Source organism: Syngnathoides biaculeatus, chromosome 7, assembly GCF_019802595.1.
Source record: "Syngnathoides biaculeatus isolate LvHL_M chromosome 7, ASM1980259v1, whole genome shotgun sequence".
NCBI lineage: Eukaryota > Metazoa > Chordata > Actinopteri > Syngnathiformes > Syngnathidae > Syngnathoides > Syngnathoides biaculeatus.
In genome coordinates this window covers 16,082,300-16,223,194 of record NC_084646.1, presented here as the reverse complement: position 1 = coordinate 16,223,194, position 140,895 = coordinate 16,082,300, and the positions used below count along the sequence as shown (strand labels likewise).

Here is a 140,895-nt window from a genome sequence, read left to right as displayed (position 1 = left end):
TGTAAAGTGATCACATTTTCAATAGTGTCTACAATGGACCTTTCCGACTGGCAATCTTAAGCTCCACTCCCCTTAGTTACATTTGCCATGTCCCACAATCTTCCAAAATGGCGACTGAACACAACAGGTTTGAAGTCGATTCCCTCACGTGTATTCCAGATAATATGTTTTTTGCCAAATGCATCAGGCTTGTCTAAGAGAGTTCTCCACTGAGGTCTCAACTATTTCACGCAAGGATATGTACACGGAATTAAGATTTTAGATGGAGCAGGACGCAATGTCAGAGTTATAGCAAAACATTGGCGATCGATGCCAAAACGTTTGACACCTCACAAACTTTATATTGAAATCCAACAGGATAAAATAGTGGAATCGTACTGTGCATGTAAAGCAGGGTGAGTACTTTTTACTTGGAAAGATCATGAGTAATATCATTGTAGTCTTTATCAGTGAGTTATGTTCGATTTTCTACACGTGCATTTAAACAATGGTGACAGTCAGTACTGTAGTCACCAGATGAAAAAGTTTGACTTGGCTCACAATCAAATCTCAGTGCTATGTCTTAAAAGTCTGATGCAATACAAATAGGCAAATGGACATTTCTCTTGCATGACATCGCACATTTACGTATCACTAACCCGACTCTTCGGCATAAAACATGACACACGTCGTTCAGCAGGTCAGTGATAGAGTAACAAAGTGAAAGTTGTTGTCCTGCAATGTATAAAGCACTGATAATAATTCAATCAAACTCAGTGAAGATGCTTCTCCCTCACTTACCTTTGAACATACAGCCTTATGTTTGTTGATATTTTTCACATTTAGTTGTACGTGGGGTCTTCCGCAAGCCTTAAATCATCGTAGACACTTCGTCAACTGTGTTTTAGGCTTTGAAAAATGAACAAATCAACCGGGCCCCTTGCAACCTAGCAGGATATTGTTCAACAGAATTGTACGTTCCCTAAGCGCATCTGAGGACCATTTTCTTTGTAACATTAACTTTTCCAACCGCGCGCTACTGACAACCAGCATTGCTTGTGGGACAACATGACGGCAGGGGCGTGTCAAGCCAGGGGTTAAGAAAATGCGGCTCTCTGATTGGCTATTATTGTCCGAGTGATTGACAAGTCAGAAACGTCCATTAGTTTGGATGGATTATTCTGTAAATTGTCACAGTTGTGAAGAATTCATAATTCATTCTGCTGCGACAGTGGCATGGTGATGACTGGTTAGCACATCTGCCTCATGGTTCAGAGGACTGGGGTTCAAATCCCAGCCTTGCCTGTATGGAGTGTCCATTTTCTCCCTGTGCCTGCGTGAGTTTTTTCCGGGTGTCGGCTCCAGCATGCATGGGACCTGCATAAGGAAGAGCGGCACAAAAAAATGGATGAATTCATTCTGCTGCTACCAGTATGAGTTACATCATCAATCAAGACTAGTGAGGCTGTTCAAAGCGCACGCTACTGACAACCAGCATTGCTTGTGGGACAATATGGCGAGACAGGGGTGTCAAGCCAGGGGTTAAGACAATGCGACTATCTGTTTGGCTATTATTGTACGAGTGATTGACAGGTCGGAAAGGTCCCTTCGCTGTCCGAAATTCACCGTCTGTGCCACCAGGCAGAACACCCAGGCAATCGCAGTTACGCTTTCTTAGTCACGTGACGTCACGTAACTGGATTGACTGGGTGTTTCGGTTCTGACCTGATGTAACCCTGCCTGTTGGCACAGACTGTGGATTTCAGACAGCGATTTGTTGCCAATTGAATTGTTAACATTGAAAAGTTACACTGAAATACAACTATTGAAAATGTGATCACTTTACATTTCAAATTCAAATTCTGGTGGCACTAATCTACTGTACTTCCATACAAAAGCTTGCATGTAAAACTGTATAACATCCTGACTACATAGCAAACCGTTCACAGGTTAAAAAAAATGACAACAAAACAAAACAAGCAAGCTTTCGGACCCCCAGCACCATCCGTCCAGCGTAAACACGCACACCACTTCTGAACACACTAACACATGCACTACGAGGAAAATAAATGCAATCGTATTACATCATGAAAAATGTACCGTACTTCAAGTTTAGTGTCATGTCAGCTCAGTTGGAACAGTTTATTTTGCATAGAGAAAAAGTCACGATAGACTGCTGTTGTACTTTCAATTTGCAGTCCTGTAAACATCTTTTGCGTGTCATTTTTATGCTCTGTGTAACTAAATATGAGCAAAAAGAACTAGTATGAAGTAATTTTGCACCACTGCAAACTGGCGACAAAGTGTCTCTGTCAATCAAAACCAAGGACTATCATAGGACTGGACAACTATTTGATAATCAGGTGATTCTTTCGAGACCTGATTTAAATTGTCCAAATCCTCTCAGCATTAAATATTCTAGTTTTGTAGTCTTCATTGAAACCAGATGGATTATCTGCACATTTAATCAAAATAATACATTTGCAAACATCTGCCTTTACTTTGGAAAAGAACGATCAATCTTTTTTTGTATACTGAAGACATTTGGGTTTCAGAGCAGAAGAATACAGGAACTCACATTTGAATGTACAGGTGTGATCAGTAATGCCCGCAGATATAAAGTTGCGGGTGTGATTAGGGATGGAATACCAGTGTATTACTAAATTAGGGGGAAAAAAAAAACATCATTTTAAAATTTCTTGTTAACAGATTAATATAAGATAACTGTAAATTAAAAATAAAATAAACAAATACATGACTAAATTTTCAAACTCAGAAAAGATCATTTCGAATTTCAGCTGATATTAGTAGAACATGATATAAAATGGTATTTAAACATTTTCATCAATAAAAATTCCTGATCTGACCAACTTTATCTCAAGAAAAGTTAAATGCACTGGCTTGTCAAGGAATAAACATGAACGGTCTATACCCGCAATGATTTGAAAATGCTGAAAATGTAGTTCAACATAATTGGCGTTAGTGGCAACAAGCTAGCGATACATTGGAACAAATATTCCTCTCGGCAATCGTGATGTATTGTTATAATCTATCGTAATTTTCAGCGGTATCTATTGTCAATCCATTGATGAAAGTTAGCAGTAGACCACGTAAATCTTCCTAAAGCATGTAGAGGGGAAAAGTTTTCAATTTCAAGGGGAAAAGGACCGTTCTCATTTAGATGTATGGACAAACTAGTCTAACGTTAGAACTCAGATTAAATCAAAGTAAATCACACTCTCATACTTAATATAGACACTGAAACATTACCTGTGTTGTATCCCAGAAATGTTTTCAATGTAAGAGAATTTCCTTTGCCATGGCTCATGATGTTGATGACTTTTGACATAAATGCGCTCGGACAATGTGCTTTTAGCATAACTTCTGAACATGCTCAGTACGGTTAACTTGCATTTCCCGTTTCTGTGTGAATATTGATTTTTTTGGGGTCATGGTTTTTTGTTACCAACGTTTATGAAATAAACACGGAAATGAATGTGCATTGCATCTTGTTGACGTACATGCTTCTAATTGTCACGGTGGCTCAACTTGAAATATGTTGTTCTCACAGTTCTGAGGTCCCGGGTTCAATCCCAGACTCGCCTGTGTGGAGTTTGCATGTTCTCCCCGTGCCTGCGTGGGTTTTCTCTGGGCACTTTGGTTTCCTCCCACATGCCAAAAACATGCAACATTAATTGGACACTCTAAATTGCCCCTAGGTGTGATTTTGAGTGCGGCTCTTTGTCTCGATTCGCTGGCAACCAGTTCAGGGTGTAAACCCTCCCCCCCACCTGCCCGTTAACAGCTGGGATAGGCTCCAGCACTCCCCACAACCTGACCCTCGTTAGGATAAGCAGCTAAGAAAATGGATGGATTGGTGTTTCTAATTGTAGAAGGCTAATGGAGGCCCTAAAAAAACCCAGCAGAGTTCTGAACGGCTAAAGAATAACCATGAATTTGATTTCCACAACATTTTCAAGTGATCAAGAGCCAGAAAAGATGCATTGTCATCCACTGAGGTATTGTATTTATGTTTGTTTAAATTTCAGCTTATTCATTTGGTTTTTGTGTTGACCTTATTAGGGGACTATCATTTGACTTAATTTAAAATGGATAAGCACACCTCATAAGGCAGTAGAACCATGTGTCTGCCTTTCAGCCAAGCAGAAAAAAATGATAATTAAATATAATGAAAGAAAAATACACTGTAATATAAAAGTCAATCATGAAAAAAAAAAAATCAGGACTGCATGACAACGTATTGAGTGTTGTGGCTTTAACACTAAGTTTTAGTGTTACAGTGTCACCGTTATGTTTTTGAGTACATAAAAACAATGCTTGGTATATTATATTATCTATTAGATTGGGATTTGACCTAATGTATAAAAAAAAAGATTTTTTTTTAAAAACAAAACAAAGGGAATTATGCGCAAATATTAAGTATGAAAAGACATCCCTAATGACATTACACATACAATGAAAGTATTGAACATCAATTGGATTTTTCCCTTTTCACGATCTCAATAGAGCATTTAGGATGATATTAATAATCCATCATTCATTTTTTCCAGTCTTGAGTGGCCAGATGAAAATTGTCAACAGGCCAACGGCTGCTACCAAGCCCACGCCTCCTGTCACTGCTGCCATGACGTCACGATAAAACCAAACACATGCCGGGCAGCATGTCTCTGTGCTGTGGATGAGGAAAATAGAAAGAAAATGATTAAGAAGAATAAGACAGTTGAGCATCAATAATCAATCAACAATAGTGAAGCCCTCTCTCACTGAGCATTTCAAACTGATGTAGATCTCAAAACTAGTAAACCAAGATTGTCCTTTCATCCACCAGCGCTTGGGTGTCTGCATGACTTTCTGATCTTTTGCTGCTGAGGAAAATCTCAAAGCGAGTTTTGTCTTTTGTGCCATCTTCTGCCATAAGGGGGTGAAGAGGACTCACCACTTCTCTCCTGGCCGAAGTATTAACATTGCCATGGCCCCATGTTGGGTTTCTTCAATGCCCACCCCACACACCCCTGACCCTGACAGCCAGCTGTAGCTTCACTTCTTAGATGTGGACTCTTTGGAATAACAAGATAACGTATGACCCAATATCATCTTGACAAACACAGAATAGTAACATGATTTTTGAACATATTTTCCAAAGTAGCAGTATCATATGATATAGCATATTATACTGTATAGATAACATTCAATCAATTCAAACAAATTAACCAGTGCCTTATAGACCTGAAGGCAAAGCTAAAACGTCATGAATGGCTACCCACAATACATGAGGTGACAATGTGAGAAGTGAAACTTACCTGCACGGTCTGATGCTCTGGATGATGACGACACCCACGCCATTGGCCACCTTGTCCGTGAAGCTCATTGAACCGTAAACAAAGGCCCCACTTTGCTGCCAGACAAGAGAGAGATGCACACGCAGCCTAAATAAAAGAGGAGACGCTTGACATGACATCACCATTAAATGCAAAGCACAACAGGAGGAAATCTATCATCTCTCCAGCAGATTATTGATGGGATGGGCGACATGGTGATGCAGCTTTAAGGCTTTGGCCTCACAGTTCTAAGGACCGGGGTTCAAATCCCAGCCCCGCCTATATGGAGTTTGCAAGTTGTCCCCGTGCCTGTGTGGGTTTTCTCCTGGCCTCCCCAGCTCCAGCACTCCCGGTGACCCTTGTGAGGATAAGCGACCAAGAAGTTGCATGGATGGATCTTGTTTGAATAATATTGAAAATAATGTTTAATTTAAACATAATTTAATTTTAGTTTAATAATGTGAAAAGGTACTGGTATTTATTGCAAAATTTCACAACATTTTCAGCAGATCTTTATGGAGTGTGAGTGCATGTCTATATGTGCCCTGCAATTGACTTACGACCAGTCCTAGATCCACACTATTTACATGTAAAATGTGCTTTTCCTGACGAACAATTCAGGTTATGAAATGACTTCCGGAACAGATATATTTTGTAAGTAGCGGTACCACCGTATATCATTATCCGTTCTTGTGTAATTGCTGACTACTGTGGCAACACTTGGTACAAATCTGTTTGGGTTTACCTTTATCCGTAAGATGATGGACGTGTCAGGTTTTTGGGTGAAATCTTCCACAAACTTACTGTTTGCTCCCCGATGAGTTTGGCGGTCATAGAGAGAGACATGACCAAGATGATCGCTGAGCCGGCTCCCAGCAGTACAGCCGCACCATAGATGCTTTCAGCTCCCATGTTCTTGTCAAAAATCACCCAGAGGGCAAAGCTGATCACCAGCAGCAGACCAACAAAATACATCATCTGAAAAGTACAGTGCATTGTTATACTCATGTTTGTAAGACAAGGTAAAGAAACATTCAGCTAAACAGACTGCAATGTTTTACTCACACTGATGCCTACAAGCTTGCTGATTGGCTTCATGACCAGCGAGCTCACGAAACCGCTGACATACATCACAAGTGGTATGATGGCAATGAAGTTCTGTTGGACAACAAGGTACACGTTAGACTGCAAACAGACAAAAGCTGCATGTTGAAAAGGGTGAATGGCTTACCTTTGGTAGGAACAGTGAGTGGGTGAGGTAAACAGAGATGTACGACTGGGACAGATTAACGATCAGTCTGGTGCACATGTAGACAAAGGCCACCTTGTATGAAAAGTAACACACGAGAATCATTCAGTAAGATGCTCATTTTGCTCTTTTTGATTTATTTCAAACGATACATTTATTTAAGCATGGCAATGGTGGCACTGAATGCGCCACTGTGTTGACAAAAATCATATAATAGGATCATTTGACCTTGTGACAAGGGTGCTGCCATGGATTTAGGGCCCGGTGGGGCGGGAATAAAAGAATTTCTCTGGACCGAACAGGTCTACAGAACGATTTGAAAACAGGGTGCTGTGTCATTATTAGTTGATTATTGTTCATCTATCTATGCTGTTGATGTAAAATGACAAGCAAAACAAGAAGACGCTCTTCCGTTAAATAGCAGAAGGTACAATGAACATGTATATCCAAACAATATATTATGGTTTTGTGTTCAAACAGATTTTGTATGTTCGCCCAGGGCTTACGAGCTTCTTTCTATATCATAAAATCTCGTTTCTTACTTGAACAGAAGACTAAATTGTTGTAAAGGTGTGAATGTGACTGATTGTTTGTTTGTACCCTAAGAGAGGCCCTTTCCCACTCACACCAATGGACAATTTTAAGTCTTCTGTTGATTTAAAATGAATGCATTTGCAATTTGTGAGAAAGACGCATTACTGGGAGCAAATCTACACACCCACAAAAAAAAAAAAAACACGGGGAAAAAGTACACAAAAGAGTGAGCTGAGATTTTAACCTCAAAATTCAGAACTGCAAAGCAGACATGCTGACAAGTAGCTTAACCATGCTGCTAAAAAAATATTCAAGTTAATGAAATTAAAAAAAAAATCATAATTAATAAAAGCAGTATTATAATGGTTGGGGCCATATACAGTGGTACTACTTGGATGTATTAGTTAGTGGTTGTCACCTGGTAAAAAGAAGGCTGTTTAAGCCAGTCTTTCCATTGCAACCCTCGAGAGGACAACGCTTCCTCTGCAGAGGAAGGTCTGAGCAGCGGATCCTCTCCTGACTTCTCCTTTGTGCCGATGTGGAATATGAGCGAGAACACTGCTCCAACACCAAGTATGATTAAAAGCAGCATCTGTTGCACAGGGGAGATAGCAGGTAAACATAACTGTGGCAGTGGGTGACTGTACATTACAGTAAATATCGCTTGCATCGCCACTCCAGTTTTTTTGTCTTTTTGGCAAGTCACCGACCCCTCAAGGTCCTTTAAAAACCACAGTACTTACACTTATTAGGTAACGCCATCCATTCATTTTCTATGCCATTTATCCTCTTTGAGTTCACAAAAGAGTTTAAGCCTAAACCAGATGGTTTCAATCAAAAGGTACTGTAGGTTAGACCAGGGATTCTTTTGCAAGTCGAGCACAGGTAGCATTTGCATTCACATTCATCCAGTCGCTGAATGTGAAGTGAAGGTAACACAAACACTAAAACTCGATATACAAGTCTAACACTAGTATTGGTAGTAGCACAGCCCATGTGATACAGCGGTGGCAGGAGAGAGGCCCCAAATCCAATTCTGCCTTGGGCGCCGTAAAGGCTTGGCTTGGCATACCTGCAGTGCAGTTGGGACCTCATGTGCCACTAAAACAAACATATTATCCTAATTACTCCTTGGTAGCGTTGCAATGGACCAATTGAAAGCCCCGATATGACTGTGTCATAACTACTAATTCTGCCATCCCTGCAGCAGTCACTTTACTTGTGAATCACTTGGTGCGGAGCATTCCTGGCTATCAGTGTTGGATGAAAATTTAAAGATATCAAGTTCAGAGCTGACTTTTACACAGTCTTGAATCAGAGGTTTTTGGAGTGGACTTGAAAACCATCCATTCTTGCTGAATTAAAGCAAAGCAAGTTTCTTTGGATGACTCTGGATATGTTCTTCAGATGGTAAAAGGCAGTTTTACGAATTGATTTGATATGACTGTTGAAAGTCAGAAGAACACCAAGATTTTGGACTTGGCCTTTCATTTTTAAAGATAGTGAGTCCAGGGAATAGCAATGCTCTTTTATTTCTTGCAAAAAAAACAATTCTCAGTTTTGTTGTAGTTTAGTTGAAAAAGATTTTGGGTTATCCAGTTTATCAAAAGAAGTCTGCAAGGAAGAGTGCACCAAAATATCGCTACAGAGATGTAAAAGACTCAGTTCCACATTTAAAACACACTTGATTTCATTTTTGCTGGTGAGCGTGGCCCAACCAGTTATGAGACAAGGGGGCCATTACTTTTTCACACAGGCTAGGCACTGCACGAGACAAATAAAAAGAGCTCAAAACCGGGCTTCTCAGATCTTACCCTAAACAGAGGAATGTCCGCCTGGCCCAGGTTGTCGGTCATGTCGTCTTGAGACAGGAAGTGAAAAAGCAGCCAGGCCACAGTGAACACCGTGATGTTGGCAACCACAGTGAAGGCATACCTGCCGCAGAGACCATGATGCATTCAGTTGGGTTGTTATTCTTCTAACTCTTTAGAGCAGATACAGTATTTTGCCATATGAAGTACCGTAATGTGCTATGGACAAATTTCTGAAAAGCCACGTGCAATTGTTCCTTTAAGTGTTGTGGAGCTCGTGCATGTGACGTCACAGTTTGCACGGCGCCATATTGGCGGTCAAAAAGAGCTGTGTGGTTTGATGATGTAGGCGCACGAGCTCTATAGACATCAGAAACAAACGTTGCTTCCAAACTAAGAATTAGATGATTAAAAGATACTGGATTTGTTTTTATTATTATTTTTGTCACATGATTTTATGACACATATCCACTGATGACAAATAAGTCACGCAGAGAATACCAAGTGAGTGGACACATTGTGAGGTGAGTAATTGCTGGTTCGAAGCAAACATTGACTTACTCTTATATAGCATTATAAACACTGGCTTAAATTAGATTTTCATGACATTAGGTAAAAATCTAAAATATTTTCATAAGATGAAAATATTTCTTAATGAAAGCTTTTTTTGGTTAGCAATGGATTCAACAGACTGTCAAACTCCTGAAGCTCGCAGATGACACCACGGTCATTGGCCTCATCAAAGACGGCAACGAGTCTGCGTATCAATAGGAAGTGGCGAGACTGTAGTTCTGGTGTGGTCAATGCAACCTGGTGTTGGACACTCTAAAGACTGTAGAGATGATTGTGGACTTCAGGAGGAATCCTTCACCACAGCTGCCCCTGATCCTGTCCAAATGTCTTCTGTCAACCGCCAAGACCTTCAAGTTCTTGGGAATTACAGTCTCAGAGGACCTGAAGTGGGAGACCAACATCAACTCCATCCTCAAAAATGCCCAGCAAAGGATGTACTTCTTGTGGCTTATGGGGATGCACGGCCTGTCACAAGAGGTGCTGAGACAGTTCTACACAGCGGTCATCCAATCAGTACTGTGTACCTCCATCACAGTCTGGTTTGGGGCCGGCACAAAAAAGGACAAACTCCAAATGCAACGGGCAATTAAAATACAATGGACAATTAAAACCGTGGATTGTCGGCACCACTCTACCCACGAGGACTTGCACGTAACGCGAACTAGGTCCAGAGTAGGCAGGATCCTATCGGACACGTGACGTCACAGACTAAGAAAGCGTAACTGGATTGGGTGGGTGTTGGGTTCTGACATCCTTTGCTAATGTCTGTGAACTAAAGTAACCCAGCCTATTTTACACTGATTTGAGACGTTGAATTTCAGATGCCAAATTTTAGCCAGTTGAATCTCAAAATCTTTTTTTTTTTTTTTTTTTTTTTTTTTTGCCACGCCGGCTCGCGATCGACGCATTGAGCACCCCTGCTGTACGTTATATCATTGTAAACCCTGCAGACAGAACAGTGCAATAGTGGTTAATGTTTGCCTCACTGTCTAGTCCTGGGTTCAAATCTTGGCCTTCCCGTGTGGCGTTTCCATGTTTTGACATGTTTATGTGTTTTTGCTGTTTTTTTTTTTTTTTTTGGTGACAAAAATATTCAAAGTTAATGGGGAGGGCCACTTCAAATTCCATCTCCAAAAAGGGTGGCACTGCAAAAAAGTTTGGCAACCAATGGGGAAATCGGTATGAAAAATGGACAGATGAATGGAATAATTGACTTTTGTTATCCACCACAAGATACGGATACATTTACGAAATACCTCACTGAACCCTTCTAAAATCATTAGATATAGAATACTATTAAGAGAAATGAGGGTATCCATCACGAGCCCACCTGTACGCAGTGAGCTCCACCTTGCCGCTCTCACTGGACACCAGCTCTGGAATGAGGGAGAGGTGTGAGATCTGAGTGGCCGCCCATCCAAACTGGGCGATGATGATGAAGGGGGTGAAGTAGATGATCTTGGCCCATTGGGGAGTGCTTGCTGAGCAGGCCAGGCAGGGGTTGAAGTTGAAGGGGAAAGTTGCGATAACACAGATGGTTCCTGGTTGGGTGAAAAGAAGAACTTTGGAATTGGACAGTTTCATCTTCCATCAATTTCAATAATCCATCCCTGCATCCGTCTATTCGTTTTCTGAGCTTCTTATCCTCACAAGGGTTGCGGGAGTGTTGGAGTCTATCCCGTCTGTCATCGGGCAGGAGGCAGGGTACACCCTGAACTGGTTGCCAGCCAATCGCACGGCACATGAAGACAGGCAGCAGTGGCACTCACAATCACACCGAGGGGCAATTTAGAGTATCCAATTAATGCATGTCTTCTGGATGTGGGACGAAACCGGAGTGCCTGGAAAAAAAAACCCGCAGGCACGGGGAGAACATGCAAACTCCACACAAGGAGGGCCGGGATTGAACCCTGGTCCTTAGAACTGTGAGGCCAACACTTTACAGCTGCTCCACCGTGCCACCTATTTCAGTTATCCATCCATCCATTTTCTGACTGGAAATTGAATCTGGAAAAAATATACCAGGCTATGTGAATGTCTAACGTAGTATTTTTTTTTTCTGTTGAGGGATTCTTTGTATTTTGGGGGGTTCTCGTGTTTCAAAAAAGATCAGGAAGAAAAAAAATAATAGGGATGAAAAGGATGAATAAATAAAAATTAAAACAAAATGCTCTCAGGCTGTCCTGAAAATATGGGAAAAACTCATTTGTGCACATGCAATAGCTAGAGAGTATATAAAAAAATGCACCAGTTATCATTCTAATTAATCAATGGTGATGACTGTGACGAATTATGAGTGAAATGGCACAAATGCTTGCATGACTCACCCAACAAATGCCAGCTTTTTCTCTTGCCGTACCTCCTGCAGGGAAATCGATCGGATTCGTACCCGATGAGAGGAGTGCACACCCCGTCTGCTACCTGACCGATGAGCAGCAGCACGCCGGCAAAGGTGCTCCGGAGACCCAAGACCGAGTGGAGGTAGACCAGCACATAGGTGAACCACATCGAGGCGCACAAGTCATTGAGAAAATGCCCGACGGCGTAACACAGGCGCCGGCAGAGTGGCAGGGTCCTTTCGCTCTCGACTGGGACACACGGCTCCATGATGCCTTGGACTGGTGATCCAAGTGTCTTTATTTATAATTTAGAGATCCGTCCTTGTTGTATTTACACACACACACACACACACACACACACACACACACACACACACACACACGCACACACACACACACACACACACACACACGAAAAGAAAAAGGAATCACACAGCCCAACTTAAGCTTTCATGAAATCTTCTGCATGAAGAATATGTGGGTCCCCAAACTGCTGAACTAACTAAATAAAAATGAAAACCTGGGAGAAAAACAAAATATTAAAAAAAAGGGAGACGAGCGACTTCAGTGTTCCATCATACAGTCAGGATCTCTGGGGTCAAGGGGTTAAGTTTCGATCCTCCTCCTCCTTGATATGCAAATGATTTCTCGAGCAAGCCACTTTTAAACGCCTGAAGGCAATGCAAAGTTGAACAACCAAGATACGATTATGAGTGCATCATTCGTGAATAAATGTACTTCCTTTCTTTTCCAAACAAAGCACGGAAGACAACTGCTTACACAAACAAAACAAACAAAAAAAGAAACACCTGATGAAACTTGCCAAATAAAAGTCTCACAACTGGCTCCTTCTTCTTCTTTTCCTTTCGACTTGTCCCGTTAGGGGTCGCCACATTATGTGATCTTTTTCCATCTAAGCCTATCTTGTGCATCTTCCTCTCTAACACCCATTGTCCTCATGTCCTCCCTCACAACATCCATCAACCTGTTCTCTGGTCTTCCTCTCGCTCTTTTGCGTGCCAGCTCCATCCTCAGTACCCTTCTACCAATATATACTCACTCTCTCGCCTCTGAACATGTCCAAACCATCGAAGTCTGCTCTCTCTAACCTTCTCTCCAAAACATCCAACTTTGGCTGTCCCTCTAATGAGCTCATTTCTAATCCTATCCAACCTGCTCACTCCAAGCGAGAACCTCAACATCTTCATTTCTGCTACCTCCAGTTCTGCTTCCTGTTGTTTCTTCAGTGGCACCATCTCCAATCTGTACATCATTGCTGGCCTCACCACTGTTTTATAAACTTTGGCAAACTGTTGCTCACCCTTACCTGCTGCACATATTTCCCATCTCTATTCCTCTTGTCTGGCCAACCTGTAGAGAGCCTTTTCTCCTTCTTTCATGTCCAACCTTGTGTACATGTCATCATATGCCTCTTGTTTAGCCTTCACCACCTCTACCTTTCCCCTACGTTGCAGCTCAATGTATTCCTTTTGCCTCTCCTCAGTCGTCTCACTGTCCCTCTTCTTCTTTGCTAATCTCTTTCCTTGTATGACTTCCTGTATTTTGAGGTTCCACCCAAAGTCTCCTTCTCCCTTTTCCTAACAGAAGACACACCATGTACTCTCCTGCCTGTCTCTCTGACTACCTTGGCAGTAGTAGTCCAGTCTTCCAAGAGCTCCTCCTGTCCATTGAGAGCCTGTCTCACCTCTTTCCGGAAGGCCGCACAGCATTCTTCCTTTCCCAGCTTCCAGCACCTGGTTCGCTGCTCTACCTTTGTCTTCTTAATTTTCCTACCCACCAACAGAGTTGTCCTACACACCAGCATCCTGTGTTGTCGAGCTACACTCTCCCCTACCACTACTTTGCAGTCAGTAACCTCCTGCAGATTACATCGCCTGCGCAGAAGATAATCCAACAACTGTCATGACATGACACGTCACAACTGGCTCCTAACTTGCGTTTTTATGTTTTTTCTTGACACGCATCTCAATGTCGTCGCGAGACACGTTGCCCTCATCTCAACCAAAAGGCAGCTGAGAACATGTCACACCCTAGAAAGGCAAAACCCTTGTCAACGTTTGTCAAGAACAATTCTCTTCCCAAAAAAGTGCAAGCTAAGTGTTTCCAATGATGACATCTGGTTGCATTGTGGGAAATGAAGCCCATCATGTACTTTACAACTTTTCAAATATAATAAACATAAGCAAAAGCTTGCATGTAATACTGTGTAACATCCTGACCACATAGCAAGCCATTCACAGGTTAAAAAAAAAAAGAAAAAACAACCAAAAATAACAAAATAAGCGAGCACCATCCGTCCAGTGTGAACGGGCACACCACCGCTTATCACACTAACATGCACTGCGAGGAAAACAAATGTATTACATACGGTATCCTCTTGTACTTTATGGATCATGAAAAATGGAGCATACTTAGAGTTTAGTGTTATGTCAGCACAATAGGCGCCATTTATTTTCCATGGAGAAAAACTCACAAACTCCTGTTGAGGTTTGATTTTGCATTGCTGTAAACATCCTTTGAGCGTCTTTTTTATGCTCTGCGTAACTAAATGCGAGCAAAAGGAAGTAGTGTGAAGGGATTTTGCACCACTGCAAACCGCCATCAAAGTGTGTACCTTCATACCTCTCTGTGTCAATCAAAACCAAGGACTATCAAATGACTGGACGACTATTTTGATAATCAGTTGATTCTTTAGAGACCTGATTTAAATTGTCCAAATCCTCTCAGCATTAAATATTCTGGTCCTCCTTGAAAGCAGATGGATTATCTGCACATGTAATCAAAATAATACATTTTCAAACATCTGCCTTTACTTTGTAAAACAACGATCAATCTTTTTTTGTATATTGAAGACATTTGGGTTTCAGAGCAAAAGAAGAATATGAGACACATTTTTAGAATTCCAGCTTTTACTGTATTTCCTAGTATTAACATTTAGGTAGAGAGGTACAGAGCACCTTTTCAAGTGACCAAAAGTATTAGAACACACTTAAATGAATTTAAAGTGAATAACATTTAATATTTGCTGACATAACCCTTACTTGTACAACCTGCATCGAGCTTGTAACCCACTAACTTCACCAGACTCGGGCATTCTTTATTTGAAATCCATTTCCAACCCTTTAAAGAAGTCTCTTTCAGTTATTGTTTTTTTTTCTGAGGTTTTCTCCCTTTAGTTTCCTCCTCAGGAGGTAAAATGCATGCTTTATTGGGTTCAGGTCTAGTGTTTGACTTGGTTATTCCAAGCAAAACCTTCCACTTTTTTCCCCTGATGAAGTCTTTGTTGTGTTGGCAGTGTCCTTCGAGTTATGTTGCATGATGAAACTTCTCCCAATGGACCTTTCCGACTGGCAATCTTAAGCTCCGCCCCCTTAGCTACAGTTGCCATGTCCCACAAGCTTCCAAAATGGCAACTGAACAAAAAAGGTTTTGCCAAATGCGTCAGATTTGTCAAAGAGAGTTCTACAGAGAGGTCTCAACTATTTCACGCAAGGATATGTACACAGAATTGAGATTTTAGATGGAGCAGGACCCAATGTCAGAGTTAGAGCGAAATGTTGGCAATCGATGCAAAAAAGTTTGACCCCTCACAAACTTCAGATTGAAATCCAATAGGATAAAATAGTGAAATTGTACTGCGCATGTAAAGCAGGGTGAGTACTTTTTCCTTGCAAAGATCACAAGTAATATCATTGTAGTCTTTATAAGTGAGTTAGGTTCGATTTTCTACATTTAAACAATGGTGATTAACTCAGTCAGTACCGTAGTCACCAGATGAAAAGTTTGACTTGGCTCGTAATGGAACCCAGTGTTCTGTCTTAAAATTCTGATGTGATACAAATAGGCAAATAGATATTTCTCTTGCATGATATCGCACATTTACACATTACTAACCCGACTCTTCGGCATAAAACATGACACACTTCATTCAGCAGGTCAGTGATACAGTAACAAAGTGAAAGTTGTTCTCCTGCAATGTATAAAGCACTGATAATAATGAAATCAAACTCAGTGAAGATACTTCTCCCTCACTTACCTTCGAACTACAGCCTTATGTTTGTTGATATTGTTCAAATTTAGTTGTACATGCGCTCTTCCGCAAGCCTTAATCCATCGTAAACACTTCGTCAACTGGCTTTGGAAAAAGAATCAACCAGGTCCCTTGTAACTAGGCAGGATATTTTTCATCAGAATTTCCCTAAGCGCATCTGAGGACCATTTTCTTCGTAACATTAACTTTTCCAAGCGCACGCTACTGACAACCAGCATTGCTTGTGGGACAACATGACGGCATGGGCGTGTCAAGCCAGGGGTTAAGACAATGCGACTATCTGATTGGCTATTATTGTACAAGTGATTGACAGTTGGAAATGTCCATTAGTTTGGATGGATTATTCTGTAAATTGTCACAGTTGTGAAGAATTCATAATTCATTCTGCTGACTGGTAAGTACATCTGCCTCATAGTTCAGAGGACTGGGGTTCAAATCCCAGGCCTGCCTGTATGGAGTGTGCATTTTTTCCCGTGCCTGCATGATTTTTTTTATATATATGTATAGGCTCCAGCACGCCCAGGACCTGCATAAGGGAGAGCGGAACAGAAAATGGATGAATGGTATCTGCTGCTACCGTTATGAGTTACATAATCAATCAAGACTAGTGAGCCTGTTCCAGAAGCAGCCACGCAATCCCAAGCCATGACATGACTAACACCCTGCCTCACAGATGAGCTTGCATGTTTTGGATCATAAGCAGGTCCTTTCTTTCTCCTTACTTTGGTAGAGGTTTCCTTTTGGCCTCATCAGTCCATAGGACTTCCAAAATCTTTGTGGCTCATCTCTGTACTTCTTTGCAAGGACTAAATGTAGCTCCTTCTGGCCTTCTCTGTACTTTTCCATGAGCAAAGGCAAGGCAAATAATGCACCTGTGGTTCTTTCTAGGCATGAATCCATACTGTTGCTCGCAGATACTGACTTCTGGCCTGAGTCTAGCCTCCACTACCCTTTCCCATAACTTCATTCTGTGGCTAGCACCACGCAAGTGTTAAACTCTTTCTGTGTACTGAGGCTTAGAACCAGGTGCGCTCTGTAGGACGGAAATTACGGGAATCATTGCCACTTCCTGGCCTTTCCTACACTTTCTTGTCTCTCATTTTTTTCATTCATCAACTTCTCAAAGTATTATGTCTTATCAATTTAGCACACTACTGGCACCAGTCAACACATTTCCATCTCTATCTTTGCCTTCTCTATCCCTCTGTCTAGCCAACCTAGTGTACATGTTGTCATAAGCCTCAGTTTGCCATCGGCACCTCTACCTTTGCCCTATGTCACATCTCACTATTCCTTTCACCTCTCCTCAGTCCTCTCAATGTCCCACTTCGTCTTCTCTAGCCTCGTTCCTTGTATTCCTCTTTTTGTATTTCCTCCTTCCTGTATTTTGGAGTTCTATCACCAAGTCTCCTTCTTCCCTTTCCTACCAGAAGACACCCTCTCAGGTACTCTCCTGCCTGTCTCTCTGGTCAGCTTGGCTAAAGTAATCCAGTCTTCTGAGAGCTCCTCCTGTCCATCTAGAACCTGTCTCACAGCTTTCCGAAATGCCCTCCTTGACAGTGGTCTACTTACCAATGTCTCTCATAACATAATTTTCAGGTTACGTAACACCTCCCCAGAAAAAAAGTGCCTCGAGTTATGAAGGAAAATTCAGGAAACGGAAGGAAAACATGGGGAGTGAATTCGCAGCCCCCAAATTGCACCAAATGAAAACATCCTGTATTTTATTTTGTGTGGCGGGATAGAGCTGCTCCCCCACGTATTATATTCCTGGCATCTCATTGGCTAGGAGAGACCTCAGTGTTTACCCATGATGCTTTTCGATGCTTGCCTCACTCTAATTTCACCAAATCATGCCAGTGCGTTCACATGCTTTCACGAGCTAGCGCAAATTGCAAAATTAGTGAGGGTTTTTTTTTCCCCAAATTTATTCATGTTCATTCACCACGGGCCCCAAGAAACTTCAGCAAAACTAAGTGGTGTGCGTGTATATGTTCGTATGTATGTTTTGTTTTAGCTGTCAAACGTTTGCCTCCTCCATCCCCCATGATGCCTTTCGCTTGTCACCCTTCTCTTCTCATATCGCCCAACTTCTTTTCCTTTCGGCTTGTCCCATGATGGGTCGCCATAGCGTGTCATCTTTTTCCATTTAAGCCTATTTGCTGCATCTTCCTCTCTAACCCCAACTGCCCTCCGGTCTTCCCTCACCACATCCATAAACCTTCTCCTTGGTCTTCCTCTCGCTCTTTTGCCCGGCAGCTCCATCCTCAGTACCCTTCTACCAATATATACTCACTCTCTCGCCTCTGAACATGTCCAAACCATCGAAGTCTGCTCTCTCGAACCTTGTCTCCTATCCATCCAACTTTGGGTGTCCCTCTAATGAGCTCATTTCTAATCCTATCCAACCTGTTCACACCAAGCGAGAACCTCAACATCTTCATTTCTGTGACCTCAAGTTCTACTTCCTGTTGTTTCTTCAGGCCCACCGTCTCTAATCCGTACATTATGGCCGGCCTCACCACTGTTTTATAAATTTTGCCCTTCATCCTTGCAGATACTCTTCTGTCACATTGAACACCAGACACCTTCCGCCAAATGTTCCATCCCGCTTGGACTCGTTTCTCCACTTCCTTACCACACTCACCATTGCTCTGTATTGTTGACCCCGAGTATTTGAAGTCGTCCACCCTTGCTAACTCGTCTCCCTGGAGCTTCACTCTTGCTCCTCCGCCCCTCTCATTCACACACATATTCTGTTTTACCACGGCTAATCTTCATTCCTCTCCTTTCCAATGTGTTCCTCCATCTTTCTAATTGTTCTTCCACCTGTTCCCTGTTTTCACTGGAGATCACAATATCATCTGCGAACATCATGGTCCAAGGGGAATCCAGTCTAACCTCCTCAGTCAGCCTATCCATTACTACCGCAAACAGGAAGGGGCTCAGCGTGGATCCCTGATACAGTCCCACCTCTACCGTAAATTCTGACACACCAACGGCACATCTCACCACTGTTCTGCTGCCCTCATACATGTCCTGTCCTATTCTAACATATATCCCCGCCACACCAGACTTCCGCATGCAGTACCACAGTTCCCCTCTTGGTACACTGTCATAGGCTTTCTCTCGGTCTACACAATGTAGCTCCTTCTGACCTTCTCTATACTTTTCCATGAGCATCCTCAAGGCAAATAATGCATCTGTGGTACTCTTTCTCGGCACGAATCCATACTGTTGCTCGCAGATACTTACTTCTGTCCTGAGTCTAGCCTCCATTACTCTTTCCCATAACTTCATTTTGTGGCTCATCATCTTTATTCCGCTATAGTTTCCACAGTTGTGAACATCGCCTTTGTTCTTAAAAATGGGGACGAGCACACTTTTCCTCTGTTCGGCTGGCATCTTTTCTCCCACTAGTATTCTATTGAAGAAGTTGGTCAAAAACTCCACAGCCACTTCACCAAATTGCTTCCATACTTCCACTGGTATGTCATCGGGACCAACTGTCTTTGCATTTTTCATTCTGTTCAGTGCCTTTCTAGCTTCTCCCTTACTAATCAAAGCCAGTTCCCAGTCATTCATGCTTGCCTCTTCTACTCTACCTTCCCTCTCATTCTTTTCATTCATCAACTTCTCAAAGTATTATTTCTTATCAATTTAGCACACTACTGGCACCAGTCAACACATTTCCATCTCCATCCTTAATCACCCTTACCTGCTGCACATCCTTCCCATCTCTATCCCTCTGTCTGGCCAACCTGTAGAGATCCTTTTCTCCTTCTTTTGTGTCCAACCTTGTTTACATGTCGTCATATGCCTCTTCTTTAGCCTTCGCCACCTCTACCCTTGCCCTACGACGCATCTCGATGTATTTCTTTCGCCTCTCCTCAGTCCTCTCACTGTCCCATTTCTTCTTCGGTAATCTCTTTGCTTGTATGACTTCCTGTATTTTGGAGTTACACCACCAAGTCTCCTTCTCATATCACCTAACACCAAAGATAAATGAATATAATTTTCATTATTCTTCACAATATGTAACTTTAATACCTGTACTTATTTTTGGCGGTGAGTGGGGGTTAATTTTTTCTCCCCAATTATTTTTTTCTTGTTTGGAGGAGAACCGAAAGCTAATTGGAGGTTGATCCCCACTTATTCAAGAATTTTTGGGTGTTAAAATAATTGTTAAAAAAAAAATGTAAGGGGCATTAACAACATTTTAGGGGGTTGCCAGTTATGAACAGTTTTCCAAACTAATGAGCTCTGCATTGCATCATACTGACTTATGTTTCTAATAGCGGTAGCCTAATTGATGTCAAAAAAAAAAAAAACAGCAGAGTTCTGAACCGTTAAAGAATAATAATGAATTTCTGTGATTTCCTGTCCATTTCCAAGTGATCAAGAGCCAGAAAAGATACGTTCAACCATACACTGAGGTATTGTACTTTTTTTATTTTTTAATTTTCAGCTCATTCATTCGGTTTCTGTGTTTACCTTCTTATTAAGGGACTTTGATTTGACTTAATTTAAAATGAATAATCACACCTCATAAGGCAGTAGAATCATGTTTCATGTTTCTGCCTTTCAGTAAACACAAAAAAAGTGCTAAAAGTAAATATAATGGAAAAAAAGCAGTGTAATATAAATGTTGATAATGAAAAAGTGTGACCCTTAGTGTTGTGGCTTTAACATTAAGTTTTAGTGTTACAGTGTCATCATTAGTATGTTCGTGAGTCAACAACAAAAACAAGGCTTTTTCTATCCATTAGATTGGGGTTTGACCTGATGTATCAACAAAAAACAAAGCAAAGGGAATTGTGCGCACATATTAAGTATGAAAAGAGACCCATAATGATGTCACACATACAATGAACATCAATTGGATTTTTTCCTTTTCACGATCTCAATGCAGTATTTAGGATGATACTAATAATCCATCATTCATTTTTCTAGTCTTGAGTGGCCAGATGAGAATTGTCAAGAGGCCAACGGCTGCTGCCAACGCCACGCCTCCTGTCACTGCTGCCATGACGTCACGATAAAACCAAACACATGCCGGGCAGCATGTCTCTGTGCTGTGGATGAGGGGAAAAAGAAAATTAATACGTATAAGACAGTTAGGCATCAATAATCAATCAACAATAGTGAAGCCATCTCACATTGACCATTTCAAACTCATCTCGATCGCATGACTTTCTGATCTATTGCTGCTGAGGAAAATCAAGAAGCGAGTTGTGTCTGCTATGCCATCTTCTGCCACAAGGGGGATGAAGAGGACGCACCACTCCTCTCCTGGCAGAAGAATGAACCTTGCCATGGCCCCGTGTTGTGCTTCTTCAATGCCAGCCCCAACCCACCCCCAACCACCCACCCGCCAGCGCTTATTTCTTTTTATCCCACACAGCCGCTCCCGAGATGTTGGACTTCTTTAATATCACTCGTCCCAAAAAAACAGGACACTCCAGGATGACCCAATTTCTCTCACGGCCACCTCTGCCAGTCAGCCACACGCACTGATTTATAACTCTGCTTGTTAGTGACGGTGAGATGAAACAGCATGTGGCATTGTACCACATGTGCCAATTTCTTTGAGAAAGCCTTCATTCCTCAAAGCGTCATGTGTATACAAAGCCACCTGCTGGCCGTGTATTTGGTTACAGCCAGCTGTTGCTCCACCTCTTTGATGTGGACTCTTTGGAATTACAAGATAACGTATAACCCAATAACATCTTGCCAAACACAGAATAGCAACATGATTTTTAAACATATTTTGTGTGCATATATTTTTCCAAAGTATAGTGGTATCATATGATATAGCATATCATACAGAAGACATTCATTCAATCAATTCAAACAAATTAACCGGTGCCTTATCGAACTGATGTTCTTTCGTGTTAGCCAAAATGCCGGCTCGTTGCATTGCTGGATATTGCTCGAACACTCGGGAAGATGGATTTACGCTTTATAAGTTTCCAAGAGACCCGGTTCGTCGTGAAAAATTGATTGCACAGGTGCAAAGGACGAGAGTTTCGTTGGTTCCAAATGACAAGTAGCTGTGTATACAGCTACTAAAAAAAAAAATAATAATAGTTTGGGGAGAACCACGTAATCCGTCTCTCATAACGTAACAAAAAATCCGTGTACGTATGACAGGGGTGCTAAATGTGTCAATGTGCGCGTCGGACAGCTTCTGCTTCAGGCTCGCCGGCAACGAGCCACCCCGGCCAACAAGGCCGGTGTGACGGTCTGAGCACTCCCCCGTGCTAAAAACTCTCCTTGTGATTGATGCGCATGCGTTACTAACAGGGGAAGTGTGGGTACACATCCGACGCTTACTGGGAAATCACCTGCTCTCATTTCTCCTGCTCCTTCTTCTACATAGAGGGAGCTAACATACGTTATAACCTAACCCTAACCTAAACTTAAAACAAAAGTTGATAAAACGATCCATACGTACATTCACTGTGTTTGTCTTTCTGAGACGTCCATAGTGTTACGTGTGAATTTAGACTAATGTCCCCTTTGTTCAACCCAGGAAAATGCGACACGGCAGTTGTATTGCGTTTCTGACAACTTAATCTCACACACATTAACACAACACAAACACAATAAAACAGATAACACAAAATAGGCGTTCAAGAACAGAGTAGTTGAGCCACAATGGCAAATAGTCACCTATGTTGAACGAGTGTTCCCAAACAAGCAAATGTTCGTCCCAGCGGGTATTCCAAGTTAGCGAAAGTTCCAGCCGGTCCAAAAACGAAAGGCAGAAGGCGTCCGTGTAATTAAGTGTTCCGAGCATCGTAGTTTCGAAACATTTCACACACATAACAATAGCGAACATGAACACTCGGCAACAATTTCTCGAATGGCACACATTGAAGCATGGATGGGGACGTTTCAGACTGGCCAGAAGTTTTACAAAATATACCCGCATGCAATGTAGACATTGAAGTGAATAATGTTATATGCATTTTTCATTTCAATATCGATTTTAGAATGTTTATAGGGATGACACCTGTCCTTTAAACGTCTCTAACAGCTACCCACAATACCTGACGTGACAATGTGAGAAAGTGAGGCTTACCTGCACGGTCTGATGCTCTGGATGATGATGACACCCACGCCATTGGCCACCTTGTCCGTGAAGCTCATTGAACCATAAACAAAGGCCCCACTTTGCTGCCAGACAAGAAAGAGACACACACGTCTTAAATAAAAGAGGAGATGCTTGACGTGACATCACCATTAAATGCAAAGCACAAAGGGAGGAAATCTATCATCTGTACAGCAGACCCTGTCTGCTCTTTTATCCATGTAGAAGTATAGAACACTTGCTAAAGTCTGCTCAGAGGAATTGAGTATAGATCCAGCACTCCCGTGCGACCCTTGTGTGGATGAGGAGCTTGGAAAACAGAATGGACGTTTAGACCTACAGTACATGGAAAAAAATTGCTGTAGATACGAGGGATAGGCATTAGGCCACAGTTAGTTGACTGTAGGAAAGTTAATTAATGGACTTTATAATAATAGTTACAGATTATTTAGTGACGCAATTATTTTCGTCTACTGTTGATGGGATGGGAATTACTGAATGTTCTCAGTTCTTGTTTCCCTGCCAGAGGAAACCTGTTTGCAACTGAGCTTCCCATAGCGGATGTGTCAGGCTGTTACTCTGACAGCAAAGTTAAGACTGAAGCAGAAGTGTTGTGCAAGATGATCAGATTACTCAACCATCAATTCTATATAATCATCCTAATGATTAAAGGTCAAGTGTCATGAAATGGATGATTTTTAGTATGTTATTAATGAAAAAACTTCAGCCAATATGGGCCCATGGATTTTTACACCACAAAACATGATTTTGACGTATACAGCTTTTTGTAACTACCGCCATGAAAATCCTCAAGGGATTTGTTTTCGCGAAGAAGCAGGAAGTGACGTAAAGGAGCGCGGCGCCCCCAAGTGGACAAGTGATTAGTTTTACCTCCAGGAAGGTAGCTCGTTGTTCCTTCCTGTTAGCCAAAATGCCGGCTCACTGCATTGCTGGACATTGCTTGAACACTCGGGAGAATGGAATTACCCTTCATAAGTTTGCAAGAGACCCGGTTCGCTGTGAAAAATGGATTGCACAGGTGCAGAGCACGGGAGCTTCATGGGTTTGAAATCACAGGTAGGTGTGTATTCAGCGACTAAAAAAAAAAAAAAATAATAGTTTGGGGTGGACCATGTAACCGGTCTCTCATAACGTAACAAAAGATCCGCGTATGAAATATGTCGATGTGCATGTCGGATGACGTCGGGCTGCTGTGCGGACGGCGGCGAATCTGAAGAACCCAGTCAACAATGTCTCACTCAGCCTCGTTCGCCCAGTAATGCGCCCCGGCTCGAGAGTGTTCATCGCATACTGCGGTGGCTGTGAACAACCCTTTAAAAGCAGCACGGCTTGGCTCCATTATATGCCACCACGGCGCCGAAAACCAGCCACACTGGCTGAGGTGCCGCGTTCAGCGGTCACAGGTTCTGCGAAGGCTGCGCGTCGGAGTTTGCGGACGGGGACGGCTCTGAAGAACCCAGCCGAGAATGCGTCACTCAGCCGCATGCGCGCAGCAAAGCGCGCCGGCTGACTGTGTTGTTCATCGTACTGCGCCGTCTATGAACACCCCCCTAAAGCAGTATGGCTTGGCTCCGTCATAAGCCACACCGGCCAACTGCGATGAGCCGCGATGGCTCATCTCCGCTGCGGAAGTGGATCGGACGGGGATGCAGTTTGGCCGTGATCGCATATAATCTGAATATGGCTCGAAACAATAGTGTAATATTGCCCCGGTAACTTCACTCGGTTGTGTGGTGTTCTCCTAAGTAGGGACGTGTTCGTCTCCCATAGTTAGGGTGCACCGCGTGTTTTTATTGACGAATGTCTGGGTGACGTCACTTACAGAGGATGCAGGCAATATGGTGACCACTTGGATATCGTAGAATGAGACTTCTGCAACTTTGCGCATGGATGACACGCTCTCTGCTCACTTATTTTTTTGTATGGACATTGAAGTGAATAATGTTATATGTATTTTTCATTACAATATCTGTTTTAGAATCTTTATAGGGATGACACTTGGGCTTTAAGGATCAACTAATTTTACTGCAATGTTTACTCCATCTTTTTTAAGTGTACATTGTTTAAAATGTTTTCTTCTAAGATGATAAAAAAAAAAAAAAAAGAGAAAAGGTTCTGATGTTTATCACTAAATTTCACACTCATTTTCAGCACATTTTGTGTGGAGTGTGAGTGCTTGTCAATATGTGCCATGCGATTGGCTGGCGACCAGTTCAGGGTGAACCCCACCTCTCATCCAGAGTCAGCTGGGATAGGCTCCAGCACACCTGAGAGGTGGGTCAGGGTAAGCGGTATGAAAATGGTTGAGTGAACAAATAATCAGAGTATAAATGAATTGTTTAGTTCTATATCATTATTGGTTCATGTGCAATTGCTAACTACTGTGGCAACACTTGATACAAATCTGTTTAGGTCATGAGGAAAGATAACATTTTTAAATGGCTCTAAAGTTGAAAAAGTTTCAGAAAAAACAGAGACAAAAAATATTGTGGTCGCAGCCCAGCCTGGACTCAGCAGGACAAATTCTGCTTATCTGTCTCCGCAAGGTGATGGGCGTGTCAGGTGTTTGGGTGTAATCTTCCACAAACTTACTGTCTCCTCCCCGATGAGTTTGGCGGTCATAGAGAGAGACATGACCAAGATGATCGCTGAGCCGGCTCCCAGCAGTACAGCCGCACCATAGATGCTTTCAGCTCCCATGTTCTTGTCAAAAATCACCCAGAGGGCAAAGCTGATCACCAGCAACAGACCAGCAAAATACATCATCTGAAAAGTACAGTGCATTGTTATACTCACGTTTGTAAGACAAGGTAAAGAAACATTCAGCTGAACAGACTGCAATGTTTTACTCACACTGATGCCTACAAGCTTGCTGATTGGCTTCATGACCAGCGAGCTCACGAAACCGCTGACATACATCACAAGTGGTATGATGGCAATGAAGTTCTGTTAGGCAACAAGGTACACGTTAAACTGCAAACAGACAAAAGCTGCATGTTGAAAAGGGTCAATGGCTTACCTTTGGCAGCAACAGGGAGTTGGTGAGGTAAACAGAGATGTACGACTGGGACAGGTTAACGATCAGTCTGGTGCACATGTAGACGAAGGCCACCTTGCGTGAAAAGTAAGACACATGAGATTCATTCAGTTACAGTGAAGAAAATAGGTATTTGACCACCCTGCTATATTGCAAGTTCTCCCTCTTAGAAATCATGGAGGGGTCTGAAATTTTCCACTCCGATTGAGCTTGACCGTCATGTTTGGCTTCTTCAATTTTGTAATGATTGCTCCAACAATGGACCTTTTTTCACCAAGCTGCTTGGCAATTTCTCCGTAGCCCTTTCCAGCTGTGTGGAATTGTACAATTTCGTCTCTGGTGTCTTTGGACAGTTCTTTGGTCTTGGCCATGTTACAAGTTTGAGTCTTACTGATTGTAAGGGGTGGACAGGTGTCTTTATGCAGCTAACAACCTCACGCAGGTGCATCTGATTCAGGATAAGACATGGAGTGGAGGTGCACTTTTAAAGGAGGACTAACAGATCTTTGAGTGTCAGAATTCTAGCTGATAGACAGGTGTTCAAATACTTGCAGCTGTATCATACAAATAAATCATACATTGTGATTTCTGGATTTTTCTTTTTAGATTATCTCTCTCACATTTGAACATGCACCTACGATGAAAATTTCAGACCCCTCCATGATTTCTAAGTGGGAGAACTTGCAATATAGCAGGGTGTTCAAATACTTATTTTCTTCACTGTACATGCTCTTTTCCATTTATTTAAAACAATACAGTTTTTAAGCATGGCAGATTCTGATTTTAGACTGCATTTTTCCCTGCATCCCGTCCCAGATGATGCAGTGGCACTAAATGCACCACTGTGCGGACAAAAATCATATAATAGGATCATTTGACCTTGTGACAAGGGCGCTGCAGGGGATTTAGGGTGCGATGGGGGTGGGGGGGGGGGTGTCTCGCTGGACCGAACACGTCTCGGGCATTTCTTTGCAAACAGGGTGCTATGTCATTCTTCATTAATCAAAAATACATCTTTGTTCATCTCTCTATGCTGTTGATGTACAGTGACAAGCAGAACAAGAAGATGCTCTTCCATTAGATGGAAGAAGGTATAATAAACGTATAGTATATCCAACCAATATGTTATGGTTTTGTGTTCAAACAGACACATTCCACACTGAGAATATCCATCCATTTTCTTTGCTGCTTAACCTCATGAGGGTCAAGGGAGTGCTGGAGGCAGGATACACACTGAACTGGTTGCCAGCCAATCGCAGGGCACATCAAGACAAACAGCCGCACTCACAATCACACCTAGGGGCAATTTAGAGGTTCCAATGAATGTTGCATGTTTTTGGGATGTGGGAGGAAACCGGAGTGCCCGAAGAAAAGCCACGCAGGCATGGGGAGAACATGCAAACTCCACAAAGGCGGAGCCGGGATTCGAACGGTCGCGCCACTGTGCCGCCATCTGAATTGCTACATGAGTTGAAATGTGACAAAGTTTAAAACTAACCTACAAAAACAGCTGGAAAATCATAACTACAGAAAATGTTTGAATGAAAAAAAAAACTCACTATAAATATGAAAAACAATCAATAGGGTGATAAGTGAACATGTGCTCTTGCACTGCGTAGGACCACCTGTGTGTTTTTTTTTTTTTTGTTTAATTCACTGTTCCGAACCCACACAATAACGGGTCTACCGTTCACTTTTAGGTCAAAACCGACCAGTGAGGAATCTCTTTTATAAGGGCACCTGTCAGTCATGAGCCCTTCCAATTATCATCACCCCCTCCCGCCGCTCCCCCACTAATGGCATCCCCGCCTTGTGATGGCAAATGCCATTAATGTGGTTTAGCTCGAGGTGACTCCATAAGTCATGGGGTGCGCAAACAAGAAGAATTAATGAGAGCTTTATTCAACAGTGCAAGCTTTGCACAGTGTGCTGTTTTAATTGTACTTTGATTTTCATTTCTTTATTTTATGTCATTTTTATTTTTTCCCCCGGTTTTAAATATTTAAATAACTAGTCAGAAATCCTTGCTAGACAAGCGAAAATCTTTAGGTCGGATAGATTGGAGTAGCTTCGTTTTGTTAAAGATCAATAGCTGTAATGATTTGTTGCAGAAAGACGCTACGAAGTGGTGAATCGTTGAGCATACAGTATCTGCGTCACATTTCTGAGGTTTGGGGTTCGAATCCACCCTTTCTGTTTGGGCTTCGTATGTTCTCCCAATGCTTCAGAGTTTCTTTCCATATTATAAAAACACGTTTCTCACGTTAACTGAAGACTTAGAAAGTTGTGAATGTGACTGTTTGTTTGTTTGGGGCCCTAATAAAGTGCCTTTCCCACTCACACCAATGGACAATTTTAAGTGTTCTTTTGATTTAAAATGAATGCATTTGCAATGTGGGAGCAAATTCACGCAAAGACAAAAAAAATGCAAACTCCACTCTAGAGTGAGCCAAGATTCAAACCTCAGAACTGCAAAGCAGATATGCTGACGCTCACCGTGCTGCTAAGAAAAATATTCAAGTTAATGAAATTAAAAAAAAAAAAAAAAAAAAAAAAATCATAATTAATAAAAGCATTATTATAATGGTTGGGGCCATATACAGTGGTACTACTTGGATGTATTAGTGAGTGGTTGTCACCTGGTAAAAAGAAGGCTCTTTAAGCCAGTGTTTCCATTGCAACCCTCGAGAGGACAACGCTTCCTCTGCAGAGGAAGGTCTGAGCAGCGGATCCTCTCCCGACTTCTCCTTTGTGCCGATGTGGAATATGAGCGAGAACACTGCTCCAACACCAAGTATAATGAGAGCCAGCATCTGTTGTACAGGGGAGATAGCAGGTAAACATAACTGTGGCAGTGGGTGACTGTACTGTACAGTCAATATCGCTTGCATCGCCACTCCAGTTTTGTGTCAACCCCTTAATGGTCATTTAAAACCCACAGTACTTACGCTTACTAGCTAACGCCATCCATTTATTTTCAATACCATTTATCCTCTTAGTTCCCAAAAGAGCTTGACCCTAAACCAGATGGGTTCAGTCGAATGGTAGGTGAGACCAGGGTTTCTTTTGCAAGTCTAGCACAGGGAGCAAAGAGACATGCATCCGCACTCACATTCATACAGTCGCTGAATGTGAAGTGAAGGTAACAGTTTACTTGTGAATCACTTGGTGCGGAGCATTCCTGGCTACCAACGTTGGATGAAGATTTAAAGATGTCAAGTTCAGAGCTGACTTTCACACAGTCTTGAATCAGAGGTTTTTGGAGTGGACTTGAAAACCATCCACTCTTGCTGATTTAAAGCAAAGCAAAGCAAAGCAAAGCAAAGCAAAGCAAAGCAAAGCAAGTTTCTTTGGATGACTCTGGATGCGTTCTTCAGAAGGTAAAAGGCAGTTTTACGAATTGATTTTATCTGACTGTTAAAAGTCAGGTTGGAATCAGAACACCAAGAATTTGGACTTGATCTTTCGTTTGTAAAGATAGAGAGTCCAAGGAATAGCAATTTTCTTTTCTTTCTTGCCAAAAAGTCAAAGATGACACGCAGTGGCGACCCCTAACGGGACAAGCCAAAAGGAAAAGAAGTTGTAGTTTAGTTTGAGAACAATTTGGTTCATCCAGTTAATTAAACCAATTCTGCAAGGAAGAGTGCACCAAAATATCTCCATAGAGATGTAAAAGACTCAATTCCACATTTAAAACACATTTGATTTCACTTTTTGCTGGTGAGCGTGGCCCAACCAGTTATGAGACAAGGAGGCCATTACTTTTTCACACAGGCTAGCCACTGCACGAGACAAATAAAAAGAGCTCAAAACCGGGCTTCTCAGATCTTACCCTAAACAGAGGAATGTCCGCCTGGCCCAGGTTGTCCGTCATGTCGTCTAGAGCCAGGAAGTGAAAAAGCAGCCAGGCCACAGTGAACACCGTGATGTTGGCAACCACAGTGAAGGCATACCTGCCGCAGAGAAAAAACGATGCTTTCACTTGTGTTGTTACTCTTATTACTCTTTAAAGAAGATACAGTATTTTACTATCTGAAGTACTGTAATGTGATGTGGACAAAATTATGAAAAGTCACATGCTGTTGTTCCTTCAATTGTTCTTGGCATCAGAAACAGACGTTACTTCCAAACTAAGGATTGGATGACTAAAAGACACCGGATTCATTTTTTGTCACAGGTTTATGACACATCCACCGATGACAAACTAGTCATGCACACAAAGAACCAAGGAAGTGACCACATTGTGAGTTGAGTAATGGATGGTTTGACGTAAACATTCGCTTACTCTTACACAGAATGCCAGAAACACTGGCATCAATTATATTGTTATGGAAAGGCAGTTGGTCCTGATGACATACCGGTGGAGGTATGGAAGCAATTTGGAGAGGTGGCTGTGGAGTTTTTGACCAACTTATTCAACAGAATACTAGCGGGCAAGAAGATGCCTGAAGAATGGAGGAAAAGTGTGCTACTTTCTATTTTTAAGAACAAAGTAGACTTGCAGAGCTGTGGAAACTATAGAGGAATAAAGTTGATGAGCCACACAAGGAAGTTATGTGAAAAAGTAATGGAGGCTAGACTCAGGCCAGATGTACGTATCCGCGAGCAACAGTATGGATTCGTGCCGAGAAAGAGTACCACAGATGCATTATTTGCCTTGAGGATGCTAACTGAAAAGTACAGAGAAGGTCAGAAGGAGCTACATTGTGTCTTTGTGGATCTAGAGAAAGCCTATGACAGAGTACCAAGAGAGGAACTGTCGTACTGCCTGCAGAGGTCTGGTATGGCGGAGAAATATGTTAGAATAGTACGAGAAATGTATGAGGGCAGCACAACAATGGTGAGGTGTGCCGTTGGGGTGAGAGAAGAATTTAAGGTGGAGGTGGGACTGCATCAGGGATCCACGCTGAGCCCCTTCCTGTTTGCGGTAGTAATGGAAAGGCTGACAGATGAGGTTAGACTCGAATCCCCTTGGACCATGACATTCGCAGATGATATTTTGATATGCAGTGAAAGTAGGCAACAGGCGGAGGAACAATTAGACAGATTGAAGTACGCACTGGAAAGGAGAGCAATGAAGATTAGCCGAAGTAAAACAGAATATATGTGCGTGAATGAGAAAAGTGGAGGGGGAAGAGTGAGGCTACAGGGAGAAGAGATAGCGAGGGTGGACGACTTCAAATACTTGGGGTCAACAATCCAGAGCAATGGTGAGTGTGTGGTAAGGAAGTGAAAAATCGGGTCCAAGCAGGTTGGAACAGCTGGCGCAAGGTGTCTGGTGTGTTATGTGACAGAATAGTCTCTGCTAGGATGAAGGGCAAAGTTTATAAAACAGCGGTGAGGCCGGCCATGATGTACGGATTAGAGATGGTGGCACTGAAGAAACAACGGGAAGCAGAACTTGAGGTAGCAGAAATGAAGTTGTTGAGGTTCTCGCTCGGTGTGAACAGGTTGGATAGGATTAGAAATGAGCTCATTATAGGGACAGCCAAAGTTGGATGTTTTGGAGACGAGGTTAGAGAGAGCAGACTTAGATAGTTTGGACATGTTAACAGGTGAGAGAGTGAGTATATTGGTAGAAGGGTGCTGAGGATGAAGCTGCCAGGCAAAAGAGCGAGAGGAAGACCAAGGAGAAGGTTTATGGATGTGGTGAGGGAAGACAGGAGGGCAGTTGGGGTTAGAGAGGAAGATGCAGCAAATAGGCTTAAATGGAAAAAGATGACACGCTATGGCGACCCATCATGGGACAAGCCGAAAGGAAATGAAGAATCAATTATATTGTTCACAGTGGATTCGACAGTTTTGGAAAAAGGTGAAAAACAAAAACGGCCGACTGTGGGGGAGGGAATGAGAGTGTATAGCAGTCACCAATCACTTTGAATTGTTAAATTGATGTCAGTCCGACCATAACTAAAGTAAATGATTAAGTTTAGCAGATCTTGTGATTATGGGGACATTTTGTGCAGCTTTACAGCTCAGGCACCTGACATAAAATGGTTCACTGCATGCATTTGGTCGAACGTTTCTCTGTTGTAACAATGCTTCTTGCAAATATTTTACGTTTTACCAGAGCTAACCACGTGGACAGAACAGTGCACTCGTGGTGCATGTTTGCGTCAGAGTTTAGTCCTGGGTTTGTATCTTGGCTGCAGCAGAAGGGGGGATTGGGGGGGGGGGGGGGGGGGGGGGGGGGGGGGGGGGGCAGAAATATGTTAGGTAGGAGTGAAAATATTTGTCTGGCTATGTATGCCTTCTGATTGGTTGACCAGCAGTCTATGGTGTATCCCACCGCTTTCCCAAAATCAGATGGGTTAGGCTCCGGCTCAACCATAATTCTTATGATGGTAATCTGGTGGTTTTCAAACGATTATACATAGAATACTAATACTAGAAATGCTCCCTGAGGGCATTCCATCAAGAGCCCACCTGTACGCAGTGAGCTCCACCTTGCCGCTCTCACTGGACACCAGCTCTGGAATGAGGGAGAGGTGCGAAATCTGAGTGGCCGCCCATCCAAACTGGAAGATGACGATGAAGGGGGCGAAGTAGATGATCTTGGCCCATTGGGGAGTGCTTGCCGAGCAGGCCAGGCAGGGGTTGAAGATGAAGGCGAACGATGCGATAACACAGATGGTTCCTGGTGGGGTGAAATGGAGAACTTTTGGATCAGACAGTTTCATTTTCCACCAATTTCAATTATCCATCCATCCATCTATTTTCTGATTGTTTGGGATGAATATGTCAGGCTACGTGAGGTTTATGTGAATGTCTGGCGTAGTGTTTTTTTTTTATGTTAAGGGATTCTTTCTATTTCGGCGGAATGTCATGTGTTTCACAAAAGATCAGGAGGATAACAACCATTCTTTATTGTGGCGCTGGGTCTCATTAAAAGAATAAAAAACAAAATGCCCTCGGGCTGACCTGAAATTCTGGGGAAAAGTCATTTGAGCACATAATGAGGATGCAACAAAAAAATGCACCAGTTCAAATGTGGTCACGCCTGTCAACATTTACACTAACAAAATGATCTCAAATTAAGTTCAGATGTTCTCGTGTGGGCGGCACGGTGGAGCAGCTGGTAAAGCGATGGCCTCACAGTTCTGAGGTCTGGGGTTCGATCCCGGCCTCGCCTGTGTGGAGTTTGCATGTTTTCCCTGTGCTTGTGTGGGTTTCCTCCATGCACTCCGGTTTCCTCCCACATCCCAAAAACACGCACTAATTGGAGACTCTAAATTGCCCCTCAATGTGATTGTTTGTCTCTATGCGCCCTGCGATTAGGCGTACCCCGCCTCCTGCCCTTTGACAGCTGGGATAGGCTCCAGCACTCCCCGTGACACTTGTGAGGATAAGCAGCTTAGAAAATGGATGGATGTTCTTGTGTCCTTTTGCTGACATTTTTATACACCACAAGTCATAGTCCGCAGAGAACTTTCACAGTGTCAGAGGAGTCTCATTGTTCAAAGGTATCAGTCATGAGAATTGTACAAAATAATGCCGTGCATTTAATAAACTACGGAACACAGAGAAGACAGTCAGCATTACGTGGAGACACACAAATGTGAAAATCATAAGGACTAAAAATAAACATCCTTGAAAAACTGGTCAGGGAAGCTACCAAGACACCGACAGTAATCTTGACGGGGTGGCAGGATATACTGGCTCGCGATGTTCGGTACACGTGACAAGAATCGCCCATCTTCAACATTTCTCTGTGCTATTCGGCTGGTTGGAAGCCTCGTTTTTTTTTAAAGGGAAACATCCATCATCATCTACATCATCATCATCATCATCATTGACGAGAGCTGTCAGGCTTTGGCTCTTAACGTAGCTTTGTTCAAGTTTGACTGGCTCATTCTGTTCCGCTGGTTCTGAAAGCCAAGTCTATTCAAAATGTTGTTGGACCAGGTAAGGGACACTTAAGGAGAGTCAAACTTGTCCGCCAGCAGATCAATTTACATGACTTCCTTATGTGAATAAGTGAACCCTCATTTACTTAAAATATTCAGATCATAAAAGGTTATCCTACCATTACGGAACTGACTATAACAGAGGCCCCATAGGTCATTGGTTAGGGTTTGGTAAACCGGGGGTCATGAGTTCGTATCTCACTGGGGGCTCCACTCCCCAAGAGGGGTTGCGTCAGGAAGGGCATCCGGCGTAAAAACTGCCAAACAAATATGAGCGTTCATCTGAGATGTTACGCTGTGGCTACGGGACAAACCGAAAGAAACTTACTTACTTAAAGCCCAACTTCAATGTCCATACAAAAAAAAATAAATGTGAGCAGAGAGCGCGTCATCCATGCTCAAAGTTGCAGAAGTGTCATTCTACGACGCGCCCCTTCTGACACAGAAGCTCTTTTCGAAAAGTAGAACACCACACAACCGAGTGAAGTTACCGGGACAATATTACACTATTGTTTCGAGTCATATTCAGATGATATGCCATCACGGCCAAACAGCATCCCTGTCCGATCCCCTTCCGTGGCGGAGATGAGCCATTGCGGATGAGACGGCCGGTGTGGCTTATGACAGAGCTGAGCCGTCCTGCTTTAGCGGGGTGTTCCTAGACGCCGCAGTACGCGATGAACAACACAGTCGAGCTGGGGCACTTGAGGCATTCTCGGCTGGGTTCTTCAGAGCCGCCCCCGTCCGCAAAGCCCGACCCGCAGCCTTCGCAGAAGCAGTGACCGCCGAACGCGGCGCCTCAAGCGGTGTGGCCGATTTTCAGCGCCGTGGTGGCATATAATGGAGCCAAGCCGTGCTGCTTTTAGTGGGATGTTCAAAGCCGGCGCAGTACTTGTTGAACACCATCGAGCCGCCTACCGGTCATTTGGAACCCACGAAGCTCTCGTCCTCTGCGCCCGTGCAATCCATTTTTCACGACGAACCGGGTCCCTTGCAAACTTATGAAGGCTAAATCCATTCTCCCGAGTGTTCAAGCAATGTCCAGGAATGCAATGACCCGGCATTTTGGCTAACACGAAGGAACAACAAGCTACTTTCCCGGAGGTAAAACTAATGGAAACAAACGAGTCCACTTCCTACTTCTTCTCGAAAACAAATCCCTTGAGAGGATTTTCATGGCGGGAGTTACAAAAAGCTGTATACGTCAAAATCATGTTTTGTGGTGGGCCCATATTGGCTGACGTTTTTCATGAATAACATACTAAAAATCAAGCATTTCATGACAAGAGACCTTTAACTGAAAAAAAAAAAAAGAAAAAAAATCAGATTGTAATCCTTACTCAGCTTTCTATAAAATATTGTTACACTTAAAAGATGTGTCCGTTGGGGTTCCCACATCTACCTCCACCTTTTATTTAATATCCAGTCATTCATTTTCCATAGCACTTGGGTCACGGGTGATCCGGGGCATAATCCAACTGACACTGGAAGAAGGAAGCGTTGACCCTTGAATGGTCGCCATCAAATCCCAGGCCAAACAACCATCCACACTCTCATGACCTCATGAAATGCACATTTCTACTGTGTGGCCCCGTTACTTAATAACCCCAAAAATAAAATTCTACACGTTCCGATTCTTTTGAGTTGAAGATGGAATAATCGCTCGGGATTTACACACACATTTGCAATTGCAATTTTTGGCAGTTTTCTCGATGTGGTTGAATGTCTGCTGAATGTCCCATTTTGCAAGCCGCTCATCCTCACTCGCGGGAGTGCCGCAGCCTAATCCAGCTAACAACAGGTGATAGGCAGACTACCCCTGGTATTGATCCCACGCTGCCCGGACCAAAGTCAGGCATGTGTACCACTACATCATCAGTGACCACCTGTTAATATCATCAGGGATAACAATCTGATTTCCAAAAAAGCAAACAATGCTCTTTTTTTAAATTTGGGTTATGATATCATGTGTTGTTCAAACCACAGTCATCTGACGTTGAAAAGAATGTTGTCATTAGACATTGTGCCGTGATGGCTAACCCGCACCAAGCAGTTCTGAGTCTGGAGCCAGTCTTGAAGCAGACTGATGCCACGCTCACAGTACGTCCTCGTTCTGCAACTTTTGCTCCAAATCTGGTACCAAACAAGCATTCCTCATCACCCATTCGCATATACACTCGGACACCATGTTCCAAAATATATGACATCTTTTCATGGTCTAGTACGATAGCGGATTCTCGCTGAAGTGTTATGTAAAAAGACAAGGTGAAATATGAAACATGAGTTTTGTGGGGCAGGGCCGGTGGTGGTTTGGGGGGGTATTTGAAGGAGGACAATTCACATCCACTGAAAAGGGATTTTGTGTGGTAAGAGTAAGCTTGAACACAAATACTGTGAAGGTTGAATTTTCAAGGAAATTCCGAGAAAAATATTACGTTTGGACATGGCAAAAAAAATTGAGAGGAAGGTTAAGAGGAAAATGTGTCATGTTAGGGGTGGTGCACCAATTAAACAACTATGAAGCTTTGTGAAACAAATTCCAAAAGTATACGATATATGTATCTATTTGAATATTCGAATGGAATTTTTAAAAATTCAATGTAGGCCATTTTAATTTCATATAAACTGCTGTGAAAAAAGTATTTGCCCCCTCCTGATATCATTTTTTAACGATAACCCTTGTTGGAGAATGCATTTTTTGAATCATCATAGGGTTTTATGGAGGCATGCTTTGTCTGGTCCCTCACCTGTTTGCCATGCCTGATCCTACCAGGGGCTTGAAGCCCCAAAGAATTTAGCTCAGAGGGTCATTGGGACACAAACCCCTTTACGACCATAAGGTGACAGCTCAAGGAGGGGTCAGTAAGCTTTAGAAGATAAAGTTCTACTACTGGTCTATGGATCACTAAATGGTTAAGGTCCTCAATACGTACGTGAAAGAAATGCTGTTGACTTGCTAAACGTAAATTGACTCAAGTCGAATAGTGGAGGGCAGAGTCCAAAGCAAACATGGTGAAGCAGAATTTACCTCTCATGATGGACACAAATGAAGTAAGTTCCCAACAGAAGTGACGTCACACCCAAGTATGAATGTTTTTAAATCCAGGTTAAAAAATGGATTTTTTTTTTGTCTTGCTTTTGAGAGTATTTGCATTTTTTTTTTTTTTTTTGCCATTTCATGCATACTTTTAATTGAATTTGAGTTTTTCCCAGGTTCTGTTTATAAGATATTTTTTCTTGGTTTTTAAATGCCTCCAACCAAGTAATACAGTTCCATTGTATGAAATGTGCTATATAAATTTGATTTGCTTTTTTTTTTTTTTTTTTTTTTTTTACTTTTTGATTTGAACAAACACTTTTAGTCTCCCCACCACAACTCTCTACTTCTTGAATGCACCGCATACATACTTTTGCGACTTGTGCTTATATTGCAATACTCAAGGAAATGCAGACAACTGTGGAAAATGAGTGAGATGGCATAAATGCTTGCATGACTCACCCAACAAATGCCAGCTTTTTCTCTTGCCGTACGTCCTGCCGGGAGATCGATCGGATTCGTACCCGATGAGAGGAGTGCACACCCCGTCTGCTACCTGGCCGATGAGCAGCAGCACGCCGGCAAAGGTGCTCCGGAGACCCAAGACCGAGTGGAGGTAGACCAGCAGATAGGTGAACCACATCGAGGCGCACAAGTCATTGAGAAAATGCCCGACGGCGTAACACAGACGCCGGCAGACTGGCAGGGTCCTTTCGCTCTCGACTGAGACACACGGCTCCATGATGCCTTGGACTGGTGATTCAAGTGTCTTTATTTACAATTTAGAGATCTGTCCTTGTTGTATTTACACGCACGGCAGTTACAAAAAAGAAGAAAAAAAAAAAACCTGTACAGCCCCACTTGCAAAGCTTTCGCGAAATCTGCTGCATTAAGCATATCATTAATTCACCGTGAAGGATTATGACACAGTGGGTCCCCAACCCGCTGATCTAATCCGAGGTAACTTTTAATGAAACCCCTTGTGGAAAAAAAAAAGAGAAAGAGCGACCTCAGTGCTCCATCATAAAAGAGGAGCTCTGGGGTCAATGTTAAATTTCGATCCTCCTCCTTGATATGGAAATGATTTCTCGAGCAAGTCACTTTTAAACGCCTGAAGGCAATGCAAAGATACGATTACGAGTGCTTCACTCGTGACTAAATGTACTTCCTTTCTTTTCCAAACAAAGCACGGAAGACAACTGCTGCTTACAAAACACCTGATGAAACTTGGTACTTAAGTCTCACAACTGGCTCCTAACTTCCGTTTTCGTGTCTTTTCTTGACACGCGTGTCGCGGTTCCACTTCCCCATTTGCATCCTAACGTCGTAGCCAGACACGTTGCCCTCATCTCGAGCGAGAGGCGGCTGAGAACATATCACAGCCGAGAAAGGCAAAATCTTCGTGAATGTTTGTCGAAAACAATTGTGCGCCCCCCCCCAAAAAAAAAATTGCAACCTAAGTGTTTCCAATGATGACATCCGGTTGCATTGTGGGAAATGAAGTCCATCGTGCAACCCAACGTTTGAGCAAAAGCATGCATGTCATCCTGATCACATGAAAATCCGTTCATAGGTTAAAAAAGTGACAAGTAAAACTAACTTTTAAAAAGCGAGCTTTCGGACCCCGGCACCATCTGTCCGGTGTGAACGCGCACACCATTTTTCGGGGGGGGGGGGGGGTGCAATCGTATTAAATCCGATATCCGCTTGGTTATGACAGCGGGAAATGTAGCGTTCTTCAAGTTTAGTGTCATGTCAGCACAAAAGGAGCAGTCAAATTTGCCTGGACAAAAAGTCACAATACACTGCTGTCGTGGTTTTATTATGCAGCGCTGTAAACATGCTCTGAGTCAAGTCCATTTTATACTCTGTCACTAAATATGAGCAAAACAAACTGGTATAAAGTCATTTTGCACCACTGCAAACCACCATCAAAGTGCGTACCTTTAGAGCTCTCTGTCTCAATCAAAACCAAGAAATGACTGGATGACTATTTTGATGATCAAATTAAATTGTCCAAATCCTCTCAGCATGAAATATTCTGGTTTTGTAGTCCTGCATGAAAGCAGATGGATTATCTGCATGTTTAATCAAAATGATACATTTGCAAACATCTGCCTTTACTTTGGAAAACAATGATTAACATTTTTTTGCCCATTTCTGACAAGTTACACACCAAATCGGTAACTGCATCAATAATCACTTAACATTTGTGCATTCCCAACAATTTTAAATCCTATTTTTTAAAGGGGTGATTTTTTTTTTAAAAAATCAGAATCAATCAAAAAAATAATCACAATTATTAGTTGCAGCTCTAAAATCAAGTATTCTCTTTGTACTCGCTGACAAAAGCCCTTCTTTTGCTTGTGCAGGTGTACTTAATGCTATGTCCTATACTGGCTTCCCTTCCTTGCTGTTGTGACATATTGGAAAACTGTTTTGTAGGTCTAAAGTCTCCACTAAGTGATAACTCAGCTGAGATCAGGTGACAAAATACACACAGACCCGCGCTGCAGCATGACATCTTTTACAACTCCATCCCGTTTGCTCTCATGCATGCAGAATTTTGTCAATTGTCACCTGTGTGTACATTTAGCAAAGATAAAAGCCAAAGTGAAACTAAACGACATTCTTAAAGCAGCTGCAAACTACCCAAAGTGCAACAGCGTTATTCTGAACCCCCAAAAGAAGTTTCTCTATACAAATTAGAGGTGCATCATGGCTGTCTGTAAAACTGCGAAAGCACACAAAACACAGCACCACCTCACAAATGTGGTACCCCCAGGAGAGGGAAGCTGTGTATATTTTGTGAAGTCATAGCGACGTGTAAATTCACTACGCATGCGCACTTCCTAAATAACTGCAGGTCTGTACACGCACGCACACACACACACGTTCACATAGTGACACAGTAATCCTGTAAACATTTGGGAGAGATTAGATAAAATGTCATGGCGGGACACTCGTTGAGCTTTAAACATTTTACTTAGAAAGGCACAAACTATGATTTCCTGGTAAATTATTCTGATGTAAGAAATAAAAGTTGAAAGACATCTTCCCCCACGTAAATCAACATACTCTGCCATAACTCAAGATATAAGCTTCGTGAAGGACTCTTCCTAGATCAGTCTTTATTAAGTTTTGTTTTCGTAGTTGTTAATTCCAAACCTAAAGTTTCCACTGTAATTGTTTTCTGGTTGTTTTTTTTTTGTTTGTTTCCAAAAGTGCAATAATAGCAAGAGAGCTTCATATCTGTTTCTCTCAAATCTTCCACAGTACCTGAGGCCAGTGACTGTGCTACAAAGTCCACGTTGACAGACAAAAAAAAAAAAAAAAAGCCAGAGGAAGGAAAAGAAACTCCAGAACACTAACAGATGAAAATAAGTCTTCAATGCAGGGATTTCACTTTGAAAACTGAGGATTCAATTACAAAAAAAGAGAGAAAAAAAAAACATAAAAATCCTCCAAATTCTGTTACACATGAAAAGCTTTCCTGTGTCGTATCATATTTTCACCTTTCCTCTTTACTTTGATCCCAAAACACACACCAAAGAAAGAAAACAAAAGCAATAAACAATTTCTTAACGGAGCAGAATTCTGATGGTTCCCCCTGATCGACAGCTCACTGTTGGAACAACAAACCTTCTTTATGGAATCTAGAATACAACAACTGTTTCAAACAGTATCTTTTTTCATATTCACGCCACAGTTTCATTGTTACAGCTTTTTTTAAACGTTTTCTCGAGAACCCCCCACCCCACCCCCCAGCAACCCCTCCCTCCTTGTAATGCAGGTAAGTTTTTTTCTGCTGATAAAGGAATCAGAGTCTGTTGTGAGTCAGTACGACTGCAACATTCCTTTAACACGCCAGCAGCCGGGGAGCACTGAGAACGAGAAAGATAGAAGCGGGGGCTGGGTTGGTGGTAGGGGAGTGGAGGATGAGGTGAAGTGGGGAGGGGAGGGGAGGGGGGGCGGCAAAGAGGTAAGAGGCAAGGAAGCTGGGCAGAGAAAGAACAAGGAGGGGGTCTTGTGTAGTTGCTTCCGTTTAAAACTTGACAGTGACAACAAGGTTTCAAGTTCTCTCCAATGGCGTCATTCACTTGTGCCTCTGGAGGGCTTTCCTCTTTCTCCTTTTGAAGAAACAACAGCACCTGGGGAGAAATAGGAGACGACGTTGTTTGGTTACATATCATAAGAGGATGGTGCATCGTTTTTCTGTGGCAGTAGATTAGTGCCACCAGGATTTGAATTTAAAACGCCACAGAAAACAGGATTTGAATTTGAAATGTAAAGTGATCAAGTTGCTACAGTTCAGTCTGAAACCGAACATCCAGGCAATCCAGTTACGCTTTCTGAGTATGTGACTAACCCTAACCCTCACGTGACTAAATGCGTAACTGCGATTGGCTGGGCGTTCTTTCCCGACCTGAAGTAACCCTGCCCGGTGGCACAGACGAATTTTAGACGGCGAAAATGTGACCACTTTACATTTCAAATTCAAATCCTGTTTTCTGTGGCATTTCAAATTGAAAACCTGGTGGCACTAGTTTACTTCCATAATTTTCCCCTCATCTGATGCAAAAGTAGAGTTGGCTTTAAAAACTTTGGTGACCACTTGTCATTCTTCAAGTCTGATAGACACTCTGGTAAAAAGAAAGCATGCTAAAGACGAGACAAATCATGTGTTGTGCCTGCCGTCCAAGCTTAGGCTAACCCTGATCTGGGCTTGCCTCAATTGGTTGCATTCAACAATATTACCGTAATTTCTGGCCTACAAGCCGCGACTTTTCTCCACACGCTTTCAATCCTGCAGTTTATGCGATGTGGCTAATTTGTGCTTTTTTTTCTAACGGCCGCAAGGGGGCACTCCAGCGGAAAAGGTAAGAATGAGATCGGTGGAATATATGTGCCGAGGAAGTGAGTTTTACCGGTCCTGTTAGCGCGGTGCTAGCATTAGCGCTGTGCTAGCGTGTTGCTGCTGTGTTACTGGAGTGTCTCAGTGATATTTATGGGTAAGTTTTATTTTCACCGGCTGTGTTAGCACCGCATTAGCAATAAACTTTTCCTGTGTACCGTCTTTCTTTGTAAATAGCTCCTGTTTCAATGTGGGTTTGACTGTGGGCACTTGCGGTTTTTACACAACTGCGGCGTATGTACATACCAAATGGTATTTTCTTTTCAAATGTACTCGGTGAGGCTTGTCACCAGGTGCGCTCTTTAGGCCGGGAATTACGGTAAGAAAGAGTATATTTTTCTATCATTGACATTCCAAGATGATAATGCCACCATTCAAAGGTGAAAGGGTGGCTCAACATGAATCATTTTCCCACAAACGCCACTGACAATATTTGGGATGTGTTGAAGAAAGTCTTCTCTTTCAGTGTTTGCGTTCCTCCAATTGTTCAAGCAGTGTATATTAAGGAGGAAATGATTTACCAATAAACTGCGAGTTAGAAAATGCTAGGTTTTACGGAAATTCGCACAGGTGTGCTTTTAACGCTCATGCACACCTGCGCACCCCCCTCTTTATGACAGCAAGCATCTTAATTTTGTAAAACACAACCACTTGCGGTCTCGTACTTGGTTTCATCGGCCACTTCAACCTCGGTGGGAGCAGTGATGGGCGCGTTGGAGTGTCCAGCTGTGGGGTCATCAGTGTTCAGCTCACCGTTTGTTGAGCTCATCACCTGCAAGAGCGAACAAAGAGAACAGACAGCTCAACACACACGCACACACACACACACACACACACACACACACACACACACACACACACACACACACACACACACACACACACACACACACAGACACACACACACACACAGCCAACTAGTTGTAGGGTGACAATGGAAAGTCCCATACTCAGATCATATCAGTTTGTAAGCCATCTTTGAGCGAATCAACTTATGCAGTAACATGAGTGTGCTCCAACCAAAGCAACTTCATAGAAGCTTAAAAGCTGCAGTACTAGTGACCGAACACTTGGTGGCACAATTGACTTGCGGCATTAACAATGGAGGCATCTGATTTCCAGAGCTCTACAAAGAGCCTATTCCAAGCAAATATGGGAAATGGCAATGGAATTTTCATTGTGGTGCGGGACAAGTATTGACTTATTGTACATATAGATTAGAAATCTTTCGCATTTTTCTAACCTTAAAAAAAAAAAAAAAAAAAAAAAATCAGCATGCTGATACTTGCTGCTGGTGTCATTTCTGCATGGCCCTTTATGTATCAAGCGATTAGCAGATGAAGCAATTGCTGCTGTGAAAACAAACAGTACCGACGCGAAGAGAGTTGAATGTACGCAAACAGCAGAGAGTTGGACAGAGCGCCAGCCAGCGTGAAGTGAGTGTGAGGGATGACAGCGCACGCCGAACCATACAGCTTCATGCACAGGCCATCCAAGCAGCAGCTGTAGCAGCAGTACCTGAACAGAGCCCCCCAGCCGCTCAGCCGTGAGGTGCGACCCCAAAGTCTCCTTATTGGTCACGGGGGTGGGCTGAGACTCGCTTCCTTTTGGCTCAGGTGACTTGATGCAATAGCAAAAAAGGTTGAAGACGCAGGTGGTGATGGTGAAGAGGCGAGGAAGTGAGGGTATCGGTGTGGTGGGAGGTGGGGTGAGGGAAGAGTTGTGAGGGAGAGAGGGGGACAAGGAAGAGGTGGGGCAGGTGAGTAAAAACAAAAAAAAAAAAAAAAGAAAAAAAAAGAAACAAAACAATTACAGAAGACATCTCCCAAGCAGAAGCAGGCTTGTTAAGACATACTATGTTAATATAGGAGAAGAGGGAAGCAAAATTTATATGAAGCACAGATCAACACACTTAAACTCATGCAGGAGTAAAAGAACAAAAAAAAAAGCCTTAATCAAACTTACTAGAACTGATTCTTCAACAGACACCACTAACTAATATGAGGGTGCTCTGTCCAGTTGCTGAGTATCATTTGAAAATTTACAGCACTTCACCTTAATGGCGAGAGAGACATTTGTCTCAAAAATATTTACAGACATATATCCGTGATTTACACTTTTTTAATGGTGTGTGTGTGTGTGTGTGTGCATTTATTATGACACAAACTGGACAATAAGCAGCCCAGACAATTGTAAGTAATGAAAAGAATCGGCTTCCTCATCTGTCAGCAAGACACAAAAAACAGCTTATTATTACTGTTTGAATAATAGTGACTAGCTCTCACTCATCTATTTTATAGTCTATGGTCTCAATGGAGATAGCAACCCTGCCGTCTTGCATTATGTTTGTTTCAAATATAAATGTGTGTGCCTGCTGTTCCACAAAGGCACTGACATTTAACAAGCAGAATTGAATATATGCAAATGTTAAGTATAATAAATGCAGACGCTTTTTTTTTTTTTTTTAAATGAACTGTAAACTGCGCATATACTTGTAGAATTGAATTGTGGATTTATTTGTGCATCTGAAAAACACGTTTGTGTAAATTATTCTGAGACAAATCTCTCACCATACTTCTTAGCCTAGTTTGGTAGCGTCTGAATTGTATCGGGATGTTTTCAGCCATGGGCAATGTGCATGTTAGTGGAGGCGGTGAGTAAGAGTTCACCGTTTTATAGACAGCAATAAAAGATGTAATCAACGGTAAGAAGCTAATCCCAAAATCATAAATTTCACACCCTGAGGATTCTTATTGGAAACAATGGCTTCAGCTCATTACGTATAATTACACATCTAAATTATTAAGGCTAACAAGACAAGAATTCGACATGGTTGGTAAAATGGAGGAAAACAGTCCAAGCTTTGTCGCACACTAAGCAATTATTGTCATTTCTGGTATGAAAAATGCACTCTGCATTTTCAACACAGGCATGCAATGACCAGAGCTTAGAGTGGCATGGGATAAGAAATAAAGTCCACACCTAAACAGTGATTTGGTTGACAGCTAGTGCAGCAAAATCAAACTCATGATTGTGCAGGTCAATGTATACTTTACCGCTGTCTGACAGAGACTTGGAACAAATGACTCACTTTTGTACATCACTGCTAAGACTGTCACCACATTATTGCGAGTGGCAAACAGGTGGAAATGAGTGGCAGCCATATTTTCAAGGAAGTTGCTTAGAGTTGGATACAGCAAGAAAAAACAGGCAGAGGAACTCAAATGACTTTGTTGTTTGGTCAGTCAGTCAGTCGGCTGGCAGGTTGGCAACTGGGTGTGTTGATTATGCAACATAGCTGAGGAGCTCACCTGGTTTTTGGTCTGCTGTTGTGCTTTTTCCCTGCTGCTGGGCTGCAGGGGAGCATCACTAGGGATAGGGCCAATTGGTGTGGGCTGGAATAAACACACGACGAGTCAGATGGAAAACACCGGAACCAGCACAGAATAACACTGGAAAATATATTGAGACTTCCTAATGTGTCGATCATTTCTACATGAAAGTGTCCTCACTCACCAGGGATTTGCCAACCCAGTCATATTCATAGTCAAAGACGTAGCCGTTTCTGTCAAACAGATCAGTGAAGAGCTTCCGCAAGTAGTCATAGTCAGGCTTCTCAAAGAAGTCCAGCCTCCTCACATATCGCAGGTAGGTGGCCATCTCTTCTGTATCGAAAGAGAAGTTAGCACCAAAAGAGATGGTTCACCGTGCAGTGATATTACAATATTTCAACCGCTTGATTAGGCTGACCAGGGAAGCTTTCACATAGCACTTCGATCGGGGTCGCTCGTTTGGTGTCCCCAATTTTTTGATACCTCTCCTTTAAAGTTTCCGCCTAGAAAGGAAAGAGAAAAGAAGCAGATTTATCAAGACTAAGGCTGCTCGTGTGGTACATAACTCAAGTCAGTGTAAACAAACAGATGTCATAGTCAAATGTCTGTAAACTGGATTTTTTTGCAAATTATTTCATTCGATGTTCTTTAGTACCACACAGATTGAAATAATCCAAAATGAAAACCTGGGAACCGCACAAAAAATACTGGACTCCACCATGTTTCTCCAAAAGCTTCCGACATTGTTTTTAATGTCAGATGAAACATCAAATTGGAGAACGAAAAAACACAGCAAGACTATTTGAGTTTGAGATCTCAACAAATATCCCTATATGTATTTCCCGAATGTGTGATTGCACACAGGCATCATTGCTTTGTAATAATGGCTGAAAAAGTATGCATGGAAAATATTGAATCCATATGTAAATAGGAAAAAAAATAATTGATGACCCCCAAAATGATTTTTTTAAATGCCCACATTAATAATTTAAGATGTAAATATTGAGTTTCCTCCTGGATATTTTTTGCTCCTATCGGAACACAAGAGTGCACAGCACTTTGCCGGGAATGTCCACTTTTTGTATGTGTTCTGTTAGACATGTTGATACCATTTCCGGTCCTATCTGCACGGTTACACTTTTTTCAAGCCATGCCCGTCTGGAACAGTTTTTGATTCCAGCATCCTTGTAAATTGCCCTCGCTCGGTCTTCATCCTTTTTTTCTAACACTTTCGCCATCGTAAAACGTTGAACACACCGTCGCTCAGTTCGCGCTATCTAAGTCCCACGCGCCATTACTTGGCTAACTAACAAGTTACACTGCGATTTCTGAGAACCGAGAACACATGTACATGGCAATGGTGAAACTCGATTAACCACTAACACGATCGGTGGAAAATTCTCATCCCTGCCAATCTCATTTTACAAAAACATTCCCTTAAAAAAAGGCTTAAAGAGGGCTTCATTTCAAAATAATGCACAGGAAGTATACATGCTAATGCGGAAACGAGACTTTGACTTCCACCAACAACCCAGGCTAAACTTCGCCCCTTCCCAACACACAAAGACCTTAGCGCCCAAGACAAGATGTATTATTTAAATGTGCTTCCTTGACACTGATTTAACTTTTCTGTCAGCATGGGCTTTGGCGCCATGTTATGGCATCATAGAGCATTACAGAAAGCACAAAAAGAGGAATTTTTCAGCAAATAGTTGAGCATAGGTGGATAGGTGATTTTGTGAATATCAAACCTCGAGTGGGCTGCCAGTATTTACTGTAACCCCCAAATTTGAATTGGGAGGGGAAAAAAGTGGACAATTACTCCCTTTGACTGCAACTACAACCAACTTCAAACTTTTTGTAGCGTATGAATGTTTCTGCATGTATTTCTGAAGGAGTTGTAGGCTCTCATTATGCCGATGTGTGGGATCAACTATGTAATTAGGCAAATAAAATTAAAAAAGGAAAAAAAAAGGAAAACCTAACTACTCTGCCCATAAAAATAAAGAGAAATCAAAATTGCGATATCAGGTTCATTTTGTAGGAATTATTTTTGTTTGCGTGTATCAACTGTCGAATGAAACCAAGGCAACTTGAGTGTGTTGACACTGAATTCCTGGTCAGTGTACCCTGTCATTGTATTTTATGCTTGCTGCCATGTTACATATTGATGAAAACTTGGCTTGCCCCAAGGCATGCAACATCCCCCACAGTCATCCATCCCTCACATTCATCAACAACAAGCTTCCTCCCACATAACAAATGTTCAGATGTCTCACTCTACTCTTATTATTTCCAAGAGAGACAGTCTGGATTTTACCTTGAAAGAAATCCATCATTAGACAATTTCTGAGTGTTATCATCATACCTTCTAGCAAGAAACCACTCTATGAATAGGGATAATTTTCCTCCTATATAATCTCTGATTTATGCATTTCAAAGCATAAAAACATATACATGGGGGAATTGAGGCTGGGACCAAGATTTTTTTTCTTCCTATCTTAGATTAAAAAAAAAAAAAAACAGAAGAGAAGAGAAGAGCTAATGTCTCCTGTGTGAGAGAGTGTTGTCTTCACAAGGTCATCTTGATCAAACATCCGAGAGACTGCACTGAGGAATGCAATTATGGTATAAATCAAAGCGATGGACAATGGAGCAAAATACCTTTAAGCCCTGCCATGGGAGGCTACCTCGAAGGAAGTACATGAACATGTGACCCAAAGCTTCCAAATCATCTCGCCTACTTTGTTCTGAAATCCACAAAAAAAAATGATGTAGCATCAAGCAACATATTTTCATTCAACAATGACAGTAGCGCTTGGGCAGTGACAAAGCAAAGATAGAATTACTAATCAGTGGAACCTACGCATGGAGTGAGGACATTAAGGGAAAAAGACTAGTCATTCCAACCACCACCAACACATCAAAATAAAAACTAAAGCTTTACAAAGGAAAATTATATTTCATTACTTCATTTAAAAAAAGATAAAGACGTGATCTAAAATGAATTGTGAATAGGTCCATTAACAACTACATGTATTAAAGAGAAACAATATGATATTCTCACTGACCTTTTCCCAGGTGTGTGTTGATGCTCATGTAGCGTGCCGTTCCAGTCAGACTCTTGTGCTCCCGGTATGGGATGTGTTTTTTGGTCTCGGGGTCTATGTACTCTTTGGCCAGACCAAAATCGATGATGTGAATTGTGTGCTGTCTTTTGCTTCCTGGTCGCCCAACTAGGAAGTTTTCCGGCTTCACATCTCTGTATATCAGACTCTTTGTGTGGACATACTCCATCCGTGTTATCTAGATGATACGCCAAAAGAGGAGTGTTCTAGTAACATATGTCAGTTTTAAATGCTGTTATAATGTAAGAAGTAATTTCAAAAGACATTTTGTTTCTTTCAGCACCTAAATTAAAATGTTTACTTCCTATTTTCAGAAAAACAAAGATTGCCTTTGTATTAGAATCTATAAAACAATTTCTCCTGAGTTCAATTGATTTAACATCAAATTCAAAACAATTTTCTTTTTAATAACAAATTTGGGACGTGTTCCCATAGGAGAATCACTTGAAATTTGACAGGTTCAATTTAGTCATTATAGTGCCCAGAAGATTATATACTATAATTTCTCATGTGTAATATGCTTTTACCCCTAAAATAATTCACCAGTCGATCAAGTGCATTTATACATAGGTAAACGGAAAACAGAAAAATGTTTTCACATTGTATAAAGCGGGAATGCCCAGACGTTTTTACTCTAAGATCTACTTGTCAAGCATCCAGCCTCTCTCAATCGACGTGGGGGTAAGTTGTTATTTTTATTTTATTTTATTTTTTTAGAATGACCAATGCTGAAATACAATGACCAAGTCACAAAGATCTACCCACTGCAAAAATACATAACATATTTACTTTAAAGTGGGCCTGTCATGAAATGGATGATTTTTGGTATATTATTAATGAAAAACCCACAATTTTATGGCAGCAACACATTCCAAAAAAAGCTGGGACAGGGTCATGGTTACCACGGTGGTGTTACATTACCTTTTATTTTCACAATATTCAATAAATGTTTGGGAACTGAGGGCACTAATTGTTGAAGCTTTCTATGTGGAAATCTTTCCCATTCTGGCTTGATGCATCATATGTGCCAAATATTTTCAATGGGAGATAGACCTGGACTGCAAGCAGGCCAGTCTAGTACTCGCACTCTTTTATTTTGAAGCCAGGCTGTTGTAACACTTGTAGAATGTGGTTTGGCATTGTCTTGCTGAAATAAACGGGCATCTATGAAAAAGATGTTGCTTGGATGGCAGCATATGTTTCTCCAAAACCTGTATGTACATTTCAATATTAATGGTGCCTTCAAAGGTGTGGAAGTTAATCATGCTATTGGCACTAACATAGCCCCATATCATCCCAGATGCTGGCATTTGAACTTCGTGTTCATAGCAGTCCGGATTGATCTTTTCCTCTTTGGCCCTAAGGACACGATGTCCACAACTTCCATAAACAATTTGAAATGTGGACTCGTCGGACCACAGAACACTTTTTCACTTTGTATCAGTCCATTTTAGATGAGCTCAGGCCCAGAGAAGCTGGCGGTGTTTCTGGGTGTTGTTGATAAATGGCTTTACTTGGCATAATGGAGTTTTGTTGCTTGTATGCATAGAGTGCCAAATTGTATTTCCTGGCATTGGTTTTCTGAAGTGTTCCTGAGTGTAATACCAGCGGGCCAACTCTTATATTCATTTGAAATTGCCCCAGAGTTTGACACCTATGCTTTACACAGAGATGTCAGTTTTTCATGAAGTGGCGCCTGAGGGATCGAAGGTGATGGGGATTCAATGTTGGTTTTCGGTCTTGCTGCATACATGCAGTGATTTCTCCAGATTCTCTGAATCTTATGATTACATTGTGGACCGTAGATGATGAAAACCACAAGTTCCTTGCAATTGTACATCGTGGAACGTTGTCCTCTTTTTATACCCAATCATGGCACCTACTTGTTCCCAATTACCCTGTTCACTTGTGGGATGTTCCAAACGGGTGTTTGATGAGCTTTCCTCAACTCCTCCTCAATTCCATTTTTTGTCACGTGTACCAGTTTTTTGGAATATGTTGCAGCCATAAAATTCCAAGTTAACGATTATGTGCTCAGTTTGAACATTAAATTAAAGCTCGTCTTTTTGGTGTATTCAATTCAATATAGGTGGAACATGATTTGCAAATCAGTGTATTTTGTTTTTATTCATGATTAACGCAGCCAAACTTCATTGGAGTTGGGTTTGGAATTTCTGACCATCTTATGCAGAAATGTAAGACTTTTCAAAGGTTTAACATACTTTCCTCTCTCCATTCATTCATTTCCTGTACCAATTCTCATCATACTGCAAATACAATTCAATAGTTAATGCTCAAATTTGTTCGTGTGCCACATAACTTTTAGCCTTACCAGCTGTATGGCTATCATCAGGACGGTCTTGAGGGAGAAGGTCCGGTCACAAAGATCAAACAGGTCTTCTAGACTGGGCCCAAGCAGCTCTAACACCATAGCGTTGTATTTTCCGCAAGGACCAAAGTAGTACACTTGTGGAATTCCCTCTGTAGGAAGATACATAAATAATGCATTTCACTTTCATAAAGCTTTGAGAAATTCCTTTAGCATTTAAAAAAATGACAATTGCTGGATATTAAGCTATGTTCACACAGCAGGATATGATGCTAAATTTGATTTGTTAAATCAAATCTTTTTATGTAGTGGAACAACATTACAATAATATAACTTCTCAAGTGACACACAAAACATATTACACTGTGCACGCACACAAAACACAAGGAGTAGTGTGTTTGTTTACAGAAGTAAATATGGATTACCCTTTCCCTTCCACATCTGTGGCAATTTCAAGAACTTTGTGATTGATTGAACACTTATCTGTACTTTTATCAGTTTGAAAGCACCACCTTTTCACTACTGACTGATTTGTATTTGTCTTTGTGGCCGTTTTGTTTTGTTGAACTATTGTAACATTTTTTCCCTTTTGATGACAAAAGGCCAGATTTGCGCGATCTGAGTGTCCAAACTACAGTCACATTGGATACTGTATATATTAAGCACTTAATAAATGAGTGACTCCTCTGAAGTGGGAATAAAGAGAAAGTGTAAAACCTTGGTGCAGGTCAAGAAGATATCACTATCTGAAGCTCTGATACATTTGCTACTTGACACCACCACACCCTATTTTCTAATGATGTGTATTACAGTAATATTATCGCAATACACTTCTGAGCCACGATCACTTCTGAAAAACAGTCAAAACAAATCCTGCTACCTTTCAGCATTGTCAAGGTCTACAGTAGTATGGACCACCGTAGCATCGGCATAACAGCTACCCACAACCCCCCCCCAAAAAAAAAATAAAGATGGTACCCATTTACTAAAATCAGTTATTTGTTGCTGAATGTATACACAACACCTAGTATTGATAGAAAAAACAGATTTTTTTAATTTTTTTGGAGCGTTATTAAAAAAACAAAAGGAAATATCACAGACATAAGTATTCATACACTTAACTCCGTATTTAGTCGAAACACCCTTACGAGCGGATACGGCCATGAAACTTTTTGGAAATAATCCAACAAGTTTTTCACATCTGGTTTTGTGGAACCTCTGCAATTAATCCCTGCAGATATTCTCTAGTTTTGTCACGTTGGTTGGACAGCCGTTTTTAGGTCCCTCCAGAGATGCTCAACTGGGTTTACGTCGGGGCTCCGGCTAGGTCATTCAAGAACAGCGTTGTTCTGAAGCCACTTAGTTATTTTAGCTGTGTGCTTAGAGTCATTGTCTTGTTGGAATGTCAATCTTCAGCCCAGTTTGAACTCCTGAGAAAGTTTTCATTGAGAATATCCGGTACTTGGTCGCATTCATCTTTCCTTCGATTGCAAGTGGTCGTCTGGTCCCTGCAGCTGAAAAACATCCCGCCAGAGTGATGCTGCCATCACCATGCTTCACTGTTGGGACTAAATATGAGTGTCACAATAGATGGTCTGAATACTTACGGCTGTGTGATATTTCTGAATTACTTTTTTGATATGCAAAAATTTCAACGATTCCCTTTTGCCCTGTCAATACGGGGTGGTGTATGCACATTGAGAGAAATGTGACAAATTATTTTAGCAAATGGCTGTAATGTAACAAAGCGTGAAAATGTTTATGAGATCTGAATACTTTCCGTGCCTACTTTACATTTTTGTGTTTTTTTTGCAAACGAGCTGGACACCCCACAGCATGGAGTTTTCTAGTTCTGACCCACTTTGTAGAAATCCATCTCAAAAGAACATGGGATATAAGATCATTATAAACACAGGATGCTAATTTCAAGTAGAGAAACAAACAACCAGGCCTGTGGATTCATGAAAAGGACAAATGCTTAGCATTGCAGTAAATATGCACTAATCATGGTGTGGCAATAGTAAACGCAATATCTTGAGCCGCACTTGAGCATTAACAGAAATTGTATTGTGAAAAACCTTCACAATTTCTAGCGTAAGAATTGACATTTTCTGTCAGTCCCATAAAATACAATCTACGACAATACACAAATACACATCACCATTACTACTGTGCTTTAGTCTGTGTGGCTAAATCTAGATGGCATTCAAAACATAGTATGTCATCACAAACGGAAAGCAGGGAATAAAACCTGAGCTGGTCAACGTGAGCAGCTAGATGGTTGTCTACAGCATTCTACAGTAACATTAAACTGCCGAGAGCAATGTATTTTTAAAATATATAGCGCCATAAAAATAACTGGGTAAAAAAAGTCTCTCCCTTATCAAGATTTTATGAAGACAAAAATAAACTGCAGTACCATGTAATACATTTTAATGGGGAAAAACTTTTACAAGTAACACAAGTGGCAAAGAAACAGCTAATTCTTGTGATATAATACAATTTTTAGTCATGAAGAACAGACTGTTTCATGCCATATCAGTCGTCATTGAAGCTCTGCCGTGTTGCCATAATTAGAGACAATTCAAACGATTGTGTCTACTGCAGGCCTTATCAGGCTGCATCATGGGAGTTGAAGACAATGTTGCTGTACTATGAAATGTCAGAGTTGAGGGTCAGAGGTGAGAGAGATTGGAGGGGGGGAAGAAGATAGCCTGAGATTTGTTGAAGGGAGTGAATTTATATGAAACATTTAAACTTTGGAGAGGGAGAGGATTAAGATAAGTGACTTCCATTAGGCCAAATGCTCAGGAGATGTCCTAAAATTGAAATAAGATCAATGGCCTGGTTAGTTCAGGGTGAGGCTAGACCCACAAAATGAAAGATACACAAGAATGCTATTTGGAATTTTTTAAACTGCTGTTGATTTAAGAGAATCTTAGAAGCGGTACTTTTGTTTTATTTGCTTTCAAACCACATTGACTTTTTCCATGCATGCATTCTTGCCAGCAATAACAATAGTGCATAAAAACAACAATCATTATAGAAATACTCCCTTCGTGTGACCATCTGTTAGTGGAGAGGCCAAGATAAACTATTCAAAAATGACAATTTTCCGTATTAAAAAAAATTTCACTTATAATATATGTTGAGGAGCTCGGTTAACCGAGAAGGGCTTAGAGTTGAGCGACCTATCCTCCGCATCGAGAGGAGTCAAAAGAGGTGACTCCGGCATGTGGTAAGTATACCCCCAGGACACCTCCATGCTGAGGGGTCAACTGAAGAAATGCTGGAGGACTATGTCGCTGGGGAAGGAAGTCTTTCGCAGTTAAAGCGGAAGAAAATGGATGGATGGGTGGCTAGATGAGAATTAATGTAGCAAAAATGACATGGATGGATGGATGGATGGATGGATGGATGGATAGATGGATAGATGGATAGATGGATAGATGGATAGATGGATAGATGGATAGATAGATGGATAGATAGATAGATAGATAGATAGATAGATAGATAGATAGATAGATAGATAGATAGATAGATAGATAGATAGATAGATAGATAGATAGATAGATAGATAGATAGATAGATGAGCTTTAGAATATGTTTTAAGGTTCTGCTACTGGTATATAAATCACTAAATGGTATGAAAGAAATGCTTACAGAATAAAAACCCAGTAGACCTCTGAGATCGACTGACTCAGGTCAAATAGTGGAGCGCAGAGTCCAAGACAAACATGGTGAGGCAGCATTTATCTTTTATGCTGCAACACAAATGGAATAAATTGCCAACAGAGGTGACGTCAGCCCCAAGTGTGAATGTTTTTAAATCCAGGTTGAAAACTCTTCTTTTTTTCCCATCATGCTTTATGGAGCATTTCCACTTTTGATATTTCTTGCACTGTACGCGGTTTTTAATTGTACTTTTTTATAAATACATTTGCTTTGCTATATGACTGGTCATAGCAGAAGGGCTCTAAAGAGAAATAATAAATAATAAATAATCGCCAAAGGATGTTGTAAATAGACTTTATGACGATTTTATCGGACTGACCGGAATTGGACGATCATTGGCATTTTATCCCGATCAGCTGATCAGTTTTAACATTTCGGACCAAAACACGTTCATCCCTGACACACACAGCCCATCTCCTTCCTGAGCGGTGTGATGGCTGGAAATTGCCATTATACTTGCGCATAATTGTTTGAACAAATGAACGTGGCACCTTCAAACATCTGGAAATTCCACCTAACGATAAGCGAGACTTGTGAAGCTGCACAATTATCTGATTTCCTGGACCTTTTCTTTGGATTTTCCCATAATTTCAAAAAAGGAAGCAGAATGTTTGAAGTGTGGCCTTAAATACATCCCCATGCCCTCAATTAATTTACATCCTGTCAGTTAACCTATCAGGAGCTTCCAAAATCAAGCTTCCTCATGTTCTTTAAGGAGATTGTACTTTTTATGTATGTAAACTTTTGACCTTAAAGAAATTAGCACCGCGCTAGTGTTAGTGCCGAGCTAGTGTGTTTCTGTTGTGTTACTGCCACGTCTCAGTGATTTAGGTATGTTCTTTTTTTAACCAGCTCTGTTGGTTCTATGCTACCATGTTGCTACTGTGTAGCTGCCACGGCTTTTTTTTTTTTTACCGGTATGTTTTTTTTTTTGTGTTGTTGCTATGTTAAACTAAGATAAGGTTTTAAAAACTTTGGAGACTCTTTCTGTGTACAATATTTGTTTGTAGATATCTCGTGTTTCAACGTGGGCACTTACGGCTTTTACACAGGTGCAGCTTATGTATGTACCAAATGGTATTTCCTTTACAAATGTAATGGGTCAGCCTTATAATCCGGTGCGCTCTGTAGGCCAGAAATTATGGTAATAAATAATTTGGTTTAGTCTGATTTGACCTCAAACAGTGAGACAAAAAATGAAATTGACGTTTTTACAGTGCATGTAAACTTCTGGCCTCAACTTCATATACACCGCAGTGGAGTTCACCCACATTCTTAATTCACAGAAATGCAGTGTTCAATTTGCCAAATTCCTCAAAAGAGGCATAGTACTTTTCTACGATTTGAAGGCTAATAACAAAATGTGGAAAATATAGATACATTTAAGTAGATTAGGGGCCACATCAGGGAGAGGCTAGTGTCTAGTGTCGTATTTAGAACAAAACAAGCATCAAATCTGACAGAATTAATCCAACTGTTGTATATATATATTTTTTTTCACAAAATACAAGGAACTAATCTGTAAAAATGTAAAAAAAAATAAAATAAAAAATGAAAAAAAATAGCTACAACAGCTATATAACTATACAGCTATATAACTGGCACTGAATGTGGGCATTAATCATGTTATCAGTAACAATATTAGTAAAAGTGTATATACAATGAAAAGAGGGACATGTTTAATGGCAATGCATAACAGTTTTCCCCCAATTCTATGCCGGTGGCACAAGAGGGAAAATAGAGGATACCGACTGAGGAAGTTATCTGTGTAAACACACATTAATGGCCCGCACAGCTTGCAAAGGGCCATCTATAAATAGTCAAGGACTGCCCCAACCCCTTTCAAGACTTTTGCTTTGGTACAAGAACCAAGGAAGAAGTTGGCACGTGTAACAAAATAAGACCCAAAATGGGCTCATCATACTCATAAAAAAAAAAAGACACTCCCTTGAAAATAGTGTTGAGACAACATGACACATACATATCCCTTGTGTTAATAGATGTATAGTAGTTCTGCAGTATTACCAAGCAATTCAAAATATTGCATTTTCTTACCTGAATTCCCCAACTGTTTGTAAAATCTATACTCCAAATGGAGTTGTGGTGCCCTCGATTTAATTGGCTCCTGGAAGAAAAAGTGGAAACTTGTGAATGAAACATGAAACTCCAAAATGTTCACTTAGAATTCATGCTGAAATAGAAATTGACACCTCCATAAAAGTCAGTGGTTTATTTTTTTAAGTCTTTTTTACATGTTGCAATTGCTAAAAATAACTTTTGAGTGAAAAGTTGTCATTATGAGAGGATAAAGAGCAGCTGGTAAACTGTAGGAGTTTGTGATGGCACGGTTTATATATAACCTACCCGCACATATTGCTCATTGGCAGATTTAAAACTTAATGTAATGTAATCTGATCAATCCCACCAGGAAGGTGGGGGACAAGGGGATTATAGACAAACAGGAGCAACATTAAAAAAAAAAAGACTCAAATCTACTCCTAAAACCACACTAGCTCTGCCACAGTTACTCCAGTACTGCAGTACCCAATATATGCATATTACATAAAATACAGTATTTTGCCAAAAGTAGTTGCTCCTCTGCCTTGACTCAAATATGAAGTGACATCTCATTCTTAATCCATCACATTTAACATGATATTGGTCCACCCTTTGGAATTATAACATTTTAAACTCTTCTGGAAAGGCCTTCCACAAGGTTTATGCGTGTTTATGGGGATTTATGATCATTTTTACCAGAAGCGCATTTGTGAGGTTACACGCTGATGCTGGATGAGAAGGCCTGGTTTCTCAGTCTCTGCTATATCCATCCAACCATCCATCAATCCATCCATCCATCCATCCATCCATTTTCCAAGTTGCTTATCCTCATAAGGGTTGCAGGAGTGCTGGAGCCTATCCCAGCTAAATTCAGATGAAAGGCAGCCTACACCCTTTTAACACATTCAAATATGTTCTATAGCATTGAGATTAGGATTGTGCTATATATTTGTACACTGGTGTACAGTCATCTTGCAAGAGGAAGGGCCCATCTCTATACTGTTCCCACAAAGTTAAAATGTCAAAAATATTAACCCCTGAGCTCCAGTGAATGGAACAATGACTGCTTCGGGATAGCTGGAGATTGTGGAAACAGTTTGGGGATTACCCCTTGGTGTTCCAACATGTCTGTGCACAGTGTACAAGGCGAGGTCATTCTAGACATGGGTGAGAGAATTTGTATGAATGAATTTGATTGATGTAAACAGAATCCTCCCCTCAACCCAACAGAACACCTTTAAGGTGATTTTGAGTGGACAATGAGCCAGGCCTTGTACAAGCGAGAAATGAGATATCTTTGTGTTTTTTTTTTCAATTTCACTTCATCCTCCCTTTTCATATACTGTACATATTATAAAAGTTGATTCTGAGAGTTAATGGTTGTTTGTTTCTGTGTGCCCTAGGATTAGCTGGCAACCAGATCAGGGTTTACCCCGCCTTCTTCCCGTAGATAGCTGCGTTACGCTCCAGCACGCCTGCGACCCTTGTGAGAATAAGCGGCTAAGATGATTGATGGATGAAATATCCTTCTAAAACCAAATCAAAGCCCTTATCCAAGTACATGTAATTTTAGATGTATTTCTGATTTTAAATTAAATTGAAGGAAAACTGAAGTTGTGTTAAAGCTCTCACACTCACTCAATTATGCCTGAATCAAATCAGGAGCATTGTTGCTTCTGCCGCCTTGCTAAGGCGTAAGATCTGCACACCAAGTGAGTCCCGCTCACAGCAGTTAACCATGAGTGTTTCTTTCTTGTAAATTAAAATTAAATACTGTATTTTTTTTTAGTTTCAGCCACATATATAAATATATGGATTAGAGAGATGGTGGCACTGAAGAAACAACAGGAAGCAGAACTTGAGGTAGCAGAAATGAAGTTGTTGAGGTTCTCGCTTGGCGTGAGCAGGTTGGATAGGATTAGAAATGAGCTCATCAGAGGGACAGCCAAAGTTGGATGTTTTGGAGACAAGGTTAGAGAGAGCAGACTTCAACAGTTTGGACATGTCCACAGGTGAGAGAGTGAGTATATTGATAGAAGGGTGCTGAGGATGGTGCTGCCAGGCAAAAGAGCGATAGGAAGACCAAAGAAAAGGTTGACGGATGTTTTGAGGGAGGACATGAGGACAGTGGGTGTAAGAGAGGAGGATGTACGAGATAGGCTTAGCTGTGGCGACCCCTAACGGGACAGGCCGAAAGAAAAAGAATAAGAAGGAGAAGAAGAAGCCACAGATTTAAATATACTTAGAGACATTAAAAAAAATATTTTTAGAGAAAAAAAATACAAAATCTTCAAAATTACTCGTTGATTTAAAACGTGTCACGATTGCTTGCACGTCATGGCAACCAGAGAAATATCCGGAGGCTTTCTCTCTATGCATAAGTGTCCCAAAAGGGACAAGTGAAACTGTGAGCAGGGCAGTGCGAGTAATGTAGAAGACTACAAGCCTGTGGGATGAAGACATGTGACAGGCCTGAGAGGCGTAGCAACTGCTCTGCTAGTGTGAACCCCCCTCACCCCTACCAACACCCCACCTACACAAACACACACACACTACCATGAACATGGACAACAAATAAGTATATAAATGAATCTTCAAACCAGATGGCATGACATTATAGAACCATTTAAAACAGCTTACAATAGGAAACACAGGCTTATGGCAGCTTTATGTAGCCTACTTAAGAGTCATCTCTATTTCCAGCAGATGGACTCAGCTATGGCTGTGTAAATGATCAGAGCCAAGCTGCGAATTTCTAATATACAACTTTGCATTTGACAGATTTTTCTGTGCTTGCAAATAACAGTTATCTACTTACAGGATGAAAGGAAGGGAAAGGAAATGAAGGCCACACTCTGACATAACAGCTACACAAGCGAGACGAATGGAATTGGTTTGTCATTAAACCTTGATCCTTCTCAAAAAATATATTTCTTCCCCAAAGTCTGTTACAAGTTATCAAATCAAAGTTTAATATCAGAGAGCTTAGAGCGAGAAAAAAAATGACGTGAAATTTTGATGTGTCCATATTTTTCAGTCCCCGCTTATTGAAAAGGAACTATCACTGGCAAGTGTGTACCGGTCCACCGTCGTTACGTCAGCCTACTAGCGACTAATAAAAGAGCCCCCCAACTTTGTCGCCTCACTGTGTGATCCGCATGCCAACTCACCACAACAACAACAACAATTTATTGAGTCCGGAAAAAGTATCATGTTCATTTTAATAATCGAACGATAAGTCTCTATAGTGATTATCATGACAGAACTAGGTTCAATAAACCCAATCTGACAGGAAGCAGGAAATGTCCCATTGTGGCCAATAGCTGGTGTTAGCGCAATGGCTGCATTCATCTACCTTATATCCAAAATGTTCCCACATAATTGTGATGGATGAATTCTATTTATGTTGTTCAACATTCTATAAGGGTACAGCTCCCGGCTCACCGTCAGAAAATGTAGCTTTGTTTAGGTGACTGACCCAAATTCCAAAGTCTTTTACTTGTTCATCACATGAGTGTATTGTTGAATTTGTGATCAAAGCGACAGTGAGCGTTTTTCTGCTTACATTAAACCTTTTGTTTAGACTTTGCCTGTAAGAGCCATGGCGTTTCCCATTTTAATCAGGGACACCCTTGCAAAGTGATAATTTTTCCATCATATTAAATCAGGGATTGAAAATAATTTGGGGGTGCTAGCTGCTGTTCATGTTCTTCTCCAGGTATTTCAGCTTCCTCCCACAATTCAGAAACATGCATGATAGGTTGATTGAGGAATCTAAAATCCCAATAGGTGTCAATGTGAATGGTTGTTTGTTTAAAAGTGCTACTTCCTAGCATAGTATGTTCCTATTTCACACCATCCATGCAGTGAATTTAGTCTCCAGTCTGCCACTGAACATCACATGAGTCGATTTTGGCCATAATATTAAAAAAAAAAAGTTGGGTGTTCCAGAGACAATTAGTTTTTTAACAACTGGTCCAAAATGGATTAATAGTATTGGAAAGGAATGGCAATTTTAATTTTCATGAGCAAAGAAATACATCAAATCAACCTCTTTGTGAAAAATGGACCATAAAGACATTCCACCTCCATTGTTGCTAAGGAAAGCAATGTAGAAAAGCCTGTGTTTTGGTTTGAGGAGAAATTTAATAAAAAATAAGATATTATTTGATTCTGATCATTTGCTGTTTTTTTTATTGAAGGGGAGAATCAATTTAAATCAGTCAGTTTCGGTCAAATCGTCAAACCCTATACATTATGGCATATGCTTAACAAATATGCTCCCATGGGTTTGTAAGGAAGATAAGGTTAGAGCAGCATGACTAGATGCTTAGAATGTCACAAAAATATCTGTGTCACGTGGCATGGTTGAGTTATTTCTTTATTCAGTCCAAATTATGGGGTAATTATGTCAGAAACAACCTGTCCTATTGCTCTGATGTCATCCCAGTCTTGCACAAAGCCAACCCGGGCCTTTTTTTTTTTTTTGCAGAGTGCTTAGGGATTGTTATGATATACAGTGACGTAATAACTATCCAGTTATCCTTGACATTTGGCTGATTTTTGAATGGATTAAAATTTTTAGATACTGATGCAAATTGAATGCCCCTTAAACGATAGCCCATACCAGAGCACTGTATTCTTTGCTTACTGCATAGTGTGGCAATAAGAGAGCAGTATTTCACGAAGAATGCTGGCCAGTGTCCAGGGCAGCTGACCAACAAGCCAGAAGGGCCCTTCCCTGTCTGACCTGCTGCTGCACTAACCTATCCAGCTCAGCTGTTCCACACCATAGCAGGTTTGCTCGAAGTACATTGGTATGGTTTTGGCCAAGATAAGACTTATGCTTGGGGCACCAGCATATTTTAGCTCCATGTCACCTAATGGGCTGTGGATGGGCGGCACGGTGGAGCAGTACTACAGCGTTGGGCTCAAAGTTCTGAGGACCGGGGTTCAAATCCCAGCTCGCCTGTGTGGAGTTTGCATGTTCTCCCCGTGCCTGTGTGTGTTTTCGCCGGGCACTCCAGTTTCCTCCCACATCCCAACAACATGCATGTACTGGAGACTAAATTGTCCCTAGGTGTGATTGTGAGTGTGACTGTTGTCTGTCTCCACGTGCCCTGCCATTGGCTGGCAACCAGTTTAGGGTGTACCCTGCCTCCTGCCCGATGACAGCAGGGATTGGCTCCAGCACTTCCGCGACCCCCATGAGGATAAGCGGCTCAGAAAACAGATGGATGGATGGATGGATGGGTTGTGCATCAAAGCCACATTCATCCTTATTGGTATAGCAGATGGACAGAAAATACAGATGAAAAAAGTGAAAGTCAAAAAGTTACATAAAAAACTACAGCAATTCTGAAAATAGTAACAGCAGACTAACTGGCTGCTGTCCATATAGTTAAAAAGCTTACCGATTTCTTATAAATCATGCCAACGAATATTGGTCTAGAAGGATAAACGCTTGTACAACAGATCTGGGATGATGTGTTCCATGAAACGTTTTACACCATTTTAAGGATCCCTCTTAGAGTAAACACTTGAAGCATGTACAACTACATGATTATGTCATCAGAGATTATGGAGCGTTTTCTGTATTTTAACTGTGTTACTCTCACTCGGACTTTTATGGTTAGAAAATAAACAATCATCTTCAAAAGATTAACCAATTTTTCAAATGATGCCATCAAAGCTTAATCTGATAGCTGCTCAAACACAGTAGAGAAAGACCAGAACTGACCTCTACAACTAGACATAAAACTACATATTTTCTTAGTAACTCATACATTCTACAAAATAACCGCTCCTATTATTACATCTCACATTGAGCTTTCACTCTGTACAGGGGAAAAAAAGCAGCAAACAAGAACACCTTGCAGCTGTGATTCTCAACAAGCGTACCGTGGCACATTTGTGTGCCGTGAGAGTTCTTCTGGTGTGCTGCGGAAAATTTCACTTAATTGGTCAAAATATTATTATTTACAACAAACTTAACTTTTAATTTTATGGCTGCAACATGTTCTAAAAAAGCTGGGACAGGTGGAAAATATGGAAAAGTTAAGGAATGCTCAATAACACTTTGGAACATCCCATAGGTGAACAGGCTAATTGGCAACAGGTGGGTGCCATGATTGGGTATAAAATGAGCTTCCCTGAATTGCTAAGACATTCCCAAGCAAAAATGGGGCTAGGGTCACCTCTTAGTGAACAAGTGCATGAGAAAATAGTCGAACAGTTTAAGGGCAATGTTTCTTAACGTACAATTGTAGGAATTTCATCATCTACAGTCCATTATATCATAGAAAAGGTTCAGAGAATCAGGAGATATCACAGCATGTATGAGGCAAGTCCGAAAACCAACATTGAATCCTCGTAATCTTAGATCCCTTCAGACGGCACCGCATAAAAAAACTGATAGTGTGTAAAGGATATCGCCAGATGGCCTCAGGAACACTCCAGGAAACCAATGTCAGTAAAGAAATATTGGACGCTAAATCTGTAATTACAATTTAAAACGCCGATGTAAAATTTATCAACAACACCCAAAAACGCCATCGGACTCTCTGGGCCCGAGCTCATCTGAGATGGACTGATGCAAAGTGGAAAAATGTCCAATGAGTCCACATTTATGATTGGTTTTGGATCATTGTGGACATCGTGTCCTCCAGGCCAAAGGGGAAAAGAAACATTCGCACTGTTTTGGATGCAAAGTTCAACATATGCTGCCATCCAAGCAACATTTTTTTCATGGACACCCCTGCTTATTTCAGCAAGACAATGCCAAACCACATTCTCCAAGTGTTACGACAGCTTAGCTTCTTTGTAAAAGAGAGCAAGCACGAGTGTCCTGCCTGCAGTCCAGACCTGTCTTCCACTGAAAACGTATGCCACATTATTAAACATAAAATACAAGAATGTAAACTTCACAAAATTGGGTTTGCAGTTTCACTATGAATGAGCTGAAAGTGCAACCTTTTAAGCTGAAACCCCCAAAAAAAAAAAAAATCAAAAACAAAGACCCAACACCAAGTATAGTGTAATGGCCAATTCCGTTGTAATCGCTAGTATGATGCCATTAGTAACAGGACACATTTGCAGTCTCTGGTACAGGAGAAAAAAAACACAAAAACAATGATTTTATTTTACTGCAATTTGTTACTGCTGCAGCATTACATTTTACAGGTTTATCAATAGAAAAGTGTCTGTCGAAAAAATAGGCCAATGTGTGACATACATGCAATAGACACAACATTATGTATTAGTCCCAAAATAGACCGACCTTTACATGACTCCCTGTGAACCATTTAACAATACACATTTCACAGTGTGACTAAACTGTTGAGAACTACTCAAATGTCAACAAAGAGCATCTTTAACCAGTAGCCTTAACACAAGTATTAATGACCTGCTGACTGGACAGTTCAAACGAATGAAGATCCCCAAGCTATGCATGTGTGCATTTTGTTCCAATGGGATTGGTTTTCCTGACATGAGGATACAGTTGGGGAAAAACTGTCCTGAAGAAAGTGGTGTCACGTAACAACAGCTGGACAGTGTCCAGCACGTCTCCTGTTTCATTACAGATTTACCACTAACAAACACAAAGAACTACCTACACAGATTATGGGTCACAGGACAGCTACACTAAAATTCCCATTTTGTTGATGATTTTAGTATATTTCTGTTTATTATTTCATAGGTCCATTCAGAGATACTACAGCTAAACCAAACTAAGAATCACCACTGTGTCAATGTCAGGCTGTGAAAAACCATAGTTGCTACATTAAGAGGACACCAGAGAAAAATCGTTAGCATGATTTTGGTGGCTATGAAGAAGGTACCTTAGTGACTGAAAATAGGTTTTAAAACCATTATTATCTTATAGCGGCAGCTGTAAAGCATTGGCCTCACTGTTTGATCCCGGGTTTGATCCCGGACCAGCCTGTGTGGAGTTTGCATGTTCTCCCCGTGCCTGTGTGGTTTTTCTTCAGGCACTCTGGTTTCCTCCAAAAACATGCGACATTAATTGGACACTCTAAATCACCCCTAGGTGTGATTCTGAGTGCGGCTGTTTGTCTCTTTGTGCCCTGCGATTGGCTGGCAACCAGTTCAGGGTGTACCCTGCCTCCTGCCCGTTGGGATAGGCTCCAGCACTCCTGCGACCCTTGTGAGCAAAAGTGGCTAAGAAAATAGATGTATTATCTCATTTAATTTCTTTAAACCTTAAGCGTTTTAAGATTACAAACCAGGTGTACAGCCTACTATATTTCCTCACAATCGTAGCCTCTACCGTAAAGAGAAAAAAAAAATCCCTTCCTTTTCCAATCAGGAAGAATAATATTGTGCAATGGCTGTAATTGAGTTTCACACAATTACGTTATTGTTCACACACGGCCATTAACGTCTTAACTGATGAGTGAGTCCATTCAAATTCCATTGCCAGTTATGCCAATGGACAAAAAACAAGAAATAACAGTTCGTGGTAATGTATGTTATTGCATACAAAATGACTAAATCAGTGTCAAAGCAACAACGTATCTATATAAACACAGTTGCTGTCTCCGAAGTCACCCACTATATAATGGTTATGCCATTTTGTAGTGATGTCCAAAGGCTTAGTGAAAAATTCAACGCCCCATATAGTGCACTCAAAATTTCCCACACAGCGTAACAAAAAGTGTTGGCCAACCGATGGTCACTCACCAAGCCGTGACACACCATAATGTGTAGTCTTAAGAGAACAAGTAGAAGAACGGGAGACTAGATGTATCGCAGACAGGAGTAAATGTTTTTGTATAAATGTAAGTAATTTGTCAACCAGGCCTCAATTCTTAACATTTTATAATTGTCTCGCGTTAATGTACTTCATCATTTTAAAAGTATGGAAATTCTAACTGTTCTGGAAGGGAATTTCTATAAGTTGGCAGCTCTGAAGTCATAGGCATCAATGCAATTTTTTTATTTTTAGTGTAAAGCGTTTTTCGTCGTAAATAAAGTTTCATTGATGAATTGACAAGGGAGTCACTGATGGTGTAGTGGTACACACGCCTGACTTTGGTGCGGGCAGCGTGGGCTCGATTCCCGCTCGGTGATTGTGTTGATATCTGCCTTGCAACTGACTGGTGACCAGTTCAGGCTGTAGTCTGCCTTCCGCCTGAAGCTTGCTGGGTTAGGTTGCAGCTCTCCCGTGACCCTTGTGAGGATAAGTGGCATTGATAATGGATGGATGTACAATGAATTGACAAGCTGCCGTCACCTTTGTGAGGATAAGCGGCTTAGATAATGGATGGATGTATGATGAATTGACAATCTCTTCAAGGAGTTTTGCCTTGCGGCCCTCGATTTCTGAGTTTCAGTTTTTGAATACAGTCAAGAATTTTCATTTGAGTGCATCACTAAGTACAACCCTACATGAAAAGTAGTGAGTGAGTGAACAATTTCAGACACACCCAGTGTACTGCTGCTGGTTACTAATTTATTAGCAGATTAGTGAATTGACAGAAGGTTGGTTTTTACATGAGAGTATTAATTTATTCAACCTGGCCAGCATGCTCTTGAGAGTTCAAGCAAAGTTGCAAAGATCTTAAAATGTGAAAGTCACTTTAAATTTCACCAGACATGCTGACAGCGCTTTATGCCTTTACAGTTCTGTAACAAATGCCTCATCGGAGGCGGATGTATGCTTTTGAGCTAGACTGAAACAAGAGCTGTTTATCACGCTTCAGTGGGAGGCAGACAGAAGAGTTGGATAAAACACCTCAATCCATATCAGAACTGTCACACAGTAAATAACTGGCAAGAGTAAATACCTGGTAAAATACTTTCGATTACGTTGCCAGGGCATAGTTCTGAATCAGTGAATTAGAATTTGGTGTAATGAGATTTTTTTGTAACTTTTTCGATATATCTTTCCCCAAACATCCAGCATTCTGAAAATATACTAAAACCACAGTCTGACCTGAATGGTGGCACTATGGCCCTGTGTCGGTCTAGCGTTAAGATCATAAATACAGTTCAGACATTCTTACTTTTTTAACATCTTCAAAGAGTACACAAAAGTAATTCTTTCTCAACAGTTTAAATAACAGTAGGAAGAGGTTAGATATGAAATAACCATTGAAACTCATCATATTATTTCATAAATGTACATACGGGGTTCTGATAGGCCCAACAAAACTTGGGACATGGTGGCCCCTCAGGCAAAACACTCAAAAAGGCTTAATCTCGCACACTGACTAAAACTGCTTGACAACAACCGTATTAGATGAGACAAGATGTATTTTTATCAGCCCTGCTAGAGAGGGATGCCCTGCGACTGTACACCATGCCCCATATACTCCTGGGCCAATGGTTACAATATTGTTACAGTACCACCTGCGTAAACAGTATCGTCAATAGTAGTATTAAAATAACAATATCTTAATGATTTCCATCACTAACCCTGACATCACAACATTTTTGTTCAAGGTTATTATACCATCAGAATCTGATACCAGCCCAAGAATGCGGGTGTTTCTGAATGATTGTCCCTCTCTCTGCATAATGTTGTTACAGACATTGTACTCCAAATGAAAGCGGTCATGGATCTTCACCGACCATGGCTGAAAATGTCATTGCCAGAAAAACTCGATGTAGTGTATGGCTTTTATTCTGTAAATCACAAAGTGCAGGGGGTCTTGATCATGTTTTCAGAGGGATGCACAAAGCAAAAGATGGATCTTTAACTCCCAAGACATGCTGGAAGCGCTGCACAGCATGCTGGAAGCATGTAAAGCGCAGCGTTTAAAGTGCATGTTTTGTGTCAATTATATCATGAGTCATTCTTTTGTTTTAGTATTTGCTAGTTATGCTATTCTGTTCGCTGTGGTGTGATAATTTTAGTTTCAATGTGACACTGTAATCGTGTCTAACAACATCAGTAATGACCTGCTGAGACAGGCACTTTGTGGGTGAATGTACATGCTAGCACTATAGATATATAGCAGTATAACCAGTGTTTTCAAGTATTCTTCGTAGGACAAGTCACAACAATTGTGCACATAAAGTAGGCTGTCTATTGTGAAGAAAATTTAACACTTTTAATTGCATCTTTTGGTTGGAAAAATATGACATACTATACATAGGCATATTAGTACTGCATTGGTTATTCACGGATTTTTGTTATTCACAGTGGTGTAAGGAATGTAAGCCCATGAACAGGGGAATACTGTAAACTAGCATTTAGATTCACAATAAGTTCAATGAACCTGAAGAATGTTCTTAGAAACTTTAATACTTAAATAAAATGGCAATTACTTGATAATATTGTCTGTTTATGTTTTTACAGCACCAATAACCACGACCATTTAAATATATAAAGTTCCGCAGTAGCTTCTACACGAGACCATGACAGCTGACATTACATGGTGGTGTTTTCTTTAAGAGGTTGGATCTCCCTGTGAGTAAAGCCTGCGGTGTACATACGTAAATGGATATACAGTCCTGTCACAATCTCACAGGCATTCAGCCAGTGTATGAAAGCACCCAGCTAAACCACAAACTGGCCCACTGTGTGGCGACGAGGCCTGCTATAACAAAGACAACCTTTCAGAGCACAGCAGTTCCCACTTGTCTCTTGTTTTTCATTTCAACATTAACACAGGCTCAGAAGAGCTTACTTATTTCTCAGGTCTGCTATAACGTGGTCAAAGACGTGATTCTGGCATGCACGGTTGACTCGGGGGGATGTAGGCACCTCTCTTGAGCCGCAAGTATAGCTGTTTTCACCAAGCATTACAATTTGGTTTGGTCCATTATTTCAGCCCACCCAACATTCTCATTGCCTTAAGTTATAACTGAGACCAACATGTCACTTTTCAGCACCTATCCAGTGAGGCTTTTTTTTTTTTTCTTTAGCAGTGGTACAACAGTAGGGAGCCACTTGACTGCTGCCTGTTGATTGCTTGACATAGAATGGTCAACAACTTGAGTAAAATTGAAGAAAAAAAAAAGCATTGTTTTAAGAAAATGTTATGAATCATAACGGGGACAGAACTGAAAAGAAGTTACATATTTCTGTACCAGATAATTATCATGCAGCACTGTAATATGTCAGGTATGGAGCGTGTTCAGTTTATATGAGAGGTTACAGCTAGGGTGGTATGGACAATATTTTATATAATCCCAATACAGTAGAGGTAATTCAATATCCCGATTATATTTATACTGATGAATAACAGATACCCTCACTAGCAGCAAGGTAAATCCAATTATATAAATGATTATTTTGTACAATAGACATTTTATATCTTATGTATGATACATAGTTACATGATCCCACAGCTCCGTGTTACTGTGTTGTGCTGATATGATGTTATATTTTGACATAGCTATCACTATCTTGCTGACCCAGCCAGTGGCAGAAATGGACGCGAGATCAGGGTTTACCGTGGAAACTCCTCTGTCCTCTTAGGTCTTACCATATAACTCAGTCCCAGCTTAAACACTTGAGCGTTTTATACTCCCATGCTTTTTCCTTTTTTTTCATGCTGCTCCAGATTTCGTTTTTCTTGTTTATAATTTATACAGTTGAAGCCAGAAGATTAGATACAGTGTTCAATTTTTGTCTCACTGTGATGAAATTTTTCTCAGAAATTCTCTCTCATGGGCGGCATGATGAATCGGCTGGAAAGCATTGGCCTCACAGTTCAGAGTTCCCGTGTTCAATCCCGGACCTCCCTGTGTGGAATTTGCATGTACTCCCCCGTCCCTGCGTGGGTTTTCTCTGGGCACACCGGTTTCCTCCCACATTCCAAAACCATGCAACATTAATTGGACACTCTAAATTGCCCCAAGGTGTGATTGTGAATGCGGCTGTTTGTCTCTCTATGTGCCCTGCGATTGGCTGGCAACCAGTTCAAGGTGTAACCCGCCTTCTGCCCATTAACAGCTGGGAAAACACTCCCCGCGACCCTTGTCAGGATAAGCGGCTAAGAAAATGGATGGGTGGATTCTCTCTCATTATTATTTAACAAAATTAAACAATTTTGGTGATCCTTACTGACCTGAAACAGGAGAGGCTTAGTCTGATTTGACTTCAGACAGTGACACAAAAAATGAAGTGGGGTTTTTTTTCCCCCCCCTCTTCGGGCACAGTGTATGCCAACTTTTGGCTTCAACGATATATATACACAAATAATCACAATATTTGATTGCGGGATGACATATCGTTGCGCAAACTGTTAAGGCCCTGATTCAAAATATAATGGATATTTGTGTAAAAGGGGGTACGGTACGCACACTGGGAAAACCAAGTGTTATCCTTCAAAGGCTGATATCTAACATTCAATACAATGGATTACTTTGAGTTTAAAGAAGTACTCTGTAACAAGATAAAAGAACTTCCCTATTGATCAGCTCATAGACAGTCACCTGTCGAAGTACTTCCCCGTAAGAATTTTACAAGCTTTTTTATACTAAAATTTTACAATACTGCTTTAGAAATTGTCAAACAACACTTTAATATCATCCAATTTATCTGTAGCACATTACTGTCCAAAGGTCTAACAAGTTGTTGGCATACTGAAATTAATCGTCTTGTTTCAGAAGCCTTATTCCACACAGTACTGCACACTACCGCTATACCAGCAAAAATGGTGAAATAGTCTCAAATTATTACATTTATTTCCACACTCCCACTATTACCAAATAGTCTCAAACTATTTCATTTATTCCCAACCAACTAGACCAACTGACATAAGTTTGTATGTTTGCATTGAAACGCGAAAGACTGCCAGTGTGAGGCGATATATCTACTTAGAAGGGGGGGAAAATTAATAGGTATTGATACATCTGTACCATCTGTGGTTAGGCAATATTTAGAGGCTGAGTGGATGATGAAGGAAACACTGTAGTATAGAAGTCATCAATCGTTCAGATCTATAATGAAGCTAAGATAGATACTGACTTGACAGGCAGTGGCACTCGGACCTGTGAGATCAGGGATGGACAGGCATAAACATGCAAAAACAACTGGTCAGGAGGGGGTGGACCTTTTAAGTCATCTTGAGCACTACTACTAATTTTCCAATGAGTTGTTTTTCTGCTCTTCTGGTGAATGCTGTGAATGTATGCATTTAACTGCCGGCTACTATCATGCATTAAAGAACACTAGATACAGTGGGCACAAGAATCATGGAGCAATGGTATTGCCTTAATGCCATACCCAGATATAGCTGGACACCATGGGGATAAAAATACCCCAACAGATGGGAGGGTTCACAGGCAAGGGTAGAGGCAGTAAGCGCAACGTAACATTTCATAAGGGAGAACTGCAATTACAGCCGTTTTCTAACCTCTGCCTTCATGTGGTTCACAAAGCCTTTAGTGAATGCCCATTCAGAGATAATGACCTCCCTGGGATGTACAAATGTAAGAATAATCATACACAGGCCAGTGGAGCTGTGGTGGAAATGACGCCAAGTCACCAACATCTTTTGTAATGACTACTTAAGTTGAGTTAGACTTGGGCTTTGCTTTCATTAATGTATTATCTATATTGATGCTGTCGTCTGGCAAATGTCAAGCAATTATCAGTACACAACAAGCAGTGAGACAAGAAAAGAGGAAATCTAAAAGAAATGTCTGATTTAGTTCATATCTGGCTCTGTCCTTTCAATGTTCATCTATAAAAACCCAAAGACAACAAGGACCAAATACCGATGTTACATTTCTGGTCATAAGCATGTTAAAATAACGTAACAGAAAAAAAACTATTATTATTATTATTGTATTCAAATATTTTCCATATATATTTTAATCCAGAATTTTTAAAACTCTGGAGTAAAACTAGCTACATTCGATGTCATACCATAATAGATCCAAACCACCTCTTTGTAAAGCCATGGCTTTTTTTTTTTTTTTTTTTTAAATGCTACAGTGACTATTGGGTCTGCTACAATAAAGCAGTAGACCAATATGACGCACTACTTTGTTCAGACTACCAAATGATCCCTTTGAGCAGTTATCCAATTCAGTTTTAACGAGTTGATAATCACAAACAAGCATAGTGGATTAGGTTTGACAAAAACTGAAGGAGGACCTACATCATCACTGCTGTGTTGAATGAGAGTGCGCGCTTACCAATTTGATGGCCACATATTCGTTGGTATACAGATTTTTTCCAAGGCGCAGCTCTCCAAAGTTCCCGCAGCCAATCTTTTTACCAACACGGAAGTTTGGCCCAACCATGAGAACTCCAGAATTGGTACCAGAACTCCGACCCGCATGTCCAGTCCTGCCACCTGCCGTCTTAGACATTTTTTTCGCTTCCTCTGTCTCTCCCTTGCCCCCTCTCTTGTCAAAATCCATAAGCTTGTGATACCCTGGCCTCTCCACGGTTATTCTCCAGCCATGCAAACCATAGGAGATCCAGTAACAATGGCAGGGGAAGCTTTAGGAAGGGGGGCAGCAAATCTCAAAGGACAGAGGAAATGTGTTGCTGTTAAAACTGTGGTGACAAAAAAAAAAAAGTATGTGTATCTAAAGCTGCGTCCTTCCGTTTTGTCTTCTTGATTCTTCGTCACTGCAGCTCCAGTCGAACAGGATTATGGTCCCCGCAGGAGACTAGGCAGGCGGTGCTAGAATGTGCCCACACGCAGACACATACAGTACAAATCATAAAAAGTGCTCCCAAAGCCAGCTATTGCATCCACAAGGCCACTTGGGAACATCCCTTGGGGTTCCTCATCCCTTGTGGTCAGCCCTCAGTGATACGGTGGATCCTATCCATGTTGTAGGGCCAGGGCACCGAGCAACCCTAGGAGCAAACAGCGATGAGATGAATAGGTAACAGGAATAGGTTTGATGTCCCCTTGATGCCTGCGGAAGAATCAAAAGAATAATACATTGAGTTCATAACTCCGGGAATACTTCTCTGTCTGAACTCTGAACAAATCTGCATCAAACTTTGAGGTCAAATATGGCACTCACACATTTATTAGGATCGTCTATTATTATGAAATTCTATATGAAATTATATAGAATAGTGAATTAATCCTTAAGGAGGCATGCATGCTTATGAAAAAAAGTTTCAATTGTCAGATTTTTATGTTAACATTATGACATATTACAAACCTTAGCTAAAACTAAAAACCAAACTCAGTCATGACTTAATGAGCACAGATTCAAGTTGTAAAACATTAAGATTCAAGTTTCAAAGCATTAAGGTGAACTCAACATGACACCTAATTGTAGGTGAGATGAGGGCACCAATCCTACAATTATAAAATGACATACTGAAGCAATCAATGCACGGCAGTGATTTGTTATTCCAATTTTCATCAAAGGCATTTGAAGATTGAAATTTTACTGTTCCTTACAACTCCTCGTTCAATGAGACTTTGTGCTATCGGTACAAAATAAATACACTAACAAAAATCAATACAGGCAAATACCCAATAGTTGCTTGTGAAAAAAATCCATTCAAATGGTCAAAATCAAACAATTTTAATCACATTTATTCTATTAGGCAACAAAGCATATATTTTAAAAATCAACCCATTGCAGGCACAGCTATCAATATCAAGGACAATTTTAATTTCATGTGACAGTGAAACTCAAACCCTGGATCCAAATCTGCACGAGCGAACAAGATATAAGTATGAGTAGAAGGGAGCAGGTAATGGGCAAATACTCTTATCAATGGAGAAATACTTACATAGATCAATAAGTATATACAGGTATGGATAGGTTTCCAATTAAACCATCTTCTGTGACAGAGGTCAGTGAGCATAGGTGATCGGTGAAGCCTGAAGTTTTTTTCTATTGTTAATTTACCCGATTGGTCTAAGGACTGTTGTGACGTCATTGGAAACCTTTCCATTGGATATGGTATCTATTACAAAATGGCCAAGAAAAAATTATTACAATATACTGTAAATATACAACCTCCTCTCAAACGTGTATACTGAACATGACAAATTTAATCACAAAAGTGACATTTTAATCGTTCCCACAAATAGGTTCAATCCTCCTGTCACGTTCATTTCTCATGAACAGATGTAGTGTTCCTGGGTCATGGCACTCAGGCATGTTTAATTAGCCATACAGTGTCAATTTTAATTACATAATGATCTGAAGACACCCCCCCCAAAAAAACTGTTTGATAATACTTGTACGTTTTTATTAGTTTAAAAATGGGTGAAATTACCTCATAACAATAAAAGAGCATTAATAACGCAGTTTCCAATTAGAGGCAAGATTACAAAATATTGCCAAAAATACAAGGGACACAACAAAATACTAGAGCACTTAATGTCTTAATAGATATTACATTTACAGTGCATTGTAGACTATGGAAACAAGTGGATATTTGGTCACTAATTAATATACTGGTTGGTGATACATTCTGTGAGAAATTGAGAGACTAGCTACCTGGTCACGAGAGCACCTGTCCAATAAACAAGGTGACTGAAAGCCATTAGAAGATCCATGCTAAATCGTCACGATTGTGAAATGTTTCAAAAGCTGTATACAGTATATGTGAATTACAACTATGAATAGGTTTACGTTTTACCTTAAACCTTAACCTTAAGAGGTAAAACAGAAGTCCACTCCTGCCTTAGTGCATACTCTTTAACAGTGCTTCTGCCTCAGAATATATAGATTATTTTTGAATGGGCAGTTTTGAGGTGGCCACCCTCAAAAAAAAAAAAAAAAAAAAAAAGTCTAAATCATAGCTAGAAGCATTACAGTCAGTTCTCTGTGTGGCAATGGTATACAAGAAATAGTTAAATGTGAGTATTGTCCTCACAACAAATTGAAAGTCTAAAATGATACTAATCAATAAAGCCGACATCGATCAGTAAAAAAAAAAATTGTGATAGCGATGTAGAATTAGTGACTTTCGTACTTGGTTAATGCTTGCTAACAACTAGCTGGCTAACACTAGCTGTCATATAACGTTACTTTGGTTTAGTTCCACATACAACTCTTCCCCGAACGAGATACCGCAGTATATCGCTTATGACGGCGATGATGTCAACATTAAATACAAGAAGAAGCGATATATTTCTTCGAAAATAAAACAGAGACTCACACTCGGCTAGTTGGAGAGGCCAAGGCCAGAGACTCTCAGGACATCCTGGCGTTATTTAGCCAGTTAGCATAATAGCGTTCATTCGTTCGGCGATTTGATGGACTGTATATCGCGGTGCTGTCTTGCGCTTCATAAACAAATTCGGTGAACAACTGGCACCTAATCCAATGCGAATGTATACTAGTAGTTACTGAATATTACACACGAGAAGAATGCTAACCAAGTTGGCACATCTTTAAAAAAAAAAAAAAAAACACCGCTCCTCTTGGCCCTACGCCTAATAAAAAAACAGCTAATGTTAGCCAACGCTAATATAGCAACAAGAATATAAATTACAATCACACAAACAGTAAGCGAACCAAGTCATTAAAAGTAGGAAGCACGCACACGCAGACATTATTCGTTGATTGACAACTCCGAAACTCGGATTATGTGGTTAGTCAATGACTAATAACAAATGAATAACATTGTCACTTCCTCGGTCCTTCTACATTGTATAGACTGTTGTAGGCTTTCAGTCCGACCATCCAGCATTTCACTTGACAGTTATAAATACATTTTTGCCGTCACTGGCATAGCACCGATCACTGCCGGGCAACTCCTTAATCCGAACGAGCGAGATGTAGACCAGCGGCAGCCTGGGCTCTCTTTAGCTCACATGCTAACGTTAGCGGTTGCCCAAACTCGCACACGAAACGTTCATGTACGGCGAGGCGCTTTCTTCGAGGAACAACAATTGGGAAGGGGCTTTTACGCGTGTGGAATTACCTTTAGACTTAAGCTATCGACGGGCAGTCGAAGTCATGGCTCTCCGAACGTGTGAATCGGGGTTTTTTTTGTTTTGTTTTTTTCCCCCCTCTTGTCCTCCAGTTGCTAAGATGTCTCTTTAAGCCTCCCTCGACTGCCGATACTGACACAGCGTCACACTGCCTCACGCCACTACTACGTAGAAACAAACTGGACGTAACTTTTTTTCGGGAATACGGAAAGAAAAATGCGCAGTTTCCGCACTTTGAGCAATTGAAGTTCAGTACAATGGGAAGCCACAGTGGTTTATTTTAGTATATTTTTAATGTAAGCATTGTTTTTACCCTCAGATCCCGTCTTTTTAGGAAAATAATGATGTTCACGTTCAATCGACATTTTTATAAATATGTTGTGTAACAAAATACCTGTATTTTTGGGGCATATGTATCATCTTTGTTTCAGAAATACATAGATCATGTAAAAGTTGACATAAAAAATGTATACAAAGTATTGCACCAAAGCCATCCAAGCTTCGAGGTAAATCTTTTGCATCTTTTCATTGCGCTGACATAGTGTTTATAAAAATAAAATAAAGTTGAATGTAAATTCGTCATTCCAAAGGAAATTAAACATTGAATAACAAGTTTAACTCAGTGATCTCTCTTTCTAGCCACGTGATAGGCACTTGTTTACAGTTGGTCATGTACAGTGAATTAAAAAAAAAAAAAAACAAGCGCACACACCCCTGTTCAAAGGTTTTGTGAAAAAATGAGACCGAGACACTGTGTACTGTGAAAGATTTCAAAAGCGTTTCCTCGAGTAATTCATCTATAAGCAATATAATAAAACATTTTAAAAAGCACTTTCGCTCTCACATTTTCTTATGCCTGGGTGTGGCGATACTCAGAATTTGAATTTAACTCCTCTTAAATGGGAGTCTGCCTGCCACCATTTAAAGTGTCTCTGATTAAACCCAAATAAAGTTCAGATGCCTCTCATTTAACTTGAGTTTAAATGTAATTGGTTAATTCTGAACACAGCCACATTCCCAGTGATAAGAGGGTGTGCAGACGTTTTTTTTTTTTGTTCATGTTGAATATTTTCCCCTTTTAATACATTTCTCACTCTTTTTCAATTTAGTTCTACAGGTTATGGGTCAATTTAAAATTTTTTCCTTTTTTTCATAAAACATGGCATTTGGAAAGGTGGTGTGTAGACATTTTATATCCACTCTGCAGTTTTTAATTTTGCAAAAAAAAAAAGTCTTACAGACATAACGCCAAACCCAATACTGTATAATTGTGTTAATAGTCTTTGTTTAAAAACAAACAAACAAACAAACAGCAAAACAATAGTGAGATCCAGAGATTTTGCATACAAATACTTTTATTTCACATTCATTTTGTTTATATTGCAGTGCTCTGCTATACTTAACCGGCTGTATTTAGTAAGGAGTCTTAAGTCGCCATTCTTATTGCCACTAGAGAGCAGTGCAACTTAATAAATATGTATGGCTCATGAGAAGAAAAAAAAAAAAGCAAGCATCGAACAGCAGTTTATTGCAAAAGATGTAGGATGCATACACGTACACGTACATACATGCATAGTGCAGCCTCTTGGCTTGGTGGCCCCATACCCACAGTTACAATCCCGAGTTGGGATACAGCGCGGCTTTACTGGAACAAGCAGTCTGAAGCGAGAGGCTACAGTTTTTCGTCATGGCTGACATAGGAGGGCCCAGGCCCTGGCCCCGCTGCCGCAGGAAGGGCCAGAACTCCGGAGGGGAGACGAGCTCTGTGGAAAACATCCCGAAAAGTGGCTGGCTGTAACTGTGGCCTGGGATGAACGGGAAAAGCGGAGGTGAGGGGAGTCGTAGGGGGCGACCGGAGATGAGATGAGAGTTCGGACGGGGGCAAAGATCTCCGCTTTTATCGGGAACGGGAGCGGGCGGCGCACGAGGCCCGGGTGCGATGTTGCTTTCAGCGGGCGATGCGTCCGTGTCTTGTCGCTCCCCCTCGCCTCCCAGCTTGCCGTCATCTAGTGCCTCCTCTTTATTTTTGTCTTTGGGGAGGGGTAGGCACCGTTGACCTTTGCGAAACTTTGCTCTCCTGTTCTTAAACCACACCTGAAGGCGTTAAAGACAAATACAAAAACCTAAATAGGCAAAAGTTGTGCTTAAAGCCCACGTTCCATTTTCAAACAAACAGATGGGCCAGGTAATGAGGTGAATACATATTTCAAATAAACAGAACTCAATTCATTATTCAAAACTAATTCATAAAGCAGTTACTGTTAACGTTTACTTACTTATTTACAATAAGAGAGATCCTGCAAAATTGTTGGTTACATCAGAGCCAGAACAGAAAATCACAGTACGCAGTAATACAAGATATTACCGCAGCCGCGTGTGCTTATTACACAAGCGCCACAGCATCTTACTGTCACTTCATCGGATGTGACTCGATGTCGGCAGTCGCGTCTGGTGTGAAACAGAATGCGGCAACATCACTTTCAACACCACAGCTTTGGAGAAGTGGCGAGTTTCGAGCGCTCAAGTACACGAAACTGCCCCGCCTCGATTACTTCTCAGGTATTACCTCAGAAGGTGGGAAATTCCCTCCAATACGTATGTAGTCATGCCATTGCTGAAGAAGAGCGGTTCAGATAAAAGTGGCTTTTCCAGGCAGTGTGTAAGAGGGACTCTAAAAAGTGTCTGAAACTTAATAATACGTACGTAAGATTTTAGAATTCTGAGTGAGGTTTTTTTTTTTACATTATAGTCTAGTTGCATGTGTATTTTCTACATGCTTCTAGTGCCTTTGAATAAGTTCACTTTTATCATTTTTGTATTTTCATTCCTATACACAACCATTTTATATAGCCCTATTTTAGCAGGCCCATGCACAGAGATTTATGGGGGCAAGTATTCCTAAATTAAAAAAACAACAACAGTTGTATGTATTTAACATATGTACGTAGTTATTTCTCTTAACACACTCAACACACAAAATTACAACTATTAACAACGGAGGAGACGGTCATCAGAATTCTGTTCAAATTACAAGTTATTGGAAGGAAAGGGGGGGGGGGCTGAAGACAATTTTCCCAAAGACTCAAATAAACTCTTGTCAGGTTTTTTAAAAATCAGGTAATATTTATATTATATTATATTTTTTTCTTTTCAATATTGATGAATGAAGAAAAAAAAAATGGACCAAAAGGGGTAGGTGCTTAAGCACTACCTAATGGCTATGTGTGCACGTGCCTGTAGCACAAGTGAGGTGGAGCCTATCGACTATTTGGAGTCTTCAATGAACCTCACACGCATGATTTTGAAACGTTTGAGGCAGTTGGAGAATCTGGAAACAAAAACAAACAAGCATGGGGACATGAACAAGAGGGCCTGAGCTGAGATTTGAACTCGGGAGCTCTCACGCTGTGAGGGAGATGTGAAACCACTAGTTCATTGTACTGGCTTTTTTCCTCCATTTGTTCATCTTAAAGCATTATTTCCAGATACAGTATTACAATTCCATGAGGTGTATTCGGTCACATTTTCCTATGGATGTAATAATATATGGGTAATGTGTAAATATAGTATAGTATAGTATAGTATAGTATAGTATAGTATAGTAGTCACTCACATTTGAAAAATCTACCTTTGTGGTCAGTCATGCCCGCAGATATAAAGTTACAGGTGTGCTCCACCAGTCATGCCTGCAGAGTTGTGGGTGTGTGTTGTGTTTTTATTTATGACTGTACCCCTTTAAGAGCGGAGGGGGGCATTGTCAGGTAAACTAGGAAGTGGAAGTAGGCTGATCAGCAGCACTGCTGTGTACTTCCGTGTTAAAAAAAAAAAAGTGGTTTACTACGCCAGATCAGTGGCACAGCTAAGAGGGTACATTGGTCTAGACTACACAAAATAAGTGACGTCTTTCAATATCTATGTATTTCTACTCATAACAAATTTTACACGTGTGATTTTTCGTGCTCGGCTGTGCAGATTTGCGAGTGCGATGGCGCGTGGGCTCGTATGTGCCCGTCAAATCACAGTGACTGGTATAGTATAGTAAAGAGGGCAGAGTCTCACTAAGGGGTTGGTACAGTAGTACATTATCCATCCATTTTCTTAGCCACTTATCCTCACGAGGGTCACGGGGAGCACTGGAGCCTATCCCAGCGGTCAAGGGGTAGGAGACGGGATACACCCTGAACTGGTTGCCAGCCAATCGCAGGGCACATAGAGACAGTCATACTCACAATCACACCTAGGGGCAATTTAGAGTGTCCAATTAATGTTTGTGCCGTGCTCGGAGAAAACCCACGCGGGCACGGGGAGAACATGCAAACTCCACACAGGTGGGGCCAGGATCGAACCTGGGACCTCAGAACTGTGAGGCTTTACCATCTGAGCCACCATCCCACCCTAATACATTATTTTTCCTACAAATAATATTACCCATGCAGTGTGACTTGGAAGCTGACCTGAATGCGAGCCTCGGGCAGGTTGATGCAAACGGCGAGCCTCTCCCTCATGCTGACATCGGGATACTGCGTCTGCTCAAAAGCTTTCTCCAGAGCTTGCAGTTGGGAGACCGTGAAGGCCGTGCGGCTGCGGCGCTGCTTCTGCTGGTTGCCGTAGCGTGCCTCAAGTATAAGCTCTGGTGCCATGGAAGGAAATGACTTGATTAAAAAAAAAAAAAAAGATCATTGCATATTACACATGAATAAAATGTAATAGTAGTTTTACACTGTAATACAGAAACAGCTTGCATGTACTCCTCAAAGAATTTGCAAATTGTTGTGTTTTGTGGAAGGATAGTTACACAATTTGTTATATTGTTTTGGACTGCCTAGCCACCGTAACGGTGGTGCCAGAGCGTGCTTTTTATGCCGTGTGACAATTTATTCTTATGCACGAGTCCCCAGTACTGTACCACGTTCTCGATTGGAGCACCTGCAATTCTTTCAGCTACCGACAGGGTGCGCGCTGCGGGGCTAGCCGCGGTGTAGACGCTGCTGTACTGTGGCTCCATCTGCTGGTGGAGCTCCAGCAGCATCGCGGCGTTGACGCCATGCAGGGGGAACATGCTGCACAAACACGAACCAAGAGAGTTCTTGTTCAATCAAAGGCCAAGTGTCCAAACTTTTGAAACTGAGGTCTACACACAACAAAATGTGAGGAAAAGGGGACGAGCGGGCGCACTTCACTTTGTGTTTACACAAACATGCTAAACCCAGTTCATTACGCTGTTGGTTAATATATGATAAGCATTTTAACATGTTTAAAAGAGCATTTTGGGCTAAGTAAAAAGTTAGTAGCCTATTAGAAGGAAAAAAATATAGCTTACAACATTAAAATTCAGATGAATAATAAAAAGACAGTGTGATGTCTTGTAATGTTTAACTGATTTCCAATTTTAAATAGAAATTCTCGGCAAAATTTCATGAAACTTGTTTTAGGAAAAATAATGCATATAAATAGTGTATTTTGTAATTTTTTGATGTAAGTCATGTTCAATTTTGCTGTTAGAATATGTGGTGGGCCGATAAAATAAAAAAAAAAAAAAATGCCACAAATTTCTGCCGGGCCTTGTTTTGGCCGTGAATATGACCTCATGAAAACTGAATTTTAACATGCATTTGAAATGCATTATCAAGGGGTTTAAACCACCTTTATAGGGTATAATAAACAGTACTCCAAGATGAATGAGATACAATTTCCGAATAAACATGCCAATAAAACTTTTTTGAATGATTAAGACATTGTAGGTGCGCACAGATGGTTTACCTCAGATGGCAATCTTGTCTTTTTGAGAAGTTCTCAGTGCAGTAGTATCGCATATCCCCAGCGTACAATGTCCCAGTCCGTCTCAGCCGCCTGCAAACATTGTCGGCCTGCACTATTTAAGAAGCATTTAGCCAGGCTCCCTTCGACCATTAGCCAATAGAAAGAAAGGTATTAGCCGGGATTAGGTGGGATGAGAAGGGGGTGTGGGGGGTGGGGGTTGCACAGGGCTCAAGTTTTTGAAACTATTGAACTTGGGAGATTTATGCCAAGGATCCCCCTACGACCCGGCGTTAAAACAATTAAAACAATGTGGTGGGCTAATCTCTGAGGCAGCCCAGATTAAAATAGCCGCCCTCTCCTCAGCCGGCCTTCTTTTCTTTCTCCCATCACGCTGCCGCTGCTGCCTTTGACTGCCCCCGCCTCAATCCCCTTCATACCTCCCTTCTTCCCAGGGGGGTTTGTTTTGCTAACACACACAATATTTCCCTTAGTAAACTGTCACCGCGTGAAGGTAATCCCGACTCAAACCTGTTAAGAACTTCTTCAAAGCAAACTCAATTAGGAATGTTCCCAGCGAGCTCACAACTGCAATAAATACGATGACATTTCGCTTAATATTCATATGCTTCACCATTTTTTAAAATGGATATATTTCAGTAGTAATTCTTCAGTCTATCTATCTATCGGGCTGAATATATAATTTATGAACCTCAAAGCAATTTAAATAGGCAAAGATAAATGAAGTAACCATTAAATGCTTTGTTTATGATTGCAATTTATTTATAAAGGCTTAAAGCCGTCCTGTGTGAAAAAGTAATGTGATTAATGATTTAACTGTGCTTAATCGCATTTTTTTTTGGGTTCACTTTCTCTGACCGCAACCCAAACCAGACAACCGCCAGACCTTTCCGATCAACGAGTCACTTATAAAGGACTTTTTTTTTTTTGGACAAAATGAAGTCGGCCGAAAGATCTCAAAACGCTGCAGCTAAATGACATGATCGAAAGAAATTCAAGAGCAGATGAGAAATAAATTAATTGACATATATCAGTCTGGAAAGGGCTACAAAAAAAATAAAACATTTCTGAAGCCTGAGGAATCCTATGAACCATAGGGAGGACCATTATCCTCAAACAGAAAAAAAGTAGTGAACCTTCCCAATAGTGGCTGTCCTACAAAAATTGCCTCGACATCTAAAGAACTTCAGACCTCCCTTGCTTCAATTTCGTTTAGCTTTCATGACTTAATAAGGAAGAGAGTGGGACAAAAAAATGCATTCATTACTGACTTCCAAGGCAAAATCACTGCTGACCAAAAAGAACCTCAAATCTCATCTGAGTCTTGGAATAAATAAATAATGTTCAGTTTCTGACCTCAAGATGAAGCGCATTTGAGTTCTGCAGTAGGATAACGATTTAAAACACACCAGCAAGACAACTTGTGAATGGCTGCGATTGGCAGGTGACCACTTCAGGGTGTACCCCGTCCCTCGCCTGAAGAAGGCTGGGATAGGCTTGTGAGGATAAGCACCACAGAAAATTGATGGATGGATGGGTTTTGAAATGGCCTTGTCAAAGTCCAGACCTAAATCTAACTGAAATGTTCCAGCATGACTGTTTATGGTTGAACTCCAGCCCCTCTGATGCTAAATTAAAACAATTCTGCAAGGAAGAGTGAGAGAAAATATCTTCATAAAAATGTGGAAGATTTTTTTGCCAGTTATAGAACACGCTTGATTTTGAAAATAATAACCTTCAATCTTTATTGTCTTTGAGGGTGAAGACTAATATATGGACTTTACTTCTTCCACTTGCATAAGCAACAGCTCAGACTTTGAAAATATGTGAAAATGTTTGTGGACTTTTTTTTACCCCCCGCTCCTCACCCCCCTCCCCTTGGCCTTTTTGTCTTCCTCCTTTCGCTGTTCCTGGCTGTCAAGCTATATTAGTGTCCGATAGAAATAAGTCATTTAGAAGAGGCTCTGTCGGCCAGCCCCTCAGCCCCACTAAAAGCTCCGGGATTAGGTCCCAGAGGCCTTTGTCTCCGCAGCCCGTAGGATTAAGGGAGATTTAGCGCGAGGAGAGAGAGGAAAAAAAAAAGTAGTTATTTCATGGCACTTTCATGATGAAACCTGGCCAAAGCTGTGTTGGCTGGGGGGGATTAAAGGCACACAAAGAGTGGGCTTGTGTGTGACCCTCCCCATCTCAGAGCCACCACCGCTGACTCGCTCACTGCCACCGGCGATCCCTTCCCTCTTGCCATAGTTTCCCGTTTGGAAGGCCACGAAGGTCTTGGCCGAGTTCATCTCGTCCCCATCAAGTTTCATCTCAATTCCCTCCTCGGTTGGAGTGAGAACCACACTAAAGTGCACTTAGGGGCGAATTATTGCACTAAAGGTCGCTGCTTGTGGGCTTTTCAAGGCTTGAAATGTTGTGTTATGTTGTCCATCCATCCATTTTGTTCACCGCTTATCCTCATGAGGGTCACAGGGAGCGCTGGAGCCTATCCCAGCTGTCAACGGGGAGGAGGCGGGGTACACCCTGAACTGGTTGCCAGCCAATCGCAGGAGATATGGAGACAAACAGCCGCACTCACAATCACACCTAGGGGCAATTTAGAGTCTCCAATTAATGTTGCATGTTTCTGGGATGTGGGAAGAAACCGGAGTGCCCGGAGAAAACCCATGCAGGCACGGGGAGAACATCCAAACTCCACACAGGCCGGCCCGAGATTGAACCCGGGTCCTCAGAACTGTGAGGCCAATGCTTTAACAGCTGATCCACCATGCCGCTTCCATTTTTTCCCCTTTCTGGTATCATTCAGATAAATGTGAAGCCATCAACATTTGACTGCTTAGGCTCTTGCAAGTTTTTGCCCATAGCTTGCTAAAATGACAAAATGATTTTCTGTACCTAGAGGAAATACATGTAGGCAAATGCAAGGTCCATACACGCGGAGCCGGGATTTGAACCCCAGTCATCAGAATTGAGGCATATGTGCTAACCAGTCGCTCACCATGCCACCATTTTTCTGACTAATAAAGTGTCATTAGATCATTTCAGAGGGCAAACCAATGTCCGCTGAGGCGGATTGGTTCGAATCCCTATTCTGGGTTGCATTCTTTAGTGACGGTAGCAGACAACTACTTGGTTTGATGGAGCACATATAATCACTAGCTCATAAGGAGCTTGCATTGAAGACTGAAGGGTGAGAAAATGAGTAGTTAGTGGATTTCAGTGACCCCCCACCCCTCCAACGCACCCCCAACCCTCCGCACATACACACACACACGCACACACACTTCCCCTGAAGAGTGTAAAACTGCTCAAAAGCAGTGATCCTCCTCTTAGGGGATCCGCTTACCCATGCATGGATTACAGTGCAAGAAAGACAAAAGGCCAGTCATATCGCTGTGGAGGTGAAGTCATGTACTACACAATGTTGTATCTTAGCTGCTTAATAATTTAATACACATTTCATCCTTTTTGATAACATTAAGCTTAAGACATTTGCTATTATGGGCCCCTTTCAATGTAAAATTGCCAACGAGTTGGGTATGTATGGGGGAATGTGTGTCCTGTGGGCCCTATATGATCTGCAAGAGCAATGGACCTTTCCGGTGGCGATCTTAAGCTCCGCCCCCGTAGCCATATCTCACAAGCTTACAAAATGGTGATTGAACACAACATGTTTCAAGTCGATTCTCTATCGCGTGTTCCAGATAATATTGGGGTAAAATGCATCAGACCTGTCTACAAGTGTTCTACAGAGAGGTCACAACTATTTCACGCAAGGATATGTACACGGAATTAAGATTTTTGGACGGAGCAGGACGCAATGTCAGAGTTACAGCGAAACGTTGGCGATCGATGCAAAAGAGGTTGACGCCTCACAAACTTCATATTGAAATCCAACAGGATAAAATAGTGGAATCGTACTGCACATGTAAAGCAGGGTGAGTCCTTTTTACTTGGAAAGCTCACGAGTAATATCATTGTTGTCTTTATAAGTGAGTGGGTGTATTCATTTGACTTGGCTCATAATCGAACCCATTGCTCAGTCTTAAAAGTCTGATGTGAGCCAAATATGTAAAAAGATTTCTCTTGCATGACATTGAGCATTTACGTATTACGAACCGACTCTTTGGCATAAAACATTACACACTTCATTCAGCAGGTCATTGATACACTAACAAAGTGAAAGTTGCTCTCCTGCAATGTATAAAGCACTGATAATAATTCAGTCAAACTCAGAGAAGATACTTCTCCATTACTTCTTTCGAACATACAGCCTTGTGTTTGTTGATATTGTTCACATTTAGTTGTACGTGCGGTCTTCCCCGAGCCTTAATCCATCGCAGACACTTCGTCAACTGTGTTTTAGGCTTTGGAAAAAGAAACAACCGGGCCCCTTGAACCTAGCAGGATATCTTTCATCAGAATTGCCCGTTCCCCAAGCACATCTGAGGACCATTTTCTTCGTAACATTAACTTTTCCAAGCGCAAGCTACTGACAACCAGCATTGCTTGTGGGACAACATGGCGGCAGGGGCATGTCAAGCCAGGGGTTAAGACAATGCGGCCATCTGATTGCCCATTATTGTACGATTGATTGAGAAGTCAGAAAGGTCAATTGGTTCGGCCTGCCAGACACTTCTAAAAACTGATTGAACCTTTTTTAAAAACTCAAATTACCCCGCAAAAAGTTTCCAAGATGCTTATCCTGACAAGGGTCATGGGAGAGCTGAAGCATATCCCAGTTGACTTTGGGTGAACTGGCACATACCAACACAATCACTGAGTGGGAATTGATCCTACACCACACACACACACACACACACACATATATATATATATATATATATATATATATATATATATATATATATATCTCACTAACTTATTCTTTAATGAATCAGTTGTTCCCAGATATATGGAACAAAAATATTAGTCAATGGAAGTAATTCAAATGTTGAAGACCAACTTTCTGAGGCTCAATAATCAAGTATTAGTTATAGTTCTTAATATACTTGTCTAATAGAGTGCAGATGGATCTGAGGGGGGAGAAGGCGGGGTTATATATATGCCTCTTTTATTGTGTTTTCTTTTTGTTCCACCATTTTTTTTTGTTAATGTCTCCTGTTTAACAGATGTTTTCAAAAGCAAGGCCCCTTATGTCGCAGCTTTCTTTAATGAGTTATCAATAGTGGAAATTTATATTGACAAGCTCTGTCAAGGGGGGACCTTTGTACTTGTCAGTTATCTGAATGGAAGGCCCCCTCGGACGGCGCTTGGATCAATCGGCATTCGAAACACAATTGAGGAGCTTTTGGGAGCGCAATGTCGGTACAGGAACATGTGGGCCGGAGAGAGGGCGGAGGGGCTCAAGCGCCCTCCATCGGGGGAATCGATACGGCCAGCTGACCTTTGACCTGAGACGGAGCGGGAGAGGAGGCGGTGGGTCACTGGGTCTTCTTAAGCCTGCAGGATCACGCTGTGAGCTCTGACACTGGGTATCACACACACTGCAGTTAGACTGACATTGACCACTAAGTGCCCACGCTATTGTATGATTATAGTTCAGCACATGCATTCAGGCAAAATAATATTAATAAACAGCAATGTCGCAAAGCAACTTGGTCAGCTGGCAGTGATCTATTCTAGTCTAGTGAGTGTAATTCATCATATTCATCACGGTATGTTGTATATAGTACTAGTGTACCATTTGTATATATTTTACTAACCTTGATACATACTACCTTCCAATTAACTCCTTCTGAAGCGTTCAGCCCTCGGGATCTTAACAAAGCAGATCAATACACACGGCTGAGTAAAGATCAGCTGCATAATTGGCACAGAGCTCCGACGATTAAAGAAGGTTAAAAATGCTTGGGGAAGGGTGGGCAGCAGTCGCTGTAGCTGGGGTCAAGAGAACGGTAGTGGGTGAGGCTGCATGGCTGTAGAGGTGACATTGACCGCAGAAGAAATGCATCCATCAATTTTTTTTCACGCTTCTCTGAGGTCAGGACTTTCCTATCCCCCCCCACTTCAACCAGTGCTTCGGGGCGAGGGGGGGTCTCGAGGCGTTCCCAGGCCCGCCGGGAGACAGCGTGTCCTGGGTCCTCCTCTCGGTGGGTTTCTGCCTGGTACATTCATCCCAATTGCGCCCTTCTAAGTCTCACCGTCATCCCCCACTTGAGAATTGAATTCCGCCAGCAGAACGATAAAAGCCCCAGTGGAGTCACTCTCTAGCAACCCCTTCAAGGACTCCAAAAACTCTGGTTACTCTGAATTGCTGTGTAGTGGATACACACAAACAAAAATCAGGACCAATCCCAACGCCCAAAGGCGAAGGGAGGCTACCCTCTCGTCGCAGAAATATAATTTTCTCATTTAATGTTGCCTTCTCCAATATTATTATTTGGTCTACTTTGAAACAACGTCAATAAATTTGACATGAATATGCCACTTTTTCAGGGACACTGAAGCCTTCCAGCTTCACCCATTAACGATGGATAAATGACCTGATTCTACATTGTGACACATTTTTAATCTTGTTTAAAATTTTTAAAATGTTTTTTGTTCTTTTTTACTTTAAAAGGTCAATCTGTCGTTACATTGCGACATCACATAATGGGAAAAAATGCTGAGTCAATTGTTTCTTTGCTCAGGCTCATGCAGAGATAATTAAGCTCTCCATCCCTCAGCATGGGGTCAATTTCAGAGCCTCCACATCAGCGTGACCCGCACTCGTCAAAAATGATCACAGTGGAGAGAGAAAGGCGAGCATTGATCACATTTGATAATGAAGACGACCCCTCTAAGCTCCTTTGCGCTACACGTTTAAGAAATCCTCTGCAACAGTCAATACACACTAGGAAGCCCCCCTCCCTGTCACTGCAACATTGTGTCGCTATTGATCCCAGCTATCTGACTCTTTTCATACCTGGGCTCTCTGGGCCGGCCGGGGGAAATGCATCCTGACATGCGAAGTGAGGAGCTTAATAGGCAAAGGATAGGCCTCTCACTTTAGCCTTTCACTCCCATTTATCACATCTGCTGGAGAAAAGGAGAAAGGAGGTTTACAGCCGCTGCACCTGCTGTTCAGAGGACACACGGTCGGGATATACGTACACAACTGCAAGAAGTCCGCCACTGTACTTGGAGAGTTCTCATTAACCTTTAAAAAAAAAAAACAACAACCTCTTTCTATTAATACCCTTTTAATAGAAAAGATAAACAACCAGAAATAAAGAAATAACAAAAAGAAACTGCATACAGCCTATTTACAGCATTCTGTGTGGTCATTATCAACATAACAAAAAGGGTACCTCAAATAGACTCAATTTTATAGTGCAGCCAACTTAGAAATTCAATTGATGGTAATCATCACACATGACAAATGGTACTGAAAAGTACAGTGATATATTGTATGTATATATATTAGATGGTTTGGAGGAAGCAATGTTCCCTTATTGTGATCAAGTATGATAAGGTCAGTCGAGATTTTTGATAACTGAACATGTTACAAATAAGCCTTGAACAAACAAAACATTGGTGCAAAGTGGAAAAGTAGCAAGTGCATTTCCGTAGTAACGTTCCAACACATTGATGCACTTATGTATAACAAGGAATAAGTGACTTCCTTACCGTTGGAAGTTAATGCACGTTAACAGATGAAGAACTAGCACTCAAGGCACGCCAAGAGCTTTCTTCTAGTGCAATGTAACCTGTCATAGAGAAATTACAACAATCCTGCCCTTTCTGTGGACACAACAAGTCTATTATTCTCCAATTGTGGTCGAGGCCTTGGGCGTTGAAATGGCTCAATGAAACGCAACACACAAACGCACTCTGACTCACAAACGAGGACTGATTTATGTATACAAGTAACACTGATAATTAGGGCTCCTATTGCTCATCTCCATCACGCACAAGAAGCCACAACAATATGTGCTTCTGGCCTGTTTATACCAAAAACAGGCCTGAACCGTCCCAACATCTTCAAATGTCCTTCCTTGGCATACTGCGAGGCCTAAAGGGGTGGCGTGTGGTCATCTCTTGACTTTTGCATCCTCCTTCAGCTTCCATATCATCAATTCCATGCAGGCGGAGGCATCTTCACTTGAGTCGTGCCCATCAACTGTAAATACACCCAGAAAAGACAGTTGCTGCTTTTAACTAGCTGGGAAATTGCTTCAGAAACACAGATGAATTCAACACTTAGGAAACGAACCGGATTAATTGGTACTGGGCCAGCAAAGTAATAATTAGTTCCATTGTATTTATTATGCGAGTCTGAAAAATCTTTTATTCTGAAAAATGACCGGATTCTCTGGGTTACATCTCGGTCACTTCAGTGCCAAATTTACCCTCACAAGCTAGAAAAAACATGTCTTTGGAAAATTTCTTCTCAATGGGGAAAAGGCCCAGTGAAGAGATCGAAAAGGAGTCTAGAACGTCCAAGAAAAAGAAAGCTATTGACCACATCAAAATACTCATTTAACTCGCGCCTTTTTGAGGAGCTCTGCAAAGAGATGGACGCCGATGCGGAAATAAGATGGTTATCCAGAGGAAAATGGCTCACAAGAGTCTTTAAATTACAAGAGCCGCTGCAAAGACTTCTCTCATTTCCGACATGGCGTATCTGTATCTTATTTTGAAGGCTTGTTTAAATATTACTCCAGCGACCAGTTAAGAGAGTGCTCAGGCTGTACGGTCGCCAACAGAGGCAAATGGTTCCAACTGACAAATTTATTTCACCTGTTGAAAAATAAAATTCATGGAGTGTTTAATAAAAAAAAAAAAAAGTTGAACTGTTGTAGAGGTATATTTAGATAAAAGAGAAATTTGGAATGGCTGATTCTTGTTCTTTATTTTTCCATGTGTATTTTTTCTGCTTATTTTATTTATTTAATTATTATAATCTCATTTTATTATTCGTTATCTTATTATTTTATTATTCATTATCATGTCTATTGTATTCAATATTCAATACAGACGATTTTCAAAACGAACAAACACACTACGTAACGCCCCCCACATTCCCTTCCCAGTCCATGGTAAAAATTGTCAAGCATTGACCGGTCCGCAGTGATAAAAAGGTTGGGGACCACGGGAATACATTTTTCACTAACAGTCACAAAAAGATCAATTGCAATTTTTTTTCCCCCAAAAGCTCTAATGGTGACCTCTACTGGCGACACCGAAGTAGAGCAGTCAGAATTCTGACCTTTCAATTGGCGCACCAATGTGAAATACATTATCCACATTATAAAATCCTGCACAATCAAAGGGATCCAATAGAAAAGCTGCAGAGGTATTTAATTAAAATTACATTTATTGCTGTAACTGAAGTTTGCAGCGGTGTACTGTACTGTTACATAAATGCAGCCCTATGGGGGCACAAACCAGTGCAATCTGTAGGCCGGTCCCAAGCCCGGATAAATGCAGAGGGTTGCGTCAGGAAGGGCATCCGGCGTAAAAACTGTGCCAAACAAATATGAGCGTTCATCTAAAGAATCCCATACCGGATCGGTCGTGGCCCGGGTTAACAACGCCCGCCCCCGGCACTGCTAACCTGCAGGGCGTCGGTGGAAATTCAGCTACTGTGGTCGAAGACAAAGAAGAGGAGGAAACCGGACCCAGCGTCAGAAGAAAAAGAGGAATGCACAGAGCCTACAACTGAGTGTAGGGACTTTGAATGTTGGGACTATGACAGGAAAAGCACAGGAGTTGGTTGACATGATGATTAGGAGAAAGGTTGATATTCTGTGCATCCAAGAGAGCAGGTGGAAAGGTAGTAAGGCTAGAAGTTTGGGAGCAGGCTTTAAATTATTCTACCACGGAGTAGATGGGAAGAGAAATGGAGTAGGGGTTATTTTAAAGGAAGAGCTGGCTAAGAATGTCTTGGAGGTGAAAAGAGTATCAGATCGAGTGATGAGACTAAAATTTGAAATTGAGGGTGTTATGTATAATGTGGTTAGCGGCTATGCACCACAGGTAGGATGTGACCTAGAGTTGAAAGAGAAATTCTGGAAGGAACTAGATGAAGTAGTTCTGAGCATCCCAGACAGCGAGAGAGTTGTGATTGGTGCAGATTGTAATGGACATATTGGTAAAGGAAACAGGGGCGATGAAGAAGTGATGGGTAAGTACGGCATCCAGGAAAGGAACTTTGAAGGGCAGATGGTGGTGGACTTTGCAAAAAGGATGGAGATGGCTGTAGTGAACACTTATTTCCAGAAGAGGGAGGAACACATAGTGACCTACAAGAGCGGAGGTAGAACCACGCAGGTAGATTATATTTTGTGCAGACGATGTAATCTGAAGGAGGTTACTGACTGTAAAGTAGTGGTAGGGGAGAGTGTAGCTCGACAGCATAGGATGGTAGTGTGTAGGATGACTCTGGTGGTGGGTAGGAAGATTAAGAAGACAAAGGTAGAGCAGAGAACCATGTGGTGGAAGCTGAGAAAGGAAGAATGTTGTGCGGCCTTCCGGAAAGAGGTGAGACAGGCTCTCGATGGACAACCGAAGCTCCCGGAAGACTGGACGACGACAGCCAAGGTGATCAGAGAGACAGGCAGGAGAGTACTTGGTGTGTCATCTGGTAGGAAAGGGGAGAAGGAGACTTGGTGGTGGAACCCCAAAATACAGGGAGTAATACAAGGAAAGAGATTAGCGAAGAAGAAGTGGGATACTGAGAGGACTGAGGAGAGGCGAAAGGAGTACATCGAGATGCGACGTAGGGCAAAGGTAGAGGTGGCAAAGGCTAAACAAGAGGCATATGAAGACATGTACACCAGGTTGGACACGAAAGAAGGAGAAAAGGATCTCTACAGGTTGGCCAGACAGAGGGATAGAGATGGGAAGGATGTGCAGCAGGTCAGGGTGATTAAGGATAGAGATGGAAATGTGTTGACTGGTGCCGGTAGTGTACTAAATAGATGGAAAGAATACTTTGAGAAGTTGTTGAATGAAGAAAATGAGAGAGAAGGAAGAGTTGAAGAGGCAAGAGTGAAGGACCAGGAAGTGGAAATGATTACTAAGGGGGAAGTCAGAAGGCATTACAAAGGATGAAAAATGGGAAGGCAGTTGGTCCTGATGACATACCGGTAGAGGTATGGAAGCAATTTGGAGAGATGGCTGTGGAGTTTTTGACCAACTTATTCAACAGAATACTAGCGGGCGAAAAGATGCCTGAAGAATGGAGGAAAAGTGTTCTAGTTCCCATTTTTAAGAACAAAGGGGATGTTCAGAGCTGTGGGAACTATAGAGGAATAAAGTTGATGAGCCACACAATGAAGTTATGGGAAAGAGTAGTGGAGGCTAGACTCAGGACAGAAGTAAGTATCTGCGAGCAACAGTATGGTTTCATGCCTAGAAAGAGTACCACAGATGCATTATTTGCCTTGAGGATGCTCGTGGAAAAGTACAGAGAAGGTCAGAAGGAGCTACATTGCGTCTTTGTGGACCTAGAGAAAGCCTATGACAGAGTACCAAGAGAGGAACTGTGGTACTGCATGCGTAAGTCTGGTGTGGCAGAGAAGTATGTTAAAATAGTACAGGACATGTATGATGGCAGCAGAACAATGGTGAGGTGTGCCTTAGGTGTGACAGAGGAATTAAGGTGGAGGTGGGACTGCATCAGGGATCAGCTCTGAGCCCCTTCCTATTTGCAGTGGTAATGGATAGGCTGACAGATGAGGTTAGACTGGAATCCCCTTGGACCATGATGTTCGCAGATGATATTGTCATATGCAGTGAAAGCAGGGAGCATGCAGAGGAACAATTGAAAGATGGAGACATGCACTGGAAAAGAGAGGAATGAAGATTAGCCGAAGTAAAACAGAATATATGTGCGTGAATGAGAAAAGTGGAGGGGGAAGAGTGAGGCTACAGGGAGAAGAGATAGCGAGGGTGGATGACTTCAAATACTTGGGGTCAACAATCCAGAGTAATGGTGAGTGTGGTAAGGAAGTGAAGAAACGGGTCCAAGCAGGTTGGAACAGCTGGCGAAAGGTGTCTGGGTGTTTTGTGACAGAAGAGTGTCTGCTAGGATGAAGGGCAAAGTTTACAAAACAGTGGTGAGGCCGGCCATGATGTACGGATTAGAGATGGTGGCACTGAAGAAACAACAGGAAGCTGAACTGGAGGTGGCAGAAATGAAGATGTTGAGGTTCTCGCTCGGAGTGACCAGGTTGGATAGATTAGAAATGAGCTCATTCGAGGGACGGCCAAAGCTGGATGTTTGGAGACAAGATTCGAGAGAGCAGACTTCGATGGTTTGGACATGTTCAGAGGCGAGAGAGTGAGTATATTGGTAGAAGGATGCTGAGGATGGAGCTCCCGGGCAAAAGAGCGAGAGGAAGACCAAGGAGAAGGTTTATGGATGTGGTGAGGGAAGACATGAGGGCAGTTGGGGTTAGAGAGGAAGATGCAGGAGATAGGCTAAGATGGCAAAAGATGACACGCTGTGGCGACCCCTAACGGGACAAGCCGAAAGGAAAAGAAGAAGAAGAAGAAGACTGTACTGTTACATACATTTATAACGACTTGGTTACCTTTTTTAGTCGAACAAGAGAGTGAAAATATTGTAAAGTGCCATCGCTTTGATCCAATGCAATTTAAAACTACCTAAGTCTTCTTCTTCTTTTCCTTTCGGCTTGTCCCGTTAGGGGTCGCCACAGCGTGTCATCTTTTGCCATCTTAGCCTATCTCCTGCATCTTCCTCTCTAACCCCAACTGCCCTCATGTCTTCCCTCACCACATCCATAAACCTTCTCTTTGGTCTTCCTCTCGCTCTTTTGCCTGGGAGCTCCATCCTCAGCATCCTTCTACCAATATTCTCACTCTCTCACCTCTGAACATGTCCAAACCATCGAAGTCTGCTCTCTCGAATCTTGTCTCCAAAACATCCAGCTTTGGCTGTCCCTCTAATGAGCTCATTTCTAATCCTATCCAACCTGCTCACTCTGAGCGAGAACCTCAACATCTTCATTTCTGCCACCTCCAGTTCAGCTTCCTGTTGTTTCTTCAGTGCCACCGTTTCTAATCCGTACATCATGGCCGGCCTCACCGCTGTTTTATAAACTTTGCCCTTCATCCTAGCGGACACTATTCTGTCACATAACACACCAGACACCTTGCGCCAGCTGTTCCAACCTGCTTGGACCCGATTTTTCACTTCCTTACCACACACTCACCATTGCTCTGGATTGTTGACCCCAAGTATTTGAAGTCGTCCACCCTCGCTATCTCTTCTCCCTGTAGCCTCACTCTTCCCCCTCCACTTTTCTCATTCACGCACATATATTCTGTTTTACTTCGGCTAATCTTCATTCCTCTCCTTTCCAGTGCATGTCTCCATCTTTCTAATTGTTCCTCTGCATGCTCCCTGCTTTCACTGCATATCACAATATCATCTGCGAACATCATAGTCCAAGGGGATTCCAGTCTAACCTCATCTGTCAGCCTATCCATTACTACTGCAAACAGGAAGGGGCTCAGGGCAGATCCCTGATGCAGTCCCACCTCCACCTTAAATTCTTCTGACACACCTATGGCACATCTCACCGCTGTTCTGCTGCCATCATACATGTCCTGTACTATTTTAACATACTTCTCTGCCACACCAGACTTACGCATGCAGTACCACAGTTCTCTCTTGGTACTCTGTCATAGGCTTTCTCTAGATCCACAAAGACACAATGTAGCTCCTTCTGACCTTCTCTGTACTTTTCCACGAGCATCCTCAAGGCAAATAATGCATCTGTGGTACTCTTTCTAGGCATGAGACCATACTGTTGCTCGCATATACTTACTTCTGTCCTGAGTCTAGCCTCCACTACTCTTTCCCATAACTTCATTGTGTGGCTCATCAACTTTATTCCTCTATAGTTCCCACAGCTCTGAACATCCCCTTTGTTCTTAAAAATGGGAACTAGAACACTTTTCCTCCATTCTTCAGGCATCTTTTCGACCGCTAGTATTCTGTTGAATAAGTTGGTCAAAAACTCCACAGCCATCTCTCCAAATTGCTTCCATACCTCTACCGGTATGTCATCAGGACCAACTGCCTTTCCATTTTTCATCCTTTGTAGTGCCTTTCTGACTTCCCCCTTACTAATCATTGCCACTTCCTGGTCCTTCACTCTTGCCTCTTCAACTCTTCCTTCTCTCTCATTTTCTTCATTCATCAACTTCTCAAAGTATTCTTTCCATCTATTTAGCACACTACCGGCACCAGTCAACACATTTCCATCTCTATCCTTAATCACCCTAACCTTCTGCACATCCTTCCCATCTCTATCCCTCTGTCTGGCCAACCTGTAGAGATCCTTTTCTCCTTCTTTCGTGTCCAACCTGGTGTACATGTCTTCATATGCCTCTTGTTCAGCCTTTGCCACCTCTACCTTTGCCCTACGTCGCATCTCGATGTACTCCTTTCGCCTCTCCTCAGTCCTCTCAGTATCCCACTTCTTCTTCGCTAATCTCTTTCCTTGTATGACTCCCTGTATTATGGGGTTCCACCACCAAGTCTCCTTCTCCCCTTTCCTACCAGATGACACACCAAGTACTCTCCTGCCTGTCTCTCTGATTACCTTGGCTGTCGTCGTCCAGTCTTCCGGGAGCTTCGGTTGTCCATCGAGAGGCTGTCTCACCTCTTTCCGGAAGGCCGCACAACATTCTTCCTTTCTCAGCTTCCACAACATGGTTCTCTGCTCTACCTTTGTCTTCTTAATCTTCCTACCCGCCACCAGAATCATCCTACATACTACCATCCTATGCTGTCGAGCTACACTCTCCCCTACCACTAACTTACAGTCAGTAACCTCCTTCAGATTACATCGTCTGCACAAAATATAATCTACCTGCGTGGTTCTACCTCCGCTCTTGTAGGTCACTATATGTTCCTCCCTCTTCTGGAAATAAGTGTTCACTACAGCCATCTCCATCCTTTATGCAAAGTCCACCACCATCTGCCCTTCAAAGTTCCTTTCCTGGATGCCGTACTTACCCATCACTTCTTCATCACCCCTGTTTCCTTTACTAATATGTCCATTACAATCTGCACCAATCACAACTCTCTCGCTGTCTGGGATGCTCAGAACTACTTCATCTAGTTCCTTCCAGAATTTCTCTTTCAACTCTAGGTCACATCCTACCTGTGGTGCATAGCCGCTAACCACATTATACATAACACCCTCAATTTCAAATTTTAGTCTCATCATCACTCGATCTGATACTCTTTTCACCTCCAAGACATTCTTAGCCAGCTCTTCCTTTAAAATAACCCCTACTCCATTCTCTTCCCATCTACTCCGTGGTAGAATAATTTAAACCCTGCTCCCAAACTTCTAGCCTTACTACCTTTCCACCTGCTCTCTTGGATGCACAGAATATCAACCTTTCTCCTAATCATCATGTCAACCAACTCCTGAGCTTTTCCTGTCATAGTCCCAACATTCAAAGTCCCTACACTCAATTGTAGGCTCTGTGCATTCCTCTTTTTCTTCTGACGCTGGATCCGGTTTCCTCCTCTTCTTTGTCTTCGACCCACAGTAGCTGAATTTCCACCGACGCCCTGCAGGTTAGCAGTGCCGGGGGCGGGCGTTGTTAACCCAGGCCACGACCGATCCGGTATGGGATTCTTTAGATGAACGCTCATATTTGTTTGGCACAGTTTTTACGCCGGATGCCCTTCCTGACGCAACCCTCTGCATTTATCCGGGCTTGGGACCGGCCTACAGATTGCACTGGTTTGTGCCCCCATAGGGCTGCATTTAAAAAAAAAAACTACCTAAAACTAAAACTACCTAAGTATACAACCAAAACAATAAATATAGGATTAAATGAAAACCTACCTGAAACTATTATCTTTTTAAAGGCAAAATCTTTCATACAGCTCCTGTATCTCATCTTTGACTTAGTGTGGGAATGTGTCTGTTTGACACATGCTCTTTATAACGTTTTTGCTTTGTTAAAATTCCTGATCTGCATGTCCGCTGCTGGCATTTGATGTTTGCACATACTTAAGATGCATCAGAGCTTTATATGAACAACAGTTTGCGCAATGGTACATAATTAATAATAGCAGAAACTATGATTACACTCTTACAATATGTTATTCAACACAGCAGAGGTTGAACGACTTGAGATTTTTGTTGTTAACTACAATGTGATGAAAGTCTGGTTGATCAATTGATTACATCATTTATATAATTTTTGGTACAGTACAATAGTCTTCAATCTTTGTTTCCACCATTTCCATGTGAGGACGTATTGACAGACCAGCAAATTCCACTTTACATGTAAAGTACTACATTGTGTTGGCTGATCACATAAAATGTGGTTGTAAGGTTGTATAATGTGGAAAAAAGTCCAAGTGATATTTATAATTTTTCAAGTCACTGTTATTGCTGACTAATCCTTTTTATGAACAAAAATGGATGAGTAATCAACAGACCAAAAACCCAGCATTGTTAAACTCGGCACTGTAAAACAACTGCATTTAAGTCCGCACAACTTCTCTTACCACTGTCCTGGATGATGCGTTTGAGGTAGTCGGCCATCAAGTTCCTCAAGGCACGTTTGTAGGGTAAACCAAGTCGGTGAGGGAAAACAAGGGCTGTGTCTACCACTGAACTGTGAATGAGCTGAAAAAGATTAAGACAGAAACTGAGATCCATATTTTTTTTTTTTTAATCATTAGCGAAGAGAACGAAAAAAAAAGTCATCACACTTTGCTTTGGGTGAAAGGCAAACTACACCCTGGACTGGTTTCCAGTCAGTCACTGGGCATGTAGAGACAATTATTCACACTCACATCGACATTGTCACGGAATCGAAACTGAAGTCAGGGAATGGTCCACTACTCACTTAGCTTTGTGTATAATGGCATCTAAATGAGTAACACATTTAAATTCTCTTATGAACTAAATTAGGTCTATAGAGTCGTCAGTCTGGTATGAACACTACATTATTCACACTGTTCGATCAGCAAACAAAGACGCTAAACAATTTAAACTGCATGGAAGAGTATGAATATTGTCAAACTCAAAGAATAAAATTTGCTGGAAAATATGGGAGCCATTACTGCACAATCAATTACGTAGAGTCACCTCCAAAAGTAATTGAATGGTAAGGTCAATTTATTTGTCTTTGTTGTACATATACGGAGGATATTTGGCTTTCAGTTCAAAGGATGAATAGGAGACATCCATACATCTATCCATTTTCTGAGCTGTTTAACCTCACAAGGGTCATGGGAGTGCCGGAGCCTAACCCAGCTATCTTTGGACACCTTGAACTGGTTGCCAGTCAATCACAGGGCACATATTAAAAAAAACAAAAAAAAAAACCACTTGCACTCACATTCACACCTATGGGGAATTTAGAGTCTTCAATTAACCTACCATGCATGTTTCTGGAACGGGCTCAATAGTTTTTTATTGATGATTGAACTCATGACTGTAGCAGCAAAGTGAATTTTGAAGTCTACAAAACCATTTTGTTTTTCAGTTTACAGAAAAATGCATCCAAACTAAATCAGAGAATGGAACAAGGCAGTGACCAAACACACACTGCCAAGACAACAAAGCCCTTGCATCGGGGCAAAAAGTAGAAGGTCTTAAACTGCCCAAGACAATCACTGGACCTTAACCAAATAGAGCATGCAGGAAAGGCCTGGAAAACCATTTCAAATGAAGAATACAACTGTTAGGTGAAGTCAATAGGTTGCAGACCTGTTGCAGTTATTGCAAGTAAGAGTTATGCAACCAAATTACCACACATTATTCACTAAGTAAATTTCATTGTCTGTTCTAACAGTTCTGCTCACTTGAAAAGTGGGTTGCTTCAAACAAAAAGTGCTATTTTCTCAGCTAGACGTAAATACCAAAAAATAAAATGTGGAATTCCGAATTTTTGTTTCATACTAATGTTTTCATCTGATACCCAATGTTTTTAGGCCACAACAAAAACAAAGGATTTGACCTTCCTATTTCAATCCTTTTGGAGGGGACTGTCGCTTTTATATTTTGGCGTGGCAGTGATGACTTGAATGAGACACTTCTGGTAACGGGGATGTGGCCTGTCAAATTATACGTGATAAGAAATTAGGGGGTGTCCACCTACCTTGAGAGCCAAGAGGTCACTTTCCAGGCTGTGTCCTACCAGGATGGACTCAGCACTGAACATACTGAGGAGCACAGCCTGAACATCTCTCAAGGTGATGGTGGCACCATCCAAGTCTTCTGCGGTCACACCGGAAAATCTGCCAATGAACAAAAACGTTGTTAACAGTAAACAGATACCATAACTCCAATATCAGCTATTTTCAGAATTCAGAGGACAAACATACCGTGTGTTAAAGTCAACCACTTTGCTCTCAGGTTTAACAAATGTGTCGTAGATTACTTTTAAATCCGAGTTTATGACTGTTACTCTCGTCAGCTCCAGGCCTTGCTTGGTGTAACACTGGTTGCAAGGACACAAAACAAGTGAAAGAAAAATATCGGATGAGAACAACATGGCAGTGATTAGTTTGAGAACAAAATTAATTTGAATTAGTGCATGTGGATGACCAACCATCTCACAATCCAAGGCAAAAACACCTCCATTGCCATCTCGTGGGAGAGCTTTGCTGAAAGTTGTCACAAAGCCATCCAGTGACTCTTTACGTCCATCCTGAACATGTTGCTGTGGAAATACACAGGGTAGGAATTAATTAGAGAAATGGAGTTTACACAATCTAAAATAAAATTAAAAAAAAAAAAACACGAAAAGGACATTTTAACTGGCTTGGATGTTGAAAGCTACCTGGGCCAATTGGCAGCCCGGAGAGCCCACAGCCCCTGAGCAGCAGCTATACATGGTCTCCCAGCTTCCAGCCACTGTCACAAACAGACAGAAGAGTCCAATGTAAACGAGAGTTTACACCACTTTGAATGGACAAATAACAAATACTGTACTTTACCTTTCTGCCTGCGCAAACGTCCCCAGTGAAAGGCACATTCCTCTTTGCGGAGACAGTTACCCTTGACGTTGACTTTATATTCAGCACCGCATCTGCAGCATATCTTAGTGAATGCTACAAAAAAAAAAAAAAAGCTAGTCAACTGAAAGACGACAACATAAGACAACAAGCACAGCAACTGATAATGGAAGCACAGATGGAGCTATAATAGATTCCACTCTACTTGGGTGACTTTCTAAAATATGTCATATCTTGCTTTGTGCAATAGTGCACAGTCACGCTGACACAGAAAACAACCTGCCCCAAACTGACTGGCTCTAGTCATGTGACAAAAAAATCTCCCAAAAAACAATTTCCAGCCTATAATCTGCGACTAATTTCACATGCTTTGAACCCTGCGACTCATGTGGTGATGCGGCTAATTTGGGCATTTTTTTCTAATGGCCGCAAGGGGGCACTCAAACGGAAAAGGTAAGAGTGAGACGAGTGGAATATATGTGCCTAGGAAGTGACTTTTACTGGTATGTTTTTTTTTTACCGGCCCTGCTAGTGCCAAGCTAGCGTGTTTCTGCTGTGTTCCTGCCGCGTCTCAGTGATTTAGGTATGTTTTTTTTTTAACCGGCTTTGTTTGTGCTGTGCTACCGTCTTGCTACTCTGCAGCTGCCACGGCTGTTTTTTTTTTTTTTTTTTTAAACAGCCCTATTCATGCTACCGTGTTGTTGTTATGTTAAGGTAAGGTAGATCTTAAAATTTTGAAATCTCTTTCTGTGTACTGTCTTTCTTTGTAAATATCTTGTGTTTCAATGTGGGTTTCAATGTGGGGACTTGCGGTTTTTACACAGGTGCGGCTTATGTATGTACCAAATGGTATTTCCTTTACAAATGAGATTTATAATGCAGTGCGCTCTGTAGGTCAGAAATTATGGTACTCATTTATGATGAATACTGCCACTGATGTGAGCTTGGATATCTACTTACGGTCAAGGATGACTTTCTTTTCTGGGAGGTTGTATACAACAGCCTTTCCTAGAGCATTGGGGTTAATTCGAGGGTATCCATGCTCTTGCAGCTGCTCCTCTGTCATCAGGTAGGCCTTCAGCTTTTGATAGAGCACAGCTCCTAGTGTGCCACAGCAAAATGTTCAAATAATTCAGGAAATGGACAGTGGAACCAGTAAAGACACCTTTAAGGCTGACAGGTTAAAGCCCTGACTGTCAAACGGTTTGGGTTTCAGAGCCATTCTGTGTGCGTTGCAGAACAAACTTTAACATGTATTTTGATAGTCAAGCAGCGGAAATAACCAGCATTTTTACTACAAATTTGACCATCTGGAGAAGTATAAATATGATGAGGGGTATTTAAAATGTAGGTTTTTTTTACACTATATATTAAATAAAAATGAAGTGCCAGTGCCAGTTAGTGTGTATTTGCAGTTTTCTTGCCTAAGAGTAAATATTGTTTTCCTCAGTTTGTTTCAATACATAAAAATAAGTGAAATAGCAAAATTCAGTCTTCCATTTTGAGCAGTCTTGATGTTTAATCTTATTGGATTTTATAAATGAAGCTGTCGTGTACTTTCTCCTTTTGTGCTGTGATTGCAGTAGCTTCAGTCTAAGTGAAGCCTTATTGTGGTCATTAACTCTACTTCTCAGTGCCTTAATATAGTGAAATACACTATATTTAAAAAGATTACACTTATTTTAAATTCCGGTATATAATTTTCTCGGTTTTACTTAAAGATCTATTTCTCCTAAACCAAAAGGTACGAAAATGAGACGTGTGATTCAAGGATGACTCTGTAAAGTAAATGTTCTCCAATATTATAAGGCAGATATATGTAAAATATATATGTATATATGTAAAAAAAAATGGGAATGGAGGAGGATCCATTTTTTTAAATGACTAAAAATATATTAAACATAAATTTATTTGAAAGACATCAAGGAAAAATGATCTTGTAATGAATAGCCAGGGCTGTATACAAATACTGTAGTCTCTGAAAAACCTGCTTATCTATAAAGTGTGAAATTAATCCATGAAGCAAATCTTTACACACAGAGAAACACACAATACTATTAACAAAACACGGATATGTACGAAATTGTTGGGAAAAAATGCACATTAGCTCTTTTAAAGAAAGTGGGGTTGGGGCATTCTGCTGTAGTTAAAAAACAAAAACCCTCACCATTGAGATTCTCTTCTTGCTGTTTACCCATCCTATTGACAGTAAAACTGGTCGTAGCTGCAAGACGGCCTCCGAGAACGTCCTCATGTGACTGTGCTTTGCGGGAAGGTGGTAAACTAGCCTCCTCTGTAAGGTAACATGCACATAGAAATTAACAATGGTATATTCCTTGTCTAATAATAAGAGATATTCAGCAAGTGACATGACATATTACTTGACAAAGTATGACTACGCTGACATACTGAGGACTGACGAGGAGCAGGAGCTACTTTTGTTGCGGAGCTTTTTCAGCGTGTTTACAGCTACATTGAGATAGATTTTCTTGGTGTTACTGCGTTCATACACCAGCTTTTCCTCAACAAGGCCCTGACAGGAAACAAAACCTTACAAATGACAAACTCCGGAAAAAAAAACATGACAATTGAAACATGACATTACCAAATGAAATGAGAGAGCATCTTAACACATAACCTACCATCTGGAAGGCAACATCTTCTGATGGGCAAAATTTGATGCACTCGTCTATGAAAATGTTGAGGTAGCGTTGGCGAATAATGGTCGGGATTTTAGCTCCAAATTCAGAGGGGATGATGGGACGCGTCATTGAAGAACTCTGATCAAATCAGAACACAAGGAGTAGACTGGCATTAGACCACATTTTATACACAAAGTGAACCTTTTTAAGTTCAATTTTTCACCATTTAGTATTTTTGTTTCTATTGTACTAAGTTGTTAAATAATTTAGCTATATCACTTGGGTTGGACTTACACTGCATTACTCAAGTGACACAATTGCAATGTTTTGTTCTCCGATAGCACTGAGTGCTAGCGGTGAACATTTTTTTCAATTGTGGGTAAAAATCCCATTCTTATCAGGTACCTTCCAATACAAGTGCTACGTAAAGACGGTGATTAGCTGGACTCAGTGAAATCCCTGAGATACATGATTGATAAAGTATATATGTTATTTTACGAGTTGTTCTGGCAGTGCAAACACAGCCGGATGTGTAACAAATGCACATGGATTCAAAAGATTCGAAAGATCTGATATAGGCATATCTTCGTAATTTCGCTTTTAACCTGTAAAGTAAATCCAGCAAACAGTGGTACCATGACTGATATGGCTGAACTGTACCACATGGTAAAGTGATTTTAGTGATGTCATTTAACTGCAGTTGTCAATTATGCCGACACCCACAGGATTTCCAATAATCTTGACTAATTTTATAACATTTTGGATGTTACATACCTTCATGGTGGGTGTGTGAGCCACTCGTTTTTGCGCAGTGGTGGACGTGGTCTTTGATAAGATACCAGCTGTGGTTTGGGTCCGAACAGGCAGGCTACCAGCTGTTTTGGTATCTGAAGTACCTGTCCAAATATGCAGAGCATCAAACACCTTAGAAACAGTCATAATAGCATGATCAAAGATTTCGCTCATGTTTTGAAGTCAGAAGGATAATAGTTTGTTCAACTTTTGTTTAAGTTACTGTAAAAATGGGTTTGCTAACATAAAAACACTTGCGATATCTCAATGTGACTATTTATTACATGAAGATTTGAAATTTTTGTTTCAGATTTTAGGAAGAATCATGGAGGTTTTTGGAAAGGGTTTGTTTTTGTGGGTTACATAAAATGATGTGGCGGGGCTGATCTAATCCCGGGGCCTTGACTTTGATACAGCTGCTCTACACTAAAACTTAATTTAGAACACAATAAGTGGCCATTAATGAGATCTATTAACAATAATAATGCTTATGCTTAGTTCAGTCAGAGACGCATTTAAATAAGTCGAGAATGTTCACCTATTATCCACATCAGAATTGTCCCGATAAGTGTTACTATTCTGTCCTCCTTGGGAAAAGAGATTATCATTTCAAAAACACTAAACAACTGCAGTTGTCCTCCTACAAAAGTGCAAACTACAACCATGACAATTCCAAGGGGATTAATGTTACAAAAAAATATATATATGCAATATTGTCGAACAAAAATGGAGTGTTATTGTTGCAAATGTTACATTTTGGAGACATTGAAACTCCTTGTGCTCACGTAGCTAAGAGTATGAAGTCTTAAGGGGAGAGCAATGGTGCCTTTTCACAAATGTACTAACAACAGACTTAAATGCTAATCACTGCTACAACCTGTGGCTGAATCATACTTGTCTTTGAGGATATCGTCAATGGGTTGGGGCGGTGTGCAATCCTCTTCCTTTCTCCTGAAGAGCTGGGGCTGGGTGAGCTCTGTGACGGCACTTTGACTGAAGCAGAAAGCTGAGCAGCTTGCTGCTGCGCCATCTGCATGCGTTGATAGCAAACCTCCTGAGCTGTGGGTCTCCTGTATGGCCGGACCACATTCTTCGAAGGTGCATCAGTCTGAAAAAAGGATAATAAATGTATTCCTAAGCAACACCCACTTGATAATGCAAAAAATACACCTGGGCAAGAAAGTGTTTAGTCAGCCACTAATTGTGCACCTTCTCAAATTTAAAAAAAAGATGATAAAGGCCTGCAATTTTCATCATAGGTATACCTCAACTATGAGAGACCAATAAGTAAGAAAAAAAATGGTCGTTTTTTTTTTTTAAAAGTTGATCAGCAAATTATGGTGGAAAACTAGTATTGGGTCAGTAAAAAAAGTTCATCTCAATACTTTGTTATATAACCTTTGTTAACAATGACAGAGGTCAAACGTTTTCTGTAAGTCTTCACAAGATTTTCACAGTGTTTCTGGTATTTTGGCCCCTTACTCCAAGATCTCCTCTAGAGCAAAGATGTTATGGGGGTGTTGCTTCTATGAAGTTGAGATCTGGAGACCGGCAAGGCCAGTCCAGAACCTTGAAATGCTTCTTACGAACCTACTCCTTCGTTGCCATGGCAGTGTGTTTGGGATCATTGTCATGGTGAAAGACCCAGTTGTGTTTCATCCTCAATGGTCTTGCTGATGCAAGGAGGTTTTTACCAAAAAGTTGCATTTTGTTTTTGTCTGACTACATGACATTCCCCCAATCATCATGTGGATCATCCAAATACTCCCTAGTAAAATTCAGATGGGCCTAGACATGTACTGCTTTCAGCAGGGAGATAAATTTGGCACTCCAGAATTTTGAGTCCCTGGCGACGCAGCACATTGCTATTGGTAGCCTTTGTTACTTTGGTCTCAGTTCTCTGCAGGTCATTCATTAGGTCCACTGTGTCGTTCTGGGATTTTGGCTCCGTTTTCTCGTGATCATTTTGACCCCAACGAGGGAGATCTTATGTGGAGACCCAGATTGAGGGAGATTATAAGTGGTTTTGTATGCTTTACATTTTCTAATAATTGCTCCCAGTTGGTATCTTCACACCAATCTTATTGGAGTTTCAGTCCTCTCAGGCTGGTGCAGGTCTACAATTTTTTTTCTGGTGTCCTTTGACAGTTGTTTGGTCTTGGCCCTAGCAGAGTTTGGAGTGTGACTGTTTGAGGTTGTCGACAGGTGTCTTTTATCGTGAGGAGTTCAAACAGGTGGAATAAATACAGGTGGATGAAGATTTGACCATGACAGTTCTCCCTGGCGACACGAGAGCAGATGGTGGCAGTTTTCCCCCAGATAATACACTTCATCTGTGGCTGCAAGGTGACAGCCTGTTGGAATTTTACTGTGTGGGAATATCCTCAACAGCAACACAGGTGAACACATCAGCAATCTTGGCATTGTGCCGAAATGTCAAAGGGCACGGTGTGGGGTTCGGTACCTTCATAGGGATCCAGCGATCCCCCCCATATGGGCGTAACGACTCGCCCCAGCAGTGAGGAGAAGAAGAAGAAGTTACAGGTCTGTGAAGAGCCAGAAATCTTGCTTGTTTGTCGGTGACACAATATATTCCATTATGATTTGCTAATAAATTTTTGCTGATAAATTCTTTCAAAATCAGGTAAAGGGATTGTTTCCATCTTTTCACCTCATTTTGTCTCTCAAAGGTGACACCTCCGATGAAAATTACAGGCCTCTCTAATCGTTTTAAGTGGGAGAACTTACACAATTGGTGGCTGGCTAAATACTTTTTTGCCCCTCTGTATAGAGAGTCAATATCCTAAGTCCCAGAGGTTCAGTTGTAACTGTGGCCAGATTTAATTGAATCAGTTTTAGGTTGGTGTGACTACTCAATTACTGTCAAATAAATCTAAAAGAGAACCTGATCCCTGACCTTAAACTGGAACAAAGGACTTTTAAAATACATGAATAAAAAAAAAAAACTGAATTTGAACTTAGAAACGTTATTCTGGATAAATGCACAAAACATTCACACAGGCACAACCTAAATCAAGGATAAAATCTAAATCTTGAAATCAAGGTCTTGTCGTGGATGCACCCTGCCCCACGGTGAACACACACACAAATAATGGTAAGTCCAGTCTGAAAAGGCTTTTATGATAAACAAAATAAATAAAAAAAAGGAAAAATGTGATGAAAATATTTTGCAATCCTGTGAAAACGTAGCTGTATTATTCCAAGATAAATTCTGAATATAATCATATTACATTCAATGTCAGTAAAGGGGATAAAGTTATTTTTAACAAGTGCATTTAAGAAATAGAAGTTTAAGCTTATAATATTATGCCTTTTTTTCTGGAAATAGGACTTCAATTTCATAGATGTTTTTGTTTCTCAGAAAAAAAGAACTTTACTCTTGTAATACTATACCTTTTGTCCTAAAGAAATATGTCTAGAGTTATGCAGAATCATGTGATGATCCATCAGAATCAATTAAGTGCTCCAAAGATAAGATTGGGATAAGTACCAAACTCGTTATATTAGTTTGCTCATCCCCACATGTAGATTATACACCTTTTCAAACGATAGTTATACTCTTTAATCTATTGCACCTTTATTTTGTGGAACCCTAAACTACAGCCTACTGTCTGAGAACATGTGGCTAAAACAGTGTTCTGAATTTCTCTTCCCTGTGATGATGCTTGTAAAGTCACATGATTGGGAAAGAGAGGGTGAAGTCAACTTACATTTCCTTTGGAAACAAAGTGAGACACTCTCTTCTTCTGACCAGGGAAGAGAGTGGTTAAAGTGCTCTCAGTGTTATCATCCTCTGAATCTCTGGAGGGCTGACAGCACACATGCAACATAAACATGTGAGAACATCTGTTTGACCAAAATAATTATATGACCAAATGTTGTAGATGAACCAGATGGCGAAAAGAGTGCTACCTGCTTAGCTTGCCTTCCCTTGTTTTCCTTCTTGACATCCTTTGATTCATTAAAGATCCGCAAACACTCCTCCATGGGATCTGTCCCAAAGTCCAACTCATCCTGGAAAATTGACAAGTCCAACGCAGCATCTTTATCTATCCCTCCCCCCTCTGAAGCTTTATCATCTTCATCCTCAGAGGAAGACAGAGTCAGCTCTGAGGCTTTCCTCTTATTTAGTCCTCCCCTCTTCAAAGCGTCAGCACATTTCCTTACCGGCACTTCTTCCAGCTCCTCATTGCTATCATCCACCACTATCGGTTCTGCCTCCTCCGCACTCTCGTCCCCAAAAAGGTCAGCATGACTCAGATTCAGAGTTCTTTGTTTCAACTCCAGGCTTTTCATGCATTTCGGGCTGATGCTGTGTTTCGTTTTACCTTTGCTGATTGCAGAACTAACTTTGCTCGTAGCGCTAGTTGCGCTTCTTTTCTTTAATTTCTTTTCATCCTTGTGTCTTTTACTAACATTCAGCTGACCGTTTTTGTGTTTCCGCTCATTCTGCTTGCTTTGCTCCTTGTCTAAAATCTTGGACTTCCTGCTTTCCCCTGCATTTATCTCTGTGACCTTATGTCGTTCGCTGGAGTCACTGGAATTTGGCTTCGAATTCACCTTTTGATCACCTCTCTTGTGCTCTTTAGTAACCTTATCGGGAGTCTTAACCTTAACAGACTTCTTTCGATCATCGTTCTTCGAATGACTTTTGTTTTCCTTTTTTGTAGAGTCCTGGTGAGACTTCTTTTGTGACTCTTTCCCCTTTTCCTTGATACTTTTTCGATTAAGAGATGTTTGGCCGTCTTTTGCCTTCTCAGACTTGTCAATTTTTACTTTCTTTTTCTCTTGGCAGCTCTTTTGCTGTAAATGTTCCCGTGTCTCCAAGTCCTCCTTATTACTCTGTGACAGTGCTTGAAGGGTACCCTTACCACTCTCTTTCCTCTCCTTCTCCACATTGTCTCCAACTTTTGTCACACTGTTGGCCTTTCTCTGCTGCAGACTACTAAGCGAGGTAGGTCTGTACTCCGTTCCGGAGCTCTCCCCGTCAGAATCAGAGAATGTGTACTTGTTTGTGTCCACATGCTGCTGCTCTACTTTTTTCCCAATTGGGACAATGGCATCATCTGATATAGGGAGTCTGTGTGTCTTTTTGACCTCCTCACTAATATTGCACGTGCTGCCATCCCACTTCCGCTTCACTGCAATCCCTGCAGAGTAGTTGGAAAGTGGGTCATATTCCATGTCTGTAGATGGCCTTGAAGTATCCACAGTGTATTTACACATTGAGGAAGATGTGGTGGAGTACTTTGGACTTGGGGGAGGAGTGGGGACTGCTTGTGTGTGTGTTCGAGATGGATTCTTTTTTAACGAAGTGGGAACATACTCCATGGAATTGCTACTGCTTCCCCGACTGTCTGAATCCAAAGTGTACTTGCTGCAACTGGGGGTGGGGTTATATCCTCCTGACGTCATTTGATAACTTCCAGGATCATAAGCCAAGTGTTTCCCTGGTGTTTGACCTTTACCGTTATCAGCATAAGACGCACTTGTTCTTCCACTGGGAATATACGGTTCATCCCCAATCCGAGACAACTTCTTCTTCTCCCTCTCCACCTCATTGCGGACCTCCTCGATTGCCTTGTTGACAATCTCCAGAGCACCGGTGATGTCTCCTGAGTGAGGTGATGTTCCATTCTGATGCTCTTGAGGTCTCACAACTTCTGGTTTGTAGGGATCATACCCTTGTTCTGCAGGAAGACAATACAAGTACTCTTAGAATTCAACAGAACATACTATCAGAACACATCTACATGAATTTGAAATACGTACAAATCTCACAGTCAGCCTCATTGCAAACATTAGGTTCACTGGAAAACTATTCTATTAAAACAGAAGCAGTGACCCATAACCATCAATCCATCCATTTTCAACACCGATACCAGCTAACTTTGAGTAAAAGGCAGATTACACCCTGAATTGGTTGCCAGTCAGTCGCAGGGCAGAAATAGACACAAACAAGCATTCGCAATAACATTCACAGAGTCACTGAGTGGGAATTGAGCCTATCCTGCATCCCCCAATCTCACGCAAGCGTACCAGTACCCCATTAGTGACCGACATTTACATCCTAAATTTATTTGTTGTTTTGTTATTTGGGGCTGCACTCCTCCCAGTACATGTATGTGGATGTTAAATCTGTGTTCAATCATGTTTCATCCTCTATGTGCTGTTATGTTAATCAGGAGTCCTTGTCAATATATCTTCAACTATATTAGCAATGGGACTTTTTCTTTGATCAACAAAATATAATTTTCATCTCACAGATGATGTATATGGCAGATATTTGTGCTGTATTATTGCGTGATATATTATTGATGGTTTCTAGGGACGTAATTGTGTTGGTATTAAGAGTTGGATTATGTCTCGTAATACAAAAATGGCAGTCCCCACTGAAGGCCCACATGCCAAATGCACACCCTACTCCTGCATAGACCAGAATGCATTACTGGGATGTAATTTCACAACATTTCATAAAAAAAAAAAAAAAAAAAAAAAAAAAAAAGTTCAAAACATAGGTTTGTGTGTCAAACATACACTGAGATAATGATTTATTATGGATTCAGTTCAGTCCCTTCCCTTGGCACATCTTTTCCAAGACAAAATGTTGGAAAATAGCATTGGGCGGGAAAACCTTTGTGACAATTGCAGTAGTACAATACACCACTGTGTCCTTGAAATGAATTGTATGTAAGCAAAACTATGATGGCAGCACCGCACCATTCAAATTCATATTTCACTTGCATTTCACTCATTAACAGCAAAACATGTTGAAAAGAGATTACGTAAACAAGTGTTGAGAATTTGCTTGTGCTCCAGTTCACTAGCTCTCTTTCAAATGTTTACTCGAAGCCAAATGCTTGCTCAGCAGTATTTTGGCCATAGGCCTGTGAATTTTTCAAAGATGATATATTCAAAAACTGTAATGATAAACAATGTGGGTTTTTTTTAAATTACACTGAAATAAAGAAAAATAAGGCCCAACATTATTTTATTATATTTTATGTTTTGCTTTCAAATCATTCAGGTTGAAAGAACTGGTGGAAGGTGTCTGGTGTGTTATGTGACAGAAGAGTCTCTGCCAGGATGAGGGGGAAAGTTTATAAGACAGTGGTGCGGCCAGCCATGATGTACGGATGAGAGACAGTCGGACTGAAGAGACAACAGGAAGCAAAGACGCAGGTGGCAGAAATGAAGATGTTGAGGTTCTTGCAATGAATGAGCCAGTTGGATAGGATGATAAATTAGCACATTAGTGGGACATTCAAAATTATATGTTTTGGGGACAAAGTTAGAGCAGACAAAGAGCAGACTTCGATGGTTTGGACACGTCCAGAGGAGAGAGAGCGAGTATATTGGTAGAAGGGTGTTGAGGATGGAGCTGCCAGGCAAAAGAGCAAAAGGAAGACCAAAGAGAAGGTTAATGGACGTTGTGACGGACGACATGAGGGCAGTTGGTGTTAAGAAAGGAAAATGCAGGAGATACGCTTACATGGAAAAAGATGACGTACTGTGGCTACACCTAATGGGGACAAGCTGAAAGAAAAGAGGAAGCTTTAAAACCATTGATAATAATAATATTGCCGTTATCCTAATTTCCTTTCTATTTTTTCCAATTATTTTTTTACTCTGTGATATGGATCACTGTGTGTCTGGAGTAAAAGGATAAACAGATAAACATAAACAGACTAGCCCAGGGGTGTCAAACTCCCTTTGGTCTGCGGGCCGAATACAGCTTAATTTGAGATCAAGCGGGCCGGACCAGTAAACTCATTGCAAAATTACATAGAACTAACAATAAGCCCACTTTTTTCCTTTGTATTAGTCACTATTACTAATAATTAGTGCAAAGAATGAGTAAATTATCAAAATGTTTATTAACAGAATTTTCCTTTTACATTATGAACAATATATTATGAACAAGAGAATAACATAAGAACATAAATAAAGTATGTGCAATTTTAACAACACTTTTACACAGTTAAACATATATTTAAGTGTGTTGTACATAAAACTGATCACAGAAATAGTAACAATGTTCCAAAAACATTTAGTACCAGCCTTGTGGAACTTAAAAACACTGTTTTTCAACATCTGGAAAGCAATTTGAACAAATGAATAACTTTCACAGCAATTATTCGTCTTGCTTGGAATTTGCCCTTGAAACTTGACATCGTTTATCCTGCACAAGTGCATCAATATGAGGCATCCTGTCCTGAGAAGCAACCAATTTCAGAATCTCATTCAAATGCTTATGTGTGAGCTTTGAGCGCAGCTTTGTTTTATTAATGTTCACTAGTGAGAAAACTTGCTCACAAAGCTAGGTTGTCCCAAACATGGACAATGTTTTAGCAGCTAGTGCTGTCAATGCGGGATAGCCTGGTAGGAGGTACTTGTAAAATGTGTCCAAGCTTACAGAGGCAAATCTGTCCTTCAGTTCTACATCACACTGCAAATCAATTATTTCAAGTTGCATGGCAATGGGCAAATCAGAAGCTTTGACTGTGAATGGTGAGCGAAAAACTGCAAAATCTGTTTCGAGTTCGCTAAAAACCTGAAATCTTTTCTCAAACTCCATCAACAGCCCTGAAATCTTCTCTTTGTACCGTTTCACGTCAGAATTAACGCTTGCTGCGCACATATCTTTTAAACAGGGAAAATGAGCAGGGTCACCGTTTGCCACCTGCGTCTCCCATAACCCGAGCTTTAACTTGAATGCACGTATGCTGTCATAATACTGTGTTACGATTTTTTTGCGTCCCTGCAACATTTTGTTAAGAATATCCAAGTGCTCAGTGATGTCAACCATAAACGCAAGGTCCTGCAGCCACAGATGGCACTGTAATTCCTTAACAGGTTTACCTTTTTTCTCCATGAATTGTCCGATTTCATCACGTAAATCAAAGAAGCGCTTTAGCACAGCACCTCTGCTTAACCATCGTGCGTTCGTGTGATAAGGCACACCGTGGATAATGTTACAGTCACTGAGAAAGCTGTCAAATTGACGATGATTGAGACCTCTGGCTCGGATGAAATTAACAGTTCGGACAACCACCTCCATGACGTGATCCATTCTTAGCGATTTGCTGCATAATGCCTCCTGATGCAAAATGCAATGAAATGTCCAAAAATTACCTCCCCCAGTTGCGGCTTGTACTTTATCTCTGAACTTTGTCACAACACCTGCCTTTTTACCGATCATTGACGGCGCACCATCAGTAGCCAGGCTTACGGCGCGTGACCAGTCCGCTCCGACTCTGTCCTGCGCTCCGACGACGGAGCTGAAAATGTCCTCAGCTGTTGTGGTGTCGATCTCGAGAAACTCCTTTGTGACATTCAAAGTCTTGTCAACTCCACGAATGAATATGGCCAGTTGAGCCGACGTCCGTGATATCAGTACTCTCATCAATCGCAACAGAAAATGCCACAAATGACTCCACTTTGCGTTTTAGTTGGTGGTCCAAATCTGCAGAGAGTTCCGAAATCCTGTCTGCCACTGTATTTCTTGTCAAGCTTATATTGGCGAAAGCATGTCGCTTCTCAGGACACACAATTTAAGCAGCCGTCAGCAAGCAGTTTTTGATGAACTCTCCATCACTGTACGGCTTTGATGCCATTGCTATTTGGCTCGCAATTAGGTAGCTGGCTTTCACCGCAGCATCACTGGCTTCTCGGCTCCGGGTGAAAACAGATTGCTGTTTCTTCAGACGCGCCATCATTTCATTTACCTTCTGTTTTCTCAATTCTCCATGCAAACTGTTGTATTTTTCACCATGCTGAGTTTCGTAATGGCGCCGAATATTGTATTCTTTAAGCACCGAAACTTGCTGCTGGCACACCAGGCACACGGGTTTCCCATTCACCTCCGTGAACATATAAGAACATGTCCATTTTTCTTGAAAAGTCCGACACTCTGTGTCTACTTTTCTCCTTTTTGACAAAGACATTTTGCTGAAGAGGGTGCGAGGCAAACGGAAAAGTAGATAATGCAATTGTCGCCAATAGACGCTGTACAGACGTTCAATTTTACCAGGTCAAGGTGGTCCTAGTTCCGCCGCAGTGTTGCTTTCATGTTGTCTGCACGTACTAAAACACTGCGCTCCCTAGCGGATAATACAAGAACTACAAATTTTAAAGAAAAATCATATTTTTTTTATTCAATGCAGCTTTCTTCCCCGAGCCGTACCAAACCACCAGACGGGCCGGATCCAGCCCGCGGGCCGTATGTTTGACACCCCTGGACTAGCCTATCAATTTAGGAGCCCAAACAGAATTAATATGTTCTATATTAACACGTCTTTTGGAATAAATAGGCCAGATCTGCAAGCTATTTTATTCGGCTCAAGGGTGTAATATTCCTTTTGCTAAAGCGGTCAAAAGTAATTTTTTGCCATCTAGGTGGCAATCAAAGCAGTGATGAAAAGTTGTCTGCGCATACTTCGACGTAACATTAATGTGATCTGATGTTATTGTTTACACTTGTCGATGGCGTAATTGTGGCGGCTCCTGGATTAGCTTGTATGAGATCTCGTTAACAAAATAGTTTTTCATCCATCCATTTTTAATCAGGCTTTCCTTAAATAAAAGTATTAAAAACAAACCCTGTTCACTTCGACGTGTGGATGTCCCAAGGTTGTTCTGTTTAAATCAGGGGTGTCAAACTCATTTTTGTCATGGGCCAAACTGTAGTTACAGTTTCCCTCGGAGGGCTGTTATGACTGTGAAAACATAAAAATCTTTCATCGCCTCATCATATTTACAAATTAAATTTCTGAACTAGTTTTGGAAACAGAAATCAAGGGTAATGGATTTTTTTTTTTTAACTATTGTTGACGGCAACACAAAAATGCTTGCAATAACTCTATCATTTATGATGTGACAATTTAATATTGTGGTACAGATTTGAACAAAAATCACGGAATTTGATGCACGATTTTGCCTTCGCAAGCCACATAAACTCACGTGGCAGGCCAGATCTATTTAGTTTCACTCCTGTGGATTAAATGTAAACATTTAAACATCATATATAAATCGGATAAGCATTGAGACGCCACATGTAAACAGTTGACCAAAGATCTTCAACCGGAATCATTTCAATGGAAATGACAAAAACGTCTCCACGTTACACCCGGTTACAGCGTGGCTTGTCCGCTGAAGACGAGTCCTTCACCCGTCAATCAAATACACATTGACATTCATTGGAGTCACCGACTTGCTAAACGTGTACCTCTGAGGTTATGCTTAATAAAATCCCAGGGTTTGTGTTAATTGGGGAATGGCACGAAGGCTTTAAACGACTTTAACGCGGTGGAGCGAGCAGTTTAGCTACGCAACTCGCTAGCTCGCAGATGGGACTCGCGGACGCAGTTCAAGTTACGCTGTACATGGAATAATTCTGAGGAGTATTGGACAGAATCAACACCGGCAAAACTGTACGACTCCGCCGGCGTTCGTGAACCCACGAGCAGCTCATGACACAGCCGGTCCAATCTGCCTGTTCACCACAACGACCATTTATCGAGCCCGGAAAAACTATCGTTGTCCATCTTACTTAACGGATAAATAAATCATGACAGGCCTTCTTGGCTCTAAAACTCAACTAGTGGTCACCTTTTTGGGCGGCGTGAAGCTTCTTAGGTTCGACTGAAGCTCCGTAGTTCTGCCGTTTGTGCCTGAAGTGACAGTAGGGTCTGTTGCACCCATTGCCGCTGCCCTCGGTGTATTCCGTGTAAAACGGACAGTCAAGCCCACGGAAGAAGCCGGTTGATCTCAGCATTTTCCCCAGACACTCCTCTCATTCCCCCGGCAATCTCCTGGGGCCGGTTCCGCTCATTCGTGGGCAATAAAACGAACCTTTAATGAGAGTTGGGACAATAACAACGTCTCCACATCGCCATGTTGGATAGGTGGCGGAAATGAAATCCCGCGTCACCTCTCGCGTTTCTGTGACGTCATCCAGTGTCACAGCCTTACTGGCAGACTGGGGAAAAACTACAAGTTCATTATGAACGTTCCGGGTGAGCTCATGGAACGTAGCTTTAGTTTCAAACCAGCAGTTAAGTGAACGTGGAGAAGCTATTATTTTAGTCCAAACCGCGTTCTTAATTTGCTTTCTCTTCTATACCATTGAAGCTCACTCCCTTAACTTGAAACTCAAGTCTTATTTAAAAAAAGGGGAACTTCCAACTGTATCAACATGGCATTTACCTAACCAAACAAACACGTGATGATCATCATATTATTGATTAAGCAACACTTGTTATAAGACATTTATTTCACAGGAGTCGGCAGTCCTCTGCTCAAGTCTGGAGAAGCATATTCGTGGAGTGACTGTGGTGACATTCATTTTGCAGAACTCACGAAATGTTTGGCATATTTGGGGACTAACATCATTCTCAATGCACACGCCCACCAGGTCACGGTTTCAGGTGGCCCTTTCTGAACCACTTGCAGTTCTCAAAATGATGACATACTGGTCACCGGTGGTCTCAAAGTGTCCCGTGACATCAAAATGTGAATGAAAGGAATTACTTGAATACAAAATGTAAGTGAACCAGGAAATGCGCTGCTCAATTAAAGATGAAACAGCTGCTGAGAGTTTCACCGTTCAGCTCCTTCACTGGGGAGAAACAAACAAAAAGTCATTAACATTGACAGAATTCCACCAGGTACATCAGTTACACATTGGCCTATTTCCAAAGAGGGTAATCTTACAATTGATCACGATTTAGTAAACGTTGCAAAATATCACTTGCACATTACTGTGTTAAATTAGCAACAACCTTTGCGGAAATGAGCTGTTTACATTTAAACTAGTGTTATAAAATCCCCTGGAAGCTGTACCTACCTGTCGCTCGCTTTGAACGCTCACGCTTAACTACGTGCAGCACCGCGACATTTTGTGCCTTTTTCACTTGCATGGATCCAATTAGTAAGACTTTAATTGGCTCATTAGCCACAGCTATGTTGGGTGTGTCCTGTGATACCTTTTCTGGAAAGGGATAGAAAAAAAAAATACGAACCCGCAAAAAGTGTGTTCAAAGTACTGCCACCCCCCCCCCCCCCAAAAAAAAAAAAGTTCGATATCACGTTATATCGTAGTAAATTTCATTCGTTGCGTTCGCCTGCGGGATGTACAGTTCTCTAGTTCACGATACGCTGTTGGTAACCTCGAAATGTCGTATGTCAATCAACGCCACGACTAGATTAGGTGTGAAACTAAAAAGGTCCACAAGAGGACGACACTCACAAGAGTACCGATCCGTGGCGCTCAGTCACGCCCCATGAATGGTGTGCAAAAGTCCCACCGCTCTTGCATCAGTTGATTGTTTCCTGAACATTCTCGTTCCGCTTGCAATGCCCGAAAACATGTTACGCAATGAACTGGGTTTGAGTTACCGATTTGAACAATGCGTGGAATATACAGAACTATTTTTTAAATCAGTTACGTAACTTTCAATTTGCACTATGGTAACCTTCCGATTTGAAAATGTCTATCCATGGTTATAATTAATTCTAATTGATACAATAAATAAGTTTCTCAATCTTGCCTTTGGATAGATTCACTTCTGCTTTGGTAACTGTCCTGCAGCTCAGTTGAAGGGTGTTTGCGATGTCCTTTAAGACAAATAATCGTGATAATTGTAATCTTCATATAGAGCAACATTTTTTCCACACCCTTTGGGGTATTTTCACTTTACATCCCTCTCTAAAATATTTAATGTTTAGCTTTGAGTTGTTGTGTGTACACACAATAATAGACGAAAAGTTTTGAACTAATTTATCTTTTTCACATTTATTTGAACCACAAAAAAACTGGCATTTGATGGAGTGTGTAGATGTTTTATATTCACTATTCGCCCCCTTTGACTGTGTTAACAGAAATACATAAGCGAAACATGTTCTACTGATTTTCTTGTCAATAATCTTTGCAGCGGGTGCCCTTTTTTTCACTTGAGCACCTGCCCTTCAAAAATCTCTGCAAGTGCCTGCCTGCTCCTCATTCCCATCTCAAACCTTGTAACTCTAAGGAGAAGTCACATGACATGAGGAAAATAAATGACTAATTAGGCCAAATATGGGCATTTTCTCTGAGAACTACCATATCGTCGCTTTGGTTACCAGTGATTTGACATGAATAGCTGTGTCTTGAGTTTATTTTAAAGGGACAGTCACTTCACTCGAGTTGGTTTTGTGAGTTTATGCGTGTTAACAGCGTTCCATATTTCTTACTTTTGATAGCATAAAGATAATTTGTGGCAGCATTGTATGAGGAACTGATTCCCTATCTGCAGGAAGCATATAAGCGGATAGCTCTTGCAGCAGGTTGCATCAGTCTGGTACAGTTGGGCCCGCCTGTGGAAAATCCCACAGTGGCACTGGGCTGTCTGACACAAAGTTGTACGTCACATTTCAGTGAGTGACGGGACAAGTGAGCTGGTATTTACTAATAGCCAAAGACACGTGACATATCTCAAATATCAGTGTGTGACTGATAAGATGATTTACTGCTAACAGACGGCAAGGCCTCACCTCAACCTTGATAAAAAAGATAATCCTCTTTAATATTAAACTTCAAAGAACTCATTGAGCACAATTCATAATCACACATTTTTTTAAAAGCATTTTATTGCCTTTTTGTTTTTTAGAAAAACAATACAAAATTCTGGAACAATGTTTTAAATGTTGCCTCGAGTGAAGTGCAATCATTCACATGGTACAGTAAAGTGCTTCTCTTGAATCCAAATTGTTTTGTACTTTTAAGGATGTATTTATCCCAAACTTCTTCCCCCAAGGGCATCAAGATGGTGCTAAAATTAGGCATTGGCTCAGAAGCCTCATCAGAAGGACCGTTCTTCCACCACAGGCAGAATCGCTTGCCTCACACTTAAGGACTTCCATTAGGAAGGCTTTAATCAGTGTTGCTGGATTGTATATTCTTTGCCTTTGTACTACATTCAAATTAGGGGAAGGGTCGACACTGTCCGCATGAATAAATTGATCACTTCCTTACAACACAATGACAAACAAAAAGTGAGAGGCTTAGAACAGAACTTTCTCCCCATAAGACAGTCTTAATACAACTGCCATTTCACAAAAAAAGTAGAAATGATCATGACCAAGAACTCTTATTATACCAGTTAGGATCTTGAGTATAGGCCTTTGTGTGCGCACATGATTGCAAGTATCAAACTTATGCTTGAAAGAGACAAAAAAAAAAAGAAAATACTGAACTGTAGGAGTTTTAAAAACCCCAAGAAGATTGCCTTAATCATCATCTTAATGCATTGAGATTTAGCATAGTTTCCCCAAATAAGAGAATAAACACCTGCATATACAAATTCAAGTCTTATTATAAGACATAAAATCTCATGATGATGCATTTGTAGGTGGTTTTGAGAGCTATTACAGTGTCCTGTTATCAGCAGAGTAGATTCTTTCCCAACAAAGCAACCATGTCCGGCGTACCATTACCGCAGTGCTGGCAGTGGATTGTCAGCACCTGGCTGCTAGGTTATGACACGTTTCAATATACCAGGTCACGACTTGAACCCTCTTTCATGAAACAGACATCGTTGCTTTTCCACTGCCTATCACAGTCTCAGAATGAAGTCTTACTTCATTCCAGAAGAAAATAATGGGCAACTCATGAACATTTATAAAAAAAAAAAAAAAAAAAAAAAATCTGGGCAAGAACGCTCCAGATCAACTAAAACCTCTGCCAACTCGCATACTCAACTTAAACATATACCATAAACAAACTGAAAGAAACCAGCTGGTGCGTCACCGGAACTCAGTAGCACCTCCTTAACAATCACAAAATGGAGAAAAAAAAAAAAAAAGCCATACAAAAAATGAAAGTGGCACATTCACATGGAGTTTTAAACATGGAAAAAAAAAAAAAAGGTAAACATAATACAGCTACACATTTGTGGAAGACATTTTTTTGTTGCTTTTGCGGAATGTTTTTCCTTTTTTTTAATGTTTGTTTTTTTGTCTGTGGGGAAAAAAAAAACTCAATGTTAATATTTAGAAATGGGCGTCTCGAAAATAAGACAACGCATCATGGTCCAAATAAGTGTATTCAATTAAATGACGAGGTCACATAGGCCAAAATGTGCTTTTCACACCCTCCAGTAGAGGGATTTCTAACCTTGGATGCCAAAAATAAAGGTTAGAGCTAATGCATACATATAGTTCCTTATTTAAAAAAAAAAATACAAAATACAAAAATGAAAAACCATATGTACTGGGTGTGGCTATGGGATGCCATAAATTCTTTACATTTTATATATATGAAAAAAAATTCTGAGCAACATACTAGACATTGTTCAAAGCTGAAGAGTCATTTTTGGGGGCAACCAAATGGTTAGATTTTTGACTCGTCACACTGAACAGTATAGCAACTGATCATTTGGCCAAACTGTTTAAATCAGTGCACTAAATTACATCACAGCTGGCAGTGGACAGACACTCTCTGCTCTTGGAGCTTTAATTGCATGGCGACCAAGTCAAATTGATCCAAAACATCTTCCTTTGAATGGAGAACAAAGAAAAAAATGCTTTTAAGAATCCCCCAGCCAGACAATTACTGCACCAGGCACAGACTGCATTGGCTTACAGCTCTTCCAACCTCATACTGTATGTACACCTTCATCTTGGCGTATTGCATAAGCTCGTATGCATGTGCAGACTGACTATTCATGCATATACTTTAACGCAAAAAGAACATTCCAGACAACTTAATTCACAGTGGATCCAGTTGTAACGTGTGAGCAGCACGAGAGGTTGTCCTTTGGTTTGCTTACTTTAAAACAAGTGTTGAGAGAAGGGGAGGGGGTGTGGGGGACATAACTTAGAAAATACTTTTCTCTTAACCACCCCTCCCCAAAAAACCTGGACGTGCATTTTTATTTGCAGGTCCTGGGCTGATGTGCTTCAGAAGTGCTCCAGAAGATCAAAAGGCATTTAGAAGAGCTGCGGTCTCCCCTTACAGCGAGGCAGAAAGAGCCTGAATGGCGAGGGACCAAGGCGAGCTAGAGTCAAAGACGGGCAAGGAGAGGAGCAGGTCTTCGATCTTCGTAGTAGGTCTGTGGTCAACACTGACGGAATTCAGGCACAGTCCCCCACAATAACAAGAGGGGCCAAGAGCTGACGGAGTTCAGCAGCAGAGACGGGGCCGCCCTTGGGCTGGCTGCTGCGTTGCCGTCGTCTTGCCAGATGAGAGTTAGAAGGAGGAGAGAGGCGCATGGAAGAGCCAGCGGCAGTGACCACAAAGGGGGTCTCCAGATGATGCTGGTCTTCAATGCCATCCTGTTCTGCCAACTGCCGGTTCACAGCCATGGCCTTGTCCGCAAAGAATGTCAGATCCCTCGCGTTGCTGCTTCTGAGGAACAAGAGAAAGGAAACCAGTTTCATGAGGTCAAGTCTTTCAAATCACAACAACATGCAGGGTCATTGCCTCACCTCTGATGAAAAACTGGTGTTGGCAAAGTGTCAGATGTACCCTAAGTGGGGGGGGGGGGGGGGGGAAGAGACAATCACATTAAAAAAAAATATATTCACACGTTACTAAACAGAGATAAAGAGGCAACCTGTTGGCTGGACACTCACCTCCTGCACCCAAGGGTGCTGCAGCACCTGGCTAGCGCTAAGGCGATTTTTGGCATCCCGAACCAGTAGTTTGGATATAAGGTCTTTGGCACTTGAGGCGATATGAGCCCAGTCTTTGTCAGGAAACTCGTACTTTCCTTCCTGAATACTTTCAAACAAAGTGTTCTATGGGAGGAAAAGAGGAGTTCCGTTTCAATAAAAGTCAGACAAACTCAAAATATTTTAAAAGGGCCCGAGCGATCGTTCCAAATTCTCACCTGGCACCTGTGGCAGGGTTCCCCCAATTCCCAGCCACAGTCACCCCCACAATGGCCTACGAAGGGTGGGTAACCACTCAGCATGATGTATAAGATGACTCCCAGGCTCCAGAGGTCACAGCGCTTGTCATAAATAGTGGCCTCCTCACTGAAGGCCTCCACCACCTCAGGTGCCATGTACTCTGCCGAGCCACACTGATGGAAAAAAAACACATCGGTTTGCCACAGGCACGGCAAAGAGCAGTGCGCACACACGAAGAGTGAAGTGTTTTATTTAGCTGGTGCTCCTCACATTCCTCAGTTCAGCTGACACCTCGTGTTTAAACTAGAAGCCTAAACTGGGGCGATCAGTGAGAGTCACATGTTTATCTTGGAAGGTCAGTCCTTGGAAAAAAAAATAAATAAAAGGAACTGCGCATCTTCTCTCTGCGTGGAAAGTAATTTCATGTTGTGCCTCATCCCTGCACTGCATCAAACAAGGCAGGTTTGCAGGAACATTGAGTCACAACTTGGACCATCCAGCTGCACACAGTACACAGCGGACTGAAGGCCAAGGGAGGCAGGCACAGCTCAGATGCTGCCTTGTTATGTATCCAAGACAAGAATTAGGCCAAACACTGAGACCAGCAAAGCGGATTGGTCATCCTGTAGAACCACAGACTGGGCCGGGCCCTTGCCAGTTACATAAGTTTAAACCACAAACGCCCAACACAGCCGTAATGGAACAAAAGAGTAGCAGGTCACTAGTTCATTCAACAATTCTATTGGGTCCAACTGACCAACCAATCCAAAGAGTACAGCAAATATCGGACAAATTGATTTTACATAGTTTATTCAGTCAAAAACTGTCCACTTTCTCTCCTATCATCTCTCGGGGCCATGTTTACCGTGAGCAGGACTATTACACAACATCCCGGCAGCTCCTCCTCCTATTTATGTCATGAAATGCGCTGCACAGAAATCTGAGCTCAGACAGAGCTCCTTCTGTGGCAGGCGAAAAATCCCCAAACCTCACATTTTTACCATCAACCCATCTGGAAAGCCAGCCTCCACACGCAAAACAACAAACATCAGAACGCAGGCCAAAAATGCAACAGAATAGCCGTTCCAAGAAACTTGCTTCGAGAAACTAAATAGCTAACAAGGGCCAAGCTTTCTGACGACAAGCGAAAGGGCAAGTGAAAAGAGGTGCATCAAGGTTAACAAACTTGTTCTTCCCATTGCGTCCACATGCGGTATTATCCATTGCCAACTCAAACATTTCTCCGTGCTCTATTTTGAATACAGGCTGGGGCTTTCCTGTGACCATGTGACAAGTCAGCCTTTAATGACACCACTCATGCTCCACACCTCTGATGTTGGTAAGCAAGATTATCTGGTAAGACTTTAGAGGGCCTTGCAAATGGGACAATGGCCATAACTGCTTAAATTTGGGATCATTCAGGTTGGTTCTGTGCAATGCTTCCAATTTCTATCCCAGCCCTCTCCCACATATGAGAGTTTTGTTACTCGAGCCATTGTGCTTGTATCTGGACTGACAGACGCACATCTTTCATGCTAAACAATGTTTAACCTTTTCATTTGAAAGGCTCATCCTGCCTTCATGGTTCATTATTCTAAAATAATACTAAATTCTTGAAGAAAAAAAAATATACAGATGCAAAACCAGAGTTGTGCAAGAGCTACTGTACAAATGAACCATGAAGGGGCAGAGAGATTAAAATCAGATAACATTGTTCCAGAGACCAAGGCAAAAAAACAAAACAAAAAAAGCTATGGCGTATGAGCAGGCCGACTGTTTACACCTCCCAGTGACCCTCCCCCGCCTTCCCAACTGGCCAATCACATCCCAGTTGCTAGGTATGGGAGGGGGTTGGGAAAAAAAAACATCCAGAACAAACCTTGTTAAAAGAACCTAACAAAAATGCAGAGTTGGGGCCACGAGGCATTCAATAAGCAATGAAAGGGTGGATGTTTCCATTCTGACTGGGATTTGTGAATGGTTTTGCAAACATTATTTACACAAGACAACACAGCCTTGGACATTCTTCTCTTGCCTTATTGCATTCCAAGGCATTGCAATGCAACATTGCTTGTTGAAACCTTTTCAGGAGACTGTGTTTTTGTTTTTGTTTTTTTAATATCCAGTATATATGTCTTACAGTCTCATTGAAAGGCCTCTTAGCCTCAAAATCAGGTATACCTCAGATTGTCCAAGATAGAGCTCTCCATTCATTAGTTTCTCACCAGGAAGATGAAGTTACTGGCAGTAATCATCACTCCCCAACACACAACATTCCTGCAGGCTACCCCCCCCCCCAAACCCCCGACATCCCATTCACCTGCTCTTGTCCGTCTATCAAGTACACTTAGACTACACAGACAGTCTGTGTCAACACATAGCAAAAGCCAGATTCAGTCAGTACATGCCAAGCATCCCACTTTTCTGAGCACGTCGCTTTTGCAGTTGTGACGACGGCGCCGGGTTGAACAATCATAACCTCAAACTCCTGGGCAGAGTATTTACAACTGATAAGTAGGACGTGTACCTTACACTGTGGCCTATCTAGCCGGGAACTGCTGATACCATAATGTGATAAGCTAAACAGAATCCTGCCAGGGCTGTGACCATGAAAAACACACCAACCATGACCAATAGGCAGGCGGTATAAACTTCATGAAGGAAGTTTAATGCCTGAAAGTGCAGGCTTATCTGCAAAGAGACAACTGCATAGAGGAAAGGTACAAAACAACGACTGACCAAAGACTCAACATTAGATTGGCACAATCCCACACCTGTCAAAGTTTGTTCCCCCCCACTTGACAAAATATCAGTCTCACTCAAAAATACTCCATTTTGCAAAGCACAGACATTATTTTTGTAGCCTGTCTTTTGACTTGTACCACAATACCATTCATACAGCCTTAACTCTGTACTCTGATCTCTTTGCACTTCAGACTAGCTTCTTAACTGCATTTGAGCCTATCGGTACTTGTAATCTGTGCTATGACAAAGTTGAAAACGTTTATTAGCATATATCTGATCCCAGTGACTCTCCTTTCCATTTTGCATCGCCACATTCCACTTCGTTGAAGCATGCTATTCACTCTTATACCACAATTTATATAATGTAAGAAATTGTTAATCACGAACTTACAGGTGTGAGGAGCTCAGGGGTGGAGATGGGTGAGCTGTCACTGTTAAGCTTGATCCCACTGCCCAGGTCGAAGTCACAAATCTTAACTGGGGAAATCTGAGAGAGAAACAAGTCGAGAATAAGGACCTAATATTAACTTGTTAAATTATGTAAGCCCAAAGTACAACTGTACGGTAAATCACACTACCTAGAATTCTATCACCCTACCAGAGCAGCTTATCAATGTGTTAATCGACTAATTAGCTCCTATTAGTTGAACCGGATACTAAATCTTTCCACCAACTCCTCACCTTGTCTGCACTTTCGCAGAGGATGTTTTCAGGTTTGAGGTCTCTGTGTGCCATTCCTGGAAATATACAAGCCATAGTCAGTCCTCTGGTTAAGTGTATCACAGCCAAAACTGCAAGCTAAGATTATAAATATTTTTAAAATGTGTGTACTTGTAAGTAGCTAGCAAGATACATTTATCAACATCCAGCAGTAAAGATTTCTGATCTTGTGCGCACCTTTGTTATGCAGGAAGTCCAGGGCTCTAGCAATGTCCTGGACGACAACTCTGGCTTCCTGCTCACTGAAATGCTGCCTCTTGTGAATGTGTGCCAAAATTGACCCTAATGGGAGGGAACATGAGCACATCAGCTGTTTACACAAAGCAGACACACACGCACACACACGTTTTAAATGTCCCCAAAAAAAATAAATTAAAAAAAAAAAGCAGCAACTCACTGACCTCCCCTGAGCTTCTCAAACACTAGGTAGAATTTGTCTTCTTCTTCAAAGAACTCCACCAGTTCAAGGATGTTACTAAGAGAAAAGGCATGGCTAGTCAAGCAAGGTTTCTTGTGACTAAAAAGAAATATTTAAAGCAGTAATAAAATTGCTAAATGACTAAGTAGGGCACAGGTGTCAAACTCAAGGCCCGGGAGCCAAAACTGGCCCGCCGTATGATTTTATGTGGCCAATGAAGGCAAATTACGAGCATCAACTTCCATGATTTAAAAAAAAAAAAAAAATCTGTACTAAAGTTTGAAATTGTCACATCTTACATGATAACATTGAGATATTGCAATCAATATTCTGTGCCCAAACAACAGCAATAGTTCAAAAACCAATTAGCCTTGATTTGTGATTTCAAAACTAACTCTTAAATTTCATCTGTAAATATGATGAGGTGAAAGATTTTAATGGTTTCACACTCATAACAGCCCTCTGAGGGAAACTAACTACAAAGTGGCCTGAGACAAAAATGAGTTTGACACCCCTGAATTAGGGCAAAGTGATCAAATTGCATTTGGTTGAGCTGGTCATTAGGATTCACTACCTGTGGCCCTGGCACTGGTAGAGCATTTCTACCTCACGAAAGACACGACTGCGACTGTGGCCTGGTCTTTTTTCAATTATCTGGAAGAGAAAGGTAGATTTCAATTGGTTGGATCAGGTGATATGGTACAGTTCTAAAAAAACAAACATGTACAAAAGGGTATTTTTCCAAATCTGGGGATATGCCAGTCACTGCACCACAAAATAAGATGACATGTTCCGTATGTGGTGCCAGGGCAGGAGCAGGCCTTGATATCCTCTCCTTACCGAAATGCACCCCACCCTTTGACACACTTGCAAAGATACTTTAACCTACTTTCAGTGGTGCCAGTTAAACCATGATAATGAACAATGTCACAAGGAATCTCTAAATTTAGTACTGTCAGTCTTATTTAAAATCTTTAAGAGCTCTTACGTGTTCCTTTGCAACATTTCGTGGGTTAATCCCAAACTGTTGACGGTAAAAACAAAACAGTCTCTAAATATAACGGTGTTCTGCCATGCGGGCTTAACCACGGAGGGGCCCATCAGTTGAGCTTCATGCCAAGAGAACGATAGACTGCTGACATCAAAATAAAAAGGCCTGAATGTTCCAGCCCTGGACAGTTATTGTTTGCTTGGATGTTGTGCATGTTTCTCTTCCTGGTAGCTGGATTACAGCCGCTATTGAAACTCTGTATTTCCATGCATCAAGGATTAATGCACAGACAAGAGCGCTGTGAGCACTCCAAAGCCCCTTGCACTCATCCAGTCTGCTTCGGCAGCATAAACAAGCACAATAGTTCATACAACAGAGGGTCAATTAAATACCCATGTCACACAAAATGTATACTTGATGGGGTGATTATATTTATGTCTGAAAAGTAAGAGGGTCCGATAAACATTTGAACCAGATAGGTGTTAAATATGCGCAGCCAGCTGCTTGTACTTTTGTGGTGACGCTTTGTTACAATTGCTACACAAGGAGCCCACACATTGCAACCCTCGTCTGGGGGCGGGGGATGGTAGACGGGACATCTGGCAGGAGCATACTGTGCCCCCCCTACCCCCAGACAAGCAAGTGACCTAGTCCACTGGCTTCCTCCCCCAAAATGACAAAATCCAGTGAGGATCCACCAATGGATGACAGGGTAAACAACAGCAACAGATTGCCAACACATGACCAAATGAGTCTCTCGTCTTCAGGCTTATTAATTTATAGTGCATGATACGGATATGCGCTAAGTACCCCAAGTACAGAATCTGTCTTGCGTAATGCAGTTTGAAGTCCAGCTGGAATTGTGGCTTTAACACCAAGAATGTATGTCTGGAAAAAACATTGAGGTTTTGCCACAAACTGAGAGCAAACCATTTTGCAATGTTTTGCTTTGGTTCCTCACAGGAGGACGTGCAGTTTTCAGAAAAGGAAGTCCTTAAATCAAGGCGTGTCTTTACAAGTGAAAAAATATCACTGCAACGGCGCAAAAAAAAAAGCGGAATAAAGCCATGTAAACACCTTGGGTCACAATGTTCAACTGACGCCGCCCACACCCCTCCTCTATATGTGGGTTTTGTTTTGGCAGAACACAATGTTCTCTCTCTCTCAAAGCATCAACTCTCCAGGCAATAGGAATCGAGTGAATGGGTGGGTAAAGCCCTCCCTACTCTGTGATAGGCTGGCCGCATGTAAAAACAGCTAGGAGTGTCTGCTGACTGCAGCTAATTCCAGAGCAGCAGCAACAGCACACAAAGAGAGTCATGTGGCAGCCAATGTAAAGAGTCCTGCTTTTTGAACAAAACCCCCTTGAACAAGACTTTATAGAAAAGAAAAAAAAAAAAAAGTCCAATGAGAGCAACACTTTCATTTTGAACGACGGTTACGTCTTACCTTAACAGCGTACTCTTTGTTGGTTATAAGGTTTATGCATGTTTGCACCTTTGCGTAGGCACCCTCCCCCAGGACTTCATCCTGGAGTCTGTAAACATCTGTGAGAGGTAAAGTAGAATCATAAGCATTTTGGTGCATGTAGCAGAATCTCACATGGTGTCACAGTCCTGGAAAAATGATCTCACCCTCAAATCGCCCAGAGAAACTGTCTGTTGCCCTGCAACGCTTCTTCTTCTTGTTTCTCTTCTTAGCATCAGGGATGTCAATAGGCTGGCTGGAAGGTATGTCTGCCAAAATTGGAACAACATTATTCCAGAGTTGAGAAATGATTGAGCCCACGAAGCAGCCCCAATGAAACTGGTCCACCGTTTGTACAACTAAAGCAGCATAAATAGCATTGTGATAGCCACTTTTTTTTTGGGGGGGGGGGGTGTACCCACCATGCCTTGGGGAGGAATCAAAATCAAATGATGAATCAATAAGATGAGATCCGTTTTTGGTGAAGTCATCTGTTGCAAACGGATTTTGCCCCTGAAAAGTTAAGATATCGTAATAAGCAAACACGTAACTTCCTAAACAGATTCAATCTCTTGGTCGGCTGCGGATCTTAAACATACAAAACCCAAGACTTGTGCATTTGAGTCAATTATATGATGGGGAGCAACAAATGTGCTTGAATGCTAGCAGTTGTCTCTCACACGTGTGCAAAAAGAAACCCACAAACCAGCACGTACGCAGACACATTTAACAAACCTTAAAGGAGCGATGGAATCCGGTGACTTCGGTGATCTTATTTTGCACCATCTTGCTTGGATTTGGGCAATTTGTTTTGGGGAGAACGCGCGCGGCGGCTGCGGCAGTGGTGTCTGGCCTGTCCGATTGCACTTTCTCCGAAACAGATCTGTTTCAGAGACCGTCGCAAGAGATCCCACTGGTGCGGGCTGGTCAGTTTTCTGCGGCGCTTTAAACCGGAGCCCTGCGGAACGCAAACAGGCAACGCCATTAGACTCTCGGAAATGCAAAGTAACGCAAATATCTTAAACGTAGCCCTCTTGGAAAAGTTTATACAGCCCCCTGTGGATGAATAACCTAAATACGGGGAATTATAATATTCAATATTCACTTAATTTGGATACATTTTAGGCAAAGTCGAATAGCTTTAAAATGATAAATACGACAGAAGGCAAGCTACACAGCGCGTGCTAGCAACGTAGCAGCTTGACGTCGAGCTGGCTTCGTGGTTCCGAATACAAACGCGAACCATGAGGAAATCGAACCTGGTGATTTTCTCACATTTCCCGTACACCATTACAAAGGTTTTAAAGTCAAATCGACCATGAAGACCGTTTGTACTATTCGCCGGAGAAGGGATAAAAGTGTGCTAATAATTTGAGACGACTGGAAAGAAACGAGCGGCTTACCCGGTTGTCAAATTTACAGCTCCAGCTTTGGCGTCGTGGTGAGACCCACTGCTCGGACAGCCGCGGAGGACGGCGGCGGGGGGAGGAAAAAAAGGCCGATTGAAGGGACGTGGAAGGTGGCGAGGTAACAGCAGCTCCAGCCTTTTTATAACCTCATGGCGGACTCCTCCTTGGCCACGCCTCCTAACTTCTTCCCATTGCGTCAGCAAGCTGGAGGGATCACGTGTTTTCTAGAAGCGGACCTCTGTGGCCATTTCGTGTTTATACGACGAATTAATTTCACTCGGCAAGCGGTCTCAACAGACGCTCTTCAATCCATAGGTGATTTATAGATGGTCGCATATCTATTTGTGAGTCCATTACGTAGTTTCTGCTAAAAGTCGCATGTCTGAAAGGGATTTAGGGAAGTTTTTTTTTTTTTTTTCCCCGGGGAGATCATTTGGATACAAACGAAACGGTACGACGCCAACTATTCGTGTTTTTCCCCTGAAGCCCTGCACCAGGATGTAAAGCGCACAAACCAGCACGTCATTGTTGTGGCGTTGCTCTTGAGGGGGGAGGAGCGACAGAAGGCTGGTGCAACATGTCGACAGACAAGATCCACCAGTTTGGACAATACCAGTTTTAATATTACCTGGATGTTTTTAAACGATGTTTTAGGGAATAAAGCATGAGCGAGCTACATTTATTGTGCTTTCTTCACGAGTTTTCAGATCCAGCATTAAATGGCCTTGGTCTGGAACAGGGGTTGGCAACCTAAAATACTACACTGACATTTTGATTATCTCCCTCTGAAAAATCAACAGCAAAAACACAAGGAGCCACAAAATCATTTTGACATCTTAAGTGAAGATAAAATTGCGTAATATATCTGGTGGGGGTTGTTTGCTTGTCATAAAACATTTTGAACTTTGTAAAAAAAAAAAAACAAAAGAACTTGGTTGAAGGTTGATGTAAAATGAGACAGTCTATTTCAGTCCGCAATGTATTCATCAAATTCAAGCCAAACTTGAACTAACCACCACAGAAAAAACAAAAACACAATTAAAAAAAAAATCCCACTTGCTTCTGTGTTTTGTGATCATTTTATTGTATGTGGAGTATGGAGTCAGCTGTCAAGTTGACTTAAGGATTATTACATACCATGTAAAATATACATTTGCAAAATAATGACCAATTCAAATATTATTTAATCTAAAAGTGATTTTTGCTCTTGAACTGCAATGCAGCGGCTGCACATCATGGCTGTAAGTCATCGTCATCACACACGGTTGTATGCTGTCACAGAAAGCCATGACAGCTAGCTTTAGTGCTATGAGACACGAGAAATAACAGTTTATGGTAGACAGATTCCGTATTTAATAAGTTTTAAGGGCGTAATGATTAGTGCAGTTAATAATATTTGCTGTGCAAAAATGAACGTAGGACCTGTTGACGTTCTACAAAAGGCGTGTGGCACAAGACTATAGCGTCACATAGCACGCAACGCTTAGTTGTACTTCGTGTTTCTCATTTAGTTGTTGTATTTTTATGGCTTAGAAGTGCTTTTTTAAAAAAAAAAGTCCACTGTAATTATAACATTTACAAACAGCATGCAATGAACTACACTGTCATTTGCACAACAGATTAAAAAACCATTGTCATGCAGCACAAAACGGCAAAATCTGTTACCACCATAACTACTGTTTTTCAGTTGGTTGCTGCGTATCTCTGGCCTAGAAGTGTTTTCTTACAAATATTCATTGTAATTACTTTCATCCTACTATTGTGCTAGTGTTGGTCATTATAGACTTTTAACAAACTACAGTTACGTTGCCTCTGTAGGATAGGATCTCCATTGTAGGGCATGGACTCTGTGTATTCTTTAGCAGTAATGCTGTATGTTCAAGTTTCACAGATAAATAAGTATAGAAGAAGAAAGTAATATTTACCTCATCTGGACATCAATTAATAGGAAGTGCTTTGTCATGAGTTAGAGTGGATGTGATTTCTACGAACAGCAAGATGAGGGTTGGAGACAGTCCTTACAACCGTCCTGCGAAGTGCGACAGTGCACACATGGCACATTTTGGAGGCTGATGATGAGGCTGTTTGAGACCCAGGTGGAAATTTTGTCTCTTGCTTGTGAGAATGAAAGAAATCCAAGAACGCTTATGATCCAGAAACATGCGGCTTCTCTGCGCATCCGCTAATTGTGACATGCCGGAGACATGACATACACGTGATATATTCTGTTATTAAAGGTAAAACTAGTTTGATGAAGGGACATGTGGGATAGTACTTTAGTTTGAGTTCATGTATATAGTAGAACCTTCAAAAGCTTCAATTAAAATATTCTGTGAGAATGTTCTGTTCTATCGCACTGAGGGCAGGATACTGTACCAAATTCTCTATTTCAAATCTCTTTGGGCCTTGCATGTTGGAACAGAAGGGGGTAATCTCCAAACTGTTTGACTGGCCAAAATCTGTGGGTATGCTGCAGCATTCAGACTTCTTTTTACTGTAGCTCAAAGGCTAACAGTTCCATATATGTTGGAAAAGTTTGGAGATGCCCCTTTCCTGTTCCAACATGTCCCAACGTGCGTTGGTGTACAAATCAAGGTTCATAAAGACATAGATGAGAGAATTTTATGTGGATGAACTTGACTGGCTGGCACAACCTTGACCTCAACCCTATAGAACACTTTTGCATGAAAGGCCTTTTCGTCCAACATAAGAGTATGTAACCGTTCTTATGTGGTTTTGGAAAAGGGGTCATAGATTCACATAAAGGCAAGACAAGGAACAAGCAATAACGATGCAGACAAAGTACTGGGGAAAAAGTTCAAGACCCTCTCTCTCTATTTTGAGACCAGACCATATGTTTATATGACAGTTTGAATCTATGAATACAGTATTTTGGCATTGTGTTAGATAGAAAGACAATTTCAAAATTTCACTCCACAGACAGACACACATAAAAACGTCTTGAACAGTTTGAACCTTTGGTATGTTTATACTGTATATGGATTACATAATGTGTTTGTTTTGACCTAGTTATGTTGTAGGCTTGTTCTGCCATATGCCATAACCTTAATTGTGAACTTTTGTTCTGGTCTGGTGTACATAACACATCGCATTGTTTATCAAGGGAGTCGCAGTTGAATCCATGTAAGGTTTGTTTTGAAGTAGTTTGCTGTCTTGTGACTGGAGGCTTCCTGCCTCTCCTCTCCGTTTCAGCCTCCACCCCTCCAACGTCCACCCGTTTGGTAGCAAACATTACGCAAGCATAAGCCCGAAAGTCCCTCCCTCGCTTTCTGTCTGCACATGTTGTACAGTAGTTGAACATTTTCAAAGAGACACAAAATCAGACGGCAGAGTGCACGGGGTAGGCATAGTGTCACTGTCGGTCAAAAGTCATCGTAAAACGCTTCAGGTGACAACAATGTCGACTCTGATGGCACTCAGAAGATCTTTTGACTTCGAGGGCATGCTTGAAATTTGGCACGGGAGCAGCGTGTCCCTTTTGCTGTTTTCCATACATCCTGTCAATATCCTAACAGTGTATGCGAAGGACTGTCTGCAGTGAGCAACGCATGCTTGTGGCACTAGAAGCTTGCTATCTCACAACACTAACATGCATTTTGACTTGAAGAAACTGCACAGATCCCAAATTAAGAGGTGAGCCAGCAGATGTTTATGTTTGTCAAGCATTCAAAGACAACAATAATGTATCTTTATGGTTTATTCTATCAGAGTGTAGCTCCTAGTACTGCACCTGTCTTGGGAGATATATTGACTACATTTTATATTTGCAGGTGTATCCATTTGTAAGGCAAGGAAGCATATTTGTAAAATTGACCTCAAGTTCAAATGTACATTACGTTACTGGCTAAAATGCGATAGAACAATGTGATTTTTATAACCAAATAAGTGCCTAAAAAGATAATTCATAAATTCTCTATACTGCTTATCCTGTTTAAAGCTGCCATCTGACACTGGGCAGATTATACCGTGGCCTGATCGCAAATCAATCACATGACACCGAGAGAGACACCCAATCACTCACACTCCAATTCACACTGTCACAGAGTGCAAATTGACCCAGAGTTGGGTCAGGAAATACAAATACAAATATACAACGGTATCATTACTTAAAATATCAATAATAATTATACAATTTTTTCAATCAAATGTTTTGTGTAATACATACCGTAATTTCCGGCCAACAAGCCGCGACTTTCAACACTGCGGTTTATGCAGTGATGCGGCGCTAGCGTTAGCGTGGTGCTAGCGTTAGTGTGGCGCTAGAGTTAGCGCGGCGCTAGCGTTAGCGCACCTGGTTATAAGCCTTGGTACACAGAAAGAGTTAAACACTAGCTAGCGTTAAACTCTTTCTATGTACCGAGGCTTATAAACAGGTGCGCTCTGAAGGCCGGGAATTACAGAACGTATGAAATGGTGCAGTTGTGAGCACTTCTGCATTTCTGAGGATCGGGGTTTGAATTTTGACTCTGTTGTTCCTGTGCGAAATGTTGATGTTCTCACCCTGCATGGGTGGATTTTCTTGGGTTACTCCAGCTTTCTCCCAAATTCCAGAAATATGCATATTATGTTAACTGGAGATTCTAAGTTGTCCATGGGTGTACTCATTTGAGCATCCAGGATCGTTTGTCTATACATACTCTGCCATTCACTGGCAACCAGTTAGGGGGGACCCTGCATCTTTCAGATAGTCAGCTACATGCATCAACTCACCCTAATAAAGACTAGCGCTAACGAAAAAAATGGATGGACAGACAGATACTAAATACAGTTCCAAATATAAAATCATGGCGTCTAAAGAGCCCCATGTGCATGTGTGAATGCATTCATATGTAGCACATACCAAGCGGGCCTAATATAACTGCCAAAGATTAAAAAGATGAGCTGCCACAAGTAATGTATCACATTAAGCTGCATACCTTCCACGAGCAGAAGGTCACTGCGCTCAAAAGTTTGCTTTTTCCTAGAAGCAATCCGCTGCAGAAATTTCTCAGAATAAAAGTCCTCAAGTTGGAAAACCTCCACAAAAGGGATATGAAGTTTGAGGTAGTTCAGAAAACAAGCTAGAACCATGCTTTGCTGGATACAACTTATCCCAGTCAGGGCCACAGGTGAGCAAGAGCTTATTGCATCTGTCTTCAGGGCAAAAGGTCGAGTACGCTACGCAGTGGTAGCTGGTCAATCACAGGGGTAAATGCAGTACACAGACTGTTTACGCGCACTCAGTGGGAAGGCAGGCAAGTGAACTTTCTTCCTTCATCCATCCATTTTCAACAAGGCTTATTCTGGTTACTGTCACGGGGGAGGGCAGCTGACTTCAGGTGAAAGACAAGACTACACCCGGAACTGGTCGCCTGTCAGTCACAGGAACACGAGCAACTATTCACTCTCACACTATCACTGACTGGGAACTGAACCCACGCTGCTATCACCAACGTCATGCGACACCATCAGTGGCAGAACCTCTAATTCTATAATTAGAAAAAGATGGGAGGTTTGTAAACAATATGCTCCAACTTTGTGGCAGTGTACACAGATGAACAAAAAATGTTCCACTCTTTGTATTTCAAGCCTTCTCTAAGTGTGCAACAAAGCTCTTTCAAATGAATTCCGTCCAAAATTCCTGGAAAGTCTTTTGTGAAGAGCATAAACAACTTTTTTTTCTTCTTCATTCAAACAAATTTCACCCCACCCTGCATACCATTTGCATAGATTTCATTGGCTTTCCAGGGACGAAACCGTTAGGGTGTGTCCATTTTCCACACTGCTGTGCTGAGTCACGAGACAGACCACAACTTTTTTCTCTTATGTGTAAATACTGACACTGTGCCACCAAAACAACAACTCGGGAGAGGAACTGGACATTCTATGGTGTGATTGGCGGACAAAAGTTCTTCCCCCTTGTCCGTGGCCTCTGGTCAGCACTTGCCCTCATGTCTTGCGAAATCCACAGCACAGGCAGGGGTGGAACGAACACAGCGCAGCACACACATGAGGCAGGAGGAGGGGACAGCGTGCACAAGACGAGCCCAGCACGGCTCATATGGCACGTAGCATGCGTAAGCTCACAGGAGTCCATTGAATGGAACACAGCGAGGATCGGATTGCTGCAGGCGTTGAGCTCCCCAGAATGGTTGATGTTATTGTAACAAGCAGTTGCGTCATGTGGATTTGTTTGAATTCAAATCGAGACGTCGATGCTGTATATTTGTTTCAATCAAGGGTTCCCAAAGTGGAGTCCGAGGGCACACGTGGGCTCCTCAAGCCATAGTTAAGGGGGCCGCGAAATAATTAGCAATTATGTTGTAATTTTGCATACCTCCATATGGGCCCAGCAACACCAGTAAAACAAACGCACTAAAGTTAACACCTGCTTGTTCACCATGCAGCATTACCCATCTATCCCATGTTGTTTTCGTTCATTAATTTTTTTTGAGCCACACATCCTCACGAGGGTGACGGTATTGCCAGAGCCCATCCAAGTTATCTATGAACTCGAGGCAGGGTACACCCTGAATTGGTCGCTAGCCGAATGCAGGGGACATATAAACAACCATCCCCACTCACATTCACACCTACAGGAAATTAATTTCTCCATCCATCCATCCATCCATCCATCCATCATCCATCCATCCATCCATCCATCCATCCATTTTCTTCTACCGCTTATCCTCACGAGGGTCATGGGGAGTGCTGGAGCCTATCCCAGCTGTCAACGGGCAAGAGGGGTACACCCTCAACTGGTTGCCAGTCAATCGCCGTGCACATAGAGAGAAACAGCCACACTCACAATCAGGGGCAATTAATGTTCCATGTTTTTTTTACTTGGGGGGAAACCGGAGTGCCCGGAGAAAACCCACGAAGGCACGGGGAGAACATGTAAACTCTACACAGGCGGGGCCGGGATCAAACCCAGGTCCTCAGAACTGTGAGGCCAACGCTTTACTTGCCGAAATTAATTTCTATCCATCCATTTTCTGAGTCGCTTATCCTCACAAAGGCCACGGGAGTGCTGGAGTCTATTCCAACTATCTTTGGATAGTAGGCAAGGTACACCCTCAACTGGTTACCACTGAGAATACAGCATGAAAAAAAAAAGGATTGCTTTGGCACCATTTGGTGGTGCGCTAGTGTCAAGCACTCATGTTGAAGTGATGCGAGGAGCTTCATTTCGTCAGGGCTGTCTGAACGGAAAAAAAGGTGCTTTGCCCTGCTCCTAAGTTTGGTTTTCAAGGGGCATCACCAAAGCCTATTTAAACCTTTGCATGCCACTGGTGCGAGTGTTATTAAATGTTCAAAGTAAGTTCAATGTAACAAATATTGTTGCAAACATAGCTGTTATTTTCCGCGTGTTTCCCGTTACAAATGGCACCACGCAGACCAAATTATGACTGCTATGTGCCAACATTTCCTCGCTTGTGGTTGGCGTGCTTGTGTCCAAGATCCCATCTCGTTATTGACGTCACTCACATCTAAATCCAGCTCAAAGCAGCAAAGTTGTCCTCGGGCGTGTTCCTTGACTTGATGTTGTTGACACAGTTCAACAAAACCGGGTCCTTTCCCAAGCAGCAAGCGCCCCTCCCAGGGTACACCGCGGGGGACACAAACTGCTCTGATTATTACATAAACTGTTGAGTCGACTCATTAACCCGAGTCAGGCAACCCCCAACACTCTGGCTTTGTTCTTGCCCCCCCAGTGGACCGCAAACATTCAGGACGCCTTTCCTGTACAGATCAGTGCAGTTCGGTATCTGGTGCCACCTAGTGTCCCAGTTGAAAAGGAAGTCAGATAAAATAAAATAAAGAACGCCGTCGTCCCGTGTTTGGCAACAGCTTTCGTCACGTGAGTCTCAAGTCTCGTGTCGGAGGAGTTGGGAATGTGCGACATGCGCCAACAGATCTGACACCTGAGAAGCCGCCTGCCGCTACTGCTGCTGCCGGAGGCCAAAACCAGAACTTGATAAGGTTACACTTACCTGCCAGACTCTATTTTTAGTTCTCTTTTCAATGGACGCATGTTTTTGGGTTAAACCCACAAATGAAACCGTTACAATGTCTTTCTATACACGCGGAGATGCAAATTTCCAGAGAAAAATGGGAATAAACGGGAATTCAAGGGAATTAAGAACAATATAGCAGGGGGTTACAAAACTGAAGCTGGGCTCTTCATAAGGAACCTAAATATATTTATGGAACATGTATACTGTATTTATTTATTGCATTATCCATACTACCAACCTTCAGCCAAAGTGACACATTGACTTTTTTTTTTAATACAGTCACTTAGTGTATATACAGTATATACTTTTTTTTTTTTTTTGCTTTATGTTGCAAGCTATAATTAGAGGTAATGTATAAATGGGCAAATTTTGGATCTGCTGCTGCTTGAGTGATGTAAAAAATGGCGCAATTAAAGGGGGCTGTAAAACGAATTCGGACGTGTTTTTAAATACACAGTAGATGTATGAAGATAAGAGTCACTGATGGTGTCGTGGTACACACGCCTGCCTTTGGCGCTGGCAGCGTGGGATGGATTCTCGCTCAGTGATGGTGTCGATATCTGCCCTGCGACAGACTGGCGACCACTTCAGGGTGTAGTCTGCCTATCGCCCGAAACTTGCTGGGATAGGCTCCAGCTTTCCCACAACCCTTGTGAGGATAAGCGGCTTGTATAAAGACATGACATGTATGAAGATAATAGCTGGAAACTACAAAGACAGAAGGACTTTTCACAATCAGAGATTGTCATTGCCAGTGAACTATTAAGGATCTCTGCTCCAAATTTTGTACCAAGGTCTTCAGAAAGGGCACAGGATGTGTATTGGTGAGCCCCCCCCCCCCCTTAAATTACATTTTTGGCCCAAAATGAATTCATTATTTAAAGATACAAAACTAGCATTTAATTATATGGGATAGGTTCCAGCATGCCCATGATCCTAGTGAGGATAAGCGGTATGGAAAATGGATACATGAGTATTTGATTAATACAGGGCTTTAGCTCTCACAGGCAATCTTTCTTTTGGGTTTTGGGATTGGGTGGGGGCAAGGGGGACGATGTCTCTGCACAGCTTGTAAGGGAATCCTCCTTCAGGTCCAAAACTGTATGAGGGTAAGGCAAGGCATGACCACACGGCATGCATAAACCACGTGTAATTTTAATCGATGCAGTGCAGTTAGTTCAGAAACCGAGACCCCTGGAAGTTTAAAAAAAAAAAAAAAAACATTCTTGTAGTTTGCAAAGGTGTAAAACAGACAAATTTGAACAATTCTGATACATTGATAAGATCAAAAAGTAAGCACTATTATTGTTGAGCAGATGTGTAATGTTGTACGTCGACACGTGTACCTCATTTTACAGTAGGTGAGTTTACTTCATTTGGAGATTGGTATCAGTAAAACAAGTGTTACAAGTGAATGAAAAAAAAATCACTTCATACAGATTGTAATAAGAGTAGGACCTTTTATTGCAACAACAAAGTGATCATACAGCTGTACAGTAAGAAATCACACTACGTTTTTGGACAAGAAAAAGCAAAAGCATATTGGAATGATCTGAAATTCAAATAAAAACACCATAGACCTTTTAATACTTACTCTGAGACAAATGTTTTCTGTTCAACCTAAAAGTTGAGCTTCTTGGTTAAAACCTAGTCTGTAGCTAAAATAGATTACAGTACTTAAATATAAAAATAGACTCTTTATGAATGTACTTGTCATTTAAGATCTCAACTGCAGTCCCCAGCCCCACACCCCCTCCCCTTGGACGGATGTGATTGTCCGGCGTGTGCGTCCACAGATCAGCTTGGTCCCCCCCTCAGTGGCACATTCGAGAGGTCATCTCTTTCTGTGGAGAATATAGAAAGAAAATGCACAGCTTCAGTGAGATAGAGCAGAAAACATAATCCTGCCCCCCGCCCCCAACCCAAAAGAACTAAGCTTTTGCTATACAGGAGTGGTACCTTGACTTACAGGGGCTCTAATTTACTTTTTGCTGTGGTTTGGGTGCTTTGAAGCATTGGCCTCACAGTTCTGAGGACCCGGGTTTGATCCCGGCCTCGCCTGTGTTGAATTCGCATGCTCTCCCTGTGCCTGTGTGGGTTTTCTCCGGGTGGGCACTCCGGTTTCCTCCCACATCCCCAAAATATGCTACATTGCTCTAAATTGCTCCTAGGTGTGATTGTGAGTGCGGCTGTTTTGTCTCGATGTGCCCTGCGATTGGCTGGCAACCAGTTCGGGGTTAGGGTCCAGCACTCCCCACGACCCTCGTGAGGATAAGCGGCAAAGAAAATAGATGGATGGGTGCTTTTTTTGCATGCTAAAATGTCAATTGTGACCAATCTTCAGAATTGCTGCTGCTCAAATGTGTGTGTGTGTGTGGGGGGGGGGGGTGTTGAGTGTTAGTCACCTGATTAGATTTACAGTGGATGTTTTTCAATATGCTTTTATAAAGCTAGGATCTGTACTTACTTTATATTTCTTATTTATAGGTAGCCTGCCGGTTTATTTCAACTTCAAATATTGATTTATATTCAGATATAATCAATTACTAATCTACGCTGCACTCACATTCTCTCATCCCGATACATTTTTACCCACATTTGAAAAGACTTAACTGATATGAAGATATCTGATTCCATGTGGGTTTTTTTTTTTTCCTTTTAAAGTTTCAAACAACAGTATGAATTGTGACACTGCCCTCATAGATTTTCTCCCCCCTCCTCCCAAAAAAAATAACCCTGTTCATTTCTTTCTTTTTTGAAAAGTTGTGAATAAACAAACAGATTCGAAACAAGGTTGCAGTCTGTTTTGGTCGTCATGTGACCGGCTGCCGTCCTTTTAACTTACCAGAGGCTCCAGCTCCTTGTGGTCCGTGAGGTTGAACTCTGTGACAAAGTAATAGAAATGCTTGTAGCAGGTATTGACGTGAGCTTCTGCCCCCATTTGGCTGACGCGATCAAAGTGGTGAATGTAGACGTGGACAAACACACGGAACAGGCGGGATAAAATCTTCTTAGCCACCTGCATGAAGGTCTTAGGGAATGGAGTACCTTGAGGTCAGACAAACGGAGATAGGCATTGACAGCATGTGGAAGACAATATTTGACAAAAGATTAGTTCTGATTTGGCGCCATCATGTTGCCTGTCCTTGTTGTAATGCTGTGTAATTTATTTAGGACATCCTCCCCCCTCTCCAATAATATCTTTGGAATATTTTCCAGTGGGCAGGAGTCTCAGGTTCCCCCCCCACCCCCCTCCTCCTAATAAACACCTGCTGTACATTGTGTGACCTACTTTATAAATCCTTGGCTTCCATGTCTCTGTGGTGACTGAAATGCAAAGCCACAACAATTTTCACTTTTTCACAAAGAATGAGAACACCATGGCAACAAGGCAGCGGTAGCAATGAAATGAATGTAGCCTTGTAAATTTACCAATGCGGCTAATCTCAGTGAAGAACTGCATCTGTCCCTCATTGTCTGTCAAGAATGTTGACATAAATAGTTTGTCCACTTAGTCATTTTTGGAATTATCAGTTTATAGAATAATTTTCTTAAAAGAATTTTAAAAAGGTTTGTGTACATTGCGCAAGCAAATATGAGAAATGTGTCCTCCTGCGATGAATAACACAGCCAACCTGTTTGTACAGGCAATGTTTTGTGGAACATTGAACAGGTTTT

The 140,895-nt window shown here is 41.6% G+C and overlaps 7 protein-coding genes across 13 annotated transcripts in view; all 7 read right to left on the bottom strand.

Annotated features, from left to right (window-relative positions):
- Positions 1-4,533: 4,533 nt before the first annotated feature.
- On the bottom strand, positions 4,534-12,092 carry LOC133503593 (major facilitator superfamily domain-containing protein 12-like). Its single transcript, XM_061825338.1, has 9 exons — positions 11,813-12,092; positions 10,816-11,026; positions 8,916-9,036; positions 7,520-7,693; positions 6,550-6,642; positions 6,384-6,476; positions 6,123-6,296; positions 5,301-5,395; positions 4,534-4,672 (listed from the first exon to the last, which is right to left on the bottom strand). Exons 1-9 carry the CDS (start codon positions 12,090-12,092, stop codon positions 4,534-4,536), a joined length of 1,380 nt encoding a protein of 459 aa, XP_061681322.1.
- An 8,233-nt stretch (positions 12,093-20,325) lies between these two features.
- LOC133503178 (major facilitator superfamily domain-containing protein 12-like) lies at positions 20,326-38,612 on the bottom strand. The gene is made up of 9 exons (XM_061824476.1): positions 37,457-38,612; positions 32,477-32,687; positions 29,883-30,003; positions 28,690-28,863; positions 26,033-26,125; positions 25,867-25,959; positions 25,606-25,779; positions 22,984-23,078; positions 20,326-20,971 (listed from the first exon to the last, which is right to left on the bottom strand). The coding sequence occupies exons 1-9, from the start codon at positions 37,734-37,736 to the stop codon at positions 20,812-20,814; spliced, it is 1,401 nt and encodes a 466-aa protein (XP_061680460.1). The 5' UTR covers positions 37,737-38,612; the 3' UTR covers positions 20,326-20,811.
- A 1,579-nt stretch (positions 38,613-40,191) lies between these two features.
- Positions 40,192-75,540, bottom strand: csnk1g2b (casein kinase 1, gamma 2b). 5 transcript variants are annotated; one of them, XM_061824481.1, is made up of 12 exons: positions 75,336-75,540; positions 71,612-72,349; positions 56,489-56,558; positions 50,702-50,850; positions 48,313-48,547; positions 47,906-47,991; positions 45,660-45,744; positions 45,426-45,574; positions 45,221-45,304; positions 43,428-43,529; positions 42,575-42,681; positions 40,192-41,145 (listed from the first exon to the last, which is right to left on the bottom strand). In XM_061824481.1, the coding sequence occupies exons 2-12, from the start codon at positions 71,837-71,839 to the stop codon at positions 41,091-41,093; spliced, it is 1,350 nt and encodes a 449-aa protein (XP_061680465.1). In that variant the 5' UTR covers positions 71,840-72,349; positions 75,336-75,540; the 3' UTR covers positions 40,192-41,090. The 5 variants fall into 5 exon arrangements, with proteins under 5 accessions (XP_061680465.1, XP_061680461.1, XP_061680464.1 ...); XM_061824477.1 differs by lacking the exon at positions 43,428-43,529 and having other exon boundaries at positions 75,336-75,538; XM_061824480.1 differs by lacking the exon at positions 43,428-43,529 and having other exon boundaries at positions 45,426-45,571; positions 75,336-75,538.
- A 1,297-nt stretch (positions 75,541-76,837) lies between these two features.
- On the bottom strand, positions 76,838-88,285 carry zgc:101100 (uncharacterized protein LOC445169 homolog). Of its 2 annotated transcripts, XM_061825644.1 has the most exons (6): positions 88,240-88,285; positions 88,052-88,161; positions 81,106-81,195; positions 80,272-80,405; positions 79,800-79,975; positions 76,838-77,439 (listed from the first exon to the last, which is right to left on the bottom strand). In XM_061825644.1, exons 2-6 carry the CDS (start codon positions 88,090-88,092, stop codon positions 76,957-76,959), a joined length of 924 nt encoding a protein of 307 aa, XP_061681628.1. In that variant the 5' UTR covers positions 88,093-88,161; positions 88,240-88,285; the 3' UTR covers positions 76,838-76,956. The 2 variants fall into 2 exon arrangements, with proteins under 2 accessions (XP_061681628.1, XP_061681629.1); XM_061825645.1 differs by lacking the exons at positions 88,052-88,161; positions 88,240-88,285 and adding an exon at positions 86,531-86,607.
- Positions 88,286-88,394: 109 nt separating this feature from the next.
- On the bottom strand, positions 88,395-116,808 carry rexo1 (REX1, RNA exonuclease 1 homolog). Of its 2 annotated transcripts, none has more exons than XM_061825640.1 (17): positions 116,405-116,808; positions 115,168-116,176; positions 107,470-109,247; positions 107,268-107,366; positions 104,431-104,644; positions 103,519-103,640; positions 102,745-102,882; positions 102,512-102,635; positions 102,270-102,395; positions 101,063-101,203; positions 100,085-100,198; positions 99,928-100,001; positions 99,697-99,807; positions 99,470-99,585; positions 99,244-99,382; positions 97,643-97,763; positions 88,395-89,248 (listed from the first exon to the last, which is right to left on the bottom strand). In XM_061825640.1, the coding sequence occupies exons 2-17, from the start codon at positions 115,331-115,333 to the stop codon at positions 89,160-89,162; spliced, it is 3,672 nt and encodes a 1,223-aa protein (XP_061681624.1). In that variant the 5' UTR covers positions 115,334-116,176; positions 116,405-116,808; the 3' UTR covers positions 88,395-89,159. The 2 variants fall into 2 exon arrangements, with proteins under 2 accessions (XP_061681624.1, XP_061681627.1); XM_061825643.1 differs by lacking the exon at positions 116,405-116,808 and adding an exon at positions 116,272-116,396.
- Positions 116,809-118,714: 1,906 nt separating this feature from the next.
- On the bottom strand, positions 118,715-128,659 carry mknk2b (MAPK interacting serine/threonine kinase 2b). The gene is made up of 13 exons (XM_061824844.1): positions 128,526-128,659; positions 128,213-128,303; positions 127,958-128,059; positions 127,773-127,870; positions 125,907-125,986; positions 125,316-125,389; positions 125,092-125,196; positions 124,876-124,931; positions 124,586-124,681; positions 121,428-121,622; positions 121,171-121,335; positions 121,024-121,064; positions 118,715-120,943 (listed from the first exon to the last, which is right to left on the bottom strand). Exons 1-13 carry the CDS (start codon positions 128,574-128,576, stop codon positions 120,670-120,672), a joined length of 1,428 nt encoding a protein of 475 aa, XP_061680828.1. The 5' UTR covers positions 128,577-128,659; the 3' UTR covers positions 118,715-120,669.
- A 10,004-nt stretch (positions 128,660-138,663) lies between these two features.
- Positions 138,664-140,895, bottom strand: part of mob3a (MOB kinase activator 3A) — a 3,760-nt gene continuing 1,528 nt past the window's right edge. The window contains exons 2-3 of the mRNA XM_061825488.1: positions 140,063-140,265; positions 138,664-139,061 (exon numbers count right to left, since the gene is read on the bottom strand). Of these exons, the coding sequence (XP_061681472.1) occupies positions 139,032-139,061; positions 140,063-140,265 (233 nt within the window). The 3' untranslated portion in view covers positions 138,664-139,031. The remainder of the gene's footprint in view (positions 139,062-140,062; positions 140,266-140,895) is intronic.

Coding starts and splice junctions, on each gene's coding strand:
- LOC133503593 (XM_061825338.1), bottom strand. CDS start 12,092: ATGGAGCCGTGTGTCCCAGTCGAGAGCGAAAGGACCCTGCCACTCTGC. Junction 9,037..10,815: donor GTGGAGCTCACTGCGTACAG/GTGGGCTCGTGA, acceptor TCTCTGCGGCAG/GTATGCCTTCACTGTGGTTG. Junction 6,477..6,549: donor ACTCACTGTTCCTACCAAAG/GTAAGCCATTCA, acceptor GTTGTCCAACAG/AACTTCATTGCCATCATACC.
- LOC133503178 (XM_061824476.1), bottom strand. CDS start 37,736: ATGGAGCCGTGTGTCTCAGTCGAGAGCGAAAGGACCCTGCCAGTCTGC. Junction 26,126..28,689: donor AAGAGCCTTCTTTTTACCAG/GTGACAACCACT, acceptor TTTTCACGCAAG/GTGGCCTTCGTCTACATGTG. Junction 25,780..25,866: donor GCAAGCTTGTAGGCATCAGT/GTGAGTAAAACA, acceptor TGTACTTTTCAG/ATGATGTATTTTGCTGGTCT.
- rexo1 (XM_061825640.1), bottom strand. CDS start 115,333: ATGCTGAGATCAACCGGCTTCTTCCGTGGGCTTGACTGTCCGTTTTAC. Junction 101,204..102,269: donor GCAAGAAGAGAATCTCAATG/GTGAGGGTTTTT, acceptor GTGGCACACTAG/GAGCTGTGCTCTATCAAAAG. Junction 100,199..101,062: donor AAAGAAAGTCATCCTTGACC/GTAAGTAGATAT, acceptor TTTTTTTTGTAG/CATTCACTAAGATATGCTGC.
- zgc:101100 (XM_061825644.1), bottom strand. CDS start 88,092: ATGTCAGGATGCATTTCCCCCGGCCGGCCCAGAGAGCCCAG. Junction 80,406..81,105: donor AGACAAGATTGCCATCTGAG/GTAAACCATCTG, acceptor GTGTTTGTGCAG/CATGTTCCCCCTGCATGGCG. Junction 79,976..80,271: donor GGTAGCTGAAAGAATTGCAG/GTGCTCCAATCG, acceptor CCATGGCACCAG/AGCTTATACTTGAGGCACGC.
- mknk2b (XM_061824844.1), bottom strand. CDS start 128,576: ATGGTGCAAAATAAGATCACCGAAGTCACCGGATTCCATCGCTCCTTT. Junction 125,390..125,906: donor TACCAGTGCCAGGGCCACAG/GTAGTGAATCCT, acceptor CTTTTCTCTTAG/TAACATCCTTGAACTGGTGG. Junction 121,623..124,585: donor CCCCTGAGCTCCTCACACCT/GTAAGTTCGTGA, acceptor TTTTTCCATCAG/TGTGGCTCGGCAGAGTACAT.
- csnk1g2b (XM_061824481.1), bottom strand. CDS start 71,839: ATGGATTTTGACAAGAGAGGGGGCAAGGGAGAGACAGAGGAAGCGAAA. Junction 47,992..48,312: donor CAACACACACCTGGGAAAAG/GTCAGTGAGAAT, acceptor TGTGGATTTCAG/AACAAAGTAGGCGAGATGAT. Junction 45,575..45,659: donor GCTATGTGAAAGCTTCCCTG/GTCAGCCTAATC, acceptor CTTTCGATACAG/AAGAGATGGCCACCTACCTG.